This window comes from Misgurnus anguillicaudatus, chromosome 18 (genome assembly GCF_027580225.2).
Source record: "Misgurnus anguillicaudatus chromosome 18, ASM2758022v2, whole genome shotgun sequence".
Lineage (NCBI taxonomy): Eukaryota > Metazoa > Chordata > Actinopteri > Cypriniformes > Cobitidae > Misgurnus > Misgurnus anguillicaudatus.
The window spans coordinates 18446341-18548553 of NC_073354.2; the positions used below are offsets into that span (position 1 = coordinate 18446341).

A 102213-nucleotide genomic window follows, 5' to 3' on the forward strand; every position below is an offset into this window, starting at 1 on the left:
AATGTAAAAAAAACATCTTCACCTGTTATCAGTGATTAGACTGATGTTTTTATTTCACAACTAAGTTGAGATGTTTTATGTTGTAGGATGTAAAAATATGAAGAATGTAACCAGTGACGCTCCAAAACTATCAAGAGAACCAGAGAATGAGGTGAACACAAATTTACTGTTACACAATGATACTGTAAATATATGTTGTGTAAAGTCTACATCAGTACACAAAAGATTTTTTCTCTCTCTTTAGGATGAAGCTATATTTTCTGGTGTATTCTATGTTAACCAGCATCAACACCAGCCCCCATGCAGAATGGTCCAATAGACCACAGTGAATATACCATCTATAATGTGTGTATAATGAAAAAAGATTTTAAACTTCAGACCTTACATTTAGAAACGCTGTAGACAAGATTATGACCTAACAATTTACTTATGTATATTAGAACATTAACTTTACACTTCAAACAACGCTTTACTAAAATATTTATGGATCTATTGGTTGAATATTTAAATTGTACTTATTTAAATACACATTTTGAAAATAGCCACCTGATTTGAAATTGCAATTTGAAACAAACTTAAGAAAATGGGGAATTTTAGCTGGAGTTTGAGCTAAAGTTTCATGCAAGTTTATGTTGTCTTGTTGTCTTCTATAGTTTTATGTAACATGTATGGTTGCTGTTTGGCAATCTCAAAATAATCATTGTTATTTGTATTATTTGAAGTAGTACTGTAAAAATAATAATAATAGCAACAGTAATACGCCTGCATTGAAATAAGTGTGAAATATGTGTGAAATATGTTGTTTATACAGTCAAACTCAATAAAATTCATAAACATACAATGCACAGATTTAAAGCCAAACTATCAACTTAAGAACTAAGAATACTGGACTAAATTTGTGCTGATAATCAAATTTATATTAAAACAAAGTGCAATCCCTACTTAAAAAAAACAATAGACATCATCTTACCAATTCTATTGGTTTTATTGGAAATTTTATTGGTTCTATTGGAATATGGCCCAAAACACACTACAGTGTATTGGTCTTTGTTGGTCTCTAATGGTATGTATTGGTTCTTTGTATTGGTTCTAATGGAATATGGCCCAAAACACTCTACAGTGTAGTGGTTTAAATGGTAAAAGCTAATGGTTTCTATAGGTATTTTAATGGAAACCATTAGAATTTTCTGTAATGGTTTTATTGTTTTTTTTTTTCAGTAGGGATGTAATAATACATTGAAAAAGACTAAATAAACACTTCCTTTCGGTTAGGTTAACATGCAATAGGTTCATCGAGATAAACTTTACATTTACTTGAGTAAATATTTTTTTATTTTGCTTATTTTGACACATAATGCATTGCTGGGTGTAAGTCAAAATAGACGTTCTGACTAGAGAGGATACAGCTAAGGCCAATCTCGCGATATGTTGGGTTTAGGGTTATTTGAGGGTAGGATTAGGATAAAAAAACAGTGGTTGTGGCTAGATAGGATACAGCTACAGCCTAAATTCCGTGTAGGCCTAATGTTGGGTTTAGGGTTAGGTTTGGGGGTAGGATTAGGATAAAAACAGCGCTCATCTGGCAAGGTCTCTCAAGATTTTGGCCGTAGCTGTATCCCTTCTAGCCACAACCCAAAAACGGATGTATCTTTTAAATATTTCTGTAGTACTGATAAACATCAACAGGGGGCAATACATTTCAAAACAATGTTTCGTTGCGTCACATCAGAACTGCCGTAATTGCGTCATGACGCGCTGTACTAGGCTACACGAGCGCAGCAGGTTTAATTCACGTATTTAGATAAGTAGCTGGATAAAATGGCGTCTACGTGGAAAATATATTTAATGGTAGTGCAGTTTATCGTCTTGTGTATCCTGACCAACACCCAGTCGAGACAAATAACCAATGAGAGTGAATCGACGTGTCATTTTAGGCAGTTTAATGTTTTTCTGTGTGTTTACGCTACATCCGCGTACGCGCATACTGTGTATGCTGCATGTAACGTGAGGAGAACTAACTAACTAACATTTACTGAACAATATTGTAGCTTATAAAGCTTCTTAACGCCATTGTTGATTGCTATTAACACGTTTGTGTGCCTTCGGGTCAATATTTATGGTTAATTCAAAGCATAATCGTGAACTTCAAAACATGTCGGAATATTGTAAACAAACGAGTTTGTTTGATTGATTGTCGTTTATTTCACAGGAGACTGTAGTGCTGAATGTGACAGCGGTTGATGTAATTCAGACAAAGTACAATGTACAGGTAAAATAATAATGCAATTACTTCCTGCTGATAAAACATTAGAAACCACCAAAGAAATTCTAATGGATTAAATTGGTTTACTTGAAACCAATGATCTCTGTGGTTCTCTATTTGTGGCGAATCGGAAGCAATAGAATTTGTGTTGTTTCTTCAGCAGGGTTCACGTGCTTCAAATAATGTTATGTGTGTAAAGAGACGATGATCATTTAAAATGTCTTTGTTTCAGATCAACTTGACTTTAGGTCTCTGGGACAATGAAACATTCATTAATGGAGCTCCTATTAAACATTCAGAAGTCACAAGGATGATAAGTCCTGTTCTGCTGTGTAAGTATTTTTATTTTATTTCATAGTGCTACAATATCATCAAAATGTGTGTATTCCTATTACTTACTTATTTGTCTTTATAGTGGATGGCTATAATGGGAGTTCTAGGACAGCGGGCGAGTTGGTTAGCAGTGAGCTGAGGTTGATGCTGAATCGCTCGTATATTCAGAGTGATGTTGGAGATCAGGTTCAGTTTCTTGTCTTAAGTCAGCAGATAATCCAGCTGGAGGATGAAATGGTTTGTCTCATTTTAACTGTCTTTATTTTATGCATTGTAGCTGATTTACAGCAATTACTTTCTAATAAACAAAATATTTATGAATGTTTCTTTTAAAACTACAGTTTTAGTGCTATAGGGTAAAATAAAATGCATGATAACTGCTCCCCATGCTTTATATGTTGTAGGTCCATCAGCCAGACATCTTTGAAGTGGAAATCCTGTGGAACCAGACCGCTGAAGAGATCACACATGTTATCAATGTTTACCCTTCATCAGCAAGCAAGATCTCAGCCATCCCACTAGAGAATGACATCTTAGTGACTGACACGTCCATACACAGTGAAGGTACGTTTACTAGGTGCTTCAAATATAGTACTGTGTAGATGTGATCTTGCATTTACACTTATGCGCTGACGCTTTTATCAAAATTGACTTGCAGTGCATTCAACTAATACATTTTTATCTGCGTTTCTTGGGATCAAACCAGTGCAGAGCCACAAGAAAGCCACATTTTTGGCGCAGTGGATTCGAATCCACTGTGACACACCATTGTGTCCCTGAGCAAGACACTTAACCCCTAGTTGCTCCAGAACCGTGCAACCTTTGACATGTATAGCAATTGTATGTCGCTTTGGATAAAAGCGTCAGCTAAATGAATAAATGTAATTTAATGAATGTACTCTACTCTCTGAAATACTTGATTTCAGTTGGTTGTAGAATCCTAAGGATCGAATACAGCATCGCCCATACTGTGGTAGTTTTAAGTGTGTTGTCGCACTCTGCTGTCTCTTTCCTCTTACCTAATATACAGTAATACTCTTATGAATATTTTATGTCCATTAATGCACTGGTTTGGTACGTAGTTGTATAATAATCAGGATAATGGCCATTTATTGCAAAATAAATTGCTTCAGGTTGATATCAGGCCTATCTGGGATTACTTTGGGTTAGTGGCATGCTTAATGTACATTATCTGTTGCTTTATGTTGAGTTTGTGATGCTCACAGGTGAAGACCAAGTGCTTAACACCACCAGCCACTACTTGTATAAAAATGCTGAGACTACCCAGGAAGAGATCGCAGCTCCGGGGAAACTTCCAGAAACGCCCTTGCGGATGGATCCAGAAACCGTGTACGAGTTGAGAGAGGAAGAGGAAGGGAATTCTGATTACATCCTGCCTGAGGTTCCTCTCCGAGGTTCCATGACTTCTTACAGCGTAAGCGCTTGTGTACTTGTGTCAGGCTGGTACCGTTTATGCTGAGAACGCATTCAGTTTGGGTTGGTGACACCTCTTTTGTCATTTATATGTGAGCAGGTGGTTTGCCAGTGGATTGAAGAGGTGAGAGATAAACTGAGGCGCTTCTGGGCGGATTCAGTCCCACTTTTCTTCTTGATCATGTGGGTGGTGGTAGTTGGTGTTGCAGGCTCTGCCGTCATCATTAAGATCTTGGATCTTCTGTTTCCCTCCTGTGAACACAGGTATGACCTGCAGTGACCTATTATTGTGCCTTTAGCTTGGTTCTATTTGAAATAATGGTTATTTAGCTGAAGCTGGATTTGTTGAAAATTCAGGAAAAAGTGTTATTGAAAAAAATTTAGATTTTACAAGTTATTCACAGTGGGATTTAAAGGGGCCATGGCATGAAAATCTGACTTTTTCCATGTTTAAGTGATATGATTGGGTCCCCAGTGCTTCTATCAATCTAGAAAATGTGAAAAAGATCAACCCAGTAACTTAGTTTTGGTAAACCATTCTTTACAAGCACATGAAAAAATAGGTTCATTGAAATTTGGCTCTCCTTATGATGTCATAAGGAGCTCTTATTATAATAATACCGCCCCTTAATCTGCACTATCCAACCACAGCACTGCCATTTAGTGCAGAGAAAAGCACAATTGAGTTTTAATTGCAACAAACCACCATCATTGTGACCAGTGTTTTAATTTCATCAGCTCATTTGCATTTTAAAGGACACACCCAAAACGGCACATTTTTGCACACACCTACAAAGTGTCAATTTTAACATGCTATAATAAATTATTTATATGGTATTTTGAGCTAAAACTTCACATATGTGTTCTGGGGACACCAAAGATTTATTTGACATCTTAAAAAAAGTCTTGTGCCATGGCCCCTTTAAATGATGCAGCCTGTTAGATGTGTAACACACTAATATTTGTGTTTTTCTTTTTATAGGGGATTTTTTCAACTGAATCCAGAGACTCTAATGCCAAATGATGAAAAACAGTGTTTAATAGATAACATGGAGGTAGAGGGAGGAGCAACAGAAAAGCATATTTTAATAGAGAAGTGATTGCGATGAATGTTTTCATCAATTTGGTTACGTGGCTTTATTTGGTTAAGGACACCAATGACTTTAGTGTAGCACTTTAAAGACCAATTCTGCAACATTTGCTAATGAAACAGAGTTCTATTTTCACATTATCAGACGTTTATCGTTTTGTTTTCATTGCTGCACTGTGCTGAAAGAAAGAAGAGTGTACATTTATTGAAATGTGCACAGCAACGGCATGTTCCTGCCTGATTTTTGATTAAATATTTCTTGGGCTGGACTTGTCTTTGACTACTTTGGTATAGAGGATATTACTGGCACCCATGGGGTATGATACCATTGAAAAAAATTGATAAAGTTGAAAATTATGTAAACAAAACATATTAAATGCAGCAGATTTTGATCTATTCTTTACTGTTTTATAAGTGACCTGTATGAACTTGCTTTTATTGCTTATTTGTCTTTAATAGTATTTGTGTCTTTGTTTCAGCATCAGATATAGATGTGGCATTAAGCATGCATATTACTGGCAACGTGTGCCCTGCATTACTTTTTACCTGCATTGGATGATTTTGACATTTTAATCTGTGTTCAAACTTTTCTTGAATGTTTAATATTGTTTGAAGTACTGTAGTGTTATTTTGTAAAGACAAAGGATTTTATGAACATTTACATTTCCGTTGGACTCCCTTTCATTGAAGCCCTGAATAGCGCAACTTTGGGTAATGGATTAAAAAAGTCGGTGTTTAGTTTGTATATCAGCATGGAAATATGTTTTTCTTCACGGTTTGTTACATCAGTAAATACTGCACAATAAATGGGTTTGTCTCATTGAGTCTCCTTATTACATTTAATCATATCCATTTGTCATAAAAAGTTTATTCAGCAAAATATAATTCTACATATCAATCATCATAAAGAAATATCACTAAGAGCAAACCAGAATTGGTTCATAGTGTTTATAAAAGTCAAGTACTGTCATTAAGACAATCTAATCTTGGTCTAGTGCTGGAGTCTTTGGCCTTTAAATCAACCACACGATGACACAGAAAGAACAGTAAACTCGGTCATTTGCATAGCTCTATAACTCTATAGTTAGTAGTTGCACTTGGAGGCATGGTAGTATTTGCTTATCGGTGGCAGTGTGGTTTTACACATACAGAGCAAATCATCACTGTTGTATAAACAACCAAAGCATCAAGCCCTACTGTCTGCACATTATAGAAAGGGTACACAGAGTGCAGTTTTAACGGCACCAAAACCAGTTTTTCACACCCCGATAAAGATTTGCAAAATAAAGGCTTTTGTAAAGAATGATCTCCTGGAATGCATTTAAGCCTTGGTCTTTGAAAATTCATTTACAAATTCTGAACTTTAAGTGAGCTCCTGTATCCAAAGTGTCAATGATTAACCAAACCTACTTTACTATTACTAACCTACTAAATATTAAACTATTAAACTTCATTTAAGGCAAGTCCTATCTGGACGCTATTGTGTGTTCTAGAATGAAACCGCTCTATGAAATGAGTGAAACTGATCCTCGGTCTTCCAAAGTGCTTATAATGATTGTAAACTGGTCCTTTAACGCCGATGTGAGTGTCGGAGCCTTCAGCAGGAGCCAAACTCTGCTATCCACTTCTCATACTTCTCCAAGTCAGCAGCAGATACAGATTTGGAGACTTTCTTCAGTGACACCTCAAAGTCCTCCATTGTGGTAGGCATTTGCATCTCGTCTTTCGGTACATTTCGGATTTGCTCGGGGGTCAAGCCCTCAATACGTCTTCTCATTGCCATCAGGGATGCATCTCTGCAATTATTCAGAAATAAATAAAAAAAAAGCTTAGTGAGACAGAGTCTACTTTCAGATACAAATGATGTGTTAGAAGCATATATTAAACGATTTTGGACAAATCCTAGTTTAACATTTTCTATCGTCCAGAGTGACAGCGGACAGCAATTGTCAGGCATACATTTATGTATGTACATTCATAGAAAATAATGTGTTTGATTTTTAGATACACGAGGTACTATGCTTCTCACACGGTGTGCGACCCCCTTTAGGGTTGAGTTGCATCATGAGTAGGTGATAGGTGTACCTGCATAGGTTGGTGATGTCAGCACCAGAGTATCCCTCCATTTGCTCAGCGATCTTGTCCATGTCAACATCATTGGCCAGATCCAACTCCTTCAGATTGATCCTGAGCAACTCTACCCGGCCTTTAGCTACAATCACATTGCATACAAACACATCCCATGAGTGCTCAATCAGAAATGTATGATTTTTAAAGGAGTAACCCTGTCTGTTAAATCTAGGGTTAAGCCTCAATTTAATTATGAGATTAGGAGCATTAATGTTTGATTAAAATCATTGATTTCTCTCTTTAATCATGGGCTTTCAAGGATATAATTTTCAAATTATGTTTTTATGTAGAAAACAGTACATCACTGAAAAATGTTTTTACAGACTGGGTCACATATCTATTATAGATGTTAAAGGCGGGGTGCATGATTTTTGAAAAACGCTTTGGAGTCAGGCCGAGTACCAAAACACCCTTTTAGCCAATAAGCAGTGCGTGTCAACTAACCGTCATTGTTGCCTGGGTTGTGTATGTGTGGGGCGGGTCTATCAAAATAAGGTCCAGATTCTATTGGGGTAGGGGCGTGTTTGTTTAGGTGATTTCAAATGTCAACATTTGCTTTGAGATCGTGCACCCCGCCTTTAAAGTACTTTAAGTTGTACCCGTATGATGCTTTTATGGATTCTGGGTAATTTCAAGAACCTGAGGGCAATGGGATATAAATTCTCTTCTCTAATCGGCGTCTCAGAGCTTCGTCAATGTCCCAAGGGAAGTTGGTGGCTGCTAGAACCATAACCATTTTTGAAGGGTCATTTTCAGACGATCCACCAACACCTGGATAACACAAGTGATTTGTATAGTTAACAATCAAATAAAAAAATCAATGTATCATGTCAACTTATTTACCCTTATTTTACTGTCACACGGACATTAATGACTGTAACTGACTGTTTAACACTGACTGGCTGACTGTAAATTATAGATTTCCTATACATAACGAGTTATCCTTAAGGTGTGTGTCCCCATGCCAGCCATCCACTAAAGCAGTTTATTTACAATGCGTGCATTTGTGTGAAAAAAAAAACGGTACCATCCATCTGGACAAGCAGTTCAGATTTGACACGTCTGCTGGCTTCATGTTCCTCTGAGGTTCCTCTGCGGCTACATATGGAGTCTATCTCATCAATGAAGATGGTAGTGGGGGCATAAAATCTTGCCTGTGTGCAGATGCCAACAACACACAAATGTAGGCACATTAACAGAAAACACATATGTAATTATGTCTGTAAAAATACAGGCTAAAATCTCAAGTCTGATTTCAATCTTGACTTTGACATGACCTTACTCAGTCAATAGATATCAAGGTTATATTTTTACAGAATGTTTTTTTTACATTATGTAGGATGATTTTATGTAAATCGCAAAACATGACTTGAGCTGGGTTCTTACAGATTGGGTCTTATTTGGCTGCCATATTAACTGATTACATGTATTAATAAGGGGCAACAGTGAGCATGTGTGTTCTTGTGTAACATGTTAAACAGGAAGTGAATTTTGTGAATTTGTAAGCACATGTGATTTTACCATTTCAAAAAGCAGCCGTACGAGTTTCTCAGACTCTCCTCTGTATTTTGAGGTGAGCGTGGAGGAGGAGACATTAAAGAAGGTTGTTCTGCACTCCGTGGCAACAGCTTTAGCCAATAATGTCTTTCCTGTGCCTGGAGGACCCACCATTAAAACTCCCTAAAAATAAATGTTAGTTATATAGAATATACATTACTCCATGAAAGTACATTTTATTGCGTTGAATATAAAATTATGATATTTTCAGAGGTACATTTTTAATGATAGTAAAGCGGTTTTGGAATCAAATTTTTTTTTTTATTACGTTTATATGACCCACTCTCTACAACAAAGTCAAGGACATCTTATTTAAACATAATGGTAGGAAAAATAGCTATTAACAGAAGTATAGTCCCGTTTTTATACATACGCGAGGGTCCACGTACAGCATGTGTGATGCAGATTTCGTAATCAGAAAAGTATGCGCCCACAGTGTGTGCGCACCGCTGGATTTTTGTAATGTACGTACTTTGTATGCATAGGTCACGCATGCGCATACAGTAGAATGTAGTTTAGCCATTGCATTTCGTTGGATGAGCCTTTTGTTGACGTAGTAAGTGGATTTCAACTCCACATTCATATAATCACATTTGGTTTTCTGTGGGGTTTCTTGGGCATTCGTACCTTCCACGGGCGCCTTATTCCTTTAAAGAACTCGGGCATCCACATAGGCAGAACCACAGCTTCTTTCAACAGCTTCTTTGCTTCCTCTAGATCAGCAATATCATCCCTATAGTAAAAACAATTATATAAGACCTTCAAATGTAAATGTTTGAGTTTGACACATTATATTTGTAATATACACGCAAGAACTACACAAGGTACACTTTATAATAAAATATGCCTTAGAAACAGGTGAAAGGAGTGTGTATGAACAGACCATGTGACATTAGGATTTTGTGAGATGATGTCTCTCTCCAGAGAATCAATCAGGTCTTTATCTTCTCCTCCTCTGTCAAATCTCTTCACCTCTGTTTCCACACCATCTGCTTTATTCTATAGGAAATATATAAGGACAGGGTGTTTATCATATTTTAATTTCTTTACTAAAGGTTTCTGTGCATTACACAATTGTAAATTTAATGTATAATGCTAGTTGAAAATCTTTATTTTATTGTGCATTTGTCAGCATGATTCATTTTATGCAAGATGTATCTTTGTAAAAGTGGCCCAAGATGATATTTACATAGTAAACAGAAAGAGTGCAAGAAACCGGATGCACAGGTTTGCATTGTTAACAACGCAAAAGGAAATGAAGTTTTAAGTAAATATTGCATCTATATTGCCAGGGTACGACACAATAGGACTTTTCCAAATAGTAGAGAGACAGAAAACATGTTTAATGTAGGTAAAAGCTCCATCAGTCAGCTGTCCTCACCTTTTCATCTTTGGGCTTTGATGCATTTTCTTTCTTTTCTTTGCCTTTGTGCGGTTTCCCCTTTTCACCATTGGCAATGCGTGGTGATGGGCGCTGCTGGCCACGGAGGCCGACGCTTAACCTGTTACCGTGGCCTTTACCATCTTTATATGGTCCAGAGGATTTTCTCACTACAGTTGGAGAAGACCTGTTCATCACACACAAACATCTTACTAGGCGACTTTGATGTATTTCTTTAAGAATTATATTGAGCTTGGAGAAAGAAATGAGAGGGCAAATACCATTATGGATTATGTCAGGGGTTCCCAAACTTTTCATTTTGCGACCCACTTAAAGAGTTTAATCTATTTCAGGACCCACCACAATATGTTTTAATGGAAATATGGGGTAAACACACACATGTTGTCTCTTAGAAAAGAGTAAATCCTATTTTCCTGGTTAAACAGTTTTTCAATTTGATTAAACAGTCATCTCAGGGTGCGACCAACAAGTGGATCCCGACCCATAGTTTGAAAACCCCTGGAGGTCTCGAGACTTGAAAGAGCTCTTTTTAGTCTGCTCTTAATCTAATTCACATGATATGACTTTTGATGGGTTTTTTTAAACACAAACGCATCTAAAGACATTCACACACAATTATGCCATTGCATTTCTGTTACTTTTATAGGTAATTTTTCTTAAATATCATTATCAATCATTGGAATTAATAGATTAAAATGTCTTTAACACAGTTTCCCAATAATTAAAATTTTCTAGCCGAATAAAGTGTTCAAATTATTTAAAAAAAGAAATATAATTATATAGAGCGTATTTTTTATGATAATAGACTTGCTTTTTATAAATGTGCTTGGATAACATCCCCCTAAAATGTTCATTTTTTCATCATCGTGGAAAACTTTAAAGTAAAACTAGGAATGCACAGATATATCGTCATATAATCGGTATAATTAAAACAAAAAAAATTGTTCCCACTATCAGACATCGGTCAATTGTTAAAAAATAGCCCACCGCTATAATACAATTTGATCTTTATTAAAGGTGCTGTGTGTAATTTTTAGAAGGATCTCTTGACAGAAATGCAAAATTATACAAAAAATTATATTATCAGGGGTGTATAAAGACCTATTTTAATGAACCGTTATGTTTTTATCACCTTAGAATGAGACGTTTTTATCTACATACACAGAGGATCCCCTTACATGGAAGTCGCCATTTTGTGCCGCCATGTTTCTACAGAAGCCAAACTTGTCTCTGACTATGACATGTTTTTCCGGTGGCGGCTACCGTAGCTTCTCTATGCGTTTCACATGCGAGGGATGAGCAGTGGACTGAGCCGTTGGTTGCAATTCGCAACCTCACCACTAGATACTGCTAAAATGTACACACTGCACCTTTAAAAAAAAGAATACCTGGACTACATACCTGTGTTCCACATGTACAGGTAAAATATCATTGTCCTGGCTGAAACTACTAGGTTTAGATGGGGTCGACTCTTGGTGCTGGAAGCTTTCAAGTGTGGTCATGATCTCCCGAACATGCTTGGTTTCTTCATTTATCTCCTGCCAAACCTAAATGAAGAACACACACGATCAATACAAATACTTGCTATTAAAGTTATGTGCTAGATGTTTGCCTGAAGAACCTCAAACCTGTTGCCATTTTTGCTGTAGAGGAGAGTCTCTCAAGGAGTATTGGTATTTTTTAATCTGCTCCAGGACCCCCTGATAACAGACCACTGCAGAGCTGTAGTTTCCCAGCAGGGCATATTCTCTAGCCAGCTTCACATTCTCATTGATCTCCCCCAAACTCATGCTGTAAGCTTCAGATATGACAGACGAACATCCATTACAGGCAGAGATAAACACACGCCCTGGGTGTATTCGTGTTATGATCGTCATAAAGCACATTGTTATTGACACAGAGACGCTCGTTTGTAAATAATTGTAACATTTTATTAAAGAAGTCAGTAAATAATCGTACCAGCTAAACAGAAAACCTGATAAACACGGAAAGATTAACAGATTGCATGAACGCTATTTTCATCTGAGATTAATCATTAAGAGACAAAACAGCTTAACGGTTTGTGTCGATTTCACACATTGAAACTGGAAAGATCTACTAACCTGTTAACTTATAAGCCTCAGATTTGGTAAACACACCTGACCGGTTTACTAAATAAAGTCACACCGTTCAAACGATCGGCGACTAAAAGCCATGTGTGTGATGCTGTGGACAATGAGGATTAATTCAAACAACTTAGAATCCACAGTCACACAAGTCCACAACAGAAGTTCAGCACTTGTTTAGGAAGGGACTTATCAGTGTGAACTGTGAAGGCGGAAACAAATGTTACCCGCGCGGCCAGTTTTCAATATAAAAGTCGAAAGCAATGGCAGTCCAACGCACCGCTACTGCCTACTGACGCTATTGGACGCGGTCGAGCCATGGGGCCGCCATCTTAGATCGGTCACCCGCTCCACTCAGTGTAATCTGTATGACAGGTGGAATTGAGCTATCAGCGCATTTAATTAATCATATCTCAGTGAAAACCGAACTGATTTTCACGCGGATTTTTTTTGCTGCAAAGGTCATTCATGGAGCTATGATACAGGACACATGGTTCGGCGTATTTTAACCCCATTATGTGGCGCAAATCCCGTTTGAGTGGGGGGTGACAATGTGATGTATATCTTTAAATAAATATTTCTCTGGGATTTTTTTGGACTAGAAGCCTAATCTTGGTCTTGTTTTAAAGAAGACAATTTGGGGCTTTTCACAGATGTGTAAGAAGGTGAAAATATTAAATATAAATATTTTTATAGCAGTTTACCTTTATTTTAATATATAAAAATAATGCAATAACATATTTTTTTATAAATAAAATTATAAAATGTAAATGTTTCACACAATAAATAATGTAAACATGAAGCAAATATGTCTCTAGTAGTTGTGATCCAAATTTCAAGATAAACGAAACTAGGAGTACGACCGGTTTAAGATGGCGGCCGTATTTCTCAGTCCCCAGCGGCCAATAGGGCATCTAGTCTCTATTATAATATCTATGAACATACCTGCTGGTGCTGTTGGTGCTAGGGTGTGGTCACTGAACTTTTAAGCTCATTTCTTTCAGAGATGCTCTTAATTGACCATTTTCTGAAGCACGAGGAGCAGCATTGTGCTGAATCCAAAGTGACTCCGTTTTATTATGTGCTTTGTGCAGCCACATCTCCAGCTGTGAAACTACAAGACGAAACACTCACTTATCTAAATCAAGGTAGGCCCTATTGATTATTAATCATACAAGATGTGCGTGTGCAGATTTATTACTATAACTGTAGGTCAGTCCTATGAAATCCGTATGCTTAACAGAAAACTAGCCGAGTGTAAAGGTATAAGCTGCAAATATATAATTAAGGTAAGTTAATGATATTATTTTGGAGCTTGTTTCTGAAATATTTTTTAAATACATTTTTCATTTTAATGTTGTTTAGGAAACATGACTATTTTACTCTGCCTCTCATTAAAACGGTGTAAAGATGTATTAAAGATAATACAATAAAATACTGTATTAAATACAATAATGTTTTAATAAATACAATGGATGGGATATTTTTAATGCTCTGGCTTTTTGACCTATGACTGATGACTGAATTTTTGAAACTTTATTCTATAAATGTGTGGTGTTTCATGACCGACGACTTCAGTACACAGAGCACCAACAGCTGGAGGGATGGAAATGGAACCGACCAGGAGACAGAATCTTGGATTTAGGCGAGTCTTCTCTATTTGAAAGTCTTAGGACTTTTTTCATTATTATATATCAAAATTATCAAAATATGTACACTATCATACAAGTGTATAAAGAATTCCCAAAATGTTTTACTATGCCCATATGTTCAGAATGTCCCTCTGTCAGTTGGGATCGTGGATCAAGCACATCCATTGCAGCTTAATACCATACAGTTCCTCTGGGATCCTGACCAGAATGCCTCAGTGTTTATCCGGGTATATTTTTTATAAATTCAATCGCTTTTATGCTGAATTTATTATCACAAGCAGTAACTTCTCTGTCTCTTCATATGCAGGTTAACTGCATTAGCACCGAATTTACTCCTAGAAAACATGGTAGAGAGAAGGGAGTCCCCTTTCGCATTCAGATACACACCTGTGCCGCCAGCGAGCAGGGGGAATATGTTAAATATATGCACTCCGCCAGCTGCCAGGTCAAAGTATTTAAGGTAGAGCTGTCAGAAAGATAACTTTTGAATCTAAACTGTGAGAATTGAGATTGCTTTAGACTGTAAAATATGCATAAAAAAATTTGTGTAGACGGTTTCTTTGGACGCACGTGCGGTGAGCGATACACGCCTGGTCCAAACTTTACTTCCGATTTCAGTTTTTAATGGTCTGACTAGTTGTTAAACTGAACTCTTGGGCAAATATCTCGTCGAAAATAACAAATGTTTTGGTTTTCTAGGTAATCTATGTGTTGTTAATTTAGCTTGTTATATAAATAAACTACATTTGAAAAACTTTGTTGTTATTTATTCTTAGCAGAGTTTGACCATGAAAGCCGCATGTTTATGTTGTTACTGCTGAAACCGTCTATATGTGAACCTGCAACTAGAGAAATTCATATATGCAAGCTGAGAAAAGGGCTTTCCATTGATGTATAGTTTGTTAGGATAGGACAATATTTGGCTGAGATACAACTATTTGAAAATTAAAAATTGAGAAAATCGCCTTCAAAGTCCTTGGTAACACATATTACAGTAAGGTTAATTATATATAATTACTAATTATAATGCTTATGATAATACATTTTAGATATATTTATGGTAGGAAATGTACAAAATATCTTTATGGAACATGATCTTTCCTTAATATCCTATCCTGGTCCAGGGAAACATACCGGCGACTTCCATGTAAGGAGACCCACAGTGCTTGTAGATAAAAACAGCTCATTCTAAGATAATAATAACAATACGGTTAATTTTTCTAAGTCTTTATACACCACTGATAATATAGTTATGTATATTATATTGCATTTCGGTCAAGAGATCCTTATAAATGTTACACAGTGCTAACTTGGCCGATCTGATGAGATCTTTCAAGCTGGCAGTCTATATCAAACTCTCACAAAGTCTCCCAGAAATACCTCTCTCCTTTGACTGACCATAGTAAAATATTAAGCTTTCTTGAACAAACAAGATGTGACTGAAGTTGGACAATCCACATTGTAAATAAGGTCAAGGGGTGAAACTAAAAAAGTCATGTAACTTGGTATAATGTCCTTTCTTTAAGTGCTTCCCTTGGCCTGAAGCCCCATCTATCAACACTACAAGTAACACTTCATCTCCTGTTTATCCCAGCAGTCCTGCTTCATACAGCTTTCAAGAGGGGCGAGTCCCAGTGTTGGCTATACTTTGCTTTTCTCGCACACAAGATAAAAGCATTAATACCCAAAAAGCCCACTGCTCTCACATCTTACTGTTTATAGAAACTGCTCTCCAGACCAGCAGGGGGAGCTTCTTCTGCCCAGCTACTTTGATGTAAGTATTTTAAGATAGTTAAAGCATTAATGCCTTCCTCTTTTATTTTATAGGTGTGTTTGAGGACATGGATGATGCTATGCTCATTATAGGGATTCTTATTATTTTTGCCATGTAGCACCTGTTGCCTTCGTCCTCCGCGCATGATACACAGCAGTGGTTGCATCGTAATAGGTTCTCATCTTTCTGCAGGATTTTCTCTGGTTTCTTAGGTAAGCTGGACTATATTATTGGCTCTCATCTGAAACCTAGTAAGGTGCAGTGCTTTATCAACATTCCTTGATTGACAATCCAACCAACACTTTATATGTAATGTATGTTCTGGGATAGCCTTCTCTACAAAGCAACACTATATTACAATTAGTCTCAAACATTTTTATGTAAGGAGTGCAACTATAATGTCTTAAAGTGCTGCCTTTTTTGGACAGATCATTCAATTTCAGAACAGAGCCATATTACCCATGTTTTACCTAAAATGTTAGTGCTCGATTATTCTTTAAATAACAATGTTAATTTGACCGACAGGTTCTGATTTGCTAAAAATGAGATCTGTGGGCCTGCTGATGGAATCCGTCTTTTTAATACAATCGAGGGGAGGTGAGCTGTCTCTTTAAATAAACACTGCTCACCCGTCACCATGATCCAAATTTTATGCTTCATAATCATGTTTGATCTTTTCGCTTTAATGTCTGTCAGGTGCGTATACCACGTCTCACTGTCTATGTATCTCAGCTGCAGAATAGATATCAACCACATGCCAAAGGAGGGGCTGATGGAGGTAAGAGACAGCACAGTGTTTACCTGTGACATGCCGGAACCATTCAGACGTATTCCTTATACTCCGGCTTTTCATTTTTTTGTTTGTAGTCTACCATGCCTTCTACCTAGAGGACCTTACTGTGTTTGAGCTCACTGAGAAGATAGCCAATCTATATAATGTGCCCTCACAGCAGATTCATCATGTACACAGACAAGGGCCGACGGGGATTTACATCTTGGTTTCGGATGCCGTAAGAGGGCAGAAGTTGGTCCTAGATTAGCTAGAAGATTTGGGTGCTTTTCTTAGAAAAAGGTTTTATTTTAAAGTTTTAACTGACATTTCTGGCTAATGTATAACAGGTCAATGTAAGTCAAGGCTTTGAGAAACACACAGGTTTTCATGTTAGAAGCAGTCTTCCCTCATAATCCATAATCCATTCCAGTTACTGATTTTTAAAATAAAGACCCTGAAAATATAATTCTCCAGGAATATAATAAAACATATGTATTTGTTCAGATGGTGCAGAACTTCACAGAGGAGACCAGCTTTATAATCAGCACTTGGAAAGGTAACTTCATGGACATGACACTTATCTCAACTATTCTGATAGCTTTATGTTTGTCAGGTTATACTTATCAGGAGAAAATTAACCAGATGTCCATTGCTTAAAAGATGCTTTCATAAGCAGGACTTTTCTATAATAGATACAAATATGAAGTAAATCAGTGTGTTTTTAGGAATACAATATGATTGTGTCGCAATTGAATGGATCTGACTCTTAAAAGTGTCTTAAATAACAAGCTACAATGTAAAAAACACCAATCCAATGAATGTATTCACATTTAATTCATAATGTTCTTGTGCTTATTAGGGGCCAAGCACTGAATGAGTAATACAAATTTTGTTCATTTTATGCCAGGTTCTGCTCATATAATGTTTGGAGCAATCCGCACAGAAATGACTGAACAGATTTTTCTGGCACCTAGGAATTTTTTTGAGAAATACCTCTGTAAAGTTGATCGTGCCGTGCCGGTGACGTTGTCTATTTGTCATAATTAATTACTGTACATTACATTTTATAGCGTTACTGTACAGAATGTTGTTCTTGTCTTCAATCTCACTTGAGCTTTTTGATTCTCATATACATTGTATTTCTGCTCTGCGGTGTCATTTCTGCATCTTTGTTGATTGGCATATGTCAATCCTTGCATCTCTGTAAGATGTGAATAAACAGAGAAGAGCTTTGTATAACTATACACTTCAGGTTTTTTTAAGAGAAAATGTTGTCAAAGTTGGTACTTAAAATGTTTAATTAATTATAATATTAATTATTGTTGCACTTTTTATGTTTTGTCATTTATCCTTTTTTTAAATATCTTCTTTTGTGTTTAACAGAATAAAAAAACCATACAGTTTTTAAACGATGCAAGTAAATGATGACAGAGTTTATTTTTGGGTGAACTATCCCTTTAGTGATTGCTGTGGACATTTGTATTAAATCCTTAGCTTCTTTGTTTGTGAAGTTTGTATTTTTCTGTTGTAACTTTTTTTTTGTAAAAATATTTTTTTCGAATAGCTATTTGTATACTACTAACAACATTTAAGCAAGCTGTTTGTTTGGTGACTTTTTTTTCATAAAATACATAAAAACATATATTATTTTTATGGTGCTTAATTGTGCTTAATTTTATCAAAACTTAATCTTTATATGTGACTACACAGCATTACAAGATATACAAAACTAGAAAATGGACAGATGCGTTTAATGTACCAATAAATTACCAGAGAATTAGATGATAATTTAATGACATATAAAAATATCAACAATGTAAAATACCATTCATAAAAAATTTAAAATGGACAAAAAATAAATGTCTTTAAAATGTAACTTCCAAATGCTATTAAATTATTGAAATATTTTCTTATAATCTCAGTGGGTTCTTCAAGTAAATAATTTAGGTCAATGGCTGACAAAGATAAAATCATTGTCTTGAGATGAATTCTCACATAAATATATAGTGTATTCAATGAAATCAAACAGTATACAGTTGAAAATATAAGGGATTTCCCCGTCCCTTACGACGTGACACGATGATGTAATTGATTATAGAATGTAAAACGTCACATAGAACTTCTGTTCTCTCAGGGAACCGAGGTTACTGTAGTAACCGATATGTTTACACTTATTTTATGGTAAGAAGAAAAACAGTCAGGTGGCTCAACCGCTCCGCTAAAGATCCACTGATTCCGATGATCCACTTCGTGTTTTCTCGACCGCTCTGCAGCATCTCTCTCACAATCTGGAGTGGAGTTCCCAAAGTTCGTTCCATTAACAGGTAACTTTAGGTTCATTACATTACTTCGGTTGTCGATTCGCTGAATTAGTAATTTGGTAGTTTGTTTTTGTAATGATTTGCTCTCGGTCTTCTAAAAGTAAAAACAACTTAGCAAGCAAATAACAATAAAAATCCACAATACAATGCTTGTCTAATCAAATTAATGTACCCGATCAAATCCAGCTAAAACCAGGATAAGCTGGTTTTCGCAGCCTGGCAAGCTGGTTTTAGCTGGATTTTTCAGTAGAGATCTAATATAAGTACCAAAAAATGTCTGTTGTTGGCACACTTTGTAGACCAAAAACCAACCAACAATGCCTTCACAAAAAAGTAGACAGAGACAGAGTGGATGGGAAGGCTGCTAAAAGCAATTCAACATTGCAACTGGATTCAAATCTCCACCAAGCCAGCTGGTAAGTCGTATTTAGCAGTTTGTCAAACTTTAATTCTTGTTATTAAGTAGTATATTTATCTTAACCTCCTAAGACCTGTGTCCACATACATGTTGTTGGCAGCATAATACTTAATTATGTGTAACTGGAACCTGTTGTACACATACGTGGACAATTACACTGCTTCATGTTCAAAGAAAAATATTTGGATATTATATTTATTTGTTCTTCTTAACCCCAAATAGTTGGAAGAAATCTAAAATCCAAACCAAAGCTTGGGTATTAGGAGGTTAATTACATTATAATCACTTATGCTAGTCATCTATAACACACTACAGACACGTTTTATTAAAAACATATCAATACCACCCCCCTCTACATAACGTTAGCCCTTTTTTTGGTTTGGACCACTGTCCCTCAAACTGTCCGTGCACGGCCTTCAGTAAAGCTTAAAGGTGCCAAAGAATGCATTGAACTAATATGTTAAAGGAGTCCAGGGCCCTACGCAGGATTTTATAAATACTGAGGTCCATAAAAATCTGCTCTACATATATGAATTTTAATACATCAGAAAACCAAAGAATCAAATAACTATAGATAAGTATGCAGAAGACTTGTGTTGGTCATTAGGAATAGATTGTAATAATTATTGTACTATCCTGGGCACACTGGGCTGTGTCAGTAAAGTAAACATAGGCTAACTGAATATAGGATCATTTTAGTGAATTAACTAAAGGCTATCGATAATTAATTTATTATATTAATTCACAATATGCACACACTTATTATACACTTAATATGCTGAAATACAACATCAGTAATGCAGTGGTGGAACTAGAATTGTAGAAATGGGTTGGCCAAGGCTACTTTAGGAGGTCCATATCCCATTAAAGAAAACTGTAATTATTAAAAAAGCGTAAATGAATCTACAATTACTTCACATTACCCCACATTAGATCAATATTTTTCTTGCCCTGCATGTATTTCTGCATGCATTATACTAACTGTAAGATTTATTCATTAATTTTAAACTTCTCAAATCTGATTTACTGTCTGTTAATGAAGCAAAAGGCTTCTTGTTAACTGTAGTAACTGTAGTAAAAGTTGTTCAGGAAATCAAAGTTCCATGATAAACCTTAAACTTACTTTAAATAGCAGAGCTCAACACATAAGAAGTTACAGTCAGGACAAGTGAGTGATTTTTCTTCTTATGTTATTTAATTAACTTTAATGACTTCAACAGGTATTTTTTATTATGCTTTAAGACCAAATTCAATTAAATGTTTAAGCTAAAAGATGAACATGGGCTCATTTAAACTCCATTCCAGTTCAACACAATGAATCTAATTATTATACAGTAAAAATATCACTTCAAGAATAAAAGGGGGGTGTTAAATTTTGTTAAAAAACATGCTGAATAATGGGAAGTGAATTACTTGAGGGAGTGAAAACAGCGCATTAAATTTGGACACCCATGTGGCTCAGATGCAGTAATGTTTCTTGTCTTGTCACCTTGACAATCACTGCGGTTCCATATTTCTCGTCATTAAAATTCTGTATAATAGTCAGCGTTTCATTACTTACATCTTTCTTGCACTTCCACTAACTGCGCATCTGACCTTTGTGTTGCACCTCTGTCTGCCTGGTTTGATTTTATTGGTCATCTCTGAATAATTTTGACTTTATCTTACTCAATGGGGGGCAACGCAGACCTGTTGGCCTGTGACATCACACTACCGCGAGATCTATTTAAAAGCATACTGAGTCATTTACTGTTAAATCGTTCTCGCGGTGCTAAGACGTTACATGCCGATCAGTCTACGCGGCGCAGCAAGGAGCCAAACGAGCGCTGAGCTTTGAGTCAAATAGGACGAGCGTCAGAAAATGACAGAGGTCCAGACCTCGGGGACCTCAATGGTGGATACGCCCATGAAGGAGTCATATGATCCGATTTGATGTTTTCCTTTCTCTTTAGAGTGTTAAAAGCTGTTTGTGCATATAGAAGACCTGTAAATTTGCAAACATTAAGTTTCAAACCCAAAAAGATCTTTTAAAAAGTAAAGACGTTGGACTTCACACTGCAGGGAACATTTGCATAACACCGCCCTAATGTATACATAAATAAAGAAGGTATAGTTTTGTTGCTGAATCGGCACAAATAAAAAAGGTATAGTATTGTTGCTGGACGGAGTCGTGCCGGCGCGCTTGGCACTTGACTCGACGGAGTCGCGTCGGCAACGTGAGGTTGGGACGGACTCGACGGAGTCAAGTGCCGACGCGCTTGGCACTTGACTCGACGGAGTCGCGTCGGCAACGTGACGTTGGGACGGACTCGACGGAGTCGTGCCGACGCGCTTGGCACTTGACTCGACGGAGTCGCGTCGGCAACGTGACGTTGGGACGGACTCGACGGAGTCGTGCCGACGCGCTTGGCACTTGACTCGACGGAGTCGCGTCGGCAACGTGAGGTTGGGACGGACTCGACGGAGTCGTGCCGACGCGCTTGGCACTTGACTCGACGGAGTCGCGTCGGCAACGTGAGGTTGGGACGGACTCGACGGAGTCGTGCCGACGCGCTTGGCACTTGACTCGACGGAGTCGCGTCGGCAACGTGAGGTTGGGACGGACTCGACGGAGTCGTGCCGACGCGCTTGGCACTTGACTCGACGGAGTCGCGTCGGCAACGTGAGGTTGGGACGGACTCGACGGAGTCGTGCCGACGCGCTTGGCACTTGACTCGACGGAGTCGCGTCGGCAACGTGAGGTTGGGACGGACTCGACGGAGTCGTGCCGACGCGCTTGGCACTTGACTCGACGGAGTCGCGTCGGCAACGTGAGGTTGGGACGGACTCGACGGAGTCGTGCCGACGCGCTTGGCACTTGACTCGACGGAGTCGCGTCGGCAACGTGAGGTTGGGACGGACTCGACGGAGTCGTGCCGACGCGCTTGGCACTTGACTCGACGGAGTCGCGTCGGCAACGTGACGTTGGGACGGACTCGACGGAGTCGTGCCGACGCGCTTGGCACTTGACTCGACGGAGTCGCGTCGGCAACGTGACGTTGGGACGGACTCGACGGAGTCGTGCCGACGCGCTTGGCACTTGACTCGACGGAGTCGCGTCGGCAACGTGACGTTGGGACGGACTCGACGGAGTCAAGTGCCGACGCGCTTGGCACTTGACTCGACGGAGTCGCGTCGGCAACGTGACGTTGGGACGGACTCGACGGAGTCGTGCCGACGCGCTTGGCACTTGACTCGACGGAGTCGCGTCGGCAACGTGACGTTGGGACGGACTCGACGGAGTCGTGCCGACGCGCTTGGCACTTGACTCGACGGAGTCGCGTCGGCAACGTGACGTTGGGACGGACTCGACGGAGTCGTGCCGACGCGCTTGGCACTTGACTCGACGGAGTCGCGTCGGCAACGTGACGTTGGGACGGACTCGACGGAGTCGTGCCGACGCGCTTGGCACTTGACTCGACGGAGTCGCGTCGGCAACGTGAGGTTGGGACGGACTCGACGGAGTCAAGTGCCGACGCGCTTGGCACTTGACTCGACGGAGTCGCGTCGGCAACGTGACGTTGGGACGGACTCGACGGAGTCAAGTGCCGACGCGCTTGGCACTTGACTCGACGGAGTCGCGTCGGCAACGTGACGTTGGGACGGACTCGACGGAGTCGTGCCGACGCGCTTGGCACTTGACTCGACGGAGTCGCGTCGGCAACGTGACGTTGGGACGGACTCGACGGAGTCGTGCCGACGCGCTTGGCACTTGACTCGACGGAGTCGCGTCGGCAACGTGACGTTGGGACGGACTCGACGGAGTCGTGCCGACGCGCTTGGCACTTGACTCGACGGAGTCGCGTCGGCAACGTGACGTTGGGACGGACTCGACGGAGTCGTGCCGACGCGCTTGGCACTTGACTCGACGGAGTCGCGTCGGCAACGTGACGTTGGGACGGACTCGACGGAGTCGTGCCGACGCGCTTGGCACTTGACTCGACGGAGTCGCGTCGGCAACGTGACGTTGGGACGGACTCGACGGAGTCAAGTGCCGACGCGCTTGGCACTTGACTCGACGGAGTCGCGTCGGCAACGTGACGTTGGGACGGACTCGACGGAGTCGTGCCGACGCGCTTGGCACTTGACTCGACGGAGTCGCGTCGGCAACGTGACGTTGGGACGGACTCGACGGAGTCGTGCCGACGCGCTTGGCACTTGACTCGACGGAGTCGCGTCGGCAACGTGACGTTGGGACGGACTCGACGGAGTCAAGTGCCGACGCGCTTGGCACTTGACTCGACGGAGTCGCGCCGGCAACGTGACGTTGGGACGGACTCGACGGAGTCAAGTGCCGACGCGCTTGGCACTTGACTCGACGGAGTCGCGCCGGCAACGTGACGTTGGGACGGACTCGACGGAGTCAAGTGCCGACGCGCTTGGCACTTGACTCGACGGAGTCGCGCCGGCAACGTGACGTTGGGACGGACTCGACGGAGTCAAGTGCCGACGCGCTTGGCACTTGACTCGACGGAGTCGCGTCGGCAACGTGACGTTGGGACGGACTCGACGGAGTCGTGCCGACGCGCTTGGCACTTGACTCGACGGAGTCGCGCCGGCAACGTGACGTTGGGACGGACTCGACGGAGTCAAGTGCCGACGCGCTTGGCACTTGACTCGACGGAGTCGCGTCGGCAACGTGACGTTGGGACGGACTCGACGGAGTCGTGCCGACGCGCTTGGCACTTGACTCGACGGAGTCGCGCCGGCAACGTGACGTTGGGACGGACTCGACGGAGTCAAGTGCCGACGCGCTTGGCACTTGACTCGACGGAGTCGCGTCGGCAACGTGACGTTGGGACGGACTCGACGGAGTCAAGTGCCGACGCGCTTGGCACTTGACTCGACGGAGTCGCGCCGGCAACGTGACGTTGGGACGGACTCGACGGAGTCAAGTGCCGACGCGCTTGGCACTTGACTCGACGGAGTCGCGCCGGCAACGTGACGTTGGGACGGACTCGACGGAGTCAAGTGCCGACGCGCTTGGCACTTGACTCGACGGAGTCGCGTCGGCAACGTGACGTTGGGACGGACTCGACGGAGTCAAGTGCCGACGCGCTTGGCACTTGACTCGACGGAGTCGCGTCGGCAACGTGACGTTGGGACGGACTCGACGGAGTCAAGTGCCGACGCGCTTGGCACTTGACTCGACGGAGTCGCGCCGGCAACGTGACGTTGGGACGGACTCGACGGAGTCAAGTGCCGACGCGCTTGGCACTTGACTCGACGGAGTCGCGCCGGCAACGTGACGTTGGGACGGACTCGACGGAGTCAAGTGCCGACGCGCTTGGCACTTGACTCGACGGAGTCGCGCCGGCAACGTGACGTTGGGACGGACTCGACGGAGTCGTGCCGACGCGCTTGGCACTTGACTCGACGGAGTCGCGCCGGCAACGTGACGTTGGGACGGACTCGACGGAGTCAAGTGCCGACGCGCTTGGCACTTGACTCGACGGAGTCGCGCCGGCAACGTGACGTTGGGACGGACTCGACGGAGTCAAGTGCCGACGCGCTTGGCACTTGACTCGACGGAGTCGCGCCGGCAACGTGACGTTGGGACGGACTCGACGGAGTCAAGTGCCGACGCGCTTGGCACTTGACTCGACGGAGTCGCGTCGGCAACGTGACGTTGGGACGGACTCGACGGAGTCGTGCCGACGCGCTTGGCACTTGACTCGACGGAGTCGCGCCGGCAACGTGACGTTGGGACGGACTCGACGGAGTCAAGTGCCGACGCGCTTGGCACTTGACTCGACGGAGTCGCGCCGGCAACGTGACGTTGGGACGGACTCGACGGAGTCAAGTGCCGACGCGCTTGGCACTTGACTCGACGGAGTCGCGCCGGCAACGTGACGTTGGGACGGACTCGACGGAGTCAAGTGCCGACGCGCTTGGCACTTGACTCGACGGAGTCGCGCCGGCAACGTGACGTTGGGACGGACTCGACGGAGTCGTGCCGACGCGCTTGGCACTTGACTCGACGGAGTCGCGTCGGCAACGTGACGTTGGGACGGACTCGACGGAGTCGTGCCGACGCGCTTGGCACTTGACTCGACGGAGTCGCGCCGGCAACGTGACGTTGGGACGGACTCGACGGAGTCGTGCCGACGCGCTTGGCACTTGACTCGACGGAGTCGCGCCGGCAACGTGACGTTGGGACGGACTCGACGGAGTCGTGCCGACGCGCTTGGCACTTGACTCGACGGAGTCGCGCCGGCAACGTGACGTTGGGACGGACTCGACGGAGTCAAGTGCCGACGCGCTTGGCACTTGACTCGACGGAGTCGCGCCGGCAACGTGACGTTGGGACGGACTCGACGGAGTCGTGCCGACGCGCTTGGCACTTGACTCGACGGAGTCGCGCCGGCAACGTGACGTTGGGACGGACTCGACGGAGTCAAGTGCCGACGCGCTTGGCACTTGACTCGACGGAGTCGCGCCGGCAACGTGACGTTGGGACGGACTCGACGGAGTCGTGCCGACGCGCTTGGCACTTGACTCGACCGAGTCGCGCCGGCAACGTGACGTTGGGACGGACTCGACGGAGTCGTGCCGACGCGCTTGGCACTTGACTCGACCGAGTCGCGCCGGCAACGTGACGTTGGGACGGACTCGACGGAGTCGTGCCGACGCGCTTGGCACTTGACTCGACCGAGTCGCGCCGGCAACGTGACGTTGGGACGGACTCGACGGAGTCAAGTGCCGACGCGCTTGGCACTTGACTCGACCGAGTCGCGCCGGCAACGTGACGTTGGGACGGACTCGACGGAGTCGTGCCGACGCGCTTGGCACTTGACTCGACCGAGTCGCGCCGGCAACGTGACGTTGGGACGGACTCGACGGAGTCGTGCCGACGCGCTTGGCACTTGACTCGACCGAGTCGCGCCGGCAACGTGACGTTGGGACGGACTCGACGGAGTCAAGTGCCGACGCGCTTGGCACTTGACTCGACCGAGTCGCGCCGGCAACGTGACGTTGGGACGGACTCGACGGAGTCGTGCCGACGCGCTTGGCACTTGACTCGACCGAGTCGCGCCGGCAACGTGACGTTGGGACGGACTCGACGGAGTCGTGCCGACGCGCTTGGCACTTGACTCGACCGAGTCGCGCCGGCAACGTGACGTTGGGACGGACTCGACGGAGTCGTGCCGACGCGCTTGGCACTTGACTCGACCGAGTCGCGCCGGCAACGTGACGTTGGGACGGACTCGACGGAGTCGTGCCGACGCGCTTGGCACTTGACTCGACCGAGTCGCGCCGGCAACGTGACGTTGGGACGGACTCGACGGAGTCGTGCCGACGCGCTTGGCACTTGACTCGACCGAGTCGCGCCGGCAACGTGACGTTGGGACGGACTCGACGGAGTCGTGCCGACGCGCTTGGCACTTGACTCGACCGAGTCGCGCCGGCAACGTGACGTTGGGACGGACTCGACGGAGTCGTGCCGACGCGCTTGGCACTTGACTCGACGGAGTCCCGTCGGCAACGTGACGTTGGGACGGACTCGACGGAGTCGCGCCGACGCGCTTGGCACTTGACTCGACCGAGTCCCGTCGGCAACGTGACGTTGGGACGGACTCGACGGAGTCGTGCCGACGCGCTTGGCACTTTTTTTTGGTTAAATTATGTGATCCCGCTGCAAGCACATACGTTATGGATTTCACAGAGTAAAAGCAGGAAGAGCAAGATCCGATGGATGCGGTAAATATAACCCTTTTTTAGGCATTTTGATTTTACAATTGCTAGATGTAATCATTCAACTTTAATCAGAGACAACTTTATTGATTCAGACAAAATCTTTTCAACTGCTTTGCAACTAAAAGCTTTAGCTTACCTGAAACTAGGGAAAGTACTAACTTAGAGGCTGCCTGAAATTAATGAAAAGAGTAGAGATTTATTTTTATTTATTTTTTTTATTGCCCTTTCATCAAGGCATCAAATGTGCAACAAACACAACGCAAAACACCATTCATAAGCTGATAGGCCTGTCGTTATAATGACTATATCGACTTATCGAGTGAACATTGCGTCTGTAGTTTTTTTAGAGGCTTTAAATCACCATAGTGTTTACATGTGTGTTTGTTTGCAAAAAAATAATATCATTAGCATTTTAGACAATCGCAATTGTCTCTGTTATTTTTGCCCGCTGTCTGTCTCGGAAGAGTGGACACACACGTGCGCACATGTGAACACTGAGCTCCGTGCACACACACACACACACACACACACACACACACCGAGAGAGAAAACTGTTCAAAACTGTTCAAAAACTGAGGCAATGAAAAGAGCTATGGAAATTAAAAGTAATCTGAAACACAACCATAACATCCAGTGTTTAGATCTGGGGCATATTTTTGGGATGCATAAAACATCCAAGAACCTCATGCTCATCATATTGGGGCTGTTTACACTTGGTATTAAGATGTGTTTTCGTCACTCGGATCACAAGTGGACGAGAGAGACACATTACGTTTACACCTGGTATTTAAATCCGTCTCTTTTGTCCACTTTCGACTGCTTCTGTCCTGAATACTGTGAGGGGACGGTCTGTCGAGACTGTGGGCGAGTCACTCTGCTGTCATTTAAAGTGAGCAGGAGTACTGATGAGTTTATATGGACGCAAACAAATATAATGTCAGAGTCCGCTGATTGTGTAGTAAGTAAACATGCTACACAGTGTTTTGTACATGTATATGTTAGAGCTTTCTCTGATTTTTCAGTGCAATTGATGAAATAGGATTGTGCAACTTTCAGACGATTGCAAAATGAAACTTCGGAGATCAGCCGTTTTTGTTTTTTCAATGAAAGGTTAAAAATAGTGCTGTTCACTGTGTGTTCACGCCAGAAGTCAGAAAAGACGTAAAACATTGTGCTCAGTACCTCAGATTAGATAAATGGGCGGAGAGAAGGCTGATGCGTGTGGCTGTTCGAACACATTCAACCACATGTGCGTTTACACTACAAAAGCAATCCGATCGAAAGGGGTTTCGACAACCTCTGAATGTGGTTGAAAGTGGTTGAAAGTCCACTTGTGATCCGATCGACGAAAACGCATGTTAATGCCAAGTGTATACAACCTCCTGAACCGGCTGATTAGGTTCTTCGAACACACCTGCCGCTTATGATTAGTATAGCTGAATTTAATTTTTCGAGATCATTGTGTGTTTGTGCACCACATGAAAAGGCAATACATATTGATAGTAGAAACCAGGGCCCGTATTCATAAAGATTCTAAGAGTCCTCTCAGAAAACTCTTAATTTAGCTTAAAAACTTTTACGTAGGAGTCTTAGCTTTAGAGCTATTCGGGACTGATCTGAGAGCAACATATATATTATATTAATCTTGTTATTTAAAGAGCGCATTAGTAATATGCGCCTATAAACGGGAGGACAACGCGGGTTTGCTTATCACACACACATGAATGCACAGCAGCACAAAAACTTTTTTAAATATGAAAGATTAAAGGATTGAATGTAAAAGATTATTATTGAGTCTCTTAGACATAAATGAGGACTAATTATGAGACGTTAGAAGGCGCAAAGAGCTGCTTCACCTGCAGCCTGGTAAGTAAATAAATGCTTTGCTTTAAACAAATGCATCTGTTTTTAAATGTTTTTAAATGCTACCTCACGAATTAATTGTATATGATGATGACTCTGTACCTGTGGATATGGTGAGATGAGAAACATTTTTAAGTAATGCTTAAAAAAACTTGTGACGCTGTCCAAGTGCTGAACCTTACAGAGAGTAAATTCTTTATCTCCTGTTTTAACAAATAAAGTATTTTTACAGTACAAACCTTTTCTTACATACTTGTAATTTTTTTTTTTTTGATGATATTGGATAGCCATACATTTAAAGCAATTAAAAGCCTGTTCTTTTTTACTTCCGTGATTAAAAGAAAACGGGATTTAAAAGTTGTAATAAAAAAATAACAATTTCAAAACCACAATTATTGAAAAATAACACAATTATTGAACATTATTCTTAAACTTGGGATCTTCTTCCTCCACTTAGTTTTTCAGTTTACAAAGTCCGTCATCTAAATAAGGATTAGACATAGCGCCAGCGCAACAGGCTTTTAAAGGGGATGAGAGCTGAGACTTTCATTCGTTTATTGCTCGTTACGCCCAAAATACTCCCATTAATCATTTAAAAAAATAGGACCAACCCTTTTCGACCATGCGCTCGGCGCACAAATCATTTCTCCCGTCGTTAAATTAGCAAAAGTGGATTCGGACACGTCATTTAGACGTTGCGCTTTGCGCTTTAGACCATGCGCTTAGATCGTTAAAATAGGGTCCAATATCTTTAGGCATTATCAATAATTTGATCCAACTTTAACTTTTTACAGTGTATATTATTCAAATTTATATACATTTAAGTATATACCATTGCTGTATTAATAACCCCATAAAATTATTGGTACTGAGCAAGCACTTGTTTCACTAATATACATCTTATACTGTATATTATATTGTGTAATATAATATACATTGTTTAAAAAACCCTATACTCTTTATATTTCATGTTATATTAATTCATATCTACTGTCTATATACTACTAACATGTATTTATTGTACATTTTCTGCTCTGCAACAATGCAACAATAATTATTTTCAAAAGGGCTATAGAAATACATTTGAATTAAAGTAATTCTAACACATTCTTTGTTGTAAAGTTCATAATCCTCCACCTCTCTGCTATGGAGCTAGAAGAGTCTCAATAAAGATAAATGCACATGCTACATTCACATATGCACACACAGGATTCATAGCCAATTACAAGAACGCACCCCACGTGGGGGATTGTTTACTTATAAGCCAATCACATGACCTTTAAGTTGGTTTGCCAACCGCCAATTGCGTTCTTGTGATTGGCTAAAACAAGGGAGATATCTGATTGGTTGCAGATCATTCCCTGTTTTAAAAAAGGCATTTGTGTGTCGAGCCAAGTCAGGGGAGTCCCAAAATTCACACACAAATGCAGTTCACAGACCAAAAACAGTTTGTAAATCAAGATATATTTGTGTGCATCAGAAATACATTTCTGAATCTTCTCCTGTGCATTTGTGAATCTTGAGTGCATTTGTAAATGTTGTTTGCATTTCTGAATTGGTTGTGTATTTATGAATTTTTTGTGCATTTCTGAATTTTGTGTGCATTTGTGAATCTTCTGTGCTTCTTAAATTTTGTGTGTGCATTTGTGAATTTTGTGTGCAATTGTGTATCCTGCGTGTGTATTTATGAATCCTGTGTGTGCATATGTGAATGTAGTGTGTGCATTTATCTTTATTGAGACTCTTCTAGCTCCATAGATATCACATAGCAAATAAATTATATGAAATTTGTAAAATGTTGCACTGATTAAATATCCAATTTTTAAATAACAGAGATTTAAATAAATAATATATAATTTTACGCTACAATTAACTCTGCTGGAATCTCTCCAGGTGTATGTCGTTACAACTAGATGTTTTTCAAAATAAAAGTCACAGACGGCCGTTTCCAAATAATTCAGAAGATTTTGAAAACACGTCCAAAAGGATTTATTGTTATTTGCACATTTATGAACAAAGATCAGTTCATCAACCAAGATGATGAAGATGGCAAGAGATATCAGAATACTGCTGGATTTGGACAATGTGTACATGACAAATATTACTTATATTTGATGTTTCCTTCTCGAACACAATGCACAGACGGAGCAGAGAAATGTGAAACGTGTGCAAAATGTAACTAAAATACTTTCAAATGAAATAGATATGCCTGGTAGAGATGCAGTTATTGTCTACGACTTTTAATATCCAAGGTTAGAATAGTGTTGACTGAAATTACAAACGTTTCTAATGAAGTTTCAAAAGTTTTTTTTTGTTGTGCTCCTGGGTGTGTGGAAGAAATGTCAAGTGAAGTTACAGTTGTCAGAATCTGAAAATGTACATCGCAAAGCACGAGTTAGCATCAAAGTTTATCCGTTTTCAGTGAGAAATGTCTTCAGTATGTGGGTTTTGGTAAAGGCACATTTTTTTCTGGATAACCATGAATGTGTCTGGAGACAAATACTGAAATACGGTTGGACTTCTGGACATATCAAACATGATTGGCAGTGCCATTTGAATAACTGTATTCACATTTAGATGCAGGTGGATGCAGACAGGATGTGGGTGGGAAATACTGATGGGCATCTCTAGTCAACATTCACTCTTTACATTTCTAGTCAACATTTCTTTTAAAGGAAATCAACAAACATTAAAAAGATGTGCAAAGTTGACAGATGGTAATGAGAGAAAACAATTTCTACTCATTGTGGTGATTGACAAGAGAGACCACCTCAATCAAAAACTACAAATTCAATAAAATAATAAAATTAAGAAAAAGGCACATGTACAGCAGCCTGTGTGTGTGTGTGTGTGCATCCATGTTTGGGAGGAGGTCTAGCAGCAGAACTTCTGTTGTACAGTTGTGTCTTCTGGCCCCTTCAAAATGGCTTCAGTGTGGTCCGTTATTGGTCTGTTGCGGTCACAAGCTCGAACCACTGTCTCAAAGCATCGCTCAGTGTCTCTGGGAGAGCGTTCACATTTCGCAAGATAACGTAGAAGGGAAAGGGAAATTCCTCCATGTAAGACCGAATTTCAGGCAGCTCACCCGGTCCTTTGAATATGGGCACTTTAATATCCAATATTGAGTCCTGGTATGAAGAAATAGATGTTATAATATAACAACAGTATACATAAAAATGCTACATATTTTTTAAACTATAGTAGCTAAAAATAGCTAAACTGCATTCAAACACACAGATGGTTAAAGGTACAGTATGTAAGACATTTATATCAATTAATCATAAAATGACCCTGATTTGTCATTAGACATTAAGAATTAATTTTGATTTCAAATATTTATATCACTGACATCAGTGGCCTGGCAAGGATATTGTCATTTAAAAAGTGGAGTTGCAGCCCTCAACTGATGTTTATTTTGTCATTTTGTGTATTGGCCACCAGTTGTGTGATTGCAGTACCAGTTTTAGCCACAAGGTTTGTGATTGCAATACCAGTTTTGGCCACAATCCTACATACTGTTCCTTTAAGAACCAATTTCTTACCCTCGAGTTGGGGTTGTCCAGCACTACAAATATGACAAAGATGTTTGCGCTCCGAGCGGCCTGGACAGCAGCTGCGACTCTTTCCTTCCCTTCCAGGAATAAACCTCTACCATCAGAAACTATCAGCAATAACTGAGACGTTTCTGTACAGAGATGAAGAGTGAAGGAGAGATGGTGAGCAATAACAATATTTTACTTAACATTACTGTGATAAATTAATGTGATGAAGTATTTTACCAGTGTTCGGCAAGCCAGGGTTGTGTTGTTTAGCTGCTAGAAACACATTTGTGGAAGTCTCTAAAAACTAGAAGATCAAGATCAATATGATTATTGTGTGATATAACTTAACAGTACGTAGTAATCATTACACTTGATTTTTGAAAATGTAATTCAAGTCTCAAAAAGTTTTACTTGAGCTATTCTAGTCTTCTTCTGCTGGAACTGACAGAGCCGTAGTATTCTTGCTCCACTTTCATCGTTGAACTGCTGGTGGAAGGGGTGGAGAAGCTGGACGTTCTCTCCAAAGCTAGAATTAAAAGCGAATGAATGAACCAGCCATTTACTTATGGTGCAGCCAAACTGAGAATCTACAATATTTTAGCCATGCAAATTGATAATACAAAAGATTAATATTAACCCACCTGCACACAGAAACCTGTCCCACTTCCAGCAGAGTTAGAGCATTTACTATGACAGAGACAGACTCGAATGCCAGCTAAAGAGCACAGGTGAAACAAACACAAACATTAAACACAATGTTTATAACAATAATAAAACAAACAATTCAGTTTTAGAAGTAGTTCACCTCGATATGACATTGAAAGCTTGTCGACCAATGAGATTCAAGGTTATTGATGAGTCGCCATATTTGAATTACCCATGCATGTTTCCATGAATACGTGATATATCAGTTGCTAAATAAGCTCAAAATATTAATTTTTTTCCCCTCGACCATATAATTTTAGAAGACATATGAAGACGTTAAATTAACTCTTTCCCCGTCATTGAGGAGTTAACCTCGTCAATTAAGAGAAAACTCTTCCCTGCCAATGACGGGTATTTCCGGCTTTCCGCAATACCGCTATTATCCTCCTTGTGCAACTTATAAAACCCGGAAGTATCACCCTAGGGCAAACAGCTGTATGTCTGTGTAAGTTTTGAGGATCGCTCTAAATCTGATCTCTATCAAAGTCCTTCACAAAAACAGAATTATCTTAAGTTTTTGCTCAAATTTGGTGTTTTTAAAGAAACCTACCCTTATTTGAGATGTGATAAAAAGAGAACTAATGAAGGTAGGATGAAATGTTTTTTTTTTTTGAAAGCAGAGTTTTTTCATTTGACAAATTATATGTTTATATGAAGAGTTTGGTTCCGAAACGCGATAAACGCTATTTTTGAAAAAATGAGTTACTGCCAAAATCAGTATTATATCAGGTCAGTAGTTAAAAGTAAATTCTTAAATTTACGCAAAATCCAATATCCGCCGTGTTATTCTGTCATCTTTTCTCCCTTTTTTCACAAAATGCGATAAACGCCACTCCTCCTTTTTTACAGAACGCAATAAATCCATTCCTGAAATTACAGCTCACCAGTCACGCAATGTAAACAAGCAATGGCGGCGCGCTGAGTACACAGAGTCCTAGTTTTCCTCATCTACTTTGTACTTCGCGATCAACAAACAAAACAAAATTATACTTTAATTGCATTGCTAAACCTGTGATGGTTTTCTGTGAGGGGAAAGAAACGTAAGCCATCAACATCTAATAATTTACGTGAGAGGCACTCGGTTGCTTGTTCTCCAGACAGCATCAAGTTTCTCATGCTAACACATTGACCCCAGAGGATCTTATGAAAACTTTACATTATTTTACCTTAAAGTCAAGAAAATCGAGCAGGACCAAAACATTTTACAGCTGATCGCTTTGAAAAACGTTAAGCGACGACGTCAAGTATAACCGCACCAATCACAGTGTTCTTAAAGGCGGAGTCCACGATGTTTAAAAAAACGTATTGGAAAAGGAGACGGGCCGACTACCAAAACACACTTATAGCCAATCAAATCAAATCAAATGCCGGGTTGCGTATGTGTGGGGCGGGTCTATTAACAGAAGGTCCAGATTCTATTGGGGTAGGGGCGTGTTTGTTTAGGTGATTTCAAATATCAACATTGGCTTTCAAACATCATGGACTCCGCCTTTAATATAACAAAGTAAGTGTTTTGGTTAATGCCATTAATGTTTATTTTTTAATCATTGTATACCACAAGTCAACTAAATAAATATAAAATGATTAAAATGAATGCACATTTATACATTGATTTAATAGATTTATAGCATTTTGAAATAAAAAACTGTCATGGATTTATTGCATTTTGTGGAAAAAAGAATTCGTTTTTATAATAAATCTTTGAAAATCAAGTTATGGATTTGAATTTTTTATAACCTAAAGATGCTATGCTAAAGTTTGTAACAGAAAATAGTGGTTTTCATCTTGTCACTTTCTTGGTATAGAAAACACTTTTTTACCGAAATTTGTCAAAATGGATTTATTGCGTTTTGGAACCAAACTCTTCATATATTTTAAGAAGAACATTTTCTGGAAGGCATTAAACTTTTGTGAAAATAATGAAAAATGCTGGCGCTGGCTGTCAACTTTTTAAAAAATCCGCCATTTTATTCTGTCATCTTTTCTCGAAGTCAACCAAAATTCGAGCAGGACCAAAACATTTTACAGCTGATCGCTGTCAAAAAAAGTTCAGCGACGACGTCCCAAGGATGACAAAGTAAGTGTTTTGATTAATGCCATTAATGTTTTTTTTTAATCAGTGTATACCACTGGTCAACTAAATAAATATAACATGGCAAAGATGAATGCACATTTATACATTGGTTCAATAGATTTATAGCATTTTGAAAAACTTGTCATGCATTTATTGCATTTTGCGGGAAAAAAATCATCAGTTTTTATAATAAATCTTTGAAAATCAAATTATGTATTTGAATTTTTAATGTTATTATAAGCTAAAGATGCTATGTGAAAGTTTGAAACAGAAAATATTGGTTTTCATTTTGTCACTTTCTTGGTATAGAAAACACATTTTTAACGAAATTAGTCAAAATAGATTTATTGCATTTTTGAATGATATGAGGATCAGTTATGAGAGAATTTGAAATAATTTATGCTTTTGTTTACTGCACCTGCTTTGAATGGTTGTCCACCATGCTGGAGGAGTCATCCACAGCAAGACAGATCTGGTAGTTCCTCTTGCTGGGTTTTGTTCTTCTCAGCCAGATCTTATCCTTGCGAAACTGACTAGCAATATAAGGAATGACCTTACGCATGTTCAGCCGTTTGCCAGTGCGAAAATCTCCCCTGTATGGACCATCAAACAGACAGCATTAATGTTTAAAGATCTTGAAGAAAACATTTTCTAGTCATCAGAAACCGGTAACTATGAAAGTGAACTTCTCTCTCTTAATGATCAATCCTTAATCCTTAAGTTTAAAGCAGTGTTTCTCAAACTTTTTCAGCCCAAGGACCACTTTATCTTCCAATTTTTTTCTGAGGACCACCTAACAGAATCCCACTCTAACCCGCCCCCAAAAAACAACAAAATAAGAAGGATAAGCTCAATTTAAGTTTAATATGCAACTGTTTCAAGTCAAAAACTAATTTTTTAAACACAAATGCAATGCTATGTTCAGAAATTATTATATGAATTTTATTTCATTTGAACAAGTAAATGTGAAATGAGTTACAGCTTGAACAACAAACTGCACATATGAAAAAAACCTGCAATTAAACAGTGTGACAGCCTAGGTCCCACTTAATGTCATTCTAAATAGCCCTTAGTTTAAAACTGACGTGCTGGGTATAATTTCAGTGTATTATACCCACCCTGTAATTTCAGTGTATTATACCCACCCTGTAATTTCAGTGTAACTATGGTTGTAACTATGGGTAAAAATAAAATGCTGAAAAAAATGTTCCCCTTAATGTCCAAAATCACTGAAATTACAGGGATTTTACAAATGAAACAAAAACTAGTACATTACAAAGCTAATAGATCTGTGGATTTTAGGTGCTTTCAGTTGACGCTTGATCCTTCTTTTGACTCCTCTTTGGTTTAGCCATCGATCCATTTTTACGTTATTAAAACAGAATGGCAAGAACTGATATCACAGTTTTGCAAGTGCATTAAAAATCTACTTAAATAATTGAAGATTGTATAAGCGCCTAGTTTAGGTCATCTTTTGGCGGACCACTAGTGGTCCGTGGACCACACTTTGAGAATTACTGGTTTAAAGAATAACAGAAAGAGTCACCTGAGTTTGGCTGCTTGCGTGGGCTCCAGGATGAGTCTCAGCTGTTCACAGAGTTGCTGAGACAGAGGAGACGTCAGAGTTTGATACTGATGCCACATCGCTGATGCAGCACTCTCCTGACAGACGAAAAAAAGAGAAACAAAAACATGAATCCCTGAATGTGAGATGAGGAAGATCAGTAGTCATGTGACTGCTGTGCAGTTATGATGTCACCTCTTCCTGAGATCCTAAAGTCTGTCTCTGCCACGCCTCCAACTGGAGCTCCATCTCTTTTCTCAGCTCCTCTGGGTTCTTTAATGGCTCCTGGAGAAATACACATAGATTTTCTATACAGTCTGTTTTTTGTGATTTATTTATCTACAACACACCACTAAATACATTTTTCAGGATTGTTGGATAATTTGGTGAAGACCTTTTGCGTGTCCATCAGTAGTTCAGGCACAGTGTGGATGGTGGACTCATTACTCCTCTCTTTCATCTCTTCATCATCACGGCTCCTCAGCGTCTCTGGCCTCTCCTCTTCTTCAGCGGTCCGTTCCTGTGTCTCCATGTCTCCACACTCCAGACCTAAGTTTAAGCATTGTATAATATTGTAATAATATAACACCATTTTGTGTATCGCTTTTAGCTTGCTATCAAAAGCTAAAAACTTTGATTTTGAAAACTCGGAAAACTAAAAGCTTTGGTTTGACTATTCACAATGAAATATATAGTTAACTGGTACTGTAACAATATAATGTGTATATACGGACTTAAAGGATTAGTCCATTTTCTTAAAAATGTACTCACCACGTCATCCAAAACGTTGATGTCTTTCTTTGTTCAGTTGAGAAGAAATTATGTTTTTTGAGAAAAACATTCCATGATTTTTCTCATTTTAATGGACTTTTATGGACCCCAACATGTTTTAATGCAGTTTAAAATTGCAGTTTCAAAGGACTCTAAACGATCTCAAACGAGGCATAAGGGTCTTATCTAGCAAAACGATTGTCATTTTTGGCAAGAAAAATAAAAAATGTGCAATTTTAAACCACAACTTCTTGTCTTCCTACGGTCCTGTGATGTGCCAGGGCGACCTCACGCAATACGTCATCATGTCAAGAGGTCACAAATGACGTATGCGAAACTACGCCGCAGTGTTTACAAGTGTGGAGAAAGAGGACCGTTCTGACGTTGTTGTATGTCAAATGATAGTAATTAATGTCTTTGTGTCAGTTTATTGTTTAAAATGGTCCACAACTGCACGTTTTTATGTAACACGTGACCTTTCGACCTCAGACTCATTACACAATTACGTGAGGTCGCGCTGGCGCGTCACAGGACTGGAGATGGACAAGAAGTTGTGGTTTAAAAGTGCATATTTTTTATTTTTCTTGCTAAAAATGACAATTTGCTTGTGTGAGATCGTTTAGAGTCCTTTGAAACTCTGTTGAAACTGCAATTTTAATTTTTTATTTTTTTTAATAAAATTTTTAACTGCACTAAAACTGTTAAGTGTTGGGGTCCATTAAAGTCCATTTAAATCAGAAAAATCCTGAAATGTTTTCCTCAAAAAACATAATTTCTTCTCAACTGAACAAAGAAAGTCATCAACATTTTGGATGACATGGTGGTGAGTAAATTATCTGAATTTTTTTTAAGAAAATGGACTAATCCTTTAATATAGGTATGTTGTTGCATGTGTTTATTGCACCTTTTTTAGAAGCTGTATTGTTATCTAGTTTCTCTGGCTTGAGCTCCTGGGCTTCAACTGCTTGCAGGTCCTTCTCTTCCTCAATTTCCATGGCAATGTCATCATCCTCTTCATCTACTTCCTGGTTCGTACCAGTTGGCTTCTGCTGCTCTGCACTGGCAGCATCTATGAAGAACACGAAAAGGACAAGCAGAGAATTCATACCACAGCTCAGTGCTAAAGCTCTGACAAAAGAATTATTTATCAAATACTAGGGTATAATAAAGTGAAATTGTGTTTTTTTTACTCTTACCATATGTTTGTGCGTCATAATTTTCCTCTCCTTGTTTAATATGCTCGTACAGGTCTGACTCCTGTTGTGTGTTGGGCTGTGTCTGATCCTGCGCTCCCTCCTTTCTGTTTTCAACCGTACGCAAGCGCTTATTCACACGCTCATTGTAATCGCCCATCGAGCGCTCGTTATCAGCCTGGCCTGGTTTGCGCTTGAAACTCTGGCAAAAAAACATAAGATTGGTCATCAGTACCATTTTTCGTTTTAAACCTGATGTCATGTTTTGCTAAGGTTACAACAATTAAGTGCGCTAAAAAGTCTAACCAACTGACCTGTGTGTTTTTCTCCCTTTGTTTTTGTGAACTCATTCTGGCCGTCAGCTTGGAGTCGTGTCCCTCTGACTGACTGGCATCAGCCGCTCCACTGCCGTGCTCCTGTGGACACGAGAGAAAATGTATGGTGTACATATTAGTCCTCTGGGATTCGAACCCACGATCTTGGGTCAGAAACCACATCAACAGGAGAATAAAATTTCATTGCAATGTTTGTAGGTGGATGTGTACCTCTTTGGCCTGGTCTCTCTCTGAAGCGGCTCCAGCCAGCTCTACAGCGTTGTCACTCTGAATGTTTTCCTCTCCTGTCTGTCCATCTGACGCATGTTCCTTCCTCTCTGCAGACTCAATCTTAGCATCATCGTCATCCTTACCCTCCTCCTCTTCCTCCTGAGAAAGTCATTGTTGTATTATTTATGACGGTGTAACTTATAACAACTTAAACTTTCAAACAGGTGAGTGAACACACCTTTGGTCTCTGGCCTTGATCTGCTGGTATGGATTTGTCCTCCTCTTGTCCTTCTTCCTGTCCTTTATTCTTTTCCTCCTCATCCTCTTCTTCTTCTTTATCATTTTCTCCTCTCTCATCAGTTTCAGGGTCCAGATCCTGTGATTTTTCTCCTTCTCCTTCCTCATCTGGTTTCTCCTCCTCTCCATGTTCCTCCATCTGACCATCTTGCTGCTCATCCTTCACCTCTTCTTCTCCAGCTTCATCTGATCCATCTTTCTCTTCCCCCGTTTTCTCATCCACTTCCATGAGTTTGTCATCGATGTCAAATGGATTATCCTCTATAATAGGACAAGGGGCACCTCAGTTAAAAGCCAACTGTGACACATAATGAAGATTTTTAGAATGTCCGAAAGACATACCATCACCACCTTCTCCATCTTCTTCATCTTTGCCATCATCATCGAGATTGAGCTCATCTGGCAAGTCCATGGCTTCCGGATCTGGCTTCTTCTCCTGCTTACCGTGGTACGGGTCTACTTCATTCTCATCAAATTCCCGCTACAATCAAACATGCACTGTGTTAAAGACCTTCACTTTTGTAAATATGTGTTTTGCGGGAAAAATGGGAAAATAACCAACCTCATCCAGCTGTTCGTGGATTTTATCTTTCTCTTCTTCACCATTTTGATTATCTTTGTCCTGGTTCTTCTTATCCTTTGAATCTCCAGCATCTGTGTTGTCGTCCTTCGCAACCAGCTCGGACTCTCCCTGTAAAATTCCATATGATACTGAGCTCTATAAATTAAAAATGTTATTTTTAAATTAAAAGTTAATAATCCATTCGAGTACCTGATCCATCCCTGCTCCGGACTCCTCCTCTTTATCACTATCAACATCATCATCCTCATCGTCATCTCCCCACATCCTCTCGTCCAGAGTATCTGTCTGACCATCACCCAAATCCCCCATCTTCTTATCCAGCTCTTCATTGTCCTCCTTATCAGAGTCTTCATCATCCTCTCCTAAACGTAAGGTGAGTGATTCATCATTATGACATTGATTTTGATTGGGGGGGTTTAAAGCGATTTCATGCATTCTGACTTAACACTGTTCAAAAGTTGGAATCTTCATTCTAAACTTAGGTAAAGTGTCAAAGCAGTTGGACATGTGACCCCGGATTTCCACCGACTGCGGAACGGCTGCGGATCCGCTGCGTAATGGCAACGGAGTCAATTGGTTTCCATTCAAGTCAATGTGTGTATTTCCACTGACTGCGTTCCGAATCCTTCACAGCTCCGGCCATCCGCAGCGTTCCGGAACAAATACGCAGAGCTTCTATTTTTGCCGGATGCCAGACAGCTCCGCAGGGTGCGATCATCACGTGAATTTGCGAGACCTCATGGGTCCTCGTCACTTCAGCATGCAGCTGCTCTGCAACAAATACGGAACTGGTGGGTATTGGCGGAGTGCGAAGCCATAACGCAGCGGAGCCGATCTGCAGTCGTTCCGCAGTTGGTGGAAATCCGGGGTGACACTGTATGTTTGTGCCGAATGCACTTCACTAGGGTTCGTACAAGTTTCTGAACATTTTTTTCAAACATGAAAGATTCATAAGTAACAATCTTGCTCGGTTTCTTTTGTGGACAATTTCAGTGCAGAAAGTACAGTGGAAGTCCTTATATGGGCACTTTAACCGGAATAGGGCATGCAAACACCAACCAAGAGCTGACACGAAATCAAAGTCACCAAAGAAGTGTGCTGTTGTTTTTGAGAGAAATTTAGGCTTGTTCAGCTTCCCAAAGAAGTTTGTTTATCTGGGGTAGCAGCAGAGTTGTGTGTGTGTTCGTTGAAATGGGGCGTCACGAGTCACAGATGGTCAACTGCATCAAATGTCTTTGTTTTGTTGGCAATTGGCACGTAAGTGCATATATAAAGTTAACAATTTAAACATGTAGTGAATTATAAGTTATCCAGAGATAGTGGGATAATGTTTTGTGTGTTTTGCTTGCTTGCTGCCCTCAGTACGCCTCCAGGGGGTCGAGTTTATTCTAAAAGAATCTGTAAAGCTGATCTGTCTTTTATAAATTTGATAAAACTAAACAGTCTTCCGATATATGAAGTACTATAGGTACTTAATATTAACATTAGATAAGCACAACTTTGAACATAACAGTTATTTGAATCACCTGGTTCCTGGTCCGTGCCATCATGCACCTTTCCATCAAAGTCTTCAGACATCTCAATGGCATTGTCCTCCTCTTTGATGTCACGTTGGTCCGGCTCCTCCTCTTTCTTGTCCTGACCTTCCTGGAAGGTGTCTTCAACCTAGACGAAGCCATGAGACCGAAATGATTCATTACCAGTTCTGATTTAGTACAAGCATCAGTCAAAATTCAGTTTAACAACAGAATTCAGAATTATACTAGTCAAGATTTCAATTCAACACCAGCTCACACAATTCAGTTCAACGCTAATTTTTAAATCAGTTCAAAAACAAATTTATCTCATGCCACTTGCACATCGCATCTCTTTGCGCATTTTTGGTTATGCGTGAATGATGCACTGTGATGGCGTGGCAGGCACTGCCTACTTTATGCTTCCAGAAAGCTCTTCACAAACCCACAGGTGATGTCACAGACACTATGTACATATTTTATGCTCAGTCTATGATTGAGCAGTGGTTTAGTCACTAACTCACCTGATCCTCATTCTCAATCTTGTCGCTGACATCTTTCACTCCTTCTCCCTCTCCTATTCCTCCTCCTTCATAGTCATGAAACTCTGTTGCTCCCTCGCCATCTCCTCCCATCAGCTCCTGGGGCAGACAGAAGCCCTGTAGACAGAAAAAAGAGAGACAAAAAATTCACAAAAATATTAAATACTACCATCTTCTTTTATGTCAAGGTGGAGAGACAAGTTACAAAAAACAAGCTAAAGCCTTTTACAACAGTCATCGCTATGCCTATAAAGACACTAGTTAGCTATTCAGTTTATGCGACTCTGATCTGTAAAGTCTAAAGCGAGACGACATACCTTCTGTGCAAGTTCAGTGAAGACGTTAGCGAGAACAGACAGAAGCTTGCCCGTGGCACGGTGAGCCCCCATTATGACGGCCAGATAATACCGCACCAGCTCAGAGTACACACACAACATGGGCTCCAACCGCACTAAAGCACTACAGGCCTCTCTTATCTCCTGCGTATACACACACACAATTAATGTCAGGATAATATTAACTTTACATTTAAAAAGTGTATTTATATAATTTAAGTCTCTAGAGGGTAGTATGTGACATCATGACTGACCTGTAGTTGATGAGGTGGACAAGCATCCCTGTGTGATCGAAGTCTCTGCAGCAGCTCTGTTACGACCCCATTAACCTCAGGTAAAGAGAGACAGGAAACGTCTCCACTCAGGTCTTCTTCCAGTAACTTGCTCAAGTGTCCTGGTTTCAGGAGCTCCTCTAATATCTCAGAGTCGCTCTCTGCAGACACACAAAGGATTTTTATCAGTGCTGTCCTGAACATAGCAAAGCCAAGCGTGTTTTGTTTGAAGCCTCACCTCTCCTGCTTTCTGACTGCTGATCTTCCTGATGTTCTTTCTCCTTCCTCTTAACCAGAGTCTGAACCGCACACAGAACCACATTTATTGCTTTCTCCAAGTCCTCAGAGAACTTGACTGGAAATGGATCAGAACGGCCTGTATGTTGACACATTGGGGAAAAACGCAGATGCAGGTAAATACAGATTTATGACAAACTGATAATGCACACAAGACACTATCAACGAATTAGCTGGTTTAATATAGTAAACAAATAAATGCATAGTACCAACTACTATAAGCACAAATCTACCCATAAACTGTTTTCTGTTACAAACTTCATTATATGGCACGCTGGAAGTTATTGAAAAACTTGTTCTTTTAATTTTACAGCCATTAAGCATTAACCATCACATGATACTTCCTAATGATAGCTGGACAGGTGTTAGTTCTTAATTCAGTGGAAGGAGATTCGAAATCCAGATGTCAAATTGATTAAAAGTCATAAAATAAAGCCACCTTCAATTAATCATTTTCAAATGTTAACATATTTCGCTTTACAGTCTTACATTTTCGCGACTGTCTAATAGACAGCAGCCCAGTTTTCCAGGTGGTGAACTCTGTAAGGCAGGTCTCCACCTCTGTCCTCGCAGCCTGGAGACCACGTGTAAGGGTGGGCTGGGTATGGCTGACAGGGACCCCATCAGGAATAAAGAGCTGTTCGAGTGCTGGCATCTGAGCCACCACAGCGCCCAGTCGGTCCAAAGATGAACAGCAACATGTGAAGTGGTCCCTACAAAGGATTAACATTGAAGTATGTTAAAAGATTAGTCCATTTTCTTAAAAAAAACATCCAGATAATTTACTCACCACCATGTCATCCAAAATGTTGAATTCTTTGTTCAGTTGAGAAGAAACTATGTTCTTTGAGGAAAACAGTCCAGGATTTTTCTCATTTTAATGTACTTTAATGAACCCCAACACGTAACAGTTTTAATGCAGTTTAAAATTGCAGTTTCAACGGAGTTTTAAAGGACTCTAAACGATCTCAAATGAGGCATAAGGGTCTTATCTAGCGAAACGATTGTCATTTTTGACAAGAAAAATAAAAAATATGCACTTTTAAAAAACAACTTCTCGTCTTCCTCCAGTCCTGTGACGCACCAGCATGACCTCACGTAATATGTTATCACATCAAGAGGTCACGGATGACATATTCGAAACTACGCCCCAGTGTTTACAAGTGTGAAGAAAGAGGACCGTTCAGACATTTTGTATGGTGAATGATACTAATTAATGTCTTTGTGTCAGTTTATTGTTTAAAATGGTCTGCAAATGTGCGTTTCATATATGTAACATGTGACTTTTCGACATCATTACGCAATTACGCGAGATCTCGCTGGTGTGTCACAGGACTGGAGATAGATGAGAAGTTGTGGTTTAAAAGTGCATATTTTTTATTCTTCTTGTCAAAAATGACAATCGTTGCGCTAGATAAGACCCTTATGCCTCGTTTGGGATCTTAGACTCCTTTGAAACTGCAATTTTAAAATGCATTAAAACTGTTAAGTGTTGGGGTCTATTAAAGTCCATTAAAATGAGAAAAATCCTGGAATGTTTTCCTCAAAAAACATAATTTCTTTTCGACTGAACAAAGAAAGACATCAACATTTTGGATGATATGGTAGTGAGTAAATTATCTGGATTTTTTTTAAGAAAATTGACTAATCCTTTAACGGTGAACATCTGTAAATCTAAAAAAAGGACAAATTGTAAGACATATTAATCCCCTATTGGGCTAACTTTCAAAAATATGGTTAAAAATGGTTATGGTTAAGAAAATAGCCATTCTAAAATACTATTAGTCAACTACAAACGAAACCCATTGCTAAAATAAAAGTTTAACATCTGTGACTCACCAGCTATAGATGACTCTTTCTGTAGACTCCTGTGCTAATTTGTCCAGCGTCTCTTTCAGATCTTTCATCTCCTTCCTTAGGTTCTCAACCTTCTCCTCCACCTCCTTCCATGCCTGCTCCCCTCTCCTCATCAAACATGCCTGAGGCTGGATGTGAGGGGCCAGAGGAGAAGGGTGGCTCAGTGTGGCTTGACCTTGCACAACCTCCCCTTCCCTGGCTTGAGTGGGGGCTGCAGAAGAACCTTCAGGACAACACTGGAGGATCCATGAGAGTTGCTGAAGAGCGATAGAGCACTGCAGGGCTGAAGTCTGAGCTCTGGTGATCCACTGATGGAGAGAGCCCTGAGGGGGGAGACCACTGGCATCATCTCCAGAGTCAGATGTAGGGGACTGGATGCTCTGGACACTGTCTATCAGATTCCTGTTGTGTTAGACAGAAATATGGAGTGTTTATTTATACGAGAAGGCAGTGAGCATCAAACTTCCATTATGTCTATGTCTGAATCTTGTGTAGTTAAAAGGACACTGTATCATGTGACAGTACCTGAGCTGAACCCAGCGTTCAGTGAGACTAGCAAGTCTTCGTCTTTGCCTCAGCAAAAGTTTAAACAGATGAGATGAGAAACCACGGCAACGCTCCACATTTCCCAGTCCTAGCTCCTGCAGAACAGAGCGAAAATTATACATCACAGTTCAGCATACAAAAGCATACTCAAGTCCACATAAATTTATAAAGCCTGCTTACTTTAACAGCACTTTGCAATGCTGTCAACATGGCGTTGCGTCTGGCCCATGACCGGTAGAAGTACTTTTCACAGCCTTCCCATGCGTTCGTGATCTCCCCAAACAACCTGCAAGTACCATCACAATAAGAATCAGAATAACGGTCATCACATTAGCTCTACAGAAAAAAAGACTTGTGTGTAGATGTTAGGATAATTTATATACATGTGCTCTGTGTTGTCCTGTGTCTTCAGTGCGGACAGGGTCGTCTTCAACTCGATTGGCTGCAGACATAACGTCTCTTGTGGGTCTGTGTTACGGCCCCAGGACAGACCCTTGCGGTACGACAGACCTGAACACAAAAAATTGTTAATAAAGTTGTCTGCTTACAGTACACTTTAGACACCAATATCATTTACAAACAAATGAAGTGAAACAGATTTTGTCTTGAATAAGACTGACCGATCTGCGCAAGCATCTTGAAGAGATCAGCCAGTGCTCTCTGTTTCTGCAGGAGGATGTGTTTGACCTCAGCCTTCTGCCTTTCTTGCTCTACGCTGCGGTCCACCGTCAAGCTTTGCAGGGCCTGCACGTTTGCTATGACCTCAGCTGGATAAACAAAAAATAAGAGTTATATTTTTTTGCAGTTTCACAAACAATTAGCTGTATATATGTACAATCGAACACATATTCCTAAATTGGAAAGGAATCATCTTGCTAATGTTTATATATCTCAGATCAGAAATGTTTAGGTAAGAAAAAATATAGTCAAACAGTAATACCAGTAAACTGATCTAGATCTTCTGATAGCTCAGGAACAGAGGTTTTCTTTATCAACTGCACACACAACTTTCTCATCTTCCTCGTGAGAACAGGCAGGCGGGATTGGAGAGACGTGGGGTCAGATGAAAGCTCCTCTCGACCATCAACCTGATCCGTAGAATTCAAATAAGATTGTCCAGATTCCTCCGAAAGTAAGTTATGAAAACATTATGATGCCCTAAAATATTCTGCTTTATATCAAATATGTATTAAAGTAAAAAGAAAGGCTATGAGCTTTCAAATGTTGTGGCCTTCAAGATGCAGGATAGTTATGGATGGGCAATGTGGTATTGTGCATCACATTTAATCTTGGGGTTAAAGTACCTGCAAATCTCTGCCCTTTCCAGGCAATGCCGCTCTCAGCACCCGGTGAACCTTGTGCAGTGGAGTATCTTCAGACTGTGAATCCACCGCGTCCATGCTGCTGTCACTGCCCTGCTCCACCAGACACGGTGAGCACGGCTCCTTCAGTGCTGCTTCAAACTTCTTCACAAACTTAAACAGGGTCCTGACCACAACATTTCTCATTAATATTTTCATTAATACATAAATTATAATGTATATAACCAAAAGTATATTAATCATAATTTTCTCCAGGTAAATAATCTCACCTGTGCGTCTTCTCCACTGACTGCTTGATGGACCAAAAACTGACATCATTCCACTTGGAGATTTTGACAAAGTCCTACGTGCAACAAGATGGATATTAGACAATATGAAGAGACACAAATCAGGTATCATTTTATACTGAGGACAATCTTGCTGGACTTTACTATCACCCACTTTGAGCTCTTTCTCTATGGGTGATCTTAGCTTGGAGATTTTGGTCTGAATGGTCTCTGAGAACTGGCTGTAGTATTTGAAGAGATTCCACAGCAAACTGCAGAGCGAGTCTGTGAGACAGAAAAAGTCATTAGATTTTTGCTTACATTACTTTTAGTATATGCCTAAGCTTTAAGGTTATCTATGAGACGGTCAGGAAGAGCTATTAACTCAGTCTACTTCAACTTCCTGTTTCAATCGGAAATTACATCAACTTAATAAAACACAGTTTGTCAAGCTTTTTCATAGGGTCTAAAGCATTTGGCTATAAAAAGGTGTTTCATTATTAAGAACAGGTAGTCTCTTACCATGTTCATTCTGTTTGGGAGCCAATAGAACGTGGCAGTGAAAACCAAGTAACATGGACAAGCGAGTATTAAACTCTCCTAAGGTAGAGCCTTCCAGAAAGGCCTGTAAGGTGGATGAGACTGAGGAAAGGGAAATATCCTCGACGCCACCCTCTACAAAACAAAAACACAGTGATTCAATACACACAGATTAAATGTTATGTACTAGAATTATAAACAGACAAGGGTGCATGTGTCCATTACCGTTTGTAGAATCCTGTAGATATTTCTCCACGAGCTGATAAATGGAGAACCAGTGCTTGATAGAGTTTTCAGCATGCCGCTTAAGTGCATTATCCAGACTGCTTGACCAGCAGCTGCAGAGATTCAAGAGTTGACACCAGTTAACATGTGGCAGGCAAATTCAACCTAATATTAAATCATAGGTGGTTTTCCAGTGCAAAGTAATGCAACAAAAGACTAACAGAACTGAAGAAATGATTTTATATATTATTTTTCATTTAGTATACACATGCTAAAGGGTACACGGGTCTTTCTTGAGGAATGGACATTAATTTTTGTTTTCTTTAACTACTACGCCACACCATCAGTGCAATAGTTACCACTTACCTAAGCTCAAGTTTTCTCCATTGAATGATGAGTTGCGTGATGGCTTCTAGCTCATTCCTGAGAGAGACTGACCGGCTTGCGTTGTTTTCCCAGTCCTGAAAGAAAAAAGACAAAACAATGACACTTATATAATAACCTACAGCATACACAAATGCACACCGTAGCAGAAGTTGTTTTTTTCACCTGTGATTTGCTGAGTAGGATCTCCAGACCATTTAGGAACTTCGCCAGTGGGCTGGACAGACTGAATGCCAATATCCTCTCTATCACTGTAGTGATCTGGAGCACATAATAAATACAACAGGAAGGAGTTTAGACAATACGAATAGTTTAAAGACTTTTTGATTTTAAGTATGAAAGGATCTTTCAAACGTTGACACTCTCACCTGAACAAGCGCAGGGTGATCTGGCCAGTCATCCAGGCGTTGTCTCACGGCTTTACTGAGCTGTTCTAGTGCTGGCAGACAGAGTCGAGCCTGACTCATATTATGCTCCCTGTAAAAGTCATAAGGACCATCACTCTGCAAAATGAGCCCAGCTGGACCTCCAGAACCACTTACTGTGTTCTGCAGAAGAGTGCTGAATAAGAGCTGAGAACCCATCAACTTTGGGTCCACTTCACTGTCTGAAAAAGAGAGAGAGAAACAGAAGTCAGGGTTGAGATTTTCAAGAGACCGCTTTGTTTCAAGGTCTGTTCACATTTAATAATAATATTCAACTTTTACGTTCATACCCATTAGATGGTAGAAGCGGGCTATCAGAGGAGCCGCGATTTGATAGGATGACACCAGAGCACTGATGTGTTCTTTGGTGTGATTGGTTGGTGGGTTGGGCTGGTACCACAGCGACTGAGCGTAAGACAAGCAGAGTCTCTGATGGACCTCAACCACCGTGCACATGCTGCTGACCAATAGGGAGCTGCTTCCAGACGCCTCCATATCTGGATCATCGTCATCCTCTATAATTATTGGCTGATCAAGACTAGGTTCTGAAGTGATATCAGCAAAGTCCTGTGGAAGGATGAAGAAACTGATAAGCTGACATCATTGACACAAACAAAGACTTACTGAGGTGATAAAAACACTCAAAATATAAAAAAAACTTTGTAAAACTGAGTGTGCCAACATGCAAGCTATTTAAAATCACAGTACACTGTCAGCTGCGTTTAAAATATTTTAAGGAAATTTAACCTGTAATCAAATTTTTGGGATCTTCTCGGCAAAAGAAAAGCACTTTTGGTCCATGCTTACCTTATGATAGGAGGGGAATGAACGCCTGAACTCTCTTTCCTCCTGCTGGTCTTCTGTAAGGCCTGATCCATGCAGACGAGAGCGACTGCGGTACAGACTCGCTTCCATCTGCTCTTTTTCTCTTGCTCTCTTCTCCTGCTCGTCCCATTCATTCACTATAGCCTAAACGAAGCAAAACAACAAAATCTGTGTCACAAAAACAATTTGTACTTCTGCGTCAATTGTATAGCGTAGCCTACGCAAAGGTGATATATAGCGTTGCATTCCATCATACGCTTTTCCACTTGCGAGTCGACAGTAAAGAGAAAAAATAGAGCAAGTTGAAGAGCAATATTTAACTCAGGCTGCAACAAAAGTCAATGTCTATTGCATTTTTGTTTTGTTACGGTCTATACATCAGTAACATGCAACTGTGGGTGGGGCTTTATCAGTGTGATGTCACATTGATAAGAGAATCAAAACGGCATGTCTAATGAGACTTATTGTGTGTAATGGGGATTTGAAAAAAATGTTTAAACATCATGTTTTCTTACTTTGTGTTTTTATTGTGTAGATTCTAAACCTTACCTGGCAAACGTGTCTGAAAAGTTTACTCGTCTCCTCGCTGAGATGTCCGGCACTCAGCACGTGACTTTGGACATACAGAAGCGCGTTCAACAACAACACTGCAGAATCCGGCACTACGCGGCTGACCTCTGTTGATGGCAACTGCTTTCCCAGGCCCTTTAACATCTGCATGCATTCCCTTGAACACAGGTAGTCCGCACAGGCCAGATCAGAGGCCGCGGCTGGGCTCGGAAAGGCTAGCATAGTGGACACCAGGTGCATCAGACCCGGAAGAGCGGTCATTGAGGACGACACCTGAGATGCCAGGAGTCGCATGCCATGCTGGACCTGCAGAATTGCCGCCCGCAGTGGCACCACTACATCAGGATACAGTGGGTACTCCTCAACCAGTCGCTGGGCAAAGCGTTGCTGTGATGCCTGCCAGACGGCCTCCTCCTTCAGCAGACTTTGAATCCCTGGTCTAGATTTTGGCCCAGAGGCATGTAAGGCCTTTAGGAGGTGGGAGAGCAGGTCGCCCACTGCAGCTGGTTGGCCGATGCTGCACAGGTAATGCTGAAGTTCCTGATACAGGCGACTGTACTGAGAGTCAGGGGGACGGCAGGCTTGTTTACGGCTCAGTTCACAAATTTGTTCTTTTACTTGCTGCATGCGGATCCACAAGTACCTAAAACACGCATACAAGAAAATGTCAATATTTAGTTGCAAATACGTCAGTATGGTGACATATGCTGGCTGTTTTGTTACCTGATGCGAGGATGCTGGAAGTTGTCAGTAGTGCTACTCTCCTCAAGCTCCGCCCCTGTGAGCAGCTGGGAGGAGAGACTCCGCCCTCTCCACTCTTCCTGCAGCAAAGCAAGCTGAGAGAAACCAAAACATTTTTTAAACATGGTGATCCAAAATTAAGAGTATATGCATTAGACACTTGCGAGATGGTCTTACCTCCTCTTGTGCATAGCGGAGTTTATATGATCTTTTTACAGCTGGGTCAAAAATGGTTTGTGGTGCCCAAACTTGGATTTGCAGCAGACCCATATTCACCCAGAAAACTCCGGACCGGGAAAGTTGGACTGAATCTTGTGCCCGGTTATGGGCAAACTGTGTCAGGCATGTCACTAAAGTATCTAGAAAGCCTTCTGGGAGCAGGTTTTCAGACAGGCCTTCTTTGAGGGCAGTCTGAATCTCCTGAGCAGCCCCGATGGGGTCCTGGCCTTCAGTTAGACTATCACAGGATTCTGCATAGCTCTCCTGTAACCCTGGAGACAGCAACTCAGAAAGCGACTGCAGCTGTCTGCGCAGAACCAGGCCCTGCAGCCAGCGGTCTGTTAATCTACAGAGAATAAGATAAACAAGAGGATTAATACAAAAATGTATATTTATAAAATATATAGTACTAATAATTAACATTAAAAAATTAATCAAATTATTACATGATGTGTGTGGGTGGGACAGGTGGTTTTTACCTGAAGTCAGCAAGCTCAGTCATAGCCATACTGTCCCAGATCACTGCGCTTAAATCCTGTAGCTGCCCGGTTCTCTCTCTCCACTCACCCAGGGTGACCCTTGATGATGACAGGAAGTATGAGCCTGACGGATCCCATCTGCCGCCCACATCAGTGCTGCTCAGAACTCCCAGCATGCAACGGGACCACACAGCACGACTCAGCATGGCAGGACCCTTTACATTGAAAACATATGATAAAGACCACCTAATATGAGAGATTCACTTTTATAGTTTGTTTGAACATAATTTTGTGTGACCAGTGTGTCTACACAGCCACCATGTTATAATAAAAATCTGCTCAATAATTTTTTTTTAAATCCCTGTAAAACCTGTTGGTGTTTTCGGAGCAAACTGAGGTCACTTTAGTTTACATATGTTCTCTGGGGACACCAAAGATTATTTGCCATCTTAAAAAAGTCCCCTTTAATATAAAGTTAAATAAATATGTATCTACAATGATTTCAGCTCTTCCTCTAAAAACACACACCGTATCAGATGGGCCCAGCTGTGATCTTGAGTTTCTGTGTTCCTCTGGGTTTAGTGGATTCCACTTCAGCCAGCGGTCGGGGTCAGAGGTCACACTGCCACTCCACAGTGCTGCCAGTGTTTCAGACAGCAGCTCACACCACACCAGTGGCAGCTCCTCCACAGGCTAGTGAGGGAATTAAAACCTTGTTACAAGACTCAATAACTTCAACTATCTTCTCTCCTACATAACATGACAACATAACCTTTTCAGATCTAGGGAAAGAACTTTTGAAAGGCACGACACTATTTTATCTATTACCTTAAAGGTAATGTTCTTTCTGATCCCATTTTTTAAACCCTAGTTAGTGTGTAATGTGGCTATAATAGCATAAATAATACCTGTAAAATGATAAAGCTCAAAGTTCACTGCCGGGCGATATATAACAGAATTCCCCTTTCAAAGCCTACAGCGAACGGCCGGTAACGGCAAGCTAAGCTGCTATCGAATCACAACACACTAAACAAGCTACACAATCAGAACTTGATACGTATTTCTGAAGGAGGGATTTCATAAAACAAGGAAGACATCAGCCCGTTTTGAGGTCAGTGAAAACAGCACTATACAGATAAGTCAATTGTGTGCAAAATACCGTGTTTTTTACACGTGAAACATAGACACATGTTATATTGCGCACTGTAAACACAATTAAAGCTTCAAAAACACAGAAAGAACGGGACCTTTAATAATGTGCGTTGCAATTGCCTTGTTTTTGCATGTTTCTGTGACAAGAATCATGTGATATGTAAATAATAGGTAAATATAAGACGTTAGCATAATTCTTTGCGCATGTGCACAAGGTATTTTTTTGCATCTGATTAAAAAAATCCTAAGATTCACGCGTTTACATGCATTGCATACTTGTCTCCTGATGATCGGATCACAGATCGGACTAGACCACCCCTTTCAATACAATCGAAATTTGCATCTGATCGACCTTAATCGTATCGATTAAGGTGTTTACATAACGACTTAACAGTCCAATTGAACCATCAATACAATTACAAACTGATTATTTGGTTGCATGTAAAACATTCCTACTGATATCTTTAATATTGACTAAGCTAAGGTCAAAGATTGAACTTGTGAATGTGAAATCAAACTTTGATGCTCCTGATCTCATAATTAGATGATGAAACTTTCACAGATTGACTGAAGCTCAAACTAATAAAACCAATATAGTTGTGTTTTTTTGACAGACCCGTTCTGTGCCGAGCAGGAACCAGAGAGGCTGCAGTTGTCTGATGTTCATGGGGGTTGACTGCATGCAGAAACGCAGATGGTTGGACAGGGACCTTCGCAGACCAGCTTCTGCTTGCTTATTGCCTCTGTGAAACAAAAATACAATACGATTTGAAAAAAAAAAAACTATTTTACCAAGTCACAAATTTGCTTCATTGGATTGATAATAATAGAAAAAAAGAAATAATTTGTTTAATTAAACTGATAATACTAGTGAAAAAGAAACCATACCTTAGTGTAACAGACAGGTGTAACAGATCGGTGGTGACTCTCATCTGATTTAGCACTGCTAGTTGCTCCAGCGCAGGCCACAATTGAGCCCTACGTGCAAGCTGCAATAACACCTCCCTGCCTGGAGCAGCACTGTCTCCTACGTCCTCCTCATTAACTTCAGACAGACAGTCCAGCAGGCCGCAAGAAGCCATGTGACCCTGCTGCTGATCTACACAGCTCACAAGCCTCTCCAGAACACCTGTGAACGTGATGAAACATTGTTAATACTGATTTCATAACACTGATTCCAAACCTAACACCCACCTGAACACTGAACAAAAAACAGCAATCAATTATGAATTACACAGTTGCAAGCAAGGTAAATGAGCTACTTATGAAAGTGACTGATTTATACCTGAATTTTGAGGCTCCAGGAGGAGGTTGGCCTGAAGCACGAGACCCCAAGCTTCAAGCAGAGCTTCTTTGGAGTCAATCCCCATGGCCACACCACGGAGACGAGACACCTCCTGTTTCCATAGGGATGCAAGGCTGTTGTCGAGGCGCAGATCCCTGACATCCAATGCCTTGCACAGCACTCGCAGACGGGCTGCACATTCAGCTACCACCTCCAGCTGCACACAAATGTTTGTGAGTTTTTATTGGCATTTTTTTTAATTAATTGGCCATTTGTCCCTTTATATCTTTATTAGAAAAACATACAAGGAGCTCAGATGCAAAAGCCACTAAATGCTACCTAATTAAAAATGAGATAATGATATTAACCGAATGCTCTCTGGATGTATTATACGCCCTTTGCTTCAAATCCGCTTAATCCCGGCCTCAGGCCATTCAGAAATACTAGCTTGTTGGCAAAATTCGCTAAACGGCACATTGATTTTTCAGCAAAGTCCTCTTAGTGCACGAAAGATGAATTGGATGAACGAAGGCACGCAAAACAACCGTGGATCACATTCAAACTTGTGTCCCTTGTAAATACTTGAAACTGAATACAACATGCACTGTACGTAGCAGTGATATGGATCAGCTAATGTCACAGTTCAGACTTAAAGGGATAGTTCACCCAAAAATAATGTCATTAATGACTCACCCTCATGTCGTTCCAAACTCGTAAGACTTCCGTTCATCTTCGGAAACACAATTTAAGATGTTTTATATTTAGTCCGAGAGCTTGTTGACCCAAAATCTACATACGGTAATAAAAACATCATCAAAGCAGTCCATGTGACATTAGTGGGTCAGTTAGAATGTGTTTAAGCATCGAAAATACATTTTGGTCCAAAAATTACGACTGTGACGTACGACACGGCTGACGTGTTATCTGGTGCGCCCCAGCTGTTTTTTTTCTTTGTTTACAGTCTGTGGGAGACGCACACTGTAAGTTTTGGGAAAAAACTTCGCAAACATGTCTGAGGATAACAAGTCATTCGCGTCACTGCAGTCACGTGACTTTAGTCTTACGCATGCACTTCACAACCGACGCAGAAGAGAAGACAATGCTGATTAAAGTTGTAATTTTTGTTATTTTTGGACCAAAATGTATTTTCGATGCTTCCACAAATTTTAACTGACCCACTGATGTCACATGGATTACTTTGATGATGTTTTTATTACTTTGATGATGTTTTATTACCTTTCTAGATATGGACAGTATACCGTACATAGATTTTCAATGAAGGGTCAAACAAGCTCTCGGACTAAATCTAAAACATCTTAAACTGTGTTTCCGAAGATGAACGGAGGTCTTACGAGTTTGGAACGACATAAAGGTGAGTCATTAAATGACATTACTTTCATTTTTGGGTGAACTATCCCTTTAAACCTGTGTCATTCAAATGTGGTCAGTTTGTGTGAGCTCTGCTAACTGAAATGCTATGTCTTTGACATTTCTACAAGTCAAAAATGCTTTGTTGCTCATAGACGCCCTGACCTTGAAGGGAAGAGGTTTTCCTAATGTCTTCTGAATGTTCTTCAGTGCAGACGCCACAGCCACAGAGCTGGAGAGAGAGTTCTGGATGGCGGTAGACATGGTGTGTAGTTCCTGTTGCCCTCTGATACAAAAATACACACATATAAACACTCATTTAATGTATGTTTTCATTCAATGCTAAAAAGTTTTACACATAAAAGAGATTAAACTTTTACTTCACCACTTGCATCGCATTGTGATCTACTTGCTTATCTTGGTAAAACCCCAATTATTAAGACACATTCCCTTGCAGTATAATCACATCTAACTGCAAAAGTTGAGCTTCTACAATTAACTAAAAATGTGATGGCAAAACGCTATTACAGAGAGCACCTTCACATATTACCTTTTATTTTTTTAAACAAACAGCACAGATTTTCCACTAGACTTATAAGCATGTAATAAAGGGCACTACTCACTCATAGTCGCTATCCCCCATCAAAAGCTGTGGCAGCCGCAGGATGAGGTTCTTATGCACCCACTGCCAGTGTAGTGAGAGCACACACACGCCCCGAGCATCCGCAGACAGTGTGTTACACACGTACCAGAAACGATCCCTCCACTGCAACAACTGCAGGATCTACACATGCAATCACAATGAGACCATGAACCACCTGCAGACCAGAGCAGCACTGCTATAATAAAAGTATGCTGTGAGTAACAGAAACCTCAAACATCAGGTGGTCAGAGATGTAGGGCTGGCCCGACTGCAAGGCCTGCAGTACAAATGAATCCCAGAGGTCAAAGAATGAACGCAGGTGGACCAGGACAGGATGAGGCAGATGACCGATGTCTACCGTCCCTACAAAATAAGAATGAATAAATGTAATTGCAATCTGGTTTGTTGGTCTTGAAGAGGGTTTTCAGAGTTTTGAAAAGTGACTAAAACCAGTCAACAGACCCGTGGCCAGTTGCATAAACATAGCCGTGACGTTAAGACTGCGTCTTAAGAATGATTCTGACTAACTAGCAGTTAGTTAAGGCTAATCAGTCTTATTATTTGGATTTAAATGAGACCAATCTACCTTTCTATGTAACATACTTAAAACAGTTATTAACAGTCTTGAAGAAAAAAATTCATGACTAACTTTTAAGACTAGTCTTGATGTTTTATGCAACCGGCCACAGGACTTCAGCTTAGGCTTTTCTAAGATAGGTACTGTCAAGTTTGTAATGTGGTTTAAAGCTATACTCCAGAGAAGATGGTGTCTCTACCAAAAGCTAGTTATTTTCATTTGTGAAGTTTTAAATATGGATATTTTCATACAAAATCAGCCTTAGAAGTCCTTTGTTAACCCCCTGGAGCCGTGTGCATTACGTCTGTGAAGGATGGATGCACTTTTTTGGGCTTCGAAGTCAAAAGTTGTTCCCTGGTCCCTATTTACTACCATTGTAAAGCTTGGAAGAGCAAGGACATTTTTTAAAGGAAAATGCAACAGTTTTTCAATATTTTACTATGTTCTTACCTCAACTTAGACAAATTAATACATGTCTATCCTTTTTCAATGCATGCACTTAAACTTTGTACAGAGCGTCGTGAATGTGTTAGCATTTAGCCTAGCACCATTAATTCCTTAGGATCCAAACAGGGATGAATTTAGAAACCACCAAACACTTCCATGTTTTCCCTATTTAAAGACACGAGGTACATGAGTAGTTATACGAGTAAGTATGGTGGCACAATATAAAACGTGGCAATTTTTTAAGCGAATAATAAATGAGAATGGTGGAAGAGCATTTAGTTTGCTAAGGAATGAATAGGGCTAGGCTAAATGCTAACTCATTCACGACACGCTAAACAAAGATTAAGTGCACGCATTGAAAACAAAAATAGGTATGTATTAATTCGTCTAAGTTGAGGTAAGAACATAGTAAAATATTGAAAAATTTAATATAGCTTTGATTTTGTTCGTCTGAAAGAAGATGGTCATATGTATCATGGATGGCTTGAGGGTGAGTAAATCATGGGGTAATTTTCATTAAAGAACAGTGTATCCCTTTAAGTGATATAAAGGGGCCTAGGTCAGTTGGTCATGAGTACCTTTAGAAAAGGCAGTTGCCAGTCTAAGGGCGCAGTTATGAGGTGATGTGTTTCCAGCGTTGCTGTTAATAGCTGCCTTCTCCTCTCTGTCCATCAGCAGTATGATTCTTTCCGAAAAAAAAACATATTAGATGTACTTTTTATACATATTTATTTTATAACATACATTTTAAGCAATGTACATCTAAAAAATAAGGGTGCTACACTATAGCATAGAAGAAACATTTTTGGCTGAATGGTTCCATAAAGAACCTTCAACATCCAAAGAACCTTTATGTTTCAAAAAAGGTTTATTTTAGCAATAAAAGATTCTTTAGACTTTTCAAGAGTGGAATACAAAAAGAATGTAACCTTTAAATTTGTTTTGATCCCATTTTTTAAACCCTAGTTAGTGTGTAATGTTGCTATAATAGCATAAATAATACCTGTAAAATGATAAAGCTCAAAGTTCACTGCCAGGTGATATATTTTCTTTAACAGAATTCACCTTTCAAAGCCTACAGCGAACGACTGGTTTGGACTACAGCCCTCTACTTCCTGCTTTAATGACGTCACTAGAACAGTTCGTTGACTAAACTCCGCCCACAGGAATACGTCAGTTGCCAGCTAAGCTAACGGCAAGCTAAGATGCTATCGAATCACAACACACTAAACAATCTACACAATCAGAACTCGATACGTATTTCTGAAGGAGGGACTTCATACAACAAGGAGGACATCAGCCTGTTTTGAGGACAGTGAAAACAGCGCTATACAGATAATCAAATTGTGTGAAAAATACCGCGTTTTTACATGTGAAACATGAACATGTGTTATATTGCGCACTGTAAACACAACCAAAGCTTCAAAAACACAGAAAGAACGGGACCTTTATTAACCTACCTGTTGGCAACAGCGTTCAATGCTTCCATGAATTCCATGTATCTTTCCTCATCCTCAAAGTTGCAGGTGTTGGCCAAAATGTCCAAGTACTGCTTGTTCCAGCGCATGTCTACCAGAATTCTGTAGTCATCTGGTTAAGACAAATATAAACAGTAGCTTTTACTCAAAAAGCAAGCATTTAACAGGTTTGAACAATGTTTTTTTACATTTGAAAGTAAGACTGGGAGTGAGTTTGTTAGCACGTATTCCAGTAAACCGTGTGTGTGTACCTGTGCTGTGCGGCTGCAGGAGCTCCGCCAGACATTTGCCTTTGCCAATGAGCTTGCTGTTGAATACAGACTTCAGAGCTGTGGATCCTGCTTCCAACTGCATCAAAGCTGCATCTGCAAGGAAAATCTGATCTCAGAACTGCAGCAAAAAGAACTGAAAAAGAATGGCTACATAACAAGCTATTTAAAACATAATAAATTTGCTGTTTTCTAGTCTAGTCTACCTGGTGCATGTTTGTAAGTTTTGGCAAGGTGCGAGATCCAGCTGGTTCTGAGGATCCAGTCACTGTGAGATGCTCTTTCCGTCAGTATTTTGACTGCAGTCGGGAGGAGGCGCAGGGCATCCTCCGCTCCTCCGTCCATGGTTCCGCCTCCAGAAAACTGCAGCCCGTCCAGCACAGCGCCACTCTGCATCGCTCTCTGCAGGTCAACCAGGCTCATTGGACGATTCCTGAATGAATACAAATATGTAGTTATTAACTTCCTTAAAACCAAAATTTGCGATGATTCACAATTATTTTGAAATTTGTAAATGTAGCGCAGTTCTGACCTTTTTCCATAAAGGCTGAGTGTGTTAAGGCAGTAAAGGAGGACCTGTCCATCTCTCTGGACGCTGGAGAAACAGGAGTCCTCAGTGCTCATCAGGGCCGATGGGATTCGATCCGGCCACACGCCAGCACACAGCAGCCCGCTGCCCCAGTCTTCAGAGTCTAGCTCTGCTAACTGTCTCTCTATGACTTCCTGTGCCAGCTGAAATAAAAAGATATCTAAGGTTAAGGGTGATGAAAAAAATATGATTTACCTTAAAATGCACAAAAACCTAGGTATGAACATTCATGTACCTGCTGACTAGCAGTGGTACGCTGACAAAAGGCATATGCCTCTCCACAGGCCTGTAAAAGGGCGCTGGGCAAATCCACTCCTCTCTGCAGCTGATTGGACAGCAGAGACGCAGCGTGGAGAAGAGATGACATGGAAGAGGCGGGAGAGTCTGAAGGATGTTACAGAAAGAATAAACTGTATATAACTTATATCCCTATAAATAAACATCACAGCCATGAGTATTATGTCATTAATTTAGTAATTAAAATCAAAGACGCACCCCATATGGCACTCTTGATCTCAGAATGAATTGAGACGAGCAGGTCACACACACAGTCTCCTGTCACACCCAGGGTGTGTAACACCGTCTTTAGATCCAAAGCGTCCCAGCACATGCCCTCATGCTCGCCTGGGATGTAGATCTCAACTCCACGGTTCCTCATAGCTCGAGAGATTTCACCGTGTGTGGAGTCCATAGTGAGGAACAACCTGGAATACAGTGTGAAAAATGTGAATGTTAATTTGGCAGGAAAGTCACAGTAATGGAACTCTGTCTAAATTCACTCCCAGAATTTTGTCACCACACGTGCCCCCCATTTTCAGCCCTGGTTATATTTAATTTCATGTTCATAAGGCAAAAAGAAATTATTATGCAAAAGAACATGATGCGTACTTGCAGGACCATTACATTTCAAAACAGAAACCACACTTTCTCATGACTTAAAGTGCCATGTGGGACTTTCGGAAGGATCTCTTGACAGAAATGCAATTTAATATACATAACTATATTATCAGTGGTGTATAAAGACCTTATATAATGAACTGTATTGTTTTTATAACCTTAGAATGAGCCATTTTTATCTACATACACCGTGGGTCTCCTTACATGGAAGTCACCATTTGGTACAGTAGCCCTAAACAGAGAAATTGTCCTATAAATTACGTTTTGTTACTACATTGTCTCAGACGATGACATGTTTGTCATTGTGCGTAACTTGGTGACGTAGCGTTTTCAAAAATGAGAGGTGTGCTGTTGGTTGCAATTTACAGTCTCACTGCTAGATGGCGCTAAAAGTCCCACACTGCACCATAAAATGTTATCGAATCATCAACCAAATTGTGAGGATGCTGGTAGTTTTGAAAACAAGATTATAAACATTTAGAAGTAAAGATATGGTGTCGGTTTACTGAACTGTGTAATTGTACCTGAAGTTAGGGTGGGGTGTGATGGTGGGTGTAGCTCCATCAATAATGCCGCGTTCATTAATGGTTAATGAGCCTCCAGGCTCTAGCAGGGCATTGAGTCGATCCAACACTGAAGGGCTAAAACAAACTTCATTTAGCAAACACATCAAAATATAACAATGACACATCTATAGACATGAACATGATTGGACCCAAATCAGTGCCGAGCCTGCTGATCTAAGACCAATTATACTGAAATCTGCCTGTTTATTTACCCTGTGCTACTTACATGGTATACATTTAATCAGTATGTGTGTGTTCCCTGGGTATCAAACCCATGACAATTGCATTGTAACTCAATGCTCTACCAAATGATCTACAGGAACAACTGGTAGAGCATAATCCAAGCTGTTTAACCAGGTAAATGGTGACCACGGCTGCTTTTAGTCCACTTTTACGGCATAAAATAAAGCAGCTTGCAAGCCATTCTTCTAAATCCCTCTTTGCATGTCCCACACAAGAAAGAAAGTGATACAGGGTTTTGGTGGTAAAAATCTTTAGATTTGATTCAGCTGACCTGCAGAAGTTGACGTTGTCCATGAGCAGCCAATCCCCGGCCTGTAGCGCCTGTACTAATGTTCCATCCAGCCATTCAAAGCCGCCATGAGTCCAGCCGTCTTGCATCTGAGCCAAACGCTCCTTCAGTAGAGTAAAATCCATCTGCAGCTTTGACATGTCTGCAAGAAAATATTACAGTCATTTTGTGTACTGTTGGATTGTATGACTGTGAGAGATAGTACTTGTCACAAACCAGGACTAAACTAGGACTTAACAAGGACTATACCAGGGGCAAGCTGCATAAACATAGCTACTAAGTTAAGATAGTGTCCTGGGAGCTAGTCTGTCCAACTAGCAATTATTCTTACTTTTCAGATCCAAATAAAACCAATCTACTGACTTAAAGCTATAAACAAGAAAAAAACGTACTTAGTTTTAAACTGTGACAAAACCAAATATAAACCAGAACTAAAATCTACCTAAGGTTCCCTTTATATTGATAAAAAGATATGTTGTACTGTCCTCACCTGTTAAGACCTTGAGTTTGGTGTTGAGTTTATGTAGCAGAACAATAATGACCTCCAGCTTGTTTAAAGCATCAAATGTGACATTGCCCTCTGTCGTATCGAGACCCTCGTCCCTCAGCCAGCGTCGGAACGTACTCCATGTACTCAACAGAAACTCTGTATCCTGTACCGCCCCATCCAATGACATCAGTCCTCGTCTGGTCACCATGGCAACTACATAGTCCATGCTCTCCAAGACCTGCTGCCAAGGACGTATGATGTCCACCTGCTCGAAGCCGCCCAGGAGCTCAGTTGTGTCCATGGCGCTGTTCATGGCCATGACCCTCAACCTATGGCCTGTTAACAGTGCGAGGAGATGCACGAGACTGCTCTTCCCACTGGCAGTGGGACCCACCAGTATGGCCATCCACCCCATCTCCACGCATTTCATCAAAGCCTCCAGTGGACGCAAAGAATGATGGGTAATGGATAGAGGAGGGTCCAGAGCAACAGGTGAACCTCCACTACGCTGGAGGACTGAATAGCCCAACTATTGTGAGGGAGACAGAAATATATTTTAAGTGCATAATGCATCCAATTGAAATTTTGTGTTTTGATTATAAGTGAATGAAAGTTTCTCTGTGCAATAAAATTAGCATCATATCTAGATTTACTTTACAGGCCCACTATAAATCCAATCATGGCATATGACATTTCTGACCGACCTGCAGATTTAAAGGTGTTATATGGAACTGTCTTGAACCCATGTATGGCTCAAAGTCTTCTCCAAACACCTTCCTGAACACAGCCAACACCTGAGGATGGACACACATTCACACTGCTGATTTATTTATCCCATCAACAGTCGCATAATTACAAACTCCTGTAATGACCGATACAGTAAATGTTAGTAACATTAGCGTGGCTACCTGAGCTTTGTCTGCCTCAGTCCTCATGCGGTCTGCATACACCAATCCAACGTGCTGTCCTGGGTTAAAGAAGCCTGGTGATTGATCTGCCTGCATCAGCTGACACCAACGGAAGAGGTCACGGAGATTAAACTCCCACGGTCCTCCTCTCTGACCCCATTTCCTCTCAACAGTCACCTCTTGAATGAGCTTGAAAAACAAATATAAGCAAAGATTAAATAAAAAGGAGATGTTGTGGGATCGTCTTTGAATAAGGGCTGTCAGTTTATCACATTAAAGAAGTGCAGTTATTAAAAATGTAATTTTGCTGACAGCAACCCATTTTATTCCTCAACATGTACACGTCATCCTCTTACCCGGTTGCTGAACTGCACCATTTTTGAGATGATCGCGTTGTCGATGTTGGGAAAGATGGAGTCACCAATGAACTGCATGTCTTCACTGGTTAGTGCATCCACATACACCTGAAAGCAGAATTAAATGTGCATTTGGGTCTCTTTACTTTATGAACTACATTTCAATAATGTCAGATAATAATACTGTGAACTATATATAAAACTGTGTGCATACTGTATTTCAAAATTGTTTGTAAAACAAACAAAAAAACAGGCCTAGTTTAGATTTTATTTAAAGAATGCAATTTAGTATTAACATATTATTTTCCTGTTTAGTGAACCAATAAGATTGTCTTACTAAAAACTTTGCAATACAGGGTTCCCACACCTTAGTTAACTTCAAATTCAAGGACCTTTCAATGACTTTCCAGGTCCAATAACCTCAAATTCAAGGACTAAATGTGGGAACACATTTTAAGTGAGAGCAAGGTTACATAATGTTACCTTTAAAGATACATTGTTTCAGTTCCCTTTCGAGGGAACTCGCACTGCGTCACTGCAGTGACACTTAGGGGACGCCTCCAGGGGTAAGTGCGTCTGAATGTGTATATCAAATTCAACCGATGGTGAGGCTTAACGACAAAGACAAGGGTGAAGCGGGAGCCAGGGAGTATATCACTATCTGAAATATTGCCGAAGACAGCGTTACAGGGACACAGGAAGTATGGCAAGAGAGACGCAGCGTCTCGTTCCCTTCTCAGGGAACAACAGTTACATACGTAACCCGAGACGTTTTCATGTGTCAAACACAACTATGCAAAAAAGCATTTTGGTTTGAATCAACATTCGCATACAGAAGATATAAACATTTAAAGCGAACAGTTTAGCGCGTGTGCTAAAAGACTAGAAATGTTATATTATCCTACAATACACAGGGAACAATATGGATTTTTTTCCAGAAAACTTCTTGCATAAAATAGACTCAAGCACTTTCAATGACCTGTATCTATGTATGTATATTCTCAAAAACTTCCCAGGGCCTTGAATTATTTTCCCCAGATTCACAAATTTTCAAGAAAGTTTGGACCAGTGGGAACTCTGAATAATAACTCCTTGAGGAACGATATGATTTAGTGATGTTTTCATTGGTTGATGCGTTACCTGAGTGAATCTGTTAAGGAAAGATTTCGGAAGGCCTTTGCGTCCTCCTCCCTGAGTGAAAGGGTTCTGACAGCCGAAGATCTTGGTCTTCTCATGCTGAACATGGAAGCGCATGCCCAGCTCAGGAATGTAGATCTCAGCTCGGTGGTCGAAGCAAGCGTTAAGACCCTCAAGCACTGACTGAGAGGCCAGATTCAGCTGTGGAGGTGAGGAGAACAAAAAAATTATGAATTTCTACCAGTGTAAACAGAGAAACTTAATTTTATTCATTCCATTAAATACAGATTCATACCTCATCCAGAACAATCCAATGTCCAGCCTTCAGGGCAGCTAGGACAGGACCATCACGCCAGGCAAACTCCCCTCCTTTACCCCCTTCTACTGGCAGGTCTGTCCCAAACAGATCCGTGACATCCTGTGCAGGCGAGCAAAACAATCCATTTTGAATTTGAAGGAGTTATTTTAGATGTATAAAGCAAAACATCATCGCATTAAAATTTAATATAATATTGTTTACCTAAATGATTTGTTGTACAAATAAATGGTTATAGTATGCATCTAAAGACAGTAAACATCCGACATACAGTTTGTTCAGACAGGTTGATCCGGACAAGGTGGTTCCCAGATGCTTTGGCGAGGGCAGCGACCAGGCTGGTCTTCCCCACACCAGGTGAGCCCTCCAGCAGTATGGGTCTTTGGAGCTTTAGTGCCCGTAAGATCCTCTGAGCGTTCACTGCGGTGGTGCCTGCGCTCAAGGTGTAGCCCGACAAACTCCTGCCTTCGGTCTCAGGACCTGTGGGTGGACAAAGAGACGGTGTGCTTATAGCATCATGGTGGAGCCACACTGTCAAGGTCTCGCTTACACGCAAACACACATCCCTTAACTTGATACTTTGATGCCATGTCCTTAATCAACATGGTAAAACTGTAGTACTTTAAATTCATATCTAGGCCATGGTGAAAATTATATTGTCAAATGCAGAGGAACCCAACAACCCCATACTGTAAATCTGAATAAGATCAACAATAATTGGCAACAACACCTGTGAGGCTCATTATGTATTTACGACGGACCACTGAATTATTCAAAATAATGCACACCGAGGGTGGTAATGCAGCACGACACGAAGCGGAGTGTGCATTATATTCAAATAATTCAAAGGACCAAAGTCAATTATTCCGCTTCTAACACAGTTACCACAAACATTACTCTGGTGCCTATTTTTAAGACATTTGACAGGTCAGGTGTGCAGTTTACAGAAAAATAATCAACACCCATGGAACATTTCTCAGCCAATCAGAATGCAGCATTCAACAGGCCCGTGGTATAATATACTATACATAACCCTCACCTGCAGCTATGTAGAAGGGATCAATGCCAAAAAAGTCTTCACCCCACTGGGGTTCCCTAGAGATGCTGCTGTCATAGACTCTAAGTGCATCCCGCATCTCCTCATCCAGCTCAGTAATCCTGCTCAATTTCTTCTCCAGAAAATCCAAACATGCCCGCCGGGCAACCAGAGCATTCTCCGCTGCCGACACTGTGGTTCCTGGCAGAAAAAAACGCATGAGAGCATTAGTACAAAGCATACATGAACACCCTATTGGTTATAAATGGTTACCAAACCCTCTTTACTCTCACCTGAACCGATTCCGTCCACATACACAAGACATGCAGCATGAATAAAGGCTGTTACGGTGTCTAATCGCAGATCCCATTCAGGCTCCTCCTCCTCGAGCTCACCCATGGTCATGAATCCATCCTCGTCTCTCTCACACACAGTGTTCGTGAAGTTAACCCATGACAGGATGTCTCGCACACTTAGTATACACCGCCGTCCGAACTCCTGACTGGTCAGCCAGTCGATAAAGTCCAACATGAGCTCTGCTACGTCTTTACCTGCGCAAATCACAGTGGTAAAATTCATTATAATGTCACTGTTGCTTATGTAATATTGCTTATAACAGAAAATAGTGGTTTATTGGTACTAGTCTAAGTAATAACTCGATCAGATTACTTATGAATAACAAATTTATAACAATAATTGCTATACAGACAAAATGTGTCAACATAGAAAGATGTAAACATGATTCTATTAAATAACAATTTCTGAGTGTTTATTGGTTGCTCTGTTTTGGGTGCAAGTGAAACACCTTGGTGATCATGCTGGTCCAGAGACAGTCCAGGACGAAGGTTGTGTTGGATGATTTGGATCAGATCGTTACGACTGTTATTCTGGGGACACCAAATCTCAGTGAACCTATTTCTTAGTGCTGGAGAAAGCTGGACACAAACAAATAAACATGTCAGTACCACTGCTGCATGTTTTTTGCACTGTGGCTATTACTATTGAGATTTTACAGACAAACAGACATTATTTTGTCACCCAAATTTATATTCTAAGCACTGACCTCTTTCTTTCCAAAGTCACCTCCGGGGTTCATGGTGGCAACGAGTCTAAATTTCTTTCCAGCGGTAATGAGCTCAACATCATCATTATCTCCACTGCCTTTCTCTGCCAGCACCAGAGACTTTTCAATCTCAAGCACGCTGCAGATGACACAAAAAACCCGAGACGGTCACACAGTCACTTTTTAACTTTACAGCATATATAATAATGTATGATTTCTTTTTACTCTATTACGCCAATTAAAGAATTTGGTGCAGAACTTTAATAAAGAAACTAATAATTACCATATAATAAAAACCATAGACTATAAAAAATATGGACGTAGTGTCGGTGACGTCACCCTAGGTTTGTGAAGAGCATACTTGAAGGCTAAAGTTTATGGAGCCTGCTGTCACCTTCTTGTCAGTGCATTACCACATTTAACTTGTGAAAACGGGCAAAAAGGTGGGATGTGGGTGGAGCTGAGGTGCCTGGTTGCTGAGACCACGCCCACCTAGCTTGACCGTAGTGACAGCAGCGTCAATTCACCTGTCACTCAGGTGGCCACCCCCTTAACAATGCAGAACTTTAAGGCTTAATTAAATTTAAATGGATGAATCACAAAAAAACTCCAAGCTCCAAAAAAATTAGCTACATATAGACCAAAACCCTTTTTGTACCAGGCTGTAAAGATGGGCATTTTAACATGGGGGAGGTCTATGGAGGTCTCTAGCGGCCAGTCGATGAATTGCACTTTAAGTCACTTAACGATAGAGACCAGAAGGTTCCCCCTTGATTTGAACTAATAATTTATTTATTTGACTTGCTTAAATTCATCCTCACCCCATCAATGAGTTGTTTAGACAGCATAATTTAGTGATACTTAGTGTAAAACACACACCTGTTGAGTCTCTCCAGCACGGAGTCGTCAGCCAGCGAGATCTCATCCATCAGAAACACGCCATCCTGTTTCATCGCCAGGACCAGCGGTCCATCATGCCACTCAAACAGACGGCCGTCCTCGCCATCGGCCTGAAATGTTAAACATTCAATCAGATAAATCGCACTATTGATGAACACATGTATCAGTCTGACATCCGGAAGGCTGAATAATCTAAAGAAAGAAGTATTTTACATTTTGGGTTCCCGTGTGACGGACAGGTCGGAGGCCACCCAGAAAATCCGACGTCTCCATGTGCAAATGGCAGTTCAGGGAGAAGAACTTCTGACTGGCTAGTGCAGCAAAGAGCTGGCAGATGGTGGTTTTGCCACACCTTCAGGTGAGAGGAGGTAAATGTGAGTCAACTGAAATTCTGTTATCTAGAGAAAAAGTCTTATTTTACAGATGATTGATTGAACCATAGTCTATAATGATGAGTTAATATTTTCAGTAAAAAAAAATCATAAATTTAAAAAAAAAATGTATTTATTTGAGTCTATAGAAAGTCTCAAAGCTGACAGACACAGACGAAAACCCATACATCTTCAATTTTGATACCATAAAATTGTAAATGTACAAAATTATGTTAGTAAAATGTGCATAAAAGTGTAGGGACACACCAAACCAATGCCAAAAAATTAGAGCAGACTGTAAGGTCAGCCCACATTGCCCGCATACGTCTGGGTTTAATGTTGCCCTGGTACACCAAATGGATGGCGGCCAAGCAGCACATTTTTTACTCGAAATGGGAAACTGGAAGTGACTGCTAGGATGCTTGCTTCGTCACTTCCGTTATCCTCTTGTGCAAAGGTTGGCTATACCAATCATATTGGAGTCAGATCATTCTGATTGGCTATTACTGATTTGTCATAGTGAAAATGCAAAAAAAGACAACTGTGACTGACTATATGGGATGGTGCGCAACAAATTACACTCAAAATCTGCCCGACCGGAGACCATCGGCTTGGTGTGTATCGATCTTAAGAACTCTGAAAAGAAAATCTAATCTAACTCATTCATAAGGATTGATCACAGCTTACCCCGTGTCTCCAACAAGCAGGACAGACTCTCCAAAACGAAGCGCTCGACCCACAAGCACAGCCAGTCTCCTCATGCCCTGGGTCCACACAACATGGCCGAATTCTTCTGGGACACCCGCAATACTGTCCACAAAAGGGCCTGCAAAGTGCCAAACCATCAATATACCAAACTGAGCCAAACCAACCAATCAATCTGGCCGTTAGTTATACAATGAGCTAATCAAAAAGATCTTAAGGTAAAGAGAAATAGAGCCCGACCGATATGCGTTTTTTGGGGCCGATGCCGATACAGATATTAGGGAGTAAAAAAAGACCGATAATGATATATCGGCCGATATTCTTTATGTGTATATTATAGTTCAGTATATACTACAGTATATTATACTAAAGTACTGTACATAGAATACACTATATACTTTAACATAATATACTGTATATGAATAAATACAATGCAATGCAATGATCACTCACATATGTGGTGATCACTCACAAATGTGGTGATCCAACACTTATATTGATGTGACAAAGATATGTACTATAGGCAAGAAGTTAACAATAAACTTTATTATCCAAAATTAGTTGGATATCAGTGCACTAAACAGTAAACTTGACTTATTATAAATAACTTTAAAACACAAAGAGAACAAAATACATAAAACTTGCATCATTTGCAGTTTTGACGAGAACGTTATAAAGAGAAACTTATGAAGTCATTGATTAATATTAGCTTTACAGTAAGTTGTGTTCTTCACAAATTAGTTAACGTTAGCCACTCACAGTTACGAAGACAATGCTTGACGGAGCACATACTAATGTACACTATGTTTAATGTTGTGCACAACGTTTTTATAACACAAACCCAGGGTTCCGTGCAAACTTTAGACTTTTATAAAAATAAAGCGTCTTCGCTCCGCCTCTTTTATTTAGCAAGGGTGTAGAGTTGCGCGAGCTTATTGAATCAATTGCTCTGAAATGAGCATGTTACCTAACAACACAAGCAGCAGTAATCTCATATAGTGATATATAAGTGCACGGCTGCGCGTAGTTTAAACGTGTCATTTCTCCGTCTCGCGTCATTTCTCCCGCTTGCGTTTTAACTCGCAAGTCGACAAAGAGACGGATTTAAAACACCAAATGTAAGCGGGATTGCGTCTCTCTTGTCCATTTATAATCCAATCGACCAAAGCGCGTCTTAATACCAGGTGTAAAAATGTTGTGAAGAAGACACTGCGTGACTGCTTCCATGCCACCTGAACTGAGAGACTGACTGACTGAACTGAAGTGAAGGGGGTGGGGGATTGGCTGGTGTCACTACAGTGAGTGATCTGGGTCGCCATTAGCAACCAGTATGGCGCACTCTGCTGGACAAACAAGTACTTACATCTTTCAAATGCATTTAAAGCAACACTATGTAGTTTCCATGTAAAAATGACTTGCAGCTCCCCCATGTGGTTGAAAAGCGCAACAGTGCCTGGTATCAGACACTCTTCTGCAGGCAGGGGGAGGGGCGGAGCTGTGTTTCCTACCCTCCACCGCCACTTTCAAAGTGTGCTTGTAGCAGCTAGGAGGCTGCTCAGGTTGCAGCAACAGTACAATTTGTTCAGTTAAAAGTTGTTCTATCACTGAAATAATTTTAGAGACATTATTTAAAGGTAAAAAAACTACATAGTGTTGCTTTAATGTGTTCTGTAACAAACGTTCATATCGGCGCATATCTGCGGCTTATACGCCGATACAGATATATCTGCGACATGCTCATATCGGCCGATAAAATCGGCAAAACGATAAATCGGTCGGGCTCTAAAGAGAAATGCATAAAGAAAGTATCAATGACATTATTACAAGAGATAAACACTTCACTTTCACATTTGCTGGGCATTTCACAGACATTAAAAATAACTTAGTTTGTTTAGTGTCTTTCTAGCTTAAAGTGAATACAATGTATTCAGTTTTCATTCAAGGATTTTCATTATACTGTGCAGTATTACTGGTGCTGGTTAACCGCACAATGCAATGGAAAAGCAAGCAAGGACAACTCTCCTAATTGAAAGTCATTGATCTGATATCAGAATGTGGTTTGTTACAGCTGTGTTTGTGCTTATAAACTCACTGAACTGAGAGGTGACCTGAGCTTCAGAGAAAAGAGCATCCGGGTTGACTGTCCTTTTAAAGTGTTTCTCCAGTATGTTCTGGATGATCAAAGCCTCCTCTGGCTTTCTGACACGGCCAGCCAACAGCATGTAGCCTGACAAAATAGGATTTGTTTAGGTAATTTTGGCATTTATGTACAACATTTTGAAATTAGGCACAGTAATAAAAGTCACCATCATCCGCCAGGTGCTGCAGCCAATCACGAGACGAGTCATTCTGCTCTTCCAGCCTATAGCGTTCAGACCAGCGAAACAGGTCTCTCAGGGTAATGAAACCATGTTTCCCAGCAAACACACTGGATCCCCTACGTAAAGACTGACACACACATACACTTACATGAGGTCACATTAGTGGTTTTAAGGAATAATTCAACTGAGCTTAATGCTTTATAACTTTGCCCAAGAAACATCATAAAATCATCATGAATGCCTTCCTGTGCTTCAAATATTGCTGTATTGAGATGGGTCACCTGCAGGTTCTGCATGACTTTGATGAGTTTGGAGCAGTAGGATGGAGGAAGGCTACAGCGCTGATGGAGGATGTTCTCCAACTCTGAACTGGGAAGCTCATCAAAATGCAGCTCAACAAAACGATTCCTGAATGCTCGCGACAGAACCTACAGGAAACAGAAATACACGTTGGTTTTACAACTTCCTAAATGATCCGTCACATGATCATATATGCACTGCATTGTGGGATAGAGCATCCACAGAGTGATCCACCAAACAGATTTGAGCATGTTTTAGGCATGCGTATTATGCATGCAAATAAATGTGCATAGTATACATACTATACATTGCAAAGTATGAGTAGTACGAGTAGATTCTGAACACCGGCAATGTGCTTGTGAGAACCTTTCTGCCACCATACAGTCCAGGAGGATTCTGGGTGGCAAAGAGCATGAATCTGGGGTGGGCTTTGACCACTTCTTGTGTTTCAGCGATGAAAAGCTCCCTGTTGTCATCCAGCAATCTATTCAAAGCCTCCAGCACATCAGTGGGGGCAAGGTTCAGTTCATCCAGAATGATCCAATAACCTTTCCTCATGGCATCAATTAGAACACCTTCAAGGGACAAAAAAAATATGCGGTTAACAAAAAAAAAAACGTTACAAATAAGCTTGAACCATGAAGAAATCAATGATTATTATCTTACATTAGTGTCACTGTTTAAAATTCATAAATATAATTGACATCACGCACCCAGATTAAACAGTAAACATGGAGTTGTGACCCAACGCAGTAGCAAAATCAATTACTGTACAAAAGTAAAATTTTATCAGGGAAAGTTATTAATTGGTTTACTAATGGTTTATGAATATGTTTATGTATTAATAAAACTTTATGGATTTTAATGGTGGAACTGTCTCTGCTGCCAATTGCATATAATGTCACAAACCATGTTTATCCTCTTCATTGCAAGTAGAGTCATACTTTAAGAAGTCTGAAGGGGCCGTGTACACTAAGGTTTTCAAAACTGTGGCCGGTGTATGTTTTCAATTGTTTTAAAAACGGTTTTCAAAAATGCCAGCAGCTGACGGGATTTTCCATGCCCAACGACAAATTTTCAACTTTGAAAACCTCAACTTGTCAATGTCACTTTTCACTCGCTGTCCAATCACAGTGGAGAGAAGGGCGGGACAAATATCACAACAGCCAATCGGCGCATTGTTTAACGACAAAACAGAAGTTTTCATAGCAACCAAAGCACTCAGCTGAAAAAGCACTGGCAAGGCCTACAGTTGGTATCTGCCTTGGGTTTTCAGCCACATTTAAATGCTTTGGTGTACATGCCCCCTAAGCTGTAGTTTCTATTTTATTTGCATATTTTGTTTATTTCACAAAAAATACATGAAAGACCCCCCCCCCCCCTTTCAATACCTCTTAATTAAAGTATCCTGAATGTACACCATTTCACAAATGTATATTATTTGCATCCACTATATCTTTTCCCAGAACAGGCCTGCTTTTCCCTCATCCCATAAGTTAAGAAACAGTATCCATTACTGTGCGTTCACACCGCCACCGGCGAGAGCGTCAAAGTGGCCAGAAGTCATTCATTTTAATGAGAGCTGGCAACAAGCTCCAGCGATCAGCGGCGCAGTGCGACATGTAAGGTGTGAGCCTCGAGGAGAGTTGAAATCAGCTCAACTTTAAGGTAATGAGCTATAACGCGGTTCAGCTGCACCCAATCGGAGGGTGGATATGTTCAGCGGCAACCAATCGGAAGGTGTAAACCTCCGCTTCAGATAATGCATTCCACTACTCTTTTTCTATAGCGTCGTTGACAGGGCAGCCAGAGCTTTTTTTGATGCTCTCGCCGGTGGCGGTGTGAATGCACAGTTGTGCTTTATAAGTCTATTCCAAAATGCTCTTTACCTTCTTTGAAGACAAGTTTGCCATGCTCATCAGAGGAGTAGCAGCCAATGTACTCCTGGATATCTGTGTGCTCATGGTTATTGATTCTCACACACTGGTTTCCTGTGGCGCCTGCGAGCCATTTAATTAAACTGGTCTTTCCCACAGACGTTTCCCCTTGGATGAGCACTGGATGGATGCTGATCATGGACACAACAAGGAACAAAAGAAATATCTCAAGATATGCAAATAAAATGTATAGTATGCAGTAAATATGGCAAGTGAAATACCAGATAAACAGGGCCAATAATGGTCAAATATATTAGAGTGAATTTTGGGTAAAAGTGGTTAAAAAAAACTATTAATGATCTGAAACCGTTTTAATCCTCAAAGTCTTGAAATTGCCTCTTTATAGCAAAGAAAAAAATCAGTTAATCCCAGCCCCATGGTACAAAAACAAATAAATCATTCATTATCAACTAATATTTAATGCACTTTTATATCAAACAAAAGCAGCATCCCTCCTTTCCACAGAGGAATAAGAAACGCTGAATTCGTAATACATTTTGACAGAGTATTTGATCTACAGAATGTACGGGACGTATGAGGAGGAGTGATGTTTTCCTACCCGGCGGACACCACCCGTGCCAGATCTTTTAGGTTAAGCTTGACAGAAGGTGTAAGGATGTAACTGGGGTCCACCACAGTCTCCATGTCACCCTGACTAAGCCAGTACTCCTCTATCTGTATACACACACGCTCTTTGGGCTTCGGGATTGGCTGAGAGCAAAACAGAGAGCGTAAATGATAGAAGATAACTATATTTATATTTAGGCATTTGAAAGACAATTTTATCTAAAATATTATTTTATCAATTCAAGGACACCAAACATGACTCTTGTGGTGCTAGCACCTGCCTGAGCAACAGAAACACTATCAATCTTTAATAGAAGATATTTTCTTTCACCTTTAGCAACACACACTTCTAACTAGTAGGCTTTCAAACTACTGGTAAATTATTATTATTAAACGAAATTAAGTGGCTAACTAAAGTGAAAAGATTACCTGTTTGAGACATTTCACATTTCCTCCTAGTATGTACTGACACACCAGTTTCTGCACGATGGGGTGAGAGCTGCGATCCAGCTGAGTAAGAAAACTTAGACAGAAACCCTGCAAAAGAAATTATACATCTCCATCACTAATGTCATGTGGTTAAAGTAGTGAATTTTGGAAAATCAACATTTTGCTTCAGGCTGAAGGTATAATATGGACAAGTGTATTACCTCATAGAGGGAGCGTTGAATGTTGTAGCAGGGGTTAGATGCCACATATTTAAGAGCTCGACACAAAGTACGCAGGCTGTAATGGGGCTTGTGACCGGTACCATCAACCAACCGAGTGTGAGCCTCCTTACGAACAGCCAAATAAAAACTGTGGGGAAAAACAGAAATTGTTAAGACAGAGTACATAAATTCTAAATAGAAATAAAAGAATAAAAATGTTTAAAATTTTTAAATATTGGCGCATTTTACTGCACATTACTGTTATTGACAACAAGCTGCATCACACCTAAAATTGTCCTCAAAAATGATTATGGTCATGCTATGACTGCAAACCTGATGATTCCTTGAATAATGGATCTGTTCAGGTTCAGGCCTTTTAGGTAATCCGAGACCAGGATCCGTAAATCACTTTCACTCTCTAGTTCCTCCACGTAGAGCTCTGTAAATCTGACACATAAACACAAACACATTAAGCTCACCAAAAACACGTACATCAGCCCCAGAAAGTATTTAAACACTAAAGTATGTACATCTATGGTTTAGATAACAAATCATTATATCACATGTATGTAACAACATTACGGGAAGTTTCCCAGACAGGGCTTATCCTAGTCCCAAAATAAAATGCATGTTTAAGCTACCCTTTAAAGGGACACTCCACTTCTTTGAAAATATGCTCATTTTCCAGCTCCTCTAGAGTTAAATACTTGATTTTACCATTTTGGAATCCATTCAGCAGATCTCTGGGTCTGGCGGTACCACTTTTAGCATAGCTTAGCATAATCCAATGAATCTGATTAGACCATTAGCATTGCACTAAAAAATAACCAAAGAGTTTCAATATTTTTCCAATTTAAAACTTGACTCTTCTGTAGTTACATAGTGTACTAGGACCAATGAAAAAAAGTTAAATAGGAAAAATATTAAAACTCTTTGGTTATTTTTTACCACAATGCTAATGGTCTAATCAGATTCAATGATTTATGCTAAGCTATGCTAAAAGTGGTACCGCCAGACCCAGATATCAGCTGAATGGATTCCAAAACTGTAAAAATCAAATGTGTTTAACTCCAGGGGAGCTGGAAAATGAGCATATTTTTTTTAAAAGTGGAGTGTCCCTTTAAAAACATCTTGCACTGAAACACCGTAACATATATCAGTGCCATTTTTTGTCTAAAGATGCACACAAGTAATGATTTTTGTAAAGTATGTTTGTAAAAACTACTTAAATGTCCTAATATAACTAATGTCTAGTCCTGGATTGATCTAAACCCTGTCTGGGAAACCCTTACATGCAATAATGAAGAAAAGTCAAATGGTCTCTCTCACCTGTTCCTAATGCCCAGTGGCAGATTCCTCTTGCCTACATCAGTGGCTGGATTCATGCAGGCAAATAGACGAAAGTCTGGATGTCGAACCAGAGGCTCTACAGAAAACATCAACAAAATCATAGTAAATGAACTCAAAATTCACTCTCCACACAAAAAAACATGCACAATTCAAAGTACACGAACCATTTATTAAAGGTATAGCGGAGGATTTTCTCGAATTTTAGAAAAGAACCGCCTTCACTTTTTTAAAAAAAGCAATTGCGCAACACTCCTGATTGACAACTAGGAGGAGACCTAGGAGGTCTTGATGATCCACCCGGAAAAAAAAAATCCTCCGCAATAACTAAAGTGCCATCAAGCAGTATTTCAATTCTTAATCACAAAACTGATCTCAGATCAGACTCACCAGTATCTCCCCTGTCAAGCAGCACTAAAGATCCAGCGCTGCCCTCCAGTAATCCACTCAGACACTCCAACATCTCTGCAGCTGCCAGATTAATCTCATCCAGCAGGATCCATTCGCCTTTCTTTACCGCCTGGGCTAAAGTCCCCTGTGGAGGTACCCAAAATACCTCAGTCATGACAGGTACATCACACAGAGGGTGAAAATGAAAGGCAAATGGCTTTGGCCAGACATGCAGCAGGAAACTGCTATTTTTGGCAAAGATGTACTTCTTTTGTATACATAATCTGTAATAATTACCTCAACAAAAGCAAAAATCATGGCAGATTCACAGGCTCGAATCTGTTCTTGTGTCTGACTGAGTTTAAGAGCAAGAGCCTCCCACTGTTCCTGCAGCAGAGCAGCTGTAAGACCAACAAAACAAATGTATAAGAAAATCATTAAAAAATAATGCAGACAAGAACCTTTTACAAAATCTTACACAAAACACTTGCTCTTATTTATATTTTAGAAGAGTAAACTCATTAAAACTATACAATAACTCCTTTAAGTAAGTACAGGAATTATGTTGTGACTAAAAGCAGATAAAAAATTTAGATGCAATAACTATGCATTTAAGCTACAACAATCGTTTTGTTAGATAAGACCCTTAATGCCTTGTTTGGGATTGTTTAGAGCCCTTTGAAGCTGCGGTGTAATTGCAATTTTAAACTGTAAACTGTTGAGGTCCAATAAAATCGAATAATACTGAAATGTTTTCCTTAAAAAACTTAATTTCTTCCTGACTGAATTAAGAAAGACATCAACATTTTGGATGACATGGGGGTGAGTAAATTATCAGTATTTTTTTATAAGACAGTGGAGTAATCCTTTAAGCCCTGTCTGGGAAACCATCCTTAAACCTTCAGATTCAAAGATTTTTAAAATCATGGGAAACATTTCAGTTAAGTTATATATTATTTAGACTAAGCTTAACCTTTATCTGATCAGGGTTATTTAAGCATATTAACCTAACTGTAGAAAGCATCCATACATAGGACACATCAGTTAACAAGTTGTCAAGACAATCCACTCCATTTTAACCCAGCAATACCATTAGGTTTATCATGTAGTTCCTTAGTGAGCGCTGATTTGCACACATGGTCCATAAGCTTGAGAAGATCCTGCCAGCGTTTGCCTTTGAAGCAGGTCTGAACGTGACCCAAAAAAGTCAGGTTTTGTTTCCTTGAGTATGTCTGAGAGAAGAGGTCTTCAAACGCCTCCCGCAAGGGTAACAAGATGAGCTTATGGTCCACTGGTTTATACCTTTAATCATCAGAAACGAAGCTTAACATCATCACAAACACTATAAAGAGATAGTGAATAATCATGAACAACTCTTACAATTCCTTGAGAAATTTTAACATAATAAAATTAATTTGTATATCAGGAAATTTAAAAATGTATATTTATCGAATGCTTCATTTGAGCAAAATTACAGTGAAAAGGTAAATAGCCATTCCGAGCTACTGTCAAGCTACTGAAAAATGTAGTTCAGCTAGTAGCATCACAGCTTTTAGTTACTGAACCACAGACATGCGTCTACTCACCCTCCCAGCAGGTCTGCAGTGTCACTCTGTTGATTCATGTTGACTACTCTGAGTTTGTGTCCTTGAAGGGCAGAGCAGACAGGAAGTAAACGATGGATAAGAGCAATGAGATCACTGAAAAACCTGAACTATACTGACAGATCAGGTGTGTTACCTGTCACTCCAGCCAAATACTGCACAGTAGAGGTCTTTCCTGTGCCCGTTTCCCCAACCAACAGGACGGGCTCCCCTCTAGTGACACACACTGACAGCTGCTCCAGAAGTACAGATGACGGCCGTGTGGCAGCAAATGTTTGTTTTTCTCTGTGATGCAAACATAAATGCCAGCAAATGATTTTAACCCTTAAGACATGTTTGGCATTTTTATCTTTTTATTGATAGTACAAAGGGAACAGGAACAAGTAGGTAGAGCGAGATAAAACAAGCCAAACTCAAAATCACATTGACTGTGTCAGAGCATGTGTGTAGTTTAAAACCAACTACTGTGCATACTGTATAACCAGGATGGTTTTTTGGAATAATGGTATGGCACACTATCTCTCTTGTGCTTAGGGCTGTTGTATGATTTCCTGTTTTAAATAGCACAATTACCAATCAATCCAGTGTTAATGTAAGCTCAATTTCTCAGCAGGGTTCCTTGCACCCATGGGACAGTGCTGGTACATCTATTTGCTAGTAAAGCAAATTTGAAAGAGAGAGAGAGAGAGAGAAACAGAGAGCACTGTAATAACTTACATACTAAGTCGCACCGCGTCACTCTGCTTACGAAGTAACATTACACGACCCACTGAGACCTCTAGCTCTGTCACATTAATGGCAGGCAGGTACATCTGACAGAAGTGCTGGGCCTAAAATGTCACACAGCAGAACATATGGATTATATAGTGATATGTGATATTATATTGACATAGTGTAACGTTATATCAGTAATAAGCACATTTTTTAATAGGGACTCTTCTGTGAGCTCTTATTTATTGCTTTAAATTAATACAATTGTAAAGATAACTGATACAGTAGCCTATCAGCATTATAATAAAGACTTTGTATTTGTGACATCACTTTCAGACCTTCTCTTTGGATATGTTGAGCTTGCTGCCAATGATTTCTGACATCTTGAGTCTGCTCTCAGGTTTGGAGAGCATGGCGGTGAAGCAGTCCAGAGCCTAAAAACAAACAAACAAAAAAGGTTTTAAAAGTGTGTCATGTCTGCATCTCCAAGCATCACTGTTTTTAAATAGGTTTCCTCGACACATTTCCCTATTTGGCAGACAGACAATAGAAAGTCAGACAAAAGAAAGACCCGCCTCAAATTCATGCCATTGGTTAACCCAATTTAAATTTTTACATTTAGGCATTTAGTAGACGCTTTTATCCTCTGCTAACAGGGCAATAGTACAACAACTATTAACTCATTCACCGCCAGCCTTTTTGAGAAAAGTTGCCCACCGGCATTTTTGTGATTTTAACAAAGTTTCACAAAATTCCTTGCAGGAAAAATTATCTTCTATAAATATATAAACATACAAATTATATCAAATTAAAGAACACACCCTCTGCTTTCAAACAAACAATAAACAAATAAACAAACAAACAAAATGGGGGGAAAACGTTTCATTATATATTAACTTTTTCTACTTAATTTAACCACTGAAATATCGATATTTCTCTTCAAAAATACAACATTTTGAGCAAAAAGCTTTAAAAATTGCGTTTTTGTAAAGGAATTTATGTTAGAGATCAGACTCAGAATGACTATCAAACATAAAGGCAGTTAAAATCAATCATTAAATCTTTTTAATTTCTGTTTTTGATAAATTCGTTCTGGTGCCATCTAGTGGATAATTACACTTTCACTTTGAAATTCGTCCAAAAAGGCATATTTATTAGTTAAATATGAACTCATAAATGACGAGATAACTCGTCAATGGCGGTGAATGAGTTAAAGCTCACATAACACACGCTGTTTCTGCATTTCTGTTAATCTGGAGTACCTATAGAGTAGTATTACATCCTTTATAACTCCAAAGAGTCTTTAGTTTAATCAGATTTATAAAAGAAAGATTAGCTTTACCGAATCTTTCCGATAACTTACGAAAAAATGAAGGAGAAGGAGTTATACCGCAGGAGGAGCGAGTACGAGTCATGCAACACTGTCATTTATATAATATTTCCAACATAAGACAGAAGTCTTACTTATCGCATGCAACTCATGACCCGGTTGGGACCTTTCCATGAAATCAAGCGCATCAAACACACACGCAAAACTCCGCTGCTATCCTGGATAATTTCCATAAGGCTGACTTTCTTCTCCTTACATCCAAAACACACACTTCTTCTTTCGTGCAATTGTTGAGTTTTGAAATTAAACAAAGCTTGTCGCGTGATGTTTTCAAGTTCTAGCGTCTCCCGCTGATTGACGGGTGGGCGGGGTTTTCCGGAGGAAGTGCCCATAAAAAGAAGTGATACGTATAGAAACCCCCCAAATGTCAGCTAGACCCGTAATCAGAAAAAACTTTCCGAAACTTGTACGAACCCTGGCGAAGTGCATTCGGCACAGAAATACTCTGTAACACAGGGGTCTCAAACTCAAACTGGCTTGGGGCCATTTCTGAGACTGACATTTCATCAGAGGGCCGCAGAGCTATTTTAACGTTCAAAAAAGTACAATATTTCTTTAAAATATTTTTTAATGTATAATAATACTTGAAAATATATAAACAGTGTTTTTTATTTTTTAATATACATTATTTTATAAAAGTAAGTAAATATTTTTTTTAACCTTATTAGGCTTTGAATTATTAACTAAGGCCTATTAAAACTAACAAATTTAATTCCTATACATTTATAAACTATTATAAAAAATGTACCAACAGTAAGTGTTTGTTTTTATTTGTTTTTGACTGTTTTCAGTCATAGTATTGACTTTATTATGTTCCTTTTTGTTATTCCACCGTTTTAATGAATTTGCTATTATATTTAGAAAAATATTAATAAGTGAAAGTGATCCTAAAAACATTTGGATGGGTAGTCAATGTTACATAAGCTAGTTGGACAGTAAAAATAAATAATACTGCTCTATGTATAAGCAAGCAAGATAATAATGTATTATACTTCATATATATTTCATATAGAAGTGTACATACTTGTATCCTCTGTAATTTCTCCTCATCTTTCCTCTTTTCCTAACCTGGGCACTTTGATGGGTCATTTTCTCATCCGTAGTTTAATATTAAACTGTTGCAGTACATCTCCCACTGCGGTGTCTCCATTAGAAGCTGTGACTTGATGTGAACTACGGTAATAACCCCACAGCAGCTCTTCTCTGAGTAACAGAGTATCCACCCGGAAGTAACAAATCTTCTCTGGACAAACACTACAAAGTCGCGATCAGATGAACTGATCGCATTGTGACAATGATATGATTGACGCGAGAGGAATTAAAATCCGATCACGCATTCCGTTACCCTCGCCATCACGGAGCGCGCGCTCGTGGCTGCGTAGCAACGGGTGACGCGACCCCACGCTGCGCAACCTCCGCTCCCAAGCAAGCACTTTGAAAAGTAAACATACTTTAAGAAACGCCTCGACTCGTTTTAACTCGCGTTGTTAGACGCGACATGTGACCGGACCCTTAAACGTTTAAATAAAAAAAAACGAATTTAAATAAAAATCTTTCTGCGGGCCAGATTACGTTATATTGTTGAAGGGTGACGCGGGCCGCAGAGAGGGGGAGGGCGGGCCGCAAATGGCCCGCGGGCCGGGAGTTTGAGACCACTGCTGTAACATGTCCAACTGCTTTTTTGACACTTTGCCTACGTTTAGCATGAGAAAACAACTCTATAACTGTGTTAATAAGTCAGAATGCATGAAATACCATTTAACCACCCCTTTAAGAGAATTAAACAGAGCAGTGTTTTAGAAGCCATTGAATTTTGTAAATAATTATCTCTCGAATAATCCAAAAAGTAAACCCCTTCAGCATTATGCAAAAGAGGCAATAATGCTGACAGCTCACCTCCAGGAAAACATTTTGTGCTGTGGAGGCAGAAGACCCGTCAAAGTTCAAGCAGATTCTCTCGCACCATTTCAGCAAGTCCCTGTTCAGAAAAAAAAACACATTTGCCATCATTTGCCACATGCATCTGTTTGCTCAATATATTTTACAATACTTAATCAGACAATTAAAAAATATCCATAACAATCAAATCACTAGAACACACTAATCTTTCTAATATGGAGCAGTTGTATAGTGGAAGTATATATGCTATAAAATTATGAATTAATCTTAAAAATATAATGTCCCCTCTCATACTCATTTGAATGACCACAGACTGATTAAAGGGGTAGTTTACCCAAAAATGAAAAATCTGTCATCAATTCCTCACCCTCATGTTGTTCCAAACTTGTATTAATTTCTTTATTCTGCTGAACACACACAGGAAGATTTTTTGATCAATGTTTGTAATCAAACTGTTTTCGAGCACCATTGACTTTCCATAGTAGTATTTTTTTTACTGCTATGGAAGTCAGTGGTGCTTTTGTTTCCTGTTGCTTCATTACAAATATCTTCCTTTGTGTTCAGTAGAACAAAGACATTTATACAAGTAAATGACGACATAATTTTCATGTTTGGGTGAGCTATCCCTTTATCTGCTGTTTTTAACCCCCACCATGGCCTGAATATCTACAAACGCAGCAGGGGATGGAGGGAGGAAGACTATTGATCGCTCTGGTAACAGCAGGGCCTCCACATCGTTTAACCTTTCCTTATACTACAGCCCCCTCATCCAGCACACTTTTACAAGCTTGGCTACACTGAAAATAATGCAATGTAACATTAGAAAATGCTGCTGCTTCTACTAGGAAATGTTTATCTTTTAATATAGTAGCACTGAGAAAAAATAAATCCAAAATAACAAATTTGAAACCAAACAAATAACATCCTTCTGCTACACCATGCTCTCCATGCTACAGCAAAAAACCTGAGTGATATCTGTTACACAAAGCAAGTTACATGTATCATTTGTCCTGGCCTGAACTATACATTAGGTCTCTGTCCAGGACTCCACAACAGCACAGAGAAATCAATTTGCCATTGACTGCAGCCGTCCAGTGGAAAGATGATAAACAGCCTGAAGGCCGGGTACACCACAGATGGGTAGCCTGCACTAAAACATTGCAACCTACTGTGACATCACTTCTTTAGTAGAAAGCAACTGTTCTGATGTTATTGATGAATGTAGTTACATTTTCAGATGTAGTGAAATGTGTAAAGGCCTTTACCTTTAATTACAGTATCTAGACACTTTCATTATTATGAATTTCTGAGACAGTACATGAAATGAAAACTATAATATTTATATATAAACGTACAATTTTGTAAATAAAACAAGTAACACATATTCTTTTCAATGTAGACGTTTTACCTCAATGAAAGACCTCTGCCCTCCAGTGTTACGTTCTCATCTGATATGCTTTGGACTGCACTAGGACCCTGTAGACTAGAGCTGACCTGATGTCTGTCTCCTGTTAGCTGACAGTATATGTCCAAAAGACGTTCAACCACTACTGTCAGGTTGGGATACCTTTTTATTAGAACCTGAACAAACACAGAGAGAGAGGATGTATGAGGAAAATCTCTTGATCAGGTTGTATATAGTTAAATCATTTCCATTCTAAAGAGACATCTTGCCTGTTTAAGTTCGTCTCTGGTCATGTTGCCAATCTGCAGTTTACACCAGTATTTGTCCAGAAGTGCTGCATGTGTGCTCTGTGGACGGTGCCAGGCTCCTCCACTGAAAAATGTCCTAGAAATAATGATTTAATTAAGTTAACTGACAAATATTTTAGTGTAATAATTGTTGTGATAGCAAAAAAAAAACAAATTTTAAAGGGGACATATCATGAAAATCTGACTTTTCCATGTTTAAGTGCTATAACTAGTGCTTCTATCAACCTAGAAAATGTGAAAAGAACAACCCAGTAACTTAGTTTTGGTAAACCAATCTCTGCAAGCATGTAAAAAATAGGTCATTGAAATTTGGCTCCCCTTGTGATTTCAGAAGGGGATAATACCGCCCCTTAATCTGCACTATCCAACCACTGCACTGCCATTTAGTGCAGAGATCAGCTCATTTGCATTAAAAAAAAAATACACCCCAAAACGGCAAATTTTTCGAACATGCAATAATAAATTATCTATATAGTATTTTCAGCTAAAATTTCACATATGTATTCTGAGGACACCAACGATTTATTTGAAATCTTAAAAAAAGTATTGTAAAATGTCCTCTTTAAAGGAATAATACTCACAGATTTTTAATCTAACATACATTTAAGAAGATAAAAAATTTTACCTTCGTGTTGCAAAAAACTGAAATGACGGGGCCATCTTTATGCAGTCTTCACGTCCTGGAATAGTCAACTTTTTGTTCTCCATAAGGGGGAGCAATACTGATATCTATTGAGCAAACAAGAACACTTACACATATATACATATCTATCTTGCTTTGAACCATATAACTACTCAGAAAAAGCCAAAAAAAGAGCTGTTTTTGTGCATTTGGCACCCACCACATCTAAGGGAGCATGATCAATGTCCTCCAGCAGAATCCAGTAGCCTTTGGAGACTGCCTGGGTCAGGGATCCCGGCTGCCATACAAACTTCCCAGGAACGTCTGTGCAGCGGTACATTCCTAGCAACATCTAAAAAAAATGGGGGATCGTGATCAAAATACATTAATTGGTAAATCATAGACAAATATTTTGATTAATTACTTAGTATTAAGAAATAAGCATTTAGTGCTTCATTGTAGATAAATTAAAAATATGGTAAAAGTAAAAACACAGCAAAGAATATTTGTATGTCCCTCAAAGTTAAGCACATCTCACCTTACTGTCGGTCTGATCTCCAAGCTGAACCTTCAAGATGTCAGGGGCTTTAACGTGTCCAGTAACGCCAGCTAAATATTCAACGAGAGCTGTTTTTCCACATCCAATGGGCCCTTCCAACAGAATGGGCTTCTGGGATGCCACCGCCATGGAGAGTCGACGTAGATTTTGACAGGTTGAATCCACCAACACCAAATTTCTTAAACTTGTCAGAGTCTGTTCCCCCTGTCTAGGGGTCCGTCTGGGTAGAATTACCCCACAGACCACGGTAACGTTCTGTGTTAGGTCCTCTGTCACCAGCTGACCACGGGTGGACTTATTTGTCCTCTCTTTCCGCCACATTACTGAACCCTGATTGGCTAAAACCAAAGCCTTTTCTACCTCCAGTTGCTCAGTCTCCTCGAGTGACCTACAAAAAAATTACATTGTAAAAGTGTTTACCTCTAAATTAGCTACCAACTACCTCAAAAGCAATTTAAAAAGACACCTTCAGCAAACCCATGCAAATTCAAATTGTAGTGTAATGGTTTGTAGCCCATGAAAGTCATTCTCACTAGCAATGGCAAGAAGCTAATAATGCCAATGGTTTAGACATAAAGGGGCAGTTTCCCGGAAAGGGTTTAGATTAATCCAGGACTAGGCCTTAGTTATTTATTATAGACATTAATAGTTTTTTCAAACACACCTTACAAAAAAGAATACTACTGTGCATCTTGTGACATAACAATGGCACTTAGATATGTCAGTGCAAGATGTTTTTAAATTAAGGCAGCTCAACGTGTAGCTTGGGTTTCCCCATGCTGCCTCGCGCGCAAATTTATTCACGCCGCAAGTCTAGCATGGAATCTATGGACCTATTTTGCCCCTGAAATAGGGAACCAATCACAGAACGGGGAGGGGCAGCAAGACGATGACGACGTCGACACACAGATTGGCTATGAGCTACGTACAAACGCATTTGATAGACATTTGTAGCACCCAATAAATGGCACAGGGAACCAATCACAGAACGGGGAGAGCGCAGCAAGACGATGACGACGTCGACACACCGATTGGCTATGAGCTACGTACAGACGCATTTGATAGACATTCGTAGCACCCAATAAAGGGCTCTGGGCATTCATAAACAACGCCTCAAATATAAGAAAATGAACATGTGGTTCCCAGACCACGTATGACACTAGTCTGGTGTAAGCCAGACTACTCAACGTGCATTTTAGTCTGTGACTAGGGTCCGGATCACTGCCCCAAAGACTATTAGTTATTTTAAAGTAAATGGACGAGACCTTCAATATGCCCTGTGCCTAATTTCAGCAGTTTAAATTGGAAATCCAAAAAGTCAAGCTGTTTTCCCCTCAAATAATTCAAACTTACTTTATTTTTAAATGCAGAATCTCATCAATAGAAAGAACCTTCTTCAGAAAGATGGTTTTCTGATTGTCTGTCATGTGGGACACCAGGGCAAGGCACTGGGCAGTATAACTAAAAAAAAAACACAGACCAAGAAAATTAAACCTTACACATTTGTAAAATGTTAGAAAGAAAACCCATAATTAAGTTTCAAAAATATTGTAGTTGCAAATATGTGTAAATGAGTAGAATAAGGATATGGAAAATTACAATGTTTTTAACTTTCTGCAATTCTAGAGAATCGCCAAATGTGTTTACTAACACTTCAACACAATCTGTTATTTGGGAAAACCTCTTCTTCATCAGTGTCATACCTCCTGACCATTACATCACTAGTAAGAAGCTGCGAAACGCAGGCACTCCAGTCCCACAGGAACCGGAACTTCTCACAGTCACTTTGAAGGAAGCGGAGGGTGGCTCCCATCAGGTCCCGCAGTTTCATCCGTCTGGGTCCATACTGGACTGAGGCAGACTCTTCACTGGTGAAGAAGAGTCTTTGGAAAACAGGTGGAGCACTGTTGAAGTATCTTGTTGCAAACCTGTGGGAAAAGATTTAAATTTGATCATGAATCAATATGACAAGACATCTGTAGTTTGACCATTAAATTCAAAATACTTTTCCATGCATTTGTGATTTCTTGATTCACAAATAAATAAATTTCTTAATAGATGTTCCTGACTTACGTTTGAGCATCTGGGCTGATGTTTAAAGTTTGCTCAGAGCCACACACAAGCGTTCGTGGAGGTCATGATTCAGTCTAACATCTGCTTTGATCCTCTCAGCATTCCTCTCCAGCAGGTCCAGGATCAGTGGCCGCAGGTGACGTGCAATGAGAAGTGTGTATTCCTTCTCCAATACGAGCCGAGCAAGACAATCCAATACACACTGCCTGTCCTGCTGAGTCCATATCTGTAAGCAAGAAGATTTACACTTACAACAGTGTAACTGGCTTTAATAGTCAGGATAGGTATTTCTGTAAATCTGTGTTTTTTACATCTTTTAAAGTAAAAAATAAACACACAACCTATTGCTGTGGCAATTTATTTTCATGCATTTGAAACTAAAATAACGCATAATTCTCTAAACATAGGGGGATTGCAAAATACATCAATATTCCAAATTATTTATTTAACCGAATAGGTTTTAAATAGTTTCCTAGCCTTGTACGCAACAAACATGCCACATGTAAACTACAGAAACGTGCTGATGTACAGCGTGACACTCATGGTGTAACGTTACTATGCATGTCTTAAAGAGACACATCATCTTATAACGGTGTTATAAAGTGCTCAGATCACACGCACAGCATCAGTCTTACCTGTTTTGTCAGATACTTGCTGAGTTCGTTGTGACTTTTGTCGATATGTCTTGAGATTGTACCTAGAGATGTCAGGCTCAACTCCAGATTCTCCATCCTATCATTTGTCGTTAAAACAGGGATTTCCAACGATGCCTCTGTGGCTGTTAAAGGTTTTAATAATCCAAGTATTTCACGTGATGGGAAGCGTAAGACTCATCACTGTATATGCTGTCCAGATCGTACCACAACAGACCGAGCACGTTCCCGTCACTGTTAAAATCCCTGTCCACATGTGAGTGAATGAAGACCACTTCCGGGTCATGAGTGTGTGTCGCCGAGCTCGCGCTCCCTGTGCTGCAAACACATATGCTTGTCAATTTGGTGAAAGGGATTTTCAAAATACCTTTAAATTTAAGCGACAAACAACAAACTTGTAAAGAATTTTTTAAGCGAAAATGTAGTCTGTCAAGGTGTTTTGTCATTCAGCGTTAAATGTAGTTGATTTTCAATAAATGAATTCATGTTTTACACATTTTGTAACCTAAACAGGATTGCAAATTAACCTTAGTTCTCAAATGAAAAATAATGTAGTTTAATTTAGTAAACTGTTGGCAATTGTAGTAAATCATAATTTTTACTATTTGTTAATACATTATATAGTATGACTGTATAAACACTGTATCATTTAATATTTACTAATTGGTAAGGTTCCAAAACATTAGTATCTGGGAATTTTACTAGTTTACCAATACAAAAAAAAAACTAAACATAAAAATAAATAACTTCTACGTTTAACTACAGCATACATTTATCATATGGGGTAATTATTTTAAATGGAACGTATACTATGTCAATACAGACAACAACAGTATTTTATGTTGCCTTAACTGTGATTAAAATCAAAGCTTCTTCAGCATAAAAAATTCAGTAATTCACTTCAGTTTAAACGCTGGTATATATATTAAGACTCAACAAAAAGACTGGAAAGTTAAATAATGTTATTTTCTTTCATTTACCCCATTGAACCCCCGGAACAAGTGACATAGGCGTACTGTATTCGACTTAATCATACAGCCCTGCGCAGATCAAAGGGCAAATGACACCAAAGTACCGCGAGACCGATTCAAAAGATTTTATTTCCAAACGCTCTTGCAGAGTTTTGATGTCATACGCCGATCGGTCTGCGCTGTGTCCAGTGAGCCGCATGAAGTCGAACTCTGAGAGACCGCGGGAAAATGACGTAATTTCCTGTTTTGCGAAGGCGTAAGGATGGCGCGGAGCTGGTGGGAAACTGCTTTAAGACATTTTTAATAGTTGCCAATAACAAAATTGAAAATTGCTGCTTGTTTGCAGATGACAGTATACGAATTCAAGAGACTTGAAGTCGGATCGCGAGCTTCTCTCAACAGTGTTTGATTGGTTTTACAGCTCTGTTGTCGTTAGCCGACTACCACACATGCAGGTATTGTTCATGATCAATGTACTTGATTTATTTAATTTCAGCAATATAATACATTAGATATGTTCTTTATTTGTTGAAGTCTTTGTACGTTTTGTAATTCCGGATAGTAAAGTTGCACGTATAGTTCATGCGCAAGAATTATAGAAGAAACTGTACTGTGTGATCAGTTTGACTTTTCTTACTTATTACTAGTAAGTCAGTTCTTTTGTTCTGTAGTATCATGTAAATGTCATATAGAAATTATTTCAGTGCAATTTCTTTGATTAAATACTTATAGAAAGTGGTATAAATGCATAGACAGATGTTCATTCTTATTATTGCCATTGTTTTCAGGCACTTGTGCTAATTTATGTTTTTAAATAGCTGTCAGAAAATGGAGGATCATTTAATGGATGAGCTCTATGGTGATCTCGCTGCCAATACCACTGGTAAGATATATTTTCATGTCTATTGTCAAACTCAACAGATAACACAGTTGCACTTTACATTTATATAATTCCAAATCTAGAACAGCACAGAATGTGTTATTTTGCTAGCAAAAATGATTTTCTTTTGGTATTGTGGGCTATTATAGATTTAATTTATCGATTCATTATACTACTTTAGTTTTTATAGCTGTCAACATGCAACTTATTGGGGCAGTTTCTCGAACAGGGTTTAGATTAATCCAGCACACGGCCTTAGTTATATAAGGACATTTTAGGTCGTTTTTACAAATAAGCCTTACAATAAACAATACTGATGTGTATCTTGAGACCAAACAATAATATATGTTGAGCTATTTAAGTAACAAGGTGTTTTTAAATTAAGGCAGCTCAAACATGCATTTTAGTCTGGGACTATGATAAGCCCTGTCCGGAAAACCGCCCTTTGTGTTCTAGCTAGTTGTGATGACCTTGTTAAGATTTTAATATCATAATCAAATTTGCAATGGAGTTGACCATGTACATAGACTGTTAAATACAGAAGTGCCTATTACATTACAATTACAAGAAATATATATCTAAGTAGTCAGGTTTAAGACTATAACAGGTTTTACTTCTTTTACTACTTATTAATTGGCTCTACATGCTGAAATTGTGTTTGACATCACAGTTGTGTATCCACATAATGATGAAGACTCCGTGGACATATACTCTGGACTGGAGAACAGTCCTAAGGGGGATGGGAACAAACGTGAGTTTTATTAACTCGTAACACACCTTTGTGCGTGCGTGCGTGCGTGCGTGTGTGTTTTCATAATTAATCTCTCTTGACTACTGATTAGTGATTTGTTATGTTATGTTATTTTTTATGTTAATTAGTTATGGTTTGTATTTCGGATTTTAGGAAATGTCAACATTTTCCTTTCCCCAAGGACGATTGAATCAATGGATATGTATGAGGAAATCATCCGGGAAGAACAAGAAGAGAAGCAGGCAACCTATAATGAGGTATGTAGCTTGAACTTTTGTATATGTTAAGGATGATGTGAAGTCAGCTGGTCATTATCATCAAATAAACCCAAATGGGAGATCAGGAATCGAGTGTTGTGTCATTTTGTGATTATTTTTGGGGCTGTTTTTTGAAAGTGTATTTTGCTACTTTCTAAGCATTTATTTTAAAACATTATTTGCTACTAAATAAATAGTAATATGCCATTTTTTTTTACATTGTAGCTAATTTGATTATGTCTTTGGGCGTCTGAAGTGTTCTTGCAAAATTAACAAATAAGGTGATGATAAAGGTAACCAAATTCATTTATTACAGTTGAGGCAAAAATTTGAAGCTGCACAAATTCAGGTTAAGGAGCTGCTCTCAAGGTTACAGCTGCTAGAGACAAAGGTTTGTTGCATTTATAAAAAAAATTCTATCATTTACATTTACTTTTTTATTTAATCGGAAAGTATCTTTATTACATTACGCCTGTCCTTCATATAATGTTGTTTTATTTTTTTAAGAATTCAAGTTTGAACAGTGAAAACATGTTGCTGAAGAAGAACATTTGCTCTCTGATCAAGACTGCTAGAATGGAAATTGTACGTAAGGATGAGGAGATTACCAGACTCAGCAATAGGTAAATAATATTTACATTATGCATTTTGGAATTCTGGGTTTTGTGGCACTATGTAAAAATTACTTGACCCTTTTTGTGTTTTATAATTGCAGGTCTGGCCGTGGAAGTTATGCACAAATTTTTCATCAATCTTCAATGGAAATTGGTCAGGCAAACGTAAGGCACAGTCTAAAAAATACATCACGTTCTGTTTTGGAAAACAGAGATGGTAGACAAAACAATGTTACACATGAAGTAAATAAGCCCAAGGGCATAGTGTTGGGTAAAACAACAGCATTAGCTGTACCAACGCAACCTTTTGAGGTGCTCCAAAGGTGCCCTAGAAATACTGTTGAAAATCCTTTAAATCTTCAGAACAAAAACTGTGCTGCTAGATCTGACAGTGAAACTATTAAACCAGACCAAGAGCATGGACATTTACACCCCAACCGAACATCAGAGACCATAAAACATCTGACTGTGCCAAAAGATGCAGATGTCTCAAATTCACAAAAGCCAAGTAACGCAGGACCAACAGTTCCCAATACAACTTCTAAAACTGTCAGTAAGAGCTGTCACTCAACACGGGTAGACATACTAGAAAAGTCTCAAGAACAGACTAATCGTGACAAAAAGTGTAACTTGCATGACAAGGATGTGTCTTCAATATCTCAGAAAAAAGTGGAAGGAAACTTGAGCAAGTCTGGAAGAACTGAAAGAGAGCTTATAAAAGATATGCCTGTGTCTAGTGAATCCACAAATAATCCGCCTGAGGTTACAGTCATTCATAAACGTTCAGGGAGATCTAAAAGCCCATCTTCCCAGTCAAACAAAGCTTTGTCAACTGAAGTCTCTTTCCAGTCTTTCAAAAGTTCACTAAAGACAGCTGCAGATGTAGAGACACAGAACCAAGAGCATAGTCAGGATCTAGACAGAACTATCAAAGGAACAGGACATTCTGGCTGGAGGAGCACAACTTGTCCTGTGATGGATGAAACAAGCCATTCCCAGGAAAACAAAATGGAGAAACTGGAATCAAGTGATCATCAAAAAAAGGAGGAGAAAAGACAAGGGGCATCTTCCAGTGTAGAAAGGAGGAGCAGTAGGACAGAGAAACACAGAAACCATGAGCAAAAGAGGCTAAAGGACAGTGACAGGACTAAAAGAGATGAAAGTCACAGTGGAAGTAGAGAAAGAAGAAGCAACAGGTCAGACAGCAGTAAAGAGTATGAAAAAAGAAGTGTAAAGGAGGCAGATGAAAAAGGTGAAGATAAAAAGTGTAAAGAAGGGAGATCAAGGAAACAAGTTGATGCTTTGGACAACAAGCAAGGAAAGGATGTTTGTAAGGAGAAAGCATCAAGCAGAAAAGATGAGTCATTAAATCGCAAAAAGTCACATAGCCAAGAGAACTCTAAAAAGAAAGTTTTTCGTAGTCCTGACAAAAAAGTAAAATCTGATAAGTATGGTCGAGGAGAAAAGGGTGTACATAAGGACAAAGAAAGAAAGAAAGACCGTGGTTGTGAGGAACCTGGACAGAAAGGTGGAAAATCCAAAAATTTGGTTCTTAACAAAGACGATCAAAAGGACTCCTTTCCTAGCAATCCTTGCAAAACAAAAGACGATAATAGTCCAGACAGAAAACTGAGTTTCATGGAAACGTTGAACCTTACTTTATCACCTCTTAAAAAGCAAAGGTCATCATCTGATATTAAGGAACCTGTTGGGGCAACAGCTGAAGATGCATCTGTTGATAATAGTGGAATATCTGAACTTGGAGAGGAATTCTTGGTAATTGATGAGTTACAGAACAGCCAGCAAAGTGTTGAGATGATGGTTGAGGACTCCATAGAGTCTAAAACTATAGATCAACAGGATGCCTCTACCAGTTTTTCCAAACAAGTTGATGAGTTTTTTGCAGTTGTCACATCTGAAAAGTCCTCCGCAAATGAAACCAATATGGAGGTGCATGATGAGAATGTTGCTGAGATTCAAGAGGCTGTGGACAAAGTCCCAGCAATTAATAAAACTCCAGAGAAGAACATGAGCGAGACATTAAACCTTGATGCCTTGGATAAAGATTCATTATCAGCATTAAACCTTGCAGGAGCCTCTCAAAACTGTCACAACATTACAGAAGATTCCATGGGAATTACGGATAATCCTGTTGCTTCCAATAGTTTGTCCACTGAAGTCTCAGAAAATATGCCTGATTTAACAGTTGATGGTTGTCAGAAACAGCATCCCATCATAACTGTGCCTGAGGACACTTTTAAGTTAGAAGTCCGGCACAATTCTCAATCTGAGTCTCAGGATTTACTACCTGCACAAAGTGGGATTGGTCAAGAAAATGCCTCTGAGAAGTCATGTAATATTTCAAAGCATAATTTTTCTGAAAGTTCTGTCTCCCTGGAAGCTTCCTCTAGCACATTTACTGTAGATCCTGATGACCAGAGCAAATTTCTTTGTAATGTAGAAGTAAGTACTTCAAAGCAGGACAATGAGAGAGAAATCAATACACCTGAAATTCTCAAACATGTTGAACTGTCAGAGAAAATGACTGAAAAATCCCATCAAAGTCCATTAAGGAGTCTGAACACTACAGCTGCAAGTGATAACACCACTGTAAGAGAGGAGATAACATCATCTATGCAGGCTAGTTTCTCAGAACCAGATTCCATAGAGAAAGATGACAATAACCTTAAGTCGTCTTGTTTTGACGTTTTGTCCCATGATGAAGACTCCATGATGCTTACACTTAGAAACATCAAAGTAATTCCAGAAGCCATTAGCCCTCTCACAAGTCCAGTCCGTCAAGTGAAGGGAGTCCAACCTCATCGTGCTGATAAACAACCACATGTTAAGAGTCTTAGCAAAGGTAAGTGTGCATTTTTTTTGTAATTTGTATTGTCTGGATTCTTGGACCAAAAAATCATTTTAATGAATAATTTAATGTACATATACATTACGCTGATGCTATTTCTTTGTTTCCGATACAGACCTCTCTGCCATAACGAGTGATAAAGTGAACATGGAGATGAACAAAGAGAATGAGTCACCAGACTCTTCTGTCACATCTGCTTCCCAAAAAGTGACAGTAGATGCCATTTCAGTTGGTGGAATTGAGGAAGAAGAGCTGGAGGATGGTGAGATAGTGAGTGAAAGTGAAGAAGAGGGACCTTTGTTTATCCAGACTCCACCAAGAGAAATGGACAAATCAACCTCAGCATCCCATTCAAGTCCAAAGCTATCTTCAGTTGGGAAAAGGGTGTCCCAAAAGAAATCTTGTGCCCCTGTGAGATCAGAGCAAAGCAAGAGCTCAGTGTCTCCTGCTTCAAGTGGCAGTCCCACTTCAAATAAGAGACGCTTTAAAACTGTCAATCTGCCATTGAAATCAGCAGTCCATACTTGGGATGAATTTATGGACAGTTTGGCAAAAATTAAAATCGAGTTACGGAGGAAGTACATGAAGCTTCACAAAAATGTCAGTAAGACTGCTTTCTGCAGTATAGTGGATATGTCTCAGGCTTCTTTTACAGAATATGTCAATGCAGTTGACTTGGACAAATTGTGTCATCAGGGTAAAAACATCAAAGTTAAACTTAATAAGATTATATGTTCTATCTTGGGCAAGGTCACGAAAAATGGCATTGTGAACCGTATCTTTGATCAGAAAGCTGTAGACCTCAAGCAGAAATTGTGGAAGTTTGTGGATGGGCAGTTTGATTTCTTGTTCAAAGAACTGAAGGCAGCACTCAAAAATAGCTCTGAGCCATCCGTAAATGCATGCTCAGCTGAAGATAAAAATACAACTGCTAAGGAAAACCATGTTGTGGAAAAAGATATTCACAGAGCTAAGAAAGCCAAAGTTGATGCTGGTAACTCTGGCAAAGAAGTACCTCCAATAAAGCTGCCTCATAGGGGTCTTGGTAGCAGAGGTAAAAATATTAAAGCTGTCATGAAGGAAGACGATGAGGTGACTAAAGTGAAGACATCACACCAACTTCCTACTTCATCGCCTGAAAAGTCTGTACGTGAGAGCACCTCTGTAACTGAGATTAAAACCTCATCCTGCACCCGTCATCTCTCCAATAATGGATCGTCGCATGACAAGTCGGATTTAGAAATTTTCACTGAGCAGCAAGCTTCAAGCTTAACCTTTAACTTAGTCTCAGACTCTCAAATGGGAGAGATATTCAAGTGTTTGTTGCAAGGGTCTGATTTGCTTGAACCCAGTCTTCCAGTAGGGGACAATCAATGCTGGCCGGTCAGCACCCCCCGAAAGGAAGAAGCTCCTGGGGACAGTTTGGTTGGGATTATGACACCTTACAAGACTCCGTCTAAATTCATCACATCCTGGTCTTCTATTTCTCCGTACAAGTTTGCTTCTAACAGCAAAATACTTGTTGACCCAGCAATCCTTGATGAGAGTTGCTTGTTAGAAGTTCCCTCTAGTTTTGAACCATCCCAGGTTTCTGCACAATCAACTGTAGTCTCTCAGCGAACTTTTTCTATCCTGGCAGAAGACTTAGCGGTGTCCCTTACTATTCCTTCACCTCTGAAGTCAGATAGTCACTTGAGTTTTTTGCACCCTGGAACAGGCCAGCCACTGTCTGCCCCTAATAGTATTATGAGTACCCATTATAGTGAAGATGCTCTTGATGGAGAAGATCAAACTGAGCAAGACATTCACCTTTCTCTTGACACAGACAACTCCAGCTGTGGGTCTAGTCCCAGTAGAACATGGGAGGAACCTGATCCATCTGGTTTCCAGTTCAAACCCAATTTACCAATGCAGGCTGTTGTAATGGAAAGGTCAAATGATCATTTCATTGTACGGATAAGACACACATCTACCAGCCCACAGGAAAAGTCAGAGTCAGGATTAACTGTAGAGCAACCTAATTTAAACCGGATCCTGTCGCCATTGCATGAAGACTTGGGCCCTACACATAGAGTGTCATTGGACAAAAATCTAACCAAGGCAACTGAGTCGGGTCACGTTTCTGATAAAACAGTAGATGCTCATCCATCAAGCCAAAAATGTCCTTCTGGGGATGTTTTTGATGAGGGAAACAAAGCTAAGCAGGTTTGTAATGAGGCCAATGTCACTCCTAAAGAAAGCAATTCTGCAGAGACCAAGACAACAGTAGAAAGGGTGTCAAGAAAACGTAAGGAACATCACTCCGATCCAAAAGCAAAGCGCTCCAAGACAGTCAAATCACAAGATAAACATCACAAGTCAAGACATAAAAAGCGCTCAAGATCTCCCAAGGAAAAAAGCTCAAAAGCTGCAGTATCTCCAGTGTCCCCGAGCAGCCTCTCTGCTAAGAACGTCATCAGGAAGAAAGGAGAAGTGGTGGTGACGTGGACCAGGTAGGTTGATTTGAAATGTCCTGTATTGTTACAGGTAAAATGTGTTATAGCAACTGCTTAAAATTCTATTTGTTAACAGGGATGAAGACAGGGACATTCTTGTTGAGCTAAAAATGAAGGGTGCTTCACCCAAGACCTTTGCTGCTTTATCAAAACGGTTAAAAAAGTCTTCAGAACAGGTATGCTTTGTTATTGTTATACGTGTTATCATAAATATGAGTTGAATTGAACAACTTTGTTCCTGAACTAATAACTGCTGCACTTTTACAGATTGAGGAGAGGTTTGCTCAATTGTTGAAGCTATTTAAGAAGAAAGAAAAAATGGAGACCTGATTTTCACAAATCCAGAGACTTTCCTGCTAAATACAGAAATCTCCATTGACTTTTAAAGTGTTTTTGACATGTTTGAGAAAGCACTTAAACTTTCAAACCTCAGATCTTTAGTAAATTGTATAACATGGTCTTTTAGCAGCTTCTCACTTTTTTCTTTGGTTAACATTCGCATGTAACCAGATTACATAGCAGACATGCAGGCACGGTCTTACATTTTGGATAATTTATTTAATAGAAAAATATTTTCATCTTAATGCATTAGGATATAAACAGACACAAGAAGTTGAAGTTGTGGCTTTTTATTCTGTAAGGCCCAGTACAATGGCATACCAGTCATTTACAGTTTTTACATTTTGCTAATCTCAAATTATAAACACAACTTCACAGTTACTGTTTTGTTAATGCAGGCCCATTTTTATAATGATAAAACGAAGTACAAATACTTTTTTGTGAAAAAGTGGTATGACAGATTGACTTTTCTGAAGTTAATTATGCCTAGTTTTTAGACCTACCTCTGCAGAATGCAAATGCTTTTTAAAACAAATACTTAAATGCTTCTATGATGACAGTCCTCATACGTTCATCATTTGTCACATGGTTTTGAATGTAGACAAAAGTACTTGCTGCTACTGGCAAAGTTATTTTTTTCTCTAATCTGAATCTTTTTGTCAGCCACCCTGACAAGTGCAATCTGATACTATTAATTAATATTAGTAATGTAAGCGTTACATGTTCTTGTTATCTAGTAAATGGAAAGATTTCCTTGTATATACATGTAAAATATTTTTTCTAATACAGAGAAATCTAGTTGTGGAAAAATTACTTCTAAAATATATTTTGTTTGGAAATAAAATGTGTAAATATTTGAAGTTCAACAAATCTTGCAGTGTTTCTAAAATAAAGCATATTTTATTTAAAGTTTGTTATTTTACTGTATTTCCTTTTCTGAGAGTATCAATATAAAGTGTGCACACTATTTTGGGCAACACACAGGGAGTGCTATTAATGTAATGATTTCTGTTATAATTCAAACGTTATTGACATTACTGCGGGGTCTAGACAGCAAGCAAAAGATTTTCAGGTCACAGTCTGTGGTAGCTGTTAACCTTACATCACCTCTAAACCTGCAAAACAGATTTTATTCATGTATATACGTTGTAACCAAAATTATTAAGAGGGACATATCATAAAAATCCGACGTTTTTCATGTTTAAGTGCTATAATTGAGTCCCCAGTGCTTCTATCAATCTAGAAAATGTGAAAAAGATCGACCCAGTTATTTAGTTTTGTTAAACCATTCTCGGCAAGCATATGGAAAAAATAGGTCATTGAAATTTGGCTCCCCTTGTGATGTCAGAAGGGGATAGTATTGCCCCTTAATCTGCACTGTCCAACTACAGCACTGCTATTTAGTGCAGAGATCAGCTCATTAGCAATTTTAACATGCTATAGTAAATTATCTATCGGGTATTTTGAGCTACAACTTTACATACGCTGGGGACACCAAAGATTTTTTGACGTCTTAAAAAGTTATTGTGAAATGTCCCCTTTAAATAATCCAAAACCATATATGAAGGTTCAAATTATCTATTAGGTATAGTATGATGATGACAATAGTATACAGTTACTCATAATGCAAAATTAAGCATAGTGTCTGCTAATCGGAGATATTTTTCATTTAACAATTTCTCTTTAAATCAACTTCAGAAGAGGTCAAAATGATATCAGATTTACTGCATCAGCTGTCTGTAAATAAATCTTCATTTTATTTATTTATTTACACCTCAACACAATTACATATCCATCCATATTTAGCTTTTATTACACTGAAGGTGAATTACAACTCTTTTCTGGTTACACTCATCAGACTACAGATGTGATAAACAAATAACCCATCATGCATTTTACTATGATTCATTTGGTGATCATTATGTCTGATCTAGACATACTAGCCTATAAGTACATACTGAATTTTGTATGGCATACTGAAAATACTATAGGCGTTATGAAACAATAAATGTTTTAAACAGAAGTATGCTACATTGTTGTCAAATGATGTCATTGCATTATACAATGCAAGCTGTTTGACATTTTAGTTAAACTATGCATCAATTTATGACACTATGTTAGTGTGCTTTTCTAGACAGAGTCAATATTTTAATTGCATATGCATACATTGCAGTAAGATTACAGGTAGGTTGTGTCAACAATAAATTCTTACCAAGCTAAACATTTTTATTTGTGCTTTGGGATATTTAAAATAGTTGCTATTGCCAACATGCTGACATTCCCTGTTGTGATGTAAGTCATTCCCCTCCGGGTTTTGCCCAGCCCACAGATCAATAGCAGTGTTGAATGAGTTCATCGAACAGATTAACAGGACTTCATTCACTGCAGAAGACTCCCATATGTGAGTAATTGAGTTTTGTAGTTTTGGTGATGTGTTTGTGTTGGAAGTACTCTGTGTACCACCAAAATGCGAGTTTTCATTTTATATAAACATTTTTCCTAACTTGAAATTTGAGAACCACAATTTATAAAACTTCTGATGCTGTAAGTTGTAAGTTAAACATAATTTGTACAACTGTATTTTTCAGTTTTTGGCCATGTGAAAATGGGTGATTGGAACCTTCTGGGGAGCATCTTAGAGGAGGTTCACATTCATTCCACCATTGTGGGCAAAATCTGGCTCACTATCCTTTTTATCTTCCGCATGCTCGTGCTTGGGGTCGCTGCGGAAGACGTTTGGGACGACGAGCAGAGCGAATTTGTGTGCAACACGGATCAACCTGGGTGCAAGAACGTCTGCTATGACCAGGCGTTCCCCATATCCCTCATTCGCTACTGGGTGCTACAGATCATCTTTGTCTCCTCACCATCATTGGTTTACATGGGACACGCGCTTTACAGACTCCGAGCTCTGGAGAAGGAACGGCGCAGGAAGAAAGCTCAGCTGAAGATGGAGCTGGAGGAGACAGGGGCTGTTTTGGAGGAACATAAAAGGATAGAGAAGGAACTTAGAAAGCTCGAAGAGCAGAAGAAATTAAGGAAGGCTCCATTGAGGGGTTCCTTACTCCGTACATACGTGTTGCATATCTTGACCAGGTCGGTGGTGGAGGTCGGGTTCATAGTGGGACAGTACATGCTGTATGGTATCGGACTGTCGCCGTTGTACAAGTGCGAGCGTGACCCCTGCCCCAACAGCGTGGATTGCTTTGTCTCGAGGCCGACGGAGAAGAACATTTTTATGATTTTCATGCTGGTCATTGCAGGAGTGTCTCTGTTCCTCAACCTCCTGGAGATTTTTCATCTCGGTGTCAAAAAGATCAAGCAAATCTTGTATGGCTCCAAGTACAACGGAGACAATGACAGCATTTGCAGATCAAAGAAAAACTCCATGGTACAACAGGTCTGTGTCCTTACTAACTGCTCACCACAAAAACTTATGCATTTTACACTTCCTACTTCTTTATCAATGGTGCCAGATGAACCTTTACCTAGCTATATGCCAATGAAAGTTCCTCCATCTAACCAGGAGGTACCATACCACGACCCTACTGAAACTGACAAGCACCCCAGACAGAACCGACTTCCGAGCCACCCTGAATTTCAGGCCCTCCATCAGCTAGGAGCCACAGACCGCCGGCCCACTTACCGCACACAGTCCTGCAGCAGTGAAGAGTCTGGACCCAAGTGCTCCGGGCAGCCAAAAAATCTCTTTCAGCAGCCCAGAGCATCACTCAGAGCCAGTCATATAGAGATACCAGCCGCCTTAAGGAACGCCCTGCGGAAACAGAGTCGGGTCAGCCAGTATAAAGACTGGAGCGAGGGAAGCGATTCTCCGGAAAGTGGAAACTACTCCACTGTGAGGAAAGCCAGCTTCATGTCCCGGGAACTTTCAGAGGGTTCACCCGATAGTCCAACTTCCAATAGTGGGTCGGATGCCGAAAGCAAGCGTCTTGCACAAGGGGAGAGTCCCGCTGTGACTCCACCACCAGCCAGTGGACGACGAATGTCAATGGTGAGTAAAACAATACATATCCCATTTAACATGGCTTTAGAGCCAAACAATATAGCCAAAGTTTGAAACATTTGTGAGCACAAAACCAGTCGTGCGGGTATATTTGTAAGGGCCAATAATACATTGTATGGGTCAAAATGAGTGATTTTTCTTTTATTAAAAATCATTAGGATATTATGTAACAATCATGCTTCATGAAGATATTTCACAAATTTCTAACCATAAATATATCAAACTTTATTTTTTGAGTGGATTTAGTTGCTAATGACCTTTGAACAACTTTTTTAAGGGGAGTTTCCTCAATATTTAGATTTTTATGACTGCTTTTGTGGTCCAGGCAGGGTCACATTTGTACATTTCAAAATTAATAGACGAGAATTACAATGTTCATATAATTTTTTGTGCTGGGCAAAGATGAATCGCATACAAAATAAAAGTGATTTTTGGCATAATATATGAGTGTGTGTTGTGTGTAATTATATATATATATATATATATATTTACATGTGTATATATATTTATTTATATTTACATGTGTATATATATTTATTTATATTTTTATATATTCTATATGATATATAAATAAATAAAAATTATATGTAAATAAAACATTTCTGAAATGAATATATGTATGTGTGTGTGGTTAAATATACATAATAATTGCACACACTTATATATTATGCCCAAAACGTTTATTTTGTATGCGATTAATCGCGATTAATCTTTGTCCAGCACAGGCCAAATAGATAAAATGCTTGTCTTATGTTGCATAGACACTTGATTTTGAAGATCAGATTGTATATTAATGATGCACACACTCTCATAAAAGGTACAAAAGCTGTCACTGGGTATTTGTAATTAAAGAGTCCATTTTAGTACCTCACAGGTATACTGGTACCAAATATATTATTATCGGTATACATATTAGGTTATTCTTAAAGGGTAGACAGCTTTTGTACATTTGTTTCTGAGAGTGTACAGTAAACATAAATTTCTATTTTTCAGAGCATGATTCTGGAACTCTCTTCGATCATGAAAAAGTGAAAATAAGAAGATCTTATAAAAATAAGATGGCCATTGCTGTGTATTCCTCTGACTTTTCATTGTGAGTTCTCATTGACTAAATGTGTAATAACTGAACAAATACCATGGTTTTACATTAACAATTGCAACTTCTTACAGTATATCCGTTCTATTCTCTATAAAGTCATTTAAAACATTTTAATACCTCTTAATGATGCTTTCAGGATTCTCTGTACAAACACAAATAATCAGCAGGACCTCAAATAAACATTTGATGCATGACCACATTAATGTGTGTTTATTACAGGAAGTTAATACATTTCCTTTATAACACTTTACAAGAAGGCTGTATTTGTTAACATTGTTAAATGCTATAGCTATAATGGGCTAATAATGATTAATATAGATTTTCATTATTTATTGAGCTTCATTATAATGTAAGTTAATGCCAATACAGATATTCATGTCAGTTCATTGTGCATTAACTATTGTTACAACGTTTGATTTAAAAACGTATTAATGAATGCTGAAATTAAAATGAACTGAGATTAATAAATGCTGTATTGTTCATGTCAGCTAATGCTTAATGTTTACTAATGTTAACAAATACAACCTTACAGTAAAGCATTACCGATACCTTTTTGGTACTTTTTGTACTTAGGACTTGAATTAGTCCATCTTTAAAGGGATAGTTCAC

General features: G+C 39.9%; 5 protein-coding genes and 1 long non-coding RNA gene across 9 annotated transcripts; 4 read left to right on the forward strand and 2 right to left on the reverse strand.

Moving 5' to 3' along the window:
* Nucleotides 1-1733: 1733 nt before the first annotated feature.
* On the forward strand, nt 1734-5940 carry ginm1 (glycoprotein integral membrane 1). Its single transcript, XM_055186231.2, has 8 exons — nt 1734-1908; nt 2210-2269; nt 2496-2595; nt 2679-2833; nt 3001-3160; nt 3823-4031; nt 4131-4294; nt 5013-5940. Exons 1-8 carry the CDS (start codon nt 1819-1821, stop codon nt 5128-5130), a joined length of 1056 nt encoding a protein of 351 aa, XP_055042206.2. The 5' UTR covers nt 1734-1818; the 3' UTR covers nt 5131-5940.
* Nucleotides 5941-5968: 28 nt separating this feature from the next.
* katna1 (katanin p60 (ATPase containing) subunit A 1) lies at nt 5969-12529 on the reverse strand. Its single transcript, XM_055186230.2, has 11 exons — nt 12312-12529; nt 11838-12000; nt 11611-11756; nt 10189-10375; nt 9691-9806; nt 9435-9540; nt 8772-8930; nt 8278-8404; nt 7890-8021; nt 7206-7332; nt 5969-6916 (listed from the first exon to the last, which is right to left on the reverse strand). Exons 2-11 carry the CDS (start codon nt 11997-11999, stop codon nt 6718-6720), a joined length of 1461 nt encoding a protein of 486 aa, XP_055042205.1. The 5' UTR covers nt 12000; nt 12312-12529; the 3' UTR covers nt 5969-6717.
* A 48-nt stretch (nt 12530-12577) lies between these two features.
* Nucleotides 12578-18066, forward strand: LOC129429192 (uncharacterized). Of its 3 annotated transcripts, none has more exons than XR_012358638.1 (9): nt 12578-12971; nt 13409-13462; nt 13893-14426; nt 15493-15740; nt 15859-15952; nt 16266-16337; nt 16437-16518; nt 16608-17068; nt 17420-18066. It is a non-coding gene; the product is annotated as an uncharacterized lncRNA (long non-coding RNA). The 3 variants fall into 3 exon arrangements; XR_012358637.1 differs by lacking the exon at nt 12578-12971 and having other exon boundaries at nt 13039-13462; nt 13893-14193; nt 14274-14426; XR_012358636.1 differs by lacking the exon at nt 12578-12971 and having other exon boundaries at nt 13037-13462.
* A 12750-nt stretch (nt 18067-30816) lies between these two features.
* Nucleotides 30817-87590, reverse strand: mdn1 (midasin AAA ATPase 1). The gene is given in 101 exon segments (XM_055186775.2): nt 30817-31979; nt 32394-32536; nt 32631-32697; nt 32805-32919; nt 33035-33108; nt 35591-35765; nt 36719-36834; nt 36932-37021; nt 37131-37285; nt 38412-38576; nt 38704-38902; nt 39015-39116; nt 39246-39404; nt 39484-39803; nt 39885-40023; nt 40105-40233; nt 40315-40487; nt 41652-41790; nt 42164-42298; nt 42499-42660; nt 42771-42949; nt 43027-43164; nt 43575-43798; nt 44925-45344; nt 45468-45583; nt 45669-45774; nt 45872-45998; nt 46109-46255; nt 46429-46576; nt 46793-46976; nt 47080-47153; nt 47252-47361; nt 47599-47751; nt 47842-47954; nt 48208-48302; nt 48391-48486; nt 48594-48832; nt 48941-49217; nt 49458-49619; nt 50025-50688; nt 50769-50881; nt 50964-51351; nt 51485-51699; nt 52013-52177; nt 53253-53379; nt 53525-53765; nt 53922-54138; nt 55455-55575; nt 55913-56073; nt 56162-56295; nt 57535-57641; nt 58417-58546; nt 58686-58799; nt 58910-59136; nt 59236-59435; nt 59528-59676; nt 59788-59996; nt 60714-60830; nt 61270-61429; nt 61778-62306; nt 62482-62571; nt 62686-62874; nt 63042-63149; nt 64182-64379; nt 64474-64596; nt 64766-64974; nt 65534-65731; nt 65824-66081; nt 66336-66465; nt 66594-66732; nt 67473-67603; nt 67707-67845; nt 68552-68690; nt 70662-70796; nt 70876-71017; nt 71172-71318; nt 71557-71765; nt 73080-73258; nt 73687-73838; nt 74124-74231; nt 74345-74492; nt 74678-74791; nt 75674-75770; nt 76082-76226; nt 76379-76482; nt 77172-77383; nt 77668-77728; nt 77822-77970; nt 78403-78515; nt 78735-78830; nt 81683-81764; nt 83094-83266; nt 83360-83474; nt 84024-84127; nt 84241-84372; nt 84559-84967; nt 85933-86040; nt 86283-86507; nt 86653-86680; nt 86683-86878; nt 87288-87590. Coding segments are annotated over 101 exon segments (16569 nt in total). The 5' UTR covers nt 87384-87590; the 3' UTR covers nt 30817-31793.
* Nucleotides 87591-88468: 878 nt separating this feature from the next.
* Nucleotides 88469-97394, forward strand: casp8ap2 (caspase 8 associated protein 2). Of its 2 annotated transcripts, XM_055186777.2 has the most exons (11): nt 88506-88552; nt 88623-88731; nt 89095-89159; nt 89827-89907; nt 90061-90164; nt 90481-90555; nt 90672-90787; nt 90880-93641; nt 93763-96139; nt 96219-96318; nt 96410-97394. In XM_055186777.2, the coding sequence occupies exons 3-11, from the start codon at nt 89105-89107 to the stop codon at nt 96470-96472; spliced, it is 5733 nt and encodes a 1910-aa protein (XP_055042752.2). In that variant the 5' UTR covers nt 88506-88552; nt 88623-88731; nt 89095-89104; the 3' UTR covers nt 96473-97394. The 2 variants fall into 2 exon arrangements, with proteins under 2 accessions (XP_055042751.2, XP_055042752.2); XM_055186776.2 differs by having other exon boundaries at nt 88469-88731.
* A 1543-nt stretch (nt 97395-98937) lies between these two features.
* gja10b (gap junction protein alpha 10 b) lies at nt 98938-101995 on the forward strand. Its single transcript, XM_055185839.2, has 2 exons — nt 98938-100493; nt 101499-101995. Exons 1-2 carry the CDS (start codon nt 99087-99089, stop codon nt 101535-101537), a joined length of 1446 nt encoding a protein of 481 aa, XP_055041814.2. The 5' UTR covers nt 98938-99086; the 3' UTR covers nt 101538-101995.
* The last annotated feature ends 218 nt before the right edge of the window (nt 101996-102213 follow it).

Coding starts and splice junctions, on each gene's coding strand:
- casp8ap2 (XM_055186776.2), top strand. CDS start 89,105: ATGGAGGATCATTTAATGGATGAGCTCTATGGTGATCTCGCTGCCAAT. Junction 90,165..90,480: donor AGCAGGCAACCTATAATGAG/GTATGTAGCTTG, acceptor CATTTATTACAG/TTGAGGCAAAAATTTGAAGC. Junction 90,788..90,879: donor ATTACCAGACTCAGCAATAG/GTAAATAATATT, acceptor TTATAATTGCAG/GTCTGGCCGTGGAAGTTATG.
- katna1 (XM_055186230.2), bottom strand. CDS start 11,999: ATGAGTTTGGGGGAGATCAATGAGAATGTGAAGCTGGCTAGAGAATAT. Junction 8,405..8,771: donor TACGGCTGCTTTTTGAAATG/GTAAAATCACAT, acceptor ATCTGCACACAG/GCAAGATTTTATGCCCCCAC. Junction 8,022..8,277: donor ACTGCTTGTCCAGATGGATG/GTACCGTTTTTT, acceptor TGTGTTATCCAG/GTGTTGGTGGATCGTCTGAA.
- ginm1 (XM_055186231.2), top strand. CDS start 1,819: ATGGCGTCTACGTGGAAAATATATTTAATGGTAGTGCAGTTTATCGTC. Junction 1,909..2,209: donor AGTCGAGACAAATAACCAAT/GAGAGTGAATCG, acceptor TTTATTTCACAG/GAGACTGTAGTGCTGAATGT. Junction 4,295..5,012: donor TTTCCCTCCTGTGAACACAG/GTATGACCTGCA, acceptor TTCTTTTTATAG/GGGATTTTTTCAACTGAATC.
- gja10b (XM_055185839.2), top strand. CDS start 99,087: ATGGGTGATTGGAACCTTCTGGGGAGCATCTTAGAGGAGGTTCACATT. Junction 100,494..101,498: donor GTGGACGACGAATGTCAATG/GTGAGTAAAACA, acceptor TCTATTTTTCAG/AGCATGATTCTGGAACTCTC.